The 141,611-nt window shown below is 44.3% G+C and overlaps 1 protein-coding gene and 1 pseudogene across 1 annotated transcript; both read right to left on the reverse strand.

The window, feature by feature from the left end:
- Positions 1-30,614: 30,614 nt before the first annotated feature.
- LOC123078384 (uncharacterized) lies at positions 30,615-121,280 on the reverse strand (annotated as a pseudogene).
- On the reverse strand, positions 86,507-102,526 carry LOC123078386 (uncharacterized). Its single transcript, XM_044500878.1, has 7 exons — positions 102,059-102,526; positions 101,891-101,976; positions 99,384-99,462; positions 99,219-99,278; positions 98,748-98,872; positions 97,958-98,029; positions 86,507-87,049 (listed from the first exon to the last, which is right to left on the reverse strand). The coding sequence occupies exons 1-7, from the start codon at positions 102,356-102,358 to the stop codon at positions 86,947-86,949; spliced, it is 825 nt and encodes a 274-aa protein (XP_044356813.1). The 5' UTR covers positions 102,359-102,526; the 3' UTR covers positions 86,507-86,946.
- Positions 121,281-141,611: the final 20,331 nt, after the last annotated feature.

Raw genomic sequence — 141,611 nt, forward strand, 5'->3', positions numbered from 1 at the left:
TTATAGGACCGAAAGTAGGTCTAGAGGGGGGTGATTAGACTACTATACCAAATAAAAATCTAACCTTTTCCCAATTTTAGTTGTGGGTAGATCTTAGCAATTAGCACAAGCCAAGAAATCAACCTACACATGCAAATCTAAGAGTGTAGCAGCGGAAAGTAAAACATTGCATATGAAGGTAAAGGGAAGGGTTTTGAGAGTGCAAACGCAATTATGACACCGAAATTTTTGGCATGGTTCCGATAGGTGGTGCTATCGTACATCCACATTGATGGAGACTTCAACCCACAAAGGGTAACGGTTGCGCGAGTCCACGGAGGGCTCCACCCACGAAGGGTGCACGAAGAAACAACAATCCCACCATGGCCATTGCCCACGAAGGACTTGCCTCACTCGGGTAGATCTTCACGAAGTAGGCAATCTCCTTGCCCTTACAAACTTCTTGGTTCAATTCGACAACTTGTCGGAGGCTCCCAAGCGACACCTAACCAATCTAGGAGACACCACTCTCCAAAAGGTAATAGGTGTTATATTGATGATGAACTCCTTGCTCTTGTGCTTCAAATGATAGTCTCCCCAACACTCAACTCTCTCTCACAGATTTGGATATGGTGGAAAGATGATTTGAGTGGAAAGCAACTTGGGGAAGGCTAGAAATCAAGATTCTTGTGGTAGGATTGGTATATCTTGATCTCAACACATGAGTAGGTGGTTCTCTCTCAACAAATGTATGCTCGAAGTGTAGGCATGTTCTGATGGCTCTCTCACATATGGAGAAGGGGTGGAAGGGTATATAAAGCCTCCACACAAAATCCAACCATTACACAGATTTAACCCAACTCGATCAGACCAAATAGATGAACTCGGTGAGACCGATTTAGTTAATATGTGAACGTTAGGAATCTCGGTGGGACCAACTGGAACAACTCGGTGGGACTGATGTGCTAGGGCTTAGGGCAAACCCCATCTCAGTGGTGCCGATTGCATCAATTCGTTGAGACTGAAGTGAAGCAATAGGGCAACAGAGAATTGGTCAAGCCATCTCGGTGAGACCGATTGCTATTTCGATGAGACCGAAATCATTGCAACAGGCAACAAAGGATTGGCAAGGCCATCTTGGTGAGACCGAGATCTGTATTTGTGTGACCGAACTGTTAGGGTTTCTGGCAGTGGCTATGTCATATGAACTCGGTGGCGCCGGGTAGGAAACATCGGTGGAGCTGAGTTGGAGTTTAGGGTTTTGACATATTTGGAATGAGAAAGTGGTTGAGGGATTTGGAGCAATATCACTAGGCATTTGAGCAAGCAACACCTCATCCCCTTTTAGTAGTATTGGCTTTCCTATGGACTCAGTGTGATCTTGGATCACTAAAAATGAAATGAAGTGTCTTGACCTTTTGCCAATATGTGTCCATAGCATTTTGAGGGGTCCACATCTCTAGTCCATGCCATGCCATTCATTGAACTTTCTGAAATATTAAACTTGAATGGATATTAGTTCAATGAGCTATATGTTGTTATGAATTACCAAAACCACCCAGCGATTAGTTGCACTTTCAACCACGCATCCATATGCTTATCAAATCCAAGGTTGGTATAGACACATATCTGCTTGATAGAGAGCACCTTCCTCTTCGGCAAGAATTTGAAGATAATGGAGTGGTGATGGATGCTTCACATCCAACTCCAGTTGAGGCCCAAGAGAAGGCAAAAGCAGCTAAAGCAGCAAAGGCAACAAGTGCACCAGATGCATCAATAGTCAATCTCAAGTCAAAGAAAGATCAATTGACATATCTACTAGAAGCAGCCCTGAGGATTGAGCAAAATCTGGCCAACTTAGGCAAGAATCAGGAGATCCTAGAGCGGATAGTTGAGGACAAAATGTATAATCTTGATGTAAGGGTCACAGAGATACAATCTATTGTGGAGAAGTTGAGAGATGATGCTGAGGATAGAGATGATAGATCTACCACTAACAGATTCCAGACAGTGCCTAGGGCACAAAGGTCATCAGTTGTGCCAGTTGCAGACACTAGGACTACACACTCTGCACCTGCCGACACTACCATAGTGCCACCACCAGTGTCAACTCCACCAGCTCAACAGACATCAGCCGAGGCATTTGCAGAAGTAGTTCTCTCAATGCCGTCTATGCACACCGGAGCAACGATCCAGAAGACCCCTTCAAGAGTTCTCGAAGATCATGCCTAGAGTGATGTATAGCACTATACTTTTTCAAGCTTTTTGGTAACTTGTTGCCAAAGGGGGAGAGAATGTATAGATCATAGGCTTCGAGAGAGAGAGTGTCTCGTTCTTTTGGTTGTTGTTTTTTATTTCCAGTTGCTACTTCGTCTGTTTGGTTGGTGCTACTTATTGTTTGATGCTCGTGAGATACTTTTTGTGGTTATGTGTTTGATCATACTATGCTTAATGTGTGATATATGCCTATCTCTATGATTATTTGTGTATGATCATTCACTTATGTTTTTGGTGATGCGTGCATGTTATTTTCCTCTTATCATTTTGTGCGCTCCACCAAGATGTATGTGACATGGAAGAATGACCCACGATCCTAATCGATTGTGCATTTGCATTCAAACCCAAATTTTAAATAATGCAAAAATTTACGGGGAGCTCTTGCTTATCACATACTTCTCAAAGCGACGATGTATTTCATTCATTTTATCATTTGTCGAAGCTTTGATCTATATGTTGTCATCAATTACCAAAAAGTGGGAGATTGAAAGTGCAACTAATCCCCGGGTGGTTTTGGGAATTCATAACAATATATAGAAAATTGAACTAATTAATATCGATTCAAGATATATATTTCAGGAAGTTCAATGAATGGAATGGCATGGACTAGAGATGTGGACCTGATACGTCTCCAACGTATCTATAATTTATGAAGTATTCATGCTGTTATTTTATCATCTTTGGATGTCTTACAATCATTTTATAGCAAATTTATATCATTTTTTGGGACTAACCTATTGACTTAGTGCCCAGTGTCAGTTGTTGTTTTTGGCTTGTTTTTTACATCGCAGGAAATCAATATCAAACGGAGTCCAAACACCATGAAACTTTTTGGAGATTTTTTGGACCAGAAGGAACCCAATGGGCCAGAGCTGCACCTGGGGGGGTGCCCCGAAGGGGCACAACCCACCAGGGCGCTCCAGGGCCCCCTGGCGCGCCCAGGTGGGTTGTGCCCACCTCGGTGGCCTCGTGCACCCCCCCTTTGCACTATAAATTCCCAAATATTCTGAAACCCCTCGGGGTTAACCAAGATCAGAAGTTCCACCACCGCAACGCTCTGTAGCCACTTAAAACCAATCTAGACCCGTTCTGGCACCCTATCGGAGGGGGGAATCATCTCCGGTGGCCATCTTCATCATCCCAGCGGCCACCACGATGAGGAGGGAGTAGTCCACCCTCGGGGCTGAGGGTCTGTACCAGTAGCTATGTGTTTAACCTCTCTCTCTCTCGTGATCCATATCATGGGCTTTGTTAATATAGATGGATCATATGATGTTTCTCCCCTCTATACTCTTGATGTGATGAATTGAATCTTTACCCTTTGAAGTTTTGTCTTGTCGGATTGAATATTCAGATATGAGAACACATGATGTATGTCTTGTGGTATGAATACTTGAGGTGACAATGAGGTATCGTATTGATTCACTTGATATATGTTATGGCACTCAACTTGCGGATTCCCGAGGTGACGTTGGGGTAATCTATGCATAGGGGTTGATGCATGTTTTTATTACCTTTTCTCCGATAGAAACTTTGGGGTCTCTTTGTAGTTCTTTATGTGGATTGAGTATTATGAATATGAATTTGCTTTGGTGTTATTTTAGTACGAACTCTAGGCTAGATCGAACGGAAAAGATAGCTTAGTGTTATTTTAGTACGAACTCTTGAATAGATACAACGGAAAGAATAGCTTTGAGGTGGTTTCGTACCCTACAATCAATATCTATCTTTTGTTCTCCACTAATAGGAACTCGGGAGTGATTCTTTATTGCACTTTGAGGGATAATCATATGATCCAACTATGTTAGCACTGTTGAGAGATTGCACTAGCGAAAGTACGGACCCTAGGCCTCATTTTCAAGCATTGCAATACCGTTTTTGTGCCCGTTTACTATTTTATACCTTGCTGTTTTTATTTATTCAGATTATAAAAATATATTTCTACCATCCATATTACACTTTTATCACCATCTCTTCGCCGAACTAGTGCACCTATACAATTTGCCATTGTATTGGGTGTGTTGGGGACACAAGAGATTTCTTGTATTTGGTTGCAGGGTCGTTTGAGAGAGACCATCTTCATCCTACACCTCTCACGGATTGATAAACCTTAGGTCATCCACTTGAGGGAAAATTGCTACTGTCGTACAAAACTCTGCGCTTGGAGGCCCAACACGTGTCTACAAGAATAAAGTTGCATAGTAGACATCAAGCTCTTTTCTGGCGCCGTTGCTGGGGAGGTGAGTGCATGAAGGTATATCTTTAGATCTTACAATTGAATCTTTTTGTTTCTTGTTTCATCACTAGTTTGGTTTATAAAAGAAAGCTACATAAAAATGGAATTTAGGTTGCATCATATCATTAATGATCTTTATAATGTCTTTTTTGAAAATGATGGTTTGGAAAATTGTCTTCAATTGTTAGAAGAAGAAGTACAAAATATTTGAATGATGAGCATGATTGCAATGTTGTTAGTATGAATTATTTGAATATCCAAAATGCTAATGATGATTGCACAAGTCATGACAAAAATGTTTCTTATAAGCATGTCACTTTTTGCGGAGTGAATTGGGAGTGCAATTGCACACAAAAAGGGAAGACAGATTTTGTAAGAAGCATAAATATTTAGAAACAAAAAAGTTGCAAGAGAGGCTAGATGATTGTGCTTAAAGATTTAATTTTTTCGCCATCCTTGTGAACTTTGCAATGAACGTGGTCATTTAAATCTCCAATGCAATTCTTTCATGATCAAATTATTTCCAAAAATTGTGATAACTTGATTACCCTTGAGAATCATAAAGAGCTTACTCTTCTTTTGGGGTATGAAGAAGTGAAACGTATAACTAAGGGTATTCCAAAATTTAATCTCGGGAGATTTCTTGATTTTGATCTAGAGGAAATTTATATGTTTTGTGCGGTAAATTGCATTGAGAATCCTTATATTGCCAATTATCTAAAGTCAAGAAAACAAATAGAATATGAAGAGAGTACTAGTGAAAGGGAAAATGTTTCCCAATACCCTCCTAGTGTTTATTATGATGAATCAGGTAACGAGGAGGAGCTTCCTATCCAATCAATCTCTTCAACAAGAAGCTTGAACAAATTAATTAAACCCACACATGATGTGGTGAAGAAGAAGAAAAGAAGAAAGAATAAAGGTAAAAAGGTATCTCTCCCAAATAATGTTGCTCCTATCACCATTGTGCCTCATGAAAGTGAATCAAATATGTTGATGGAGGATGATGATATTGAGTATGATTTTGTGATACCTACTACTTTTTGTAATAATTATGATTGGGAAGACAACGATATCCCTTATGATCTTGAAAATCTTTTTAGCGCTTGCTTGGAAGAATATGATAATAATGTTTGGTATACTATTGGTGCCATTCATGCTATTGATAAGAATGATTGTGATGATATGCAAAACCACAAGCTTGGGGATGCTATGTTTAATGAGTATGACATGTTTGAAGATTTATTTGCTAGAAATAATGCTTGTCCTAAGCTTGGGGATGCTTAGCTTAATGAATATGATCCTTTTATACCTTCTACTTTTGATAAGAAAATGTATTATGATGATAGCATGCCTCCTATTTATGATGATTACATTGCTAAAAGTGGGTTTGGAAGAGTGTTAACTCTAGGTAGTAGTGATCCCACTATTTTGGTGGGTGTTGAACCTTATTACAATATTGATGAAAGTGGATTTGGAGAGGTCATGACTTTATTTAGTGATACATCCACTATTTTGGAAGAGGTTTCAATTGACTATGACAATAAAGTTGCTATCTATGATGATTATTATGATGACATGTATGCCAGAAAGAGTGACAAATCTTCTATGCTTGTGCATCATGAAAATAGTGTTGTATGTGATAGTTATATTGTTGAATCCATTCATGATGTTTCTGAAAATTATTATGAGGAAGGAACTTATGCTCTTAGATATCTCAATAATATCAAGTTTCTTCTCTATGTGTTGATTGTTTTGTAGTTGCACTTGTTTTGCCTTCCTATGCTAGTTGATTCTTGTTCCCATAAGTTGTTTGCTCACAAAATCCCTATGCATAGGAATTGGGTTAGACCTAAATGTGCTAGTTATATGCTTCATGATGCTTATCTTTTATGCGAGCATCATTGAACTCATCATGCCTAGCTAAAAGGCATTAAAGAAAAGCGCTTGTTGGGAGACAACCCAACAATTTTACCTACTGTTTTTGTATGTTCACATGATTATGATACTGTATTTATCATGTTTTATTGCTTTTGTTTCACTAAAGTGCCAAGTAAAGCCTTTAGGATCATGTTGGGTGATAGTTGCTTTGATCTTGTTGAAAAACCGAAACTTTTGTGCTCACGAAAATAAGTCTCATTTTTAACAGAAGAGTGATTTTGAGTTGATTCTTTTTGAAGAAGTTTAATATACAAATTTCTCACGTGGTACTAATTGTTTCATAATTTTTGGAGTAGCACAAGTATGGTAGCTATCCAGATCATTACGGACTGTTCTGTTTTTGACAGATTCTGTTTTCAATGCATCGTTTGCTTGCTTTCTAGTTTCTATGGCTTATATTGCTCAATATAAATTGTGGAAATGATATGATACAGTAGGCATTGTGTGGAAACAATTATGAATCTTATCTTTGACAGTACAAAGTGAATGGTTTGCTCTTTATCATACTAACCTATCTCACGTAGTTCCATTAAGTTTTGTGGATTGAAGTTTTCAAGTTTTGGGTGAGATATCGATATGAGGAGAATAAGGAGTGACAAGAACCTAAGCTTGGGGATGCCCAAGACACCCCCAAGGTAATATTCAAGTAATATCCAAGAAACTAAGCTTGGGGGTGCCCTGGAAGGCATCCCCTCTTTCGTCTTCAACATTATCGGTAACCTCACTTGGAGCTATGTTTTCATTCGTCACATGATATGAGTTTTACTTGGAGCGTCAATTTATTTTGTTAGGATTTTCTTGCTGTTATTTAGAATAATTTTTTGCATCTTTTATTTCAAAAAAAGTGGCATTGATAGCCTTTGCCATGCTTATCTTGCAAGTATACATGTTGCTGTTTGAAAACAGAAAGTTTATTGATGTTGCAAAAATTCCCGAGGAAAGTCAGAATGTGATAAAATGTTGAATTTTTTTGAATAATAAGCCCTGATAAATTTTCTACAGTGTGGTATATTTTCATAATTTTTGGAGTAGAATAAGTATTGATACTCTTGCATTCTTTACAAACTGTACTATTTTGGCAGATTATTGTTATGTTTGCATATGTTTGCTTGTTTAATGATTCTATTTGAGGATAGGAGTATTAAATATGCAGAGGCATTTAGTATGCAATGTTGAATAATAATTTTAGTGATTTGCTACAGTATAGAATGATAAGGTTTTTGCATTGGTTTATACTAACTTATCTCACGAGTTCTTGTTGAGTTTTGTGTGGATGAAGCTTTTTAGATTTACGAAAACCGTGATCTGAGAAGAATTAAGGAGTCACAAAATCTCAAGCTTGGGGATTCCCAAGGCATCCCAAGATAATATTCAAGAAGTCTCAAGCATCTAAGCTTGGGGATGCCCCGGTAGGCATCCCACCTTTCTTCTTCAACAATTATCGGTTAGTATCGGTTGAGCATAAGTTTATGCTTCTTCACATGAGTTGTGCTATTCTTAGAATATCATTTTATTTTTGTTTTACTTCCTGTTTTAATAAAATACTTAGATCTGAAAGTTTTTAAATAAAATAGAGTCCTCAAATAGTTGCCAGGGAGGCAAGGTAAGCGGCACGCACATCCCGTCAACGAAACTCTTCTCTATGGAATTGCTCTAGTGCTTCACTTATATCTTTTTGAGCACGGTGTGCTTTAGTATTTTTGAAGAAATTCTCTCTTGTTTCACTTAAATTAGTTTGAGAGAAAGAAATATTATTCTCATGATCTTCACTTATATCTTTTTGGAGTAGCTTGTAATTTACTATTGTGCTTCACTTATATCCTTTGAGTAAATTGATTGAATAAATAGAATGTCATGAAGTTGAAATCATATCATGCCTAGTGGTAGCTTCACATTGGGTTTAGAAAGTGAAATCTTTTGAGGCTTGACAATCACAATTTTGGTCATACAAGCAATTCACGAATAATTAGTATAAGGAAGAGAACTTTCACGTGCAAATACACTATCCTGGAAATCTTTTGTGATTGTGAGCCCCCATCAAAATATTATATGCCAATTTTTTGGACGTTGGACAAGGAAGACAACGTAATGATTTATGTTTGTTCATATTCACATAGAAGTTATATTTGCATAGATCCTTCAACATGTGGTACTTGCCCCCATCTTTGCTAGCCAAAAATTCCGCACCAAGTAGAGATACTACTTGTGCATCCAAAAACCCTTAAACCCAAATCTTATTTTGAAGGGTCCACCATGCCTACCTAAGGATTGAATAAGATCCTCCAAGTAAGTTGTCATCGGTGCAATAAGGCAATAAAGATTGCTTCTAAAAGTGTTAGATCATTTAGTGTAAGAGAAAATTGAGCGTTGTACGAACTTGTGATGGCAAAGAATAAAAGCGACAGACTACATAATAAAGGTTGCTATCACAAGGGGCAATATAATGTGATGTTCTTTTACACTAAGGGGTTGAGCATACAAACAAATAAGCGCATGGCAACCTCTGCTTCCCTCTGCGAAGGGCCTATCTTTTACTTTTCAGTATTTACTTTTATGCAAAGAGTAAAAGTTTTTCTCTCTATTCCTTTTTATTTTTCTCTTTTGGCAAGCATCATGTGGTGAGGAAAGATCTAGGCACATATGTCCAGTTGAATACGGGTAGCATGAGTTATTATTGTTGACATCACCCTTGAGGTGAATACGTTGGGAGACAAAACAATACGCCCCTATCTTTCTATATATGTGTCCGGTTGAAACGTTTTGCTCATGTGTATGCGGTGAGTGTTACCAATCATAGAACACTATAAGATGGTTGAGTATGTGGAGCTCTTACTTAAACTCCGTTGAATAAGTTGAGTTGCAATTGCTTGGTGACTAAGAGCATATGTTGTTGGGTTTCAAGAGAATTCATTGTTTAAACCTTAACATGTAAATTGGTTGCTACTATAACATGAGAAGTTCTATAAGAAAGAATTGCTATTATTATGCTAGGAAAAGTGATTGATATTATCATTGATCAAACTTATGCACTTTTCTAGCATTCACACTTCATAAATTATTTCTTTTATCATTTACCTACTCGAGGACGAGTAGGAATTAAGCTTGGGGATGCTGATACGTCTCCAACGTATCTATAATTTATGAAGTATTCATGCTATTATTTTATCATTCTTGGATGTTTTACAATCATTTTATAAAAACTTTATATCATTTTTTGGGACTAACCTATTGACCCAGTGCCAGTTGCTATTTTTTGTTTGTTTTTTACATCGCAGGAAATCAATATCAAATGGAGTCCAAACACCACGAAACTTTTTGGAGATTTTTTTTGGACTAGAAGGAACCCAATGGGCCAGAGCTACACCTACGGGGTGCCCCGAGGGGGGCACAACCCACCTGGGCGCGCCAGGGGGCCCTGGCACGCCCTGGTGAGTTGTGCCCCCCTCGGGGCACCCCCTAGGTGTAGCTCTGGCCCATTGGGCCCTGGCGCGCCCAGGTGGGTTGTGCCCACCTCGGTGGCCTCCTGCACCCCCTCTTTGAACTATAAATTCCCAAATATTTTGAAATCCCTCGGGGGTAACCTAGATCAGAAGTTCCGCCGCCGCAAGGCTCTGTAGCCACCGAAAACCAATCTAGATCTGTTCCGGCACCCTACCGGAGGGGGAATCATCTCCGATGGCCATCTTCATCATCCCGGCGGCCACCAGGATGAGGAGGGAGTAGTCCACACTCGGGGCTGAGGGTTTGTACCAATAGCTATGTGTTTAATCTCTCTTTCTCTCGTGATCTATATCATGGGATTTGTTAATATAGATGGATCAGATGATGTTTCTCCCCTCTATACTCTTGATGTGATGAATTGAATCTTTACCCTTTGAAGTTGTGTCTTGTCGAATTGAATATTCAGATATGAGAACACATGATGTATGTCTTGCGGTATGAATACTTGAGGTGACAATGAGGTATCGTATTGATTCACTTGATATATGTTATGGCACTCAACTTGCGGGATTCCCGAGGGACGTTGGGGTAATCTATGCATAGGGGTTGATGCATGTTTTTATTATCTTTTCTCCGATAGAAACTTTGGGGTCTCTTTGTAGTTCTTTATGTGGATTGAGTATTATGAATATGAATTTGCCTTGGTGTTATTTTAGTACAAACTCTAGGATAGATTGGACGGAAAAAATAGATTTGTGTTATTTTATTACGAACTCTTGAATAGATAGAATGGAAAGAATAGCTTTGAGGTGGTTTCGTACCCTACAATCAATATCTATCTTTTGTTCTCCACTAATAGGAACTCGGGAGTGATTCTTTATTGCACTTTCAGGGATAATCATATGATCCAACTATGTTAGCACTGTTGAGAGATGGCACTAGCGAAAGTACGGACCCTAGGCCTCATTTTCAAGCATTGCAATACCGTTTTTGTGCCCATTTACTATTTGATACCTTGCTGTTTTTATTTATTCAGATTATAAAAATATATTTCTACCATCCATATTACACTTTTATCACCATCTCTTCGCCGAACTAGTGCACCTATACAATTTTCCATTGTATTGGGTGTGTTGGGGACACAAGAGATTTCTTGTATTTGGTTGCAGGATTGTTTGAGAGAGACCATCTTCATCCTACACCTCTCTCAGATTGATAAACCTTAGGTCATCCACTTCAGGGAAAATTGCTACTGTCCTACAAAACTCTGCGCTTGGAGGCCCAACACGTGTCTACAAGAATAAAGTTGCGTAGTAGACATCAGGACCCCTCAAAATGCTAAGGAGATATATTGGCAAAAGCTCAAGACTCTCCATCTTTATTTTAGTGATCCAAGATCACATTGAGTCCATAGGAAAGCCAATACTAATAAAAGGGGATGAGGTGTTGCTTAATGGCTTGCTTGCTCAAATGCTTAGTGATATTGCTCCAAAACCCTTAGCCACTTTCTCCATCCAAATATGTTAAAATCATTAACTCCAACTCGGCCCCACCGATTCCTTCTATCCGACGCCACCTAGTTCATATGACATAGCCACAGGCAGAAACCCTAACAATTCGGTCTGACCGATACGGGTCTCGTTCTCACCGAGATAGCCCTGCCAACACTCTATGATTTGTTGCATTTATTTCAGTCTCACCGAGTAATGCAATCGGTCTCACCGAGTTGGCTTGGCAGCTTCTCTGTTGCCTTATTGTTTCACTTCGGTCTCATCGAGTTGATGCAATTGGTGCCACCGAGATGATGTTTGCCCTAAGCCCTAGCACATCGGTCTCACCGAGTTGTTCTAGTCGGTCCCACCAAGATTCCTAGTGTTCACATTTTTTAACATATCGGTCTCACTGAGTTTAACTATTCGGTCCCACCGATATGAGTCAAAAACCCCCTTCTCCATTCGTGAGAGAGCCATCAAAACGTGCCTACACTTCCACCATACATTTTCTGAGAGAGAACCACCTACTCATGTGTTGAGATCAAGATATTCCAATCTTACCACAAGAATCTTGATTTCTAGCCTTCCTCGAGTTGCTTTACACTCAAATCATCTTTCCACCATAGCCAAATCTAAGAGAGAGAGTTGAGTGTTGGGGAGACTATCATTTGAATCACAAGAGCAAGGATTTCATCATCAACACACCCTCTATTACCTTTTGGAGAGTGGTGTCTCCTAGATTGGTTAGGTGTCGCTTGGGAGCCTCTGTCAAGATGTGGAGTTGAACCAAGAAGTTTGTAAGGGCAAGGAGATCGCCTACTTCATGAAGATCTACCCTGAGTGAGGCAAGTCCTTCGTGGGCGATGGCCATGGTGGGATAGACAAGGTTGCTTCTTCGTGGACCCTTCATGAGGGGAGCCCTCCGTGGACTCGCGCATCTGTTACCCTTCGTGGGTTGAAGTCTCCATCAACGTGGACATATGATAGCACCACCTATCGGAACCACACAAAAAATCTTCGTGTCTCCATTGCGTTTTCCTTCTCCAAACCCTTCCCGTTACCTTCATATGCAATGTATTACTTTCCGCAGCTACACTCTTAGAATTGCATGTGTAGGTTGATTGCTTGACTTGTGCTTATTGCTAAAATCTGCCCATAACTAAAATTGGGAAAAGGATAGATTTTTTATTTGGTCAAGTAGTCTAATCACCCCCCCCCCCTCTAGACATACTTTCGATTCTACAGGGGTGGTGCCGGTAACACTTGTCGGCTTTGTCCGCCACCACTTGGACCTTCATGGCGGCGTCGGCTGTGGTGTACTTGTCCTCCGTGGCCATTAGCGCCTCCATAGTGGTCGGATCGGAGTGCATGAGCTGTCGCTTGAGTAGGGTGCCATTGCGGCACCCGTACATGAAAGACTAGACTGAACTTCGTGAACTCCCTCGCAGCTGTTCTGCAGCTCGGTCCAACGCATGAGGTACTCGCGGGCGGTCCCATCCGGCCCCTGAATGCACAGGGTGAGCTGGCGGGGCCGGCCGAGCCGCTTGTACGCATCGGTGAAGTTGCGTACGAATACCTAATCGAACTCGAGCCAGGAGTTTATGTTGTCGCCGGGAACCTGTTCATCCATGTCCCGGCCGAGCCTTGCAGGATGAGGGGGGCGTAGCGCATTGCCAGGCGCCTATTGTCTCCTGCGATGCCGACAGTCGTGGTCTAGTCGATGAGCCAGTCCTCCAGCCTGGCGGTCCCGTTGTACATGGGGTTGTCGCGGGGAAGCGTGAATACTTTCGGAAAGGGCTCATCGCAGATGTGCGGGCTGAACCAAGTTGGGCCGACCGTGCTTTCCTCCTCCACCGCGAGGGAGCGGGCCAGCAGCTCGATGTAGTGGCGGGTGTCGTTGTCGTTAACGGGGCCGCGCAGGCCCAACCGACTAGTGACGGAGCCGCGGGGCGCCGGGCCGGCTGAGGCCGGCTGGGCGCGCCGAGCAATCCACGGGGGGAGGTCCGGCTGGGGCTGGTCATCGCAGCCCAGCCCGTCATCTTCGCTATCGCCAGTCGTCATGGCGCGCTTGCGCTGGGACCGGCCGGATTGGCTCCCACTAGGGCGCGGGGAGGAGGCCTCCTGCGTGTGCCATGGGTCGAGGTCTCTAGTGTTCTTCGAGGCGGAGGCAGCGGGCGGGTCCGGGTCGTATAATACGTCTCCAATGTATCTATAATTTTTTATTGTTCCATGCTATTATATTATCTGTTTTGGATGTTTTATATGCATTAATATGCTATTTTATATGTTTTTTGGGACTAACCTATTAACCTAGAGCCCAGTGCTAGTTTCTGTCTTTTTGCTTGTTTTAGAGTTTCGTAGAAAAGGAATACCAAACGGAATAAAACTTTCGTTATGATTTTTCTTGGAGCAGAAGACACCCACGAGACTTGGAGTGCAAGTTAGAAGAGCCGCGAGGCGGCCACAAGGGTGGAGGGCGTGCCCCCAACTTTGTTGGCGCCTCGTAGCTCTCCTGACCTAATTATTCCTCCTATATATACTCTTATACCCCCAGAACATCCAGGGGAGCCACGAAACCACTTTTCCACCGCCGCAACCTTCTGTACCCGTGAGATCCCATCTTGGGGCCTTTTCCGGCATCCTGCCAGAGGGGGGATCGATCATGGAGGGCTTCTACATCAACACCATTGCCTCTCCGATGAAGCGTGAGTACTTTACTTCAGACCTACGGGTCCATAGCTAGTAGCTAGATGGCTTCTTCTCTCTCTTTGATTCTCAGTACAAAGTTCTCCTCGATGTTCTTGGAGATCTATTCGATGTAATACTCTTTTGCGGTGTGTTTGCCGAGATCCGATGAATTGTGGATTTATGATCAGCTTATCTATGAATATTATTTGAATCTCCTCTGAATTCTTATATGCATGATTTGATATCTTTGCAAGTCTCTTCGAACTATCGATTTGGTTTGGCCAACTAGATTGGTTTTTCTTGCAATGGGGGAAGTGCTTAGCTTTGGGTTCAATCTTGTGGTGTCCTTTCCCAGTGACAGTAGGGGCAGCAAGGCACGTATTGTATTGTTGCCATCGAGGATAACAAGATGGGGTTTTCATCATATTGCTTGAGTTAATCCGCTACATCATGTCATCTTGCTTAATGCGTGACTCTGTTCTTATGAACTTAATACTCTAGATGCAGGCATGAGTCGGTCGATGTGTGGAGTAATAGCAGTAGATGCAGAATCGTTTCGGTCTATTTGACATGGACGTGATGCCTATATTCATGATCATTGCCTTACATATCGTCATAACTTTGCGCTTTTCTATCAATTGCTCGACAGTAATTTGTTTACCCATCGTATTAATTTCTATCTTGAGAGAAGCCTCTAGTGAAACCTATGGCCCCCAAGTCTATTTTACAACATATTAGTTTTCCGTCAACTTGCCAATTTCTGTCGCCGTTCCCTTATTTTGCAATCTTTACTTTCCGTTCCATAAACCAAAAATATTACTTTACCATTTATCCATCTCTATCAGATCTCACTTTGCGAATAACCGTGAAGGAATTGACAACCCCTTTGTCGCGTTGGTTGCAAGTTGGTGTTTGTTTGTGCAGGTATTCGGTGGCTTGTTGCGTAGTCTCCTACTGGATTGATACCTTGGTTTTCAAAACTGAGGGAAATACTTACGCTCCTTTGCTGCATCACCCTTTCCTCTTCATGGGAAAAACCAACGCAAGATCAAGAGGTAGCAAGAAGGATTTCTGGCACCGTTGCCGGGGAGATCTACGCCAAGTCAAGACATACCAAGTACCCATCATAAACTCTCATCTCTCACATTACATTATTCGCCATTCGCCTCTCGTTTTCCTCTCCCCCACTTCTAAAATGATTTTTGAAAAGATTTGCCTTTTCTTCGCCCCTCTTTCGTTTGTTTTCTTTTCTTGCTTTTTGTGTGCTCGTGTGTTGGATTGCTTGCTTTGTCATGATGGCTCAAGATAATAACAAATTGTGTGACTTTTCCAATACCAACAATAATGATTTTATTATTACTCCGATTGCTCCCGATGCTAATTTGGAATATTGTGAGATTAATACTGCTTTGTTGAATCTTGTTATGAAAGATCAATTTTCTGGCCTTCTAATACTGCTTTGCAAGTTATATTCATGTTCACACATATCATTCTATTTGTCGGTGCTCACACTTTTCCATTGTATCATCCATGTTTAGAATTATTTTCCTGCTTTCTTCTTGTGTGTTTGAAAAACTTTAGAAAACCCAAAAAAATAGTTGTAGTAATTTACTTTCTATGCATGCTTAGTAGTAGTATTAAAAAGAAAACCCAAAAAGATTTCCTTGTTCTTCTTTTGCTTGTTGGGAGTTTTCCCGTGTAAATAGATTTTCTCGTTTTTGCTTTTTATTTGCTCGTTCAAGAAAACCAAAAACTCCAAAAATATTTCAGTGTGTTTCTCTGAATTTATTTTCTTTTTATTCGAGTCTTACCGAGGAGAAGACCACGATGAAAATGTTGAGTGGCTCTCATATAATTGTTGAACTAATAAAGAGCACATTTTATCTTGTCTTCTCCTGTTGAATAAAATGTTTGTAGATTCCAGCTTAGTCCACGGCATTCTTGCACTATTATTATTTTCATATCATTCGGTCATGCAAGTGAAAGGCAATAATGACGATATTCGATGAACTGCCGTGGCAAAAAGAAACTGGTATGAACTCGACTTGTTCTGTCTGTGTAAATATGTTTAACCTAGTGCCCATGATTTAGCCCATTATGATTAAACATGTTTGCAATGACAATTAGAGATTATAGTTTCTCATGCCATGCATAAGTAGCTGGGAGTTGATAATGATTTATCTTGGATATCAACATAGCATTAAAATGATTGTGACGTAGTATGATGATATGGTATTCTCCTCTGAATGTTCAAGTGGCTTAACTTGGTACATGTTCATGCATGTAGTTGAATCAAAACCAACATAGCCTCTATAATATTTATGTTCATGGTGTTCATATCCTAGTCATGCTAATGTCCAATGTTACTTATGCATAATGCATGGTTATGATCGTTGTTGCTCTCTAGCTAGCCGCTTCTCAATTTTAATTGCTAGCCTTCGCCTGTACTAAGTGGGAATTCTGCTTGTACATCAAAAACCTTGAACCCAAAGTTATTCCAGATGAGTCCTCCATACCTACCTATATATGGTACTACCCTGCCGTCCTAAGGAAATTTGCATGTGCCACCTCTGAAAACTTCTAAAAATTATCCTTTTTGTGTGCCTGGATCGTTCGTGGAACGACAGGAGGTGGTCGATATCTTCCGTGCTAAGCGGGTTATCCTCAGGTCGAGTGTTTATTCAGTCGCCATCGCACGAGGAAATGGGTGGTAATAGGGATGCCCAGTCCCAAAATGCAAACATGAAAAGAGTTCATCTCTGAAATAATCAAACAAAAACTCCCAACGGAGTCAAAACCTTTACTTTTATCGCTTGGGAACCGCCACTAGCGTGCTTAGCATGGAAGATGTTGATAACTGATGGTCGTGAAGTGAATAAGAAGGGTGCATGTCTCAAAATAATCAATTGTCTCTGTTTTAAAAATTGAGCTCTGGCACCTCTGCAAATCACTACTTCCCTCTGTGAAGGGACTATCCATTTACTTTTATGTTGTGTCACCACCTTCTAAAAACAAGCGCCAGAAACTAAGTAGAGCACAGCTGTCATGATTTATGCATTGTGTGTAGCTAATGTTGGGTGCATCATGACTGGATCTTTTCTACCATGAATTACAATGTTTAGTCGCTGCTTGAATTTTGGAGGTGCTCTACATTTATGTTTTGCGGTCTCAGAAAGGGCTAGCGAGATACCACTATTGTCATATTATATCATGGTTCTTTTGACAACATGTTGCTGTTTGAGATATTTTATTATTGCTCGCTAGCTGATTATGTCATTGATATGAGTCATTATAATCTTTAAGAGTTATTGTTGACATGGTTAGTTATAATGTTGGCTGAAAACCTGGGTGTTGTTTAAGCTTATTTATGCAAACAAGAGAAAAAGAGTTCGTAAAAGTTTTTCTTTCTCACTTTCAGTTTATCAACTGAATTGCTTGAGGACAAGCAAAGGTTTAAGCTTGGGGGAGTTGATACGTCTCCAACGTATGTACTTTTTCTCACGCTTTTCCTCTTGTTTTAGACTCTAATTTGCGTGATTTGGACGAAACTAACCCCTAACTGACGCTGTTTTCAGCAGAACTACCATGGTGTTGTTTTTGTGCAAAAATAAAAGTTCTCGGAATGGAACGAAACTTTGCAAGGATTTTTTATATCAATAATAAGAATTTCTGGAGCCAAGACCCACCAGAGAGGGGCCCCTGGTTGGGCACAACCCACCAGGGCGCGCCCCCCACTCCTGGCACGCCCAGGTGGGTTGTACCCACCTGGTGGCCCCGCTGATGACCCCCCTGATACTATAAAATCACATACTTCCAGAAAAATGAAGGAGAAAGAATTATCGCGACCCACGAGACCGAGCCGCCGCCAAGCCCTGTTCTTCCTCGGGAGGGCAGATCTGGAGTCTATTTGGGGCTCCGGAGAGGGGGATCTTCGTTCTTCGTCATCACCAACCCATCTCCATCGCCAATTCCATGATGCTCCCCACGGGGAGTGAGTAATTCCTTCATAGGCTCGCTGGTCGGTGAGGAGTTGGATGAGATTCATCATGTAATCGAGTTAGTTTTGTTAGGGCCTGATCCCTAGTATCCACTATGTTCTTAGATTGATGTTGCTATGACTTTGCTATGCTTAATGCTTGTCACTTTGGGCCCGGGTGCCATGAACTCATATCTGAACCGTTTATGAATTCATCACTATATCCATGTTTTAGATCTGATCTTGCAAGTAATAGTCACCTACTACGGTTATGATCCGACAACCCCGGAGTGGCAACAACCGAGCCCACTCTCGGTGATGACCGTAGTTTGAGGAGTTCATGTATTCACTATGTGTTAATGCTTTGTTCCGGTTCTCTATTAAAAGGAGGCCTTAATATCCCTGAGTTTCCAATATCGACCCCGCTACCACGGGAGGGTAGGACAAAAGATGTCATGCAAGTTCTTTTTATAAAGCACGTATGACTATTTACTGAATACATGCCTACATTATATCGATGAACTGGAGCTAGTGTCGTATCGCCCTAGGTTATAACTGTCACATGATGAATATCATCCAACAAGTCACCGATCCAATGCCTATGAATTTATTTATATTTTTTCTGCTAAGTTACTACTGCTATCATCACTGTTACACTTGCTACAAAATTACTGCTATCACTGTTATCGTTACCGTTACTGCTGTCACTACTATCAAAACTATCAAACTACTTTGCTACTGATCACTTTGCTGCATATAATTAATCTCCAGGTGTGGTTGAATTGACAACTCAGCTGCTAATACCTTCAAATATTCTTTGGCTCCCCTTGTGTCGAATCTATAAATTTGGGTTGAATACTCTACCCTCGAAAACTATTGCGATCCCCTATACTTGTGGGTTATCAGCTACTACATCAGCACCTGCAGCCACAGCTTCAGTTGCCCCTCCGGTAGCAACTCCACCAGCTCAACAACCTCAACAGATGCATTTGTCCTTGGAGTCCTCTCCACGCCACCTCCCGAAGATCAAGCCTAGAGGGACGCATAGCACTATGCATTTTCAAGCTTTTTGGTAACTTGTTGCCAAATGGGAGAAAGTGTATAGATCATAGGCTTCGATAGAGAGAGAGTTTGCTTCTTTTTTCTATTTCTTTTGCTACTTGTTTGATACTTATTTGCTTGCTTGCCTGGATGATACTCTATGTTTATGTGTGTGAGATACTTGTATGGTCATGTGTTTGATCATATCATACTTTAATGCTTGTGCTTGAACGATGACATTATTTATCTCTCTTGTATGATCATTCACTTTGCCTTGGTGATGAGTGCATATTTCATATTCTATCATTTTGAGCGCTCCACCAAGATGTATGTGACCTGGAAGAGTAACCCATGATCCTAATCGATTGTGCATTTGCATTCAAAAGCAAATTTTAAATAATGCACAAATTTAGGGGGAGCTCTTGCTTATCACATACTTCTCAAAGCGATGATATACTTCATTCTTATTATCATTTGTCGAAGCTTTGATCTATATGTTGTCATCAATTACCAAAAAGAGGGAGATTGAAAGTGCAACTAATCCTTGGGTGGTTTTGGTAATTCCTAACAACATATAGCTCATTGAACTAATACTCTTTCAAGATGATCATTTCAGAAAGTTTAATGATTGGCATGGCATGGACTAGAGATGTGGACCCCTCAAAATGCTAAGAACACATATTGGCTCAAGCTCAAGACTCTACATTTTCATTTTAGTGATCCAAGATCACATTGAGTCCATAGGAAAAGCCAATACTGTTAAAAGGGGATGAGGTGTTGCTTAATGGCTTGCTTGCTCAAAATGCTTAGTGATATGCTCCAAAAGCCCTCAACCACTTTCTCATATCCATATATGTCCCAAACCAAAAGTCAAACTCGGCCCCACCGATTTGATCTATCCGGCGCCACCGAGTTCATTTGACATAGCCATAGCCAGAAACCCTAATCAGTTCGGTCTCACCGATAGGGATCTCGGTCTCACTGAGATGGGATTGCAAAATCTCTGTTTACCTTCGTAACGTTTCGGTCTCACTGAAATGAGCGATCGGTCCCACCGAGTTCACAATGCAAACTCTATGTTTCCTCTTCGTAACGTTTCGGTCTCATCAAAATGAGCGATCGGTCCCACCGAGTTTGCCTTACTAACTCTCTGTTTGCCTATTACAGAAATCGGTCTCACCGAGTTCATGTGATCGGTCTCACCAAGATTACGTTATGCCATAACCCTAATGAAATCGGTCCCACCGAGTTGACATGTCGGTCCCATCGAAAATCCTAACATTCATATTTTGAACTAAATCGGTCTAACCGAGTTTCAGTATTTGGTCCCACCAAGTTTGGTAAATTGTGTGTAACGGTTAGATTTTGTGTGGAGGCTATATATACCCCTCCACCCTTCCTCCATTCGTGGAGTGAGCCATCAGAACGTGCCTGCACTTCCAGCATTCATTTTCTGAGAGAGAACCACCTACTCATGTGTTGAGACCAAGATATTCCAATCCAACCACAAGAATCTTGATCTCTAGCCTTCCCCAAGTTTCTTTCCACTCAAATCATCTTTCCACCAAATCCAAATCTGTGAGAGAGAGAGTTGAGTGTAGGGGAGACTATCATTTGAAGCACAAGAGCAAGGAGTTCATCATCAACACACCATCTATTACCTTTTGGAGAGTGGTGTCTCCTAGATTGGTTAGGTGTCACTTGGGAGCCTCCGTCAAGATTGTGGAGTTGAACCAAGGAGTTTGTACGGGCAAGGAGATCGCCTACTTCGGGAAGATCTACCCTACTGAGGCAAGTCCTTCGTGGGCAATGGCCATGGTGGGATAGACAAGGTTGCTTCTTCGTGGACCCTTCGTGGGTGGAGCCCTCTGTGGACTCGCGCAGCCGTTACCCTTCGTGGGTTGAAGTCTTCATCAACGTGGATGTACGATAGCACCACCTATCGGAACCACGCCAAATATCTCCATGTCTACATTGCGTTTTCTCCCTCCAAACTTCCCCCCTTTACCTTCATATGCAATGATTTACATTTCGCTGTTATACTCTTAGAATTGCATGTGTAGGTTGATTGCTTGACTTGTTCTAAGTTGCTAAAATCTGCCAAAACTTAAAATTGGGAAAAGGCTAGATTTTATTTGGTCAAGTATTCTAATCACCCCCCCCCTCTAGACATACTTCCGATCCTACAAGTGGTATAAGAGCTTTGGTATCCATTTGCCTTGATTTCCATAGCTTTGGTAATCATAGCGTTGGTTTCACAACCTAGGAGAGTATGGCGTCTAGCGAGAGAAATTACCACCGTAGAGGTCCTTACTTTGATGGTACAAATTTTGCTAGTAGGAAGCATAACATGAAAATGCATGTTCTTGGACATAACCCCGCCGTTTGGGCTATTGTGTGTATTGGCTTGCAAGGTGAATTCTTTGATGGGAGAGAACCGAATCATGAAGCTACCGCGGAAGAATTGAAGATGTTGCAACACAATGCTCAAGCTTGTGATATCCTCTTCAATGGATTGTGCCCCGAAGAATTCAACAAAATCAGCCGTCTTGAGAATGCAAAGGAAATTTGGGATACTTTGATTGATATGCACGAACGTACCGACTCCGTCAAGGAATCCAAATTGGATGTGCTTCAAAGTCAGCTTGACAAGTTCAAAATGAAGGATGGTGAAGGTGTCGCTGAAATATACTCTAGGCTTGCTCTCATCACAAATGAGATTGCCAGCTTAGGAAGTGAAGAGATGACCGATAGATTCATCATCAAGAAGGTCCTAAGAGCCTTGGATGGAAAATATGATACCGTGTGCACATTGATCCAAATGATGCCCGACTACAAAGATCTCAAGCCAACGGAAGTCATTGGTAGAATTGTTGCTCATGAGATGTCACTCAAGGATAAAGAAGAGCTTCACAACAAGTCAAGTGGTGCTTACAAAGCCTCATGTGGTGCTCCTACATCATCAAGTGAGAAACAAGCCTTCAATGAGGAATTGAGCCTAATGGTGAAGAACTTCAACAAGTTCTACAAGAGTAGAAGCAAGGAAAGAAGTTCCAAGTCAAGGTCCTACAATGACAAAAGATCTTCTAGTCGTGAGCGTAATTGCTACAATTGTGGAAGACCCGGACACTACTCCAATGAGTGTACGTGTCGTGGAATTGTCACGGCAGATGTCCTAGTGTGAGGACTTGGTCGTGGAGCCATCGCAACGAGATTAGCTTAAAGGGGTTAATCAGGACAAAGGACACGAGGAGTTTTATACTGGTTCAGCCCCTTGCGGTGAAGGTAAAGGCCTAATCCAGTTTGAGGTGGTATTGCTAGGGTTTCGATGACTAGGGAGCGAATACGCTTAGCCTGGCTCTCGATCTGTTGTTTCTTGTCCTAAGCTGCCGCCGGGTCATCCCCTTATATACACGGGTTAACGCCCTGCGGCCTACAGTGTCCCGGCCGGCTCATACAACGTGTCCGGCTCGGTGACCTTTCTTACATACCTTACAATACAAGTCTGCATATACATGGCGGTTTATATTTGTGGGCCTTGAGCCGCCTTCGGGTCTGGGCCCTCTACTAAGCCTATCTGTGAACCGCCATTGTTATTATACTCTTGGGCTTCATTGAGATGAACCGCCATGGGGATGACCCGGCCCCTCCTGGGCGGGTCATACCTGATAGTCATATCCCCAACATTGGGCCCCAGGTTGATTTGAACTTGTTCATGTCAATCTTCAATACTTAGAAAAATCCTTCTTCCTCTTACTGTGAAATATTGTAACCCGCCATGACGTATCTCCAAAAATTGTAATAACCCGCCATGACGTCACCTGTGATTAATGCTACATAGAATCCAAATCTTAATAAATCTCTTTCTTTACTGACCCTCCGAAAATCAAGGCGCCCGCGCCGTCGCTTATCCATTTTCTGCCTCCTCGATTTTCGCGCCTGTCGTTTGTCCTTCCAGTCTTATAAATAAGACCTCGGACTCTCCTCTCATTCTCCCCCCTTTCCTTCTCATTTCCTTCTTCCTCCTCGCGACGCACCGACCCGCACGAGCTCCGCCGCTATCGATCTTCATCTCCGTCCTCAACTCCGGCCGCTGCATCACCCTGAACGGACCAGAGAACCGCGGCGCCTCTCCGCCATCCCATCAGCATCAGTAAGCCCTCCTTTCTTTCACCATAGATCTGGCATTAGGGTTTTGATGTTCATCAGTGTTCATCGGTGTTCATCGCCGCTCTTCTTTATCCTTGTTTAGATCCATGGATTAGATCCAAAAACCACATAAATCTCGCACAGCAGTAGTTTTAGCACCTGTTTTTGATACTAGAATATATCCTCAACGCGACAGATCTCCTCTAGAGCACCTCTACTTTTCCACTGTCGCCTCTGTAGGTTTCAAATTTATTCCCTTTTTCTGAACAGTTTCAGATCCAAACCTATAACTTTAATCTGTGAAACCTGTTTGTCCAACACTTAGTAAAATTTTACCCTTCGTCAGATTTTGAATACATGTACCTCTCATGGCGGCTTACACACCAGGCTTATAATTATTCATATACCATTAGCCCTCACTTAAGCCGTCATTTTGAATGTATACTGTCAACGCTTAACCTGTGATTTCACCAATTGAATTGAACCGGCAAATTTTCCTTTCCTTTAGGCTTTCTTTCACAATGCCGCCCAAAACAGTCTACACATGCAACTAGGTTCCCTCCATCGTCACTGAGGGTACTTTTAAGGATGCATTACCGTGCTCCTGACTCGAGCGAAGAAAAACCTCAGCCGAAAGACGGCGAAGTTATCGTTTTTACTGACCACATGAACCGGGGCTTCTCACCCGCCCGGCTCTAAGTTCTTCCGAGACGTTCTGCACTTTTCCAGCTCCACCCTCAGACATCGGACCCAATTCCGTGTCAAATATTTGCAACTTTCAAGTCTTCTGTGAGGTGTACCTTCAAGAGGAGCCCATTGTTGAACTCTTTAGAGAGTATTTTTACTTAAACCGCCAGACTGAGTTCACAAATGGTCCTAGCTTAGAGCTCGGTGGAATTTCAATTCAACGCAGAAGAGACGCCATCTTTCCTTATGCCTGCTTGCCGAGTCACCCCAAAGACTGGAACCAGACGTGGTTTTATTGCAAGATACTTCTCCGGCTGACGAGAATCCGCTGCCGGGTTATCGTGTTGAGCGCCTGGACCCAAAACATAACCTTCCCGAAAAAATTACTGCCGCTGAACGGAAGAACATTGCACCTACTATTGTGAAGGTCAAAGCTCTGCTAGGAAATGGGCTGACTGGCGTTGATTTAGTCAGGTGTTGGGTTTCTTGGCGGATCATTCCGTTAAGCCGCCGCACCGGCTTAATGTGTACTTACACTGGTGGTGAAAAAGATTCACTGCGCCACAGCTCCGCACCATTAACTGATGAAGCAATAAATGAAATGGTTAATCTCTTCTGAATGAAGACCCGGAAGATTGTGTTAAAGTGGGTCTGGCCCCTTTCTGCAAGCTTAACCCGCCACCAGATGTAAGCCTCTGAACTTACTTATCTTCACCTCCTCATTTGAATATCTTATTAACTCGACCCTTAATAACCTTGCAGGCTAAGTCTGACTTTTGGAAAGTGGAGTATGATCACGAGGCTGCTAAGAAGGCCAGGGCTGCCAAAAAGGCCGCTAGGAAAACCGCCAAGAAGACCAACAAGAAGAAGAAGAAACCGAGCGCCTCTGACCTGCTCAAACTGGATGATACCTCTGAGTCAGAGGTAGCCCTTGACTCTCTTGGCTCATTTTTCAATCATCTTATTGACACTGATTATTATCAGGCTGACACGGGAGCCAGCCAAGCAGCTGAAGAAGAGGTAACTATTATTTCCTCCGGCTCAGACCCTTTGCCAAGACAGAAACGTTGACAAGTAACCCGGAAAGTAAGGTTTTCACACCCCTTGGCTTATTTAGATCCCCACTTTCTTTTGAAGCAACAGCAACACGAGAACCGCCACCAGACCCGGACCAGTGGAGGTGACGAGTTATCCTCTGGCTTACCGAACACTCCTGCCCCTCGGAAACGTCGAAACGAGGTTTCTTTTTAATTACTCTTTTTGTCTATTTATCGGATCTTATATGCATACCCTCTAAATCTGTTGATAACTTTCAAACAGGAACTTGCCCGTTCTTCCTCTGGCGACTCATCGCAAACTGAGTTGCCGGCTTTCAAAACTGCCCCTGGGTAATAGCAATTGATTGTACTCTGTAATTCTTCATACCCTTATACTTATATTAACTTGTCATAATTCGCATAGTGGACAAGCCAAGCCCAACAAGAAGGCGAAGGTGAATAAACCAACTGAAGCGCCGAAAACTGCTGAGCCGGAGGCACAAGTCTCCGTTCCTGAAGCTTCTAACAGACAACCGGAAGAGCCTGTTACTGCTACTCCGCGTGAGATTCTGTATCTCCATGTTGATGACACTATTTTCAATCCTTCAACTCCTGCCCCCCCCCCCCCCCGAATTCACCTAAGCCGTCAGAGACTCATAATGATGACGTGTTGATTACTGGCACCGGTTTTGTTGACCCGGGAAATCCAATAGCTTTGGCCAAACATACTGCCAAGCAAGAGGTTATTGAGAGGCGGAAACTGAAGTTTGACATCTCCCACTATGCGTAACTGAACAACAATGAGATCCTCTCTGGCTACCTCAGCCAGGTCCACTCCAGCCGCGACCTTGAAATTGATATGGTGAAACAGATGCACCAAAAATATGAGGTATGACTTCCAACTTTAAGTAATTTATATACATATCCTGCCAGCCCCCAAGTCTACTGGCTATGACAAGATTGAATAGGTTGTAGACTTTAGAAAAATCCATGCACTTCTGTCCTAGAATCCCTCCTTGTCCGGTTTTAAATGTAAACCAGATGTTTGCACATGTTGAGTTTTGCATCCGTAGCCCCCAAGGGTCCATTTAATCCGCAGGGATGAGCCGGTCCTATTTGTCTTTGTATAAGAAAAAGAGCTTGACTGCATAGCCCCCATGAGTCGGTTGGGACTGTTACAACACTTCCGGCTCATGATGAAGAAGATACAAACGATATGCATTAGCCCCCAAGTGCCAAGTAGTCTTGCTTGCAAAGTACTTGGGACTTTATTCATAAGAACCGTTGTCTTGAAAATTTTCTTCAATAGACATTAGCCCCCAAGTGTCAAGTATTGTTGCTGGCAAAAGACTTGGGACTTGTATTCTTGTAATCTTGATACACATGTTGATAACTCTATACTTCATACAGGCTGCCACTACTGAACTGGAGTCCCAATTGAATGATGCCAAGACCCGGCTGGCGACTCAGGAAACTGAGACCCGAAAGGCTGAGTCAAAATTCCAATTTAGCGTGGTTGAGTCGGAAAAACTGAAGACCAGCTTTGAAGCAGAGAAAAAGGCTTGGGCGGATGAAAAGACGGTTTTAATACAACGTGCTGAGAAGGCAGAGGCAGCGCTTCAAGAGGTGACCACTAAGCTTACCGGTTTAAAACACTGTGTAACTCAGATGGTTTCAGCTATCTTTGGTGAGCCGCCTTGCCAAGCATCAAAAATGAATCATTATTTTGATCATATAACCCGCCATTTAATCATTCTGTGATATATCCAGGTCCCAGGAGCAGAAATCTCAATCAAGACATGCTTGTGAAGCTTAAAGCTGTCTATACACTTGTCGAGCAGCTGTACACCGGGACTCAACGTGCATTAGCTGCCATTTCGCCAACAGGTCAAGCACCAACTATGTTGATAGATGTGTTGAAGAAACTCTCTGTGTTGCCTGTGAGATTTGATGAGATAATGCGATCATCTGCAAGAGCCGGCGCCGTGACGGCTTTGAGCCGGGCCAAGGCATGGGTACCAGAGCTTAACCCATCTGAGGTAGCCACTGGTTACCCAAGCTTGAAAGAAGATGGTACACCTTTCGATCAGAAAGACTTCTCAGCCTGCGTAAAGGAAATTCGTCCAATGGCCACTCTGATTGGCAATGATTCGGACCTCTCCAAGTACCATCCGGCTTATAACCAGGATAATAAGAAGATGCCAACCCCGGCTTACAAAGTGATGGACTTAATCCCGCCAATCCGTAAGCACACCTTTGCTCCTGAAGTCGATCCATCTGAGCTTATAGATGATGAGGCTGAATTTGAAGCTTTATCTGGCATCGATTGGTCATCACCAACTTTCCAGACAGCGGAAGAAGACGAAGAGCCGGCAAAGGATGATGCAGAAGACTCCGAGTGGCAAGGACAAGAAGATTGAACCGCCGGGAAGTTCTAAACACTTTGATCTTATTTGGCCCATGGAGGCATGTAATAGGCTAGTAAAACTTTGAGTCTACCGCGCCGTCGTGCGCGTTCTGCTTTGCATGAGACTGTTGATCCACGGATGCTTATAATATCAGCTTGTTGAGTTTGTTCTTGTATGCAAAATAGATCACAAGTGTCCCACGGTTTACCGTAGGACGGGTCATAATGCCCAATGCATAATCACTGGAAACTAAAATAGTTTATAACCAGGACTGGTTCAATTATAACAAAATATGTCATACCTGTGATATTTGACCACACTGTTGGTGGACCAAGCCAGTGTAAGAAGGGTGATAACCCAAAATTCGAGCACTAGCAACTATCATAGATTGCTGGTTTATGAACAAAACCAGGCCGGGTTAATAAGCTCCGGATATTATCGTATCTCATACTGACGACTTATAGTCAAAAGCCAGGCCGGGTTAATAAACACCGGTGAATCATAAAGCATTATAAACCTCATCAAATAAACCTCAAAAGATCTGTCGAATAAAAACAAACGAAAAACGAGGCTTTTCATGGGCTGCCAGGCCGAAAATCGAGTGCTTTCACGGGCTGCATCGGCCACTGTGTTAAACCATTTTACAAACCTTATAAGATGGACCTCACATAACCAATCGTCGTTTTAACTTTGAAAAGTTCAGGGTCTGCATAAGATTGACTTGTCAAACGTTCGACGGATCATTCTAGGAATACCTGGGCGGAGTGGCTTACTTAAAAAGGCGGGATAACCCGGGGTTTTAGGTGAATACACTTGGCTTCTTAGCCTGGCTTTTAAGCCTATCACAAGGGTTATAGCAACTCTTGTTCTTTAGAACAAAAGAGCCCCCAAGCAATATTTCTGAGCTATGCTCAATGGGCACCTATGTTTGAGTTGTGCTTTCGCAACAGACTCTCTTTGGTCCCTTTAACCTGGGTAGCAAGCCCCCAAGTTTTTTTATGTGGCCTATAAGCCGGATCAAAGGGTAATCATAACTTTGCTCTATAAAGCAGAAGCCCCCAAGTGACCAAAAACTCGTTGTTTAAAGAGAAAACGCTTAGTGATCATAATATATACATTGTCAAAATATGTACATCAGAAGAGTCGGTGGCTCAGGTGTAGTAAGGCCGAAGATGAGCAATATTCCAGGGCCGGTGGGTCTCCTCCTCCGACTTACGTGAGTCTTTGTGCTCTCGAACATCGATAAGGAGTATGACCCGTTGTTCAGATTCTTGCTGACCACAAAGGGTCCTTCCCAAGGTGGGGATAACTTGCGCATATCAGTCTGATCCTGGATGAGCCGGAGCACTAGATCGCCTTCTTGGAAAGTTCTAGTTTTAACCCGGCGACTATGGTAACGGCGCAGATCTTGCTGGTAAATCGCTGAACGAGCCGCTGTGATGTCACGCTCCTCATTTAACAGGTCAAGTGCTTCCTGGCATGCTATTTCATTGTCAGCTTCAACATAAGTCGCCACACGAGGTGAGTTGTGACGGATGTCATTAGGGAGAACCGCCTTTGCTCCGTAGACCATGAAGAAAGGTGTATAACCTGTAGACCTGTTGGGGTGGTATTAATGCTCCATAACACGGAAGGTAGCTCCTCCACCCAACAACCCGGCGTTCGCTGTAAAGGAACCATAAGCCGGGGCTTGATGCCTCTCAAGATCTCTTGATTGGCTCTCTCCGCTTGGCCATTAGATTGGGGGTGAGCCACTGATGACACGTCAAGCCGGATATGCTCATGTTGACAAAATTCTTTCATAGCACCCTTGGAGAGATTAGTGCCATTATCTGTTATAATGTTGTGTGGAAAGCCAAAACGGAAGATCACCTTCTTCATGAATTGAACCGCCGTGGCTGCATCACTTGTTGACCGGCTCTGCCTCTACCCACTTAGTGAACTTATCAACTGCCACCAAAAGGTGGGTCTTCTTATCCTTGGACCTCTTAAAAGGTCCAACCATATCAAGCCCCCAAGTTGCAAACGGCCAAGTGATCGGGATCATCCTCAGCTCCTGAGCCGGAACATGAGCTCGACGCGAAAACTTCTGACAACCGTCACATTTTCTGACCAAGTCCTCAGCATCAGCATGAGCGTCAGCCAATAGAAACCGTGACGAAAAGCCTTGGCTACCAAAGATTTAGAGCCGGCATGATGACCACAATCTCCTTCATGGATCTCACGCAGAATCTCACAGCCTTCTTCAGGAGAAACGCAACGCTGAAACGCCCCTGTAACACTGCAATGGTGCAGCTCCCCATTAACAATTGTCATTGACTTAGACCGTCGGGTTATCTGCCTGGCCAAGGTCTCATCCTCCGGTAACTTCCCTCGGGTCATGTAAGCCAAATAGGGAACTGTCCAATCAGGAATAGCATGAAGAGCCGCCACCAATTGTGCTTCCGGGTCAGGAATAGCAAGGTCCTCCTCCGTAGGCAACTTGACCGAAGGGTTGAGCAGAACATCCAGGAACGTATTCGGTGGCACCGGCTTTTGCTGAGAGCCTAGCCGGCTTAAGTTATCAGCCGCCTCATTCTTCCTTCGATCAATATGTTCAACTTGGTAACCCTTGAAGTGACCTGCAATGGCATCGACCTCTCGACGATAAGCCGCCATAAGCGGATCCTTGGAATCCCAAGTACCAGAAACCTGTTGGGCCACCAAATCTGAATCGCCAAAGCATCTCACCCGGCTTAAATTCATCTCCTTAGCCATCCGAAGACCATGGAGCAGGGCCTCATACTCAGCTGCATTGTTAGTACAAGGGAACATTAACCGGAGGACATAAGAAAATTTATCACCTCGTGGGGAAGTCAAGACAACTCCAGCCCCCGAGCCCTCCAGCTGTCTAGATCCATCAAAGTGAATAGTCCAATATGTGTTATCCGGCTTTTCCTCCGGTGCCTGCAACTCTGTCCAATCATTGATGAAATCCACAAGCGCTTGGGACTTGATAGCCGTACGAGGCACATATTTTAACCCGTGAGGTCCAAGCTCAATGGCCCACTTAGCAACCCGGCCAGTTGCTTCCCTGTTTTGGATGATATCTCCCAAAGGAGCAGAACTAACCACAGTGATGGGATGACCCTGAAAATATTGCTTAAGCTTCTGACTTGCCATGAAAACCCCATACACAAGCTTCTGCCAATGCGGGTGTCTCTGCTTGGACTCAATAAGCACCTCACTGATATACTAAATCGGCTGTTGAACCGGATATTCCTTGACTGCCTCCTTCCTTTCCACCACGATGGCCACATTGACGGCCCAGCTATTATCAGCCACATATAACAGCAGAGGCTCCTTATCAACAGGGGCAGCAAGCATGGGCGGCTCAACCAATTATTTCTTCAGATCCTCAAATGCTTGGTTAGCAGCATCACTCCAAACAAAATGATATGTCTTCTTCATCATTTGATAGAGGGGATAGCCTTCTCACCCAGCCGGCTTATGAACCGGCTCAGAGCCGCAATACGACCCGCCAGGCGCTGAACATCCTTAACACACGCCGGCTTAGCCAATGAGGTAATGGATTTAATTTTCTCCGGGTTAGCTTCAATGCCTCTGTTAGAAACCAAGAAACCCAAGAGCTTGCCTGCGGGCACACCAAAGACACATTTAGCCGGATTAAGCATCATCTTGTAGACCCGGAGATTGTCAAACGTCTCCTTCAAATCATCAATCAGGGTCTCCTTCTTTCTTGACTTCACCACGATGTCATCAACATAAGCATGAACATTGCGCCCAATTTGATTGTGAAGGCAATTTTGCGCACACCGCTGATAAGTCGCCTGGGCACTCTTGAGCCCAAAAGGCATAGACACATAGCAGAAGGCTCCAAATGGAGTAATGAAAGTTGTCTTCTCCTGGTCCTTAACTGCCATCTTGATCTGATGATAACCAGAATAAGCATCCAAAAAACTCAGACGCTCACAACCCGCCGTAGCATCAATGATTTGATCAATACGAGGGAGAGCAAACGGATCAGCCGGACAAGCTTTGTTCAAGTCCGTGTAATCCACACACATCCGCCAAGTGCCATTCTTCTTGAGTACCAGCACCGGGTTAGCCAGCCACTCAGGATGGAAAACTTCGACGATAAACCCAACTGCAAAGAGCCGGGCCACTTCCTCTGCAATGGCCTTTCACCTCTCCTCGTTGAATCGGCGAAGAAACTGCTTAACCGCCTTAAATTTTGGATCAATATTAACAGTTTGCTCAGCGAGTTCTCTCGGTACACCCGGCATGTCTGAAGGTTTCCATGCAAAGATGTCCCGGTTCTCACGGATGAACTCGATGAGCGCGCTTTCCTATTTCGGATCCAGATTGGCACTGATACTGAACTGCTTTGATGAATCGCCAGGAACGAAATCAACCATCTTAGTGTCATTTGCCGACTTAAATTTGAGTGAGGGGTCTTGCTCTGTGGTTAACTTCTTTAAAGACGTCATGTCCGCCGGGTCAACATTATCCTTATAAAACTTCAACTCCTCAGTTGCACAAACAGACTCAGCATAGGCAGCATCACCTTCCTCACATTCCAAGGCTATTTTCCGGCTTCCATGCACCATGATCGTTCCCTTGTAACCCGACATCTTGAGCTGCAGATACACATAACAAAGCCGCGCCATGAACTTGGCATAAGCCTGCCGTCCGAGCAGAGCATGATATGGGCTATGGATTTTGACCACTTCAAAGGTCAATGTCTCTGATCTAGAGGCATGATCATCTCCAAAAGCAACCTCCAGAGCTATCTTACCAACCGGGTAAGCCGACTTACCCGGCACCACGCCATGAAAAACAGTGTTTGATGGCTTAAGATTTTTATCAGTCAACCCCATGCGGCGGAAAGTTTCATAATAGAGGATATTGATGTTGCTCCCTCCATCCATGAGTACCTTGGTGAACTTATATCCTCTGACCTGAGGTGCGACTACCAAAGCCAAGTGACCTGGATTATCAACCCGGGGCGGGTGATCTTCCCGGCTCCACACAATGGGCTGCTCAGACCAGCGCAAGTAACCGGGAACCGCCGGCTCAACAGCATTGACTGCCCTCTTATGAAGTTTCTGGTCGCGCTTACATAAGCTAGTGGTGAAGACATGATACTGTCCACTATTCAACTGCTTCGGGTTGCTTTGATAACCAGACTGTTGCTGTTGTTGATTCCCCTGATTATTCTGCTGATTGTAACCACCCGGGTTGCCATGACTGCCCTGATTTCCTTGGAACCCGGAGTTAGAGCCGCCACCGCCGTAACCCGGTCCATGAAAGCTGGATCCTGAGCCGCCACCCGGCCCATGACTGTCTTGGAAAAGATTCGAAATTTTGAACTCCTTCATAATGAAGCAATCCTTCCAGAGGTGCCTAGACGGTCTTTCTCGCGTCCCGTGTCTTGGGCAGGGCTGATTTAGCAGCTGCTCAAGATTGATGCCTGACCCTCCAGTCCGTGGGGGCGGTTTACCCTTGCGACGATGACCATTATTCTGCGTATTGGTGTTAGCCACAAAGTCCAAACTATTATCAGCTCTGCGCTTACCGTTGTTTCCATGGCTCGCCAGGTTATGTTGCTGCCCCTGGTGCTGCTGCTCTTCTTTCCCTTTCCCGGCTTTTCATCATCAGACTCGGGGTCCTTGGTACCATCAGAGTCAGCATACTTAACCAGAGCCGCCATGAGTGTCCCCATGTCATTGCAGTGACGTTTGAGCCTCCCTAACTTCTGCTTTAGGGGCGTGAAACGATAATTGTTCTCTAACATTAAGACTGCTAAATCGGCATTGATACGATCCGACGAGTGCAGGATTGTTGAGACCCGGCGCACCCAATGAGTTGTCGACTCACCCTCCTCTTGGACACAGGAAGCTAAATCCACAATTGACATGGGCTGCTTGCACGTATCTTTAAAATTCTGGATAAACCGGGCTTTTAACTCGGCCCATGATCCAATGGAGTTGGCTGGCAACCCCTTCAACCAAGTACGAGCCGTCCCTTCCAACATCATGGTAAAGTACTTAGCACATGCAGCATCGTCAACATCCAGCAGTTCCATCGCCATCTCATAACTCTCAACCCATGCTTCAGGGGGTAAGTCTGCGGTGTAGTTGGGCACCTTACGGGGACCCTTGAAGTCCTTGGGCAACCGTACGTTACGTAAAGCCGGCACCAAACACGGCACACCCAGAGTGCTGAAGGTCACACCTGTCTCCACCGAAGCTGTCGGACGAACCGGGGAATGCTGATGAGCCGTATATTGAGCCACCAGCTCGGCCTCCCGACACACTCTTCCTTGATCGATGACGTTCTGGGCATTAACCCCACCACCTGCCGGGTTATGTCCACGGGGCGGGTTACGGTTCCGCCCACTGCTTGACACAGTTGATTCCTCAATATGCCTGCCATAACTCCGGTTTGGGCGAGGGGTTGAATGAATCCTATCACGACTGTAAGAATAAGCCTGTTGCTGAACCAAAGCCGTCTGAAGAAGCTCTCTAGCCCTTCACGTCTCAACTGCTATTGGAGACTCGCCCTCCACTGGGAGAGTGGCCAATCATGAAGCGACGGCGATCATGTTATCCAAGGGGTTTGAATAATGACCTGGCGGTGTCGGCATGTGCAGCGGTGGGATGTTGTCTTGACGAGGTGGGTCCGCCATGCGCTGCTGAACCGGCGCTCCCGTTCCAGGCGTTTCAAGCCAGTTTACCACTGGCTGGTTACTGGTCCCTGCTCCGGGAGTGTTAAAGAGATTTCTCGCCTCATAAACCGGAGGCAGGCGAGTCTGATGCCTCCTCCTCATGACGTCGTTTGATGCGTTCTGATCTAGCATGAGCCGGAAAGACTCTGACTGAATCCGCTGCGCCTGAACATCCAAAGCGGCCCGCTCCGCGGCCATCCTAGTGTTTTCTGCGTCCAGCTCTTCCTTGGCCTGTGCTATCTCATCCCGCAACTTTGCAACCGCCGTGTTATGCTGATCCTAATCTGCCGGATTAGCCACCATTGTTAACAACGCTGTCAGCTTCTCCAACAAGTCGGTTAAGACCTGAGCCGATGGGCGCACAAGGCCTCCTGCCCCGGCAGCCGTTGTCGCTGCTGACCCGGAAATCATCTCTGCTGCAGTCGACGAGTGCTGTACGGGCTGCGTTCCGGCCATGAAGATCGCAACCCTGTTCAGCGGCTCACAGGGGTCCAGAATACTATCACCGTCGGAATAGCCCCCAAGCCGGCCGTCTTGTAGTTGATACAACGATTCGGTCTCACCGGTGGACGACTCGCCATCAAAGTAGACGACCATCTCATCACCAGATACCGACCTATCCTCAGATTCGGCTCCATGGATGAATCCCACGAAGGCACGTTTCATGGCGGGTTGAACTCGGGCGGGTCTTGCACGCTGAGCCATTTCGACGATGTCGGTGCTGATGTCCGGCTCAGGGCCCGGCTCGCCGATCTTGCCGATGAAGACGTGAATTCTGCCAAAGGGACCCGGTACCCGTACTCAATTGAGCCGGCCTCGGGGCCCCAGCCTGCGTCGTCGATGTAGAGCTTGCCGCGATGACTCTTGGTCATCCGGCCCACAGCGTATCCCTTGATCCCTTCGAAGTTTCCCTCTAAGAACTTGAAACCATCATGCGATAGCCCCACGGTGGGCGCCAACTGTCGTGGAATTGTCACGGCAGATGTCCTAGTGTGAGGACTTGGTCGTGGAGCCATCGCAACGAGATTAGCTTAAAGGGGTCAGTCAGGACAAAGGACACGAGGAGTTTTTACTGGTTCGGCCCCTTGCGGTGAAGGTAAAGGCCTAATCCAGTTTGAGGTGGTATTGCTAGGGTTTCGATGACCAGGGAGCGAATACGCTTAGCCTGGCTCTCGATCTATTGTTTCTTGTCCTAAGCCGCCGCCGGGTCGTCCCCTTATATACACGGGTTAACGCCCTGCGGCCTACAGAGTCTCGGCCGGCTCATACAACGTGTCCGGCTCAGTGACTTATCTTACATGCCTTACAATACAAGTCTATATACATGGCGGTTTATATCGTGGGCCTTGAGCCGCCTTCGGGTCTGGGCCCTCTACTGAGCCTATCTATGAACCGCCATTGTTATTATACTCTTGGGCTTCATTGAGATAACCGCCACGTGGATGACCCGACCCCTCCTGGGCGGGTCATACCTGATAGTCATATCCCCAACAGTATGGCTCCCTACAAAAGAAGAGAAGACTCACCTAAAAGGATAAGTAGAAGAGAAGAATCACCTCCAAGAGAGAGAAGGAGTAGAGATGATCGTTATGAATGAAGAACCACTCGCAGAAGCAAGGATTTGGAAAGGAAGGACAAGTCATCAAGGAGCTACACAAAACGAAGACATCGAGCTCATGTTGGTGAATGGTTATCCGGCTCCGAATCCGACCACTACTCCGCGAGAAGTTATCACTCCGACTCCGAATATACCCAAGATGAAGGTGTTGCCGGTCTAGCACTTGTGTCAACCAACTCCTATGACATATTTGACTCACCAAATGAAGGAATTCGAAGATGCTTCATGGCAAAAGGCCCAAAGGTATCACACCCCGAGTATGTTGATTTCAATAGTGATGAAGATGATTTGCTAGGTGATGATGATTTACTTATTGACAACTCTAGTGATGAAAACTATGATGAACTTTATAGCGACCCAACCTCAGACGGTCAAGTCTCTGTGCTTAAGTGTCATCCCTAGATCGGTATGCTGACACACACAGTACTCGAGGATTTATAACAGAGGTAAATCACATGTATAAAGTAGTGTAAATACTATTACCTCAATCCAAATAGCGGAAGTAACAACAAGATTGTGGATTCCCATCAACACCAACGGCAAAGTTGAGTGTAGAAATCGTAACCCTAACGTATCAGTTACTCGTCGTAAGGTTCCTGCAACATGAGACGTTGCAGCCATGTAGGTCAGTACATTGAATGAACTGGCAATTACACACTGTAGAGCAATGATGAATAATGGCTATCACTACATGCATATTTGGCTGGTGGAGGCTCTAATTTTAATTTTGCGTAAAGCTAATTTTTCCCTACAACAAAGGAATATATTTTATTTAACTACAAAGGTTGTTGAAAAACATTGAGAAGATTCCTCCAACTTGGCTACTTTCAGCTTCTGGGTCCTGAGTTCTTCACGAAATGCTTTCTTGTCAAATACGGCTTCCTGCGGGTCCATCTTAAAATTCTTGATGTAATACTCCAGATCCTAGTGATACACCAGCTAAGGTTAAAACTTCATCTTTGGCTGATTAGGTGCTCCATTAGCCCTTTTATCATCCGATCCTTCCGAAGAAATGCATGCTTAACTCAGCACGGTGACAATAGCATAAGCGGGCGATGGATAGCCGTGTTCATGCCCATGTCATTGCCATCAGCTATCATTCCATAGTTGATATCTCCTGCCTTAGGGTTTTCTTGACAAAAGCTTTGAGTTTTAACGCTCCATGTTGACAGCTTCAATAGTCTGACAAGTTCCATAAGGATAGCCTTCCTAGGTCATACCAAATCTGGAAATTCTTCAGAGCCTTCAAATGCTCCTAGTCTTCGGAGTCTTCAACCGTTGTAGTTTCCATTATTATAATGCACGGCAAAATCCTCTTCATTCCGAAGTGGTCTTAGTTGTCCGATATCTTATACTTCTTGGAGTGGTCTCATCAGTCGAATCCTCGTGTGGTCAAAAGGGGACAGGGGTATAGTCTAACTAAAAGGGAATATTTGATAAAGCTCAGAAAAGAAGAGAGGTAACAGATCTTTTTGAAAATAAAGTTTTAGAGAAAATCTTTCCTATCAGCTTGCCATTTCTAGGGTCACGTCCTACAGTCAACATGTGCTCTGATACCATCTTGTAGCGACCCGACCTCAGACGGTCAAGTCTCTGTGCTTAAGTGTCATCCCTGAATCGGTATGCTGACACACACAGTACTCGAGGATTTATAACAGAGATAAATCACATGTATAAAGTAACATAAATACTATTACCTCAATCCAAATAGCGGAAGTAACAATAAGGTCGTATCTTATTCCAGGATTTTTCTCCTTCAGCAGGAGTGTGCTTGCTTCTTGGCAGGTCCTAGAGCCTGTGGGTTATGGCCCATGTAATCACTTGTAAACCTTGAACTCATCATCGGGGCAACTGTTCATTATTCCAACATCCAGCTTCCTAGCATTCTTAATTCCATCCAATTGTATTGTCTCCCTTCCTTCTATTGGTACCAAACTAAGACGTGATTACTCAGACTCATCATGGAATTACAATTGCTCCATATTACCAACATTATACCTCCTTTATATTCCAGTAGTCTTCATCCCTTCATATTCTTGGGTGTCCCACATATCGAGATAAAACTTGTACTTACTTTATCCGAAGTCCACTCCGTGGAGTATCATTATCTTTTCCAGGGGTCAAGTGTCCTCACAGGGTACAACCATCCTTAAAATGCACAAATCCATCCATAGACCATATTTCTCATATCCTTGAAAATGGTCAAAATCTTTCTTCATAGAGTCACTACTCATAAAATCCAAATCAGTACCCACGATACTTACTTTATTGATTCTGAAAGTATTACAATCTCCTGCACTTCCATTTAATGCCTCAACTCAACACCTCACTAATAAAAGAAATGTCCCCACTACTACAACTGTATTTCTCGTTGCAACTCAACTATTTATCACAAGTCTCCTTCTCCTTGGGGCATCCTCTGGCAAAGTGCCCTGCTCCATTACAACGAAAACATATTACTTCTGACAAGTCTCGAGGTTTCCTTGTGATTATAAAGCCTCCTTGGGTCCTCGGCTTCCTTTTTGTCACTGGAAGAAGTTACGACTTTATCAACAGACGATCTTATAGGAGTTACGAAAAACCTGAGAGTTGTGAAGAAACGATAGATGTTTGTTTGGCTTGCAGAATCAATGGATTTCCGAACGCAGTTCGTGGACAAGAGAAATTCTGCAATGTTTGTGAGGATGACCGAGTGTTAGGACGCAAGATTCACTAAACCATATACAAGGTAATGATTTGGGTGCGGAATGGATTGATCACCATGCCGACTTAGTTTTATTATTCGCCTTTGCTATATGGGATGTGGGATGTAAATCTGAGTGACTTACCCATAGTAGAGAGACGGCGATATTAAGCCTGATTTGAACCTTAGAATGGTATGGCAATCTTCCCTGGTACAAGGCAGTTGTTGCCAATCGTAGGTCATACGGTGAGAATAAAGCCCAGACCCTTTTTCCTACAGGAGAAACCATAAATTGTTGACCACCATGAGATATCGATAGTTGTTTAGTATTGGCGCTAGACCCGTCAGCTATGAATACCCAGTCACAAAAGAACCGTACCAAGACGAAAGGACACAGGAATTGAGGAAAAAGGTTATGCCACTACCGGAAGAGCCCAGAGTAGGAATTTTCCTGAGGATCTAAGAAGATTGACACTGCCAACAATAAGGATGGAGTATATGAGTTTTTATGGAACCGCAACCATGCTTCTAAGGGTGGTAGCACCCTAGGCCCTGTGACGATCGATGGATTTTGAGAAGACCCCCGAACCTAACCTATTTCTTTCTAGCCTCTCCGAATCTCGAGGACGAGATTCATTGTAAGGGTGGTAGGTTTGTAACATCCCAAAATTCTACATTTTGGATTGTTATATTAAATAAATAGTTTTGATTGATTGTTTGATTGTGGTGTGGTTGTTTGTGTGAAATTGAGTGAAATTTGAAACATTTTGAAAGTTAAATGAGAGGGAATAAAAGGACTTTCCCGAACTTTCACTTTGCATTCTGATCTCCATGAATTCAAATTCTTTTCAAATACAAAACCCTAGAGAGAAGATGACATGACTTCTTCCATTTAAAATGAAAAGGGTTTGTGAAAATATTTGAATTTCATTTGGAAATATTTCAAATTCAGAAACTTTATGCAACTCAATGATTTTCATGAGAGAAGATAAAATGACTTCTTCAAATGCTAAGAAAGAGAGTTGGAAGTTTCAAAGAAACAAATTGAAAGTCCCTTTGAAGTTATTTTGAAACCCACTTTCAATTTGGAGTTATTTGGTTTTTATTCAAATTATTCTTCTCCAAAAATAAAATATATGGAAAATAGGGTAAAATGATTCCCTACAGTAGAAAATGGAGAGAAATGAGTTTGAAATCATTTTGGTATTTTAAAATATTTTTATTTGTTTTTTAAATGAACCAGTTGTATTGTTTGCTTTATTTACATTTTTTGTGGAATTTATTTGCCGCTGAAAATATGTTCATGTTTCCGGAAATCTTTTTCAGAAAATTTGATATATAATATGCCTATATAAAATTTTATTTTATTTTCATTATTCGGTTTTCCTTCTGTTTCTATTTAAAAAAAACTGTACGTGCGGCCCATAATTATTTGTCGCCCACACGCGTAGCATAGTGGCAGCGGGCGCCTCATCTTACTTTTTTTCTCCTAAATGGGCCAGGCCCAGCCAGTCTTTTTCTTCCTAGATTTTTTATTCTTTCTTCCTTTGGCAAAAAAAAACTGCAAATCGTACGCGCGCGGCCGGCCAATGGCCTTTAGGCCCATGCGAGGCATTTCGATTTTCTCCTTGTTTCCTTTATTTTCATCTACTTTAGTCCCACATTGCCTAGCCTTTGACCTCTAAACCTCTTTTCCACCTATAAATATAGACCCATAGAGCCTCTAAAAATCATCCGATTCGGGTTAAATCAATATTTTGGTTTGACTACACACAGAATAAGTGCACCGTCCGTCCCCGCGTAGGGTGACGGTTCGTGTTAGGTCCGGCGATTGCGGAAGCGATCACGAGGTTCTCGTGTCCTGGGTCTCGTGATCTAGGGTTCCTACGCTCGGGCATCGCGATCTCTCCTCCGCACGAGCGCTCCCTGTCTTCGATCCCGTCCCCCATCCACCAAAGGCCTTCTGCGTGCTCCCTAGGGCGCGTGGTCGTAAGACACATTCCACCCTAGGAAGGAGGGAGGGGGTTTGAAGGAAGAGATGGAGAGCGTAGCAGGGCTGATGCGGGGTTTGAAGCTGTCTGATGAGGTGAGTAAAGGGGTGAAAATCCGGTGTTCGTCGAAGGAAAAGGGCAAGGAGGCGGCGTTCCAGGCGGTGGGCAAGATCATGTCCGAAAAATTGGCTCATCCAGATGCGATCTCTCTCACCCTGGGAAAGGTGTGGTGCTCGATCAAAGGTATCACCTGCACAGAGATAGGGGTAAACAAATTCCTCTTCACGTTTCATCAGGAATCGGGAAAGCGGAAAGCTGTGGAGGATGGACCGTGGATGTTCGATAAGGATCTGGTGGTAGTAGAGGAGTACATGCCTAGTAAGCGGCTAGAAGATTACGCCTTCAATGACATCCCGATCTGGGTTAGTGTTTTTAACCTCCCTTTGGGTATGATGAATGAGGATTCGGCGGAGGACATTGGCAATATCATTGGTAGATTTGTTGAGGCATATACAGGAGCGGATGGAAGTGCAATTGGTAGATTCTTAGGATCAAAGTGCGGATGCAGATTGATAAACCGATCATGAGGGGCTTTACCCTGGAGGATGAAGAGGAACAGAAGGAGGGTAGTGGGAGTAAAGGAGGGAGGACGAACGGATCAGAAGATGAGGAAGATGGTGACTGGTGTAGGTTTGAATATGAGTTCTTACCGGACTTCTGCTACACTTGTGGCATGATCGGGCACGGGGACAAGGACTGCTTGATTAAAGTCCAAAAGGGGGAGAAGCAACAGTTCGGTCGGTAGCTCAAAGCTGATCTTGGGCAGAGGAGGGGGAGGATCGAGGAGGGCACATGGAGATCGGGGGGACGTGGTACAGGAGGAGTCCGCAGTTACGGGTACAGTCGCTCCGGGGGCCGGTCGGGGAGTGGCAGCGACAGTCTCACGTGGAGGAAGTCTGACTCAAAATCCGGCAATGGGGGGAAGGGGGGAATGGAGGGAGGGGAAGAAGTGACGAGCCCGAGGAAATTGGCACCGCCACCACACAAGTCAGGGAACCCTAGGAAGCTGGCCCTTGAGGGGTCCAAGAAGACATCTACCGATCAAGGGAAGAACGCTGCCTCGAGTGTACCTCAGGAACAGGGTGGGAAGGATGTAGTCATGGTTGTGGAAGATAAGGTGGAAGGTAGGCTGATGGAGAAGCAGAACAATCAGACGGCCCAGAATCAGAAGATGGTGGAGCCGCATAAGAATTACTCCGGTAAGCGGTATCACAAGAAAGGGCGCGATCGGAGAGGGGGGGAAGGCAGGAGGGTGAGACGGTTCTGGGTTTGAAAAGGGGGAGAATGGAGGAGGGGGAGGAGCACTTTGGGAAGAGGGGTCGGGCGGAGGAAGGAGTGCAGGAGTTGGGAGAAGAGACGAACGCACAGGAGGTTTCGCCTATCAATGATATATCGGCCGGACTGCTGGAGCAGTCCCGCCGAACACAATGAAAATAGTCGGATGGAACTGCCGGGGGCTCGGGAACGGCCCGGCAGTTCGTAGCCTCCTCGAGATGGGGAGGGTGGAGGTGCCCGATGTACTGTTTTTGGCGGAGACAAAATTGTCGGATAAGGAGTTGCAGAAGTTTCGTTGGATGTTGGGATTGCCTCACATGGCAGCATGGAGTGCAGAAGGATGAAGCAGGGGGGTGGTGTTGTTCTGGAGGCGCGAGGTTGATATTTATGCTTCGATCGTTCGGAAGAAGGCATGTGGATGTGGACGTTAAGGAGGAAGATGGTAGAATCTGGTGGCTTACGGGGGTATATGGTGAGTCAGCGGCCGATCGGAAGGTGCAGACATGGAAAACCCTACGTGTTCTTGGTCAGCAACACCAAGGGGGTCGACCATGGCTTTGTTTAGGCGACTTCAACGAGATTTTATCACTGGATGAGAAGGTAGGGGGGCGGATCGACCACAACGGCTATTGGATAATTTCAGAGAGGCCCTGGAGTCTTGCGAGCTCAGCGACATTGGGTATGAGGGTGATAAGTTTACCTGGCGAAATCATAGTAAGGAGCTCAGTTCATACATATGTGAATGCCTCGATAGAGCCACGGCGGATGCTTCTTGGTGTGATTGGTTTCCTAACTTCAGTGTCCTCAACGGGGCACCCCGCCACTCGAACCACAGGCCCGTTATTGTATGCACTCACGGAGGTAACAGAAGGGAGCGGGGTGGAGACCGCAGATTCCGTTTTGAAGCGTGGTGGCTACATGAGGAGGGGTGCAGTGAGGAGGTGCAAGGGGCATGGGAGGAAGGATGCTTGGAAGGAAGAGGTGATGTTGCCACAGTGTTGAAGACGGTGGCGGGGCGTATGATGAAGTGGGGGAAGGAAGGGGTCGGGGACTTGGAGGAGAAGCTGAAACAAGCACGTCGTGAGCTGAAAAGGTGTATGTGCGCTCCGATGAGTGAAGAGAAGATTAGAGAGGAGGCGAAACTTCAGTGTAGAGTGGAGAAGATAGAGGAGAGGAGAAATACCAAAGCCAAACAACGGTCTCATGTCACATGGTTGAGGAAGGGCAATAGGAGTACAAAATATTTCATGGTTGTGGCGTCAGCTAAGAAGAAGGCAAACAGAGTTAGAATGCTGAGGAAGGAGGACGGCTCGGAGGTGAAGGAGGGGGAGGAGCTCAATAACTATGTTTGCTCATTTTTTCAGGAACTGTTCACGTCGGCGCACGGTGATCGGCTACCGGAGCTCATCGACAAGGTGCAACCCAGGGTAACCCCAGCCATGCGGGGCGTTCTTGAGGCCGAGTTCACCAGGGAGGAGGTCAAGGCAGCTCTTGATCACATTGGAGACCTCAAGGCGCCGGGCCCCGACGGCATGCCATCCATCGTGTACAAGAGGCACTGGCACTTTATGGGAGACAAGGTGGTCGAGGAGGTCTTGGCGGTTCTTAATGGGGGCGCAATGCCGGAAGGGTGGAACGAACAGTGGTTGTTCTTATTCCCAAGGTGAAGAACCCTAACAGAATCAAAGATTTACGGTCAATCAGTTTATGTAACGTGGTCTACAAGTTGGTTTCCAAGGTGTTAGCAAACCGGCTTAAGTTGATTCTGCCGGAGATCATCTCAAACAACCAAAGTGCTTTTGTATCAGGGAGGCTCATCACAGATAATGTCCTTATTTCATATGAGTTGTCGCACTTCTTGCTAAACAAGAAGAATGGCAACGACGGCATTGCTGCGATTAAAGCGGACATGAGTAAAGCGTTGATACGTCTCCAAAGTATCTATAATTTTTGATTGTTTCATGCTATATTACATTCTGTTTTGGATGATTAATGGGCTTTGTTATACACTTTTATATTATTTTTGGGACTAACCTATTAACCAGAGGCCCGACCCAAATTGCTGTTTTTTGCCTATTTCAGAGTTTCGCAGAAAAAGAATATCAAACGGAGTCCAAACGGAATGAAACCTTCGAGAACGTGATTTTCGGAACAAACGTGATCCAGAGGAATTGGAGTCCACGTGAAGGCATCAACCAAGAGGGCACGAGGTAGGGGGCGCGCCCTCCACCCTCGTGGGGCCCATGTTGCTCCACCAACGTACTTCTTCCTCCTATATATACCTACGTACCCCCAAACCAACAAAGGCATCCACGAAAACCTAATTCCACCGCCGCAACCTTCTGTACCCGTGAGATCCCATCTTGGGGCCTTTTCCGGCGTCCTGCCGGAGGGGGCGTTGATCACGGAGGGCTTCTACATCAACACCATAGCCTCTCCGATGATGTGTGATTAGTTTACCTCAAACCTTCGGGTCCATAGTTATTAGCTAGATGGATTCTTCTCTCTTTTTGGATCTCAATACAAAGTTCTCCACGATTCTCCTTGAGATCTATTCGATGTAATCTTCTTTTGCGGTGTGTTTGTTGAGACCGATGAATTCTGGGTTTATGATCAAGTTTATCTATGAACAATATTTGAATCTCCTCTGAACTCTTTTATGTATGATTGGTTATCTTTGCAAGTCTCTTCGAATTATCAGTTTGGTTTGGCCTACTAGATTGATCTTTCTTGCAATGGGAGAAGTGCTTAGCTTTGGGATCAATCTTGCGGTGTCCTGTCCCAGTGACAGTAAGGGCAGCAAGGCACATATTGTATTGTTGCATCGAGGATAACAAGATGGGGTTTATATCATATTGCATGAGTTTATCCCTCTACATCATGTCATCTTACTTAAAGCGTTACTTTGTTCTTCTGAACTTAATACCCTAGATGCATGCTGGATAGCGGTCGATGTGTGGAGTAATAGTAGTAGATGCAGGCAGGAGTCGGTCTACTTGTCACGGACGTGATGCCTATATACATGATCATACCTAGATATTCTCATAACTATGCTCAATTCTATCAATTGCTCAATAGTAATTTGTTCACCCACCGTAATACTTATGCTCTTGAGAGAAGCCACTAGTGAAACCTATGGCCCCCGGGTCTATTTTCCATCATATTAATCTTCCAACACTTAGCTATTTTGATTGCCTTTTATTTTACTTTGCATCTCTATTATAAAAATACCAAAAATATTATCTTATCATATCTATCAGATCTCACTTTCGTAAGTGACCATGAAGGGATTGACAACCCCTTTATTGCGTTGGTTGCGAGGTTTATATTTGTTTGTGTAGGTGCGAGGGACTTGGGCGTGGCCTCCTACTGGATTGATACCTTGGTTCTCAAAAACTGAGGGAAATACTTACGCTACTTTACTGCATCACCCTTTCCTCTTCAAGGGAAAACCAACGCAGTGCTCAAGAGGTAGAAAGAAGGATTTCTGGCGCCGTTGCCGGGGAGTCTACGGGAAAGTCAAATACCAAGTACTCATCACAAACTCTTATCTCCCGCATTACGTTATTTGCCATTTGCCTCTCGTTTTCCTCTCCCCCACTTCACCCTTGCCGTTTTATTCGCCCTCGCTTTTTCCATTCACCTCCCTCTTTCTTTTTGCTCCTCGCACTTTCTGCCGTTATGTCTGAAATTGGGGAAATTATTGTCGATATGGACAATAGTAATAACATGGAAAATTCTGATGCTCCTGCTGAAGAACCCCCTATCTTACATACAAAAAATTCCGAATTGGTAGTGGTAATATTATTGGAAAAGGGGTTATTCATGATTTCTTTACTTGTGCCGGTGCTTTACCTTCTATGGGTAGTTCTATTCTTCATAGAACTAGTAGTCTTGTGGGCGCTATTGCCATGCTTGTAGTTGAACTTGAAAGGCAATTTATGCACATGCACCCTTGCATACAAAGGATTTTCCTAGAATTTTCTAATATTGAGCATTCTTCTGTTAAGCGTGTCGCTACTATCTTTTTGGCTCATGAGTTCATATTTATAATAAAAGAGGCCAAAGAAATCTTTGCGCACTATAGGGTGGACGCTGGCCGTCCTCCCATAGAGACTATCTTATTTGATCAAGAGGAAATAATGCGTTTTCAATATCTAGACTATGTTGCTTTTAATGAAAACCTTAGAAAAAAGGTTCCTACCAATGTTCTAGTTGACAGAATTTTTGAACTTAATAATGATTTTGCTATTCGAAATAATGAGCTAGGATATTCTCTCGAGTATAGGCTCACAAAGTTCTGTCAGAAGAATGCTTATAATGATGAATTGGTTGTGCAATACGAAGGGCCGAAGGAGGAACCTATACCTCCTAAAGTTGATCTTGGGGACTTTTGTCCCATTAAATTTAGCCTTTTTGATTACTTTTGCTTGCCTCAAAGAAAACTTGTTGTTGAACGTAGAGAATATGAAATGAGCTTTAATGATCTATCCTATTATTATGGCAATACCCAGATCTATCCTTGCTTTTATGCCTAGCTAGGGGCGTTAAACGACAGCGCTTGTTGGGAGGCAACCCAATTTTACTTTTAGTTTTTTGCTTTTTGCTTCTGTTTAGGAATAAATCTTTGATCTAGCCTCTGGTTAGATTTGTTTTTTTATGTTTTAATTAGTGTTTGTGCCAAGTTAAACCTATAGGATCTTCTTGGATGATAGTTATTTGATCTTGCTGAAAATTCCAGAAACTTTCTGTTCACGAAAATAATTGTTAAAAATAACCAAAACGTGATACAATATTGATTCCAATTTCTTCTGATCAATAAACAAATTGTCTAGGTCTTCCTATTTTGGCTGAATTTTTTGAGTTCCAGAAGTTTGCGTTAGTTACAGATTACTACAGACTGTTCTGTTTTTGACAGATTCTGTTTTTCGTGTGTTGTTTGCTTATTTTGATGAATCTATGGCTAGTAAAATAGTTTATAAACCATAGAGAAGTTGGAATACAGTAGGTTTAACACCAATATAAATAAAGAATGAGTTCATTACAGTACCTTGAAGTGGTGTTTTGTTTACTTTCGCTAACGGAGCTCACGAGATTTTCTGTTAAGTTTTGTGTTGTGAAGTTTTCAAGATTTGGGTAAAAGATTTGATGGATTATGGAACAAGGAGTGGCAAGAGCCTAATATTGGTGATGCCCATGGCACACCAAGATAATCTAAGGACACCAAAAAGCCAAATCTTGGGGATGCCCCGGAAGGCATCCCCTCTTTCGTCTACTTCCATCGGTAACTTTACTTGGAGCTATATTTTTATTCACCACATGATAAGTGTTTTGCTTGGAGCGTCTTGTGTGATTTGAGTCCTTTCTTTTTAGTTTACCACAATCATCTTTGTTGTACACACCTTTTGAGAGGGACACACATGATTCGGAATTTATTAGAATACTCTATGCGCTTCGCTTATATCTTTTGAGCTTTATAGTTTTTGCTCTAGTGCTTCACTTATATCTTTTAGAGCACGGCGGTGGATTTGTTTTATAGAAACTATTATTCTCTCATGCTTCACTTATATTATTTTGAGAGTCTTAAACAGCATGGTAATTTGCTTAAGTAGGAAAATTAATCCCAATATGCTAAGTATTCAAGTCTAGTAAAAACTTTCTTATGAGTGTGCTGAATACTGAGAGAAGTTTGATGCTTGATGATTGTTTTGAGAGAAGTTTGATTCTTGATGATTGTTTTGAGATATGGAGGTAGTGATATTAAAGTTGTGCTAGTTGAGTAGTTGTGAAATTGAGAAATACTTGTGTTGAAGTTTGCAAGTCCCGTAGCATGCACGTAACAAATTTGAAACATGAGGTGTTCTTTGATTTTCTTCCTTATGAGTGGCGGTCGGGGACGAGCGATGGTCTTTTCCTACCAATCTATCCCCCTAGAAGCATGCGCGTAGTGCTTGGTTTTTGATGACTTGTAGATTTTTGCAATAAGTATGTGAGTTCTTTATGACTAATGTTGAGTCCATGGATTATACGCACTCTTACCATTCCATCATTGCTAGCCTCTTCAGTACCGTGCATTGCCCTTTCTCACATTGAGAGTTGGTGCAAACATCGCCGGTGCATCCAAACCCCGTGATATGATACGCTCTTTCACACATAAACCTCCTTATATCTTCCTCAAAACAGCCACCATACCTACCTATTATGGCATTTTCATAGCCATTCCGAGATATATTGCCATGCAACTTTCCACCGTTCCATTTATCATGACACGTTCATCATTGTCATATTGCTTTGCATGATCATGTAGTTGACATCGTATTTGTGGCAAAGCCACCGTTCATAATTTTTCATACATGTCACTCTTGATTCATTGCCTATCCCGGTATACCGCCGGAGGCATTCATATAGAGTCATACCTTGTTCTAGTATCGAGTTGTAATCATTGAGTTGTAAATAAATAGAAGTGTGATGATCATCATTCATAGAGCATTGTCCCAATAAAAAAAGAAAGGCCAAAAAAAGGAAGGCCCAAAAAAATAAAAAATAAATAAAAAGCTACTATCCTTTTTTTCCACACTTGTGCTTCAAAGTAGCACCATGATTTTCATGATAGAGAGTCTCTTGTTTTATCACTTTCATATACTAGTGGGAATTTTTCATTATAGAACTTGGCTTGTATATTCCAACAATGGGCTTCCTCAAATGCCCTAGGTCTTCGTGAGCAAGCAAGTTGGATGCACACCCACTTAGTTTCTTTTGTTGAGCTTTCATGCATTTATAGCTCTAGTGCATCCGTTGCATGGCAATCCCTACTCCTTGCATTAACATCAATCGATGGGCATCTCCACATAACCCCCATCATTATATTCTATTCCACCCATAGTGCTATATCCATGGCTCATGCTCATGTATTGCGTGAAGGTTGAAAAAGTTTGAGATTACTAAAGTAAGAAACAATTGCTTGGCTTGTCATCGGGGTTGTGCATGATGAGAGCATTCTTGTGTGACGAAAATGGAGCATGACTAAACTATATGATTTTGTAGGGATGAACTTTCTTTGGCCATGTTATTTTGAGAAGACATAACTGCTTAGTTAGTATGCCTGAAGTATTATTGCTTTTATGTCAATATTAAACTTTTATCTTGAATCTTTTGGATCTGAATATTCATACCACAATTAAGAGGGTTACATTAAAAATTATGCCAAGTAGCATTCCGCATCAAAAATTCTGTTTTTATCATTTACGTACTCGAGGACGAGCAGGAATTAAGCTTGGGGATGCTTGATACGTCTCCAACGTATCTATAATTCTTGATTGCTTCATGCTATATTATATTCTGTTTTGGATGATTAATGGGCTTTGTTATACACTTTTATATTATTTTTGGGACTAACCTATTAACCGGAGGCCCAGCCCAAATTGCTGTTTTTTTTGCCTATTTTAGAGTTTCGCAAAAAAGAATATCAAACGGAGTCCAAACGGAATGAAACCTTCCGGAACGTGATTTTCGGAACAAACGTGATCCAGAGGACTTGGAGTCCACGTCAAGTCATCAACCAGGAGGGCACGAGGTAGGGGGCGCGCCTACCCCCCTGGGTGCGCCCTCCACCCTCGTGGGGCCCACGTTGCTCCACCGACGTACTTCTTCCTCCTATATATACCTACGTACCCCCAAACCAACAGAGGCATCCACGAAAACCTAATTCCACCGCCGCAACCTTCTGTACCCGTGAGATCCCATCTTGGGGCCTTTTCCGGCGTCCTGTCGGAGGGGGCATTGATCACGGAGGGCTTCTACATCAACACCATAGCCTCTCCGATGATGTGTGAGTAGTTTACCTCAGACCTTTGGGTCCATAGTTATTAGCTAGATGGCTTCTTCTCTCTTTTTGGATCTCAATACAAAGTTCTCCACGATTCTCGTGGAGATCTATTCGACGTAATCTTCTTTTGCGGTGTGTTTGTTGAGACCGATGAATGGTGGGTTTATGATCAAGTTTATCTATGAACAATATTTGAATCTCCTCTGAATTCTTTTATGTATGATTGGTTATCTTTGCAAGTCTCTTCGAATTATCAGTTTGGTTTGGCCTACTAGATTGATCTTTCTTGCAATGGGAGAAGTGCTTAGCTTTGGGTTCAATCTTGCGGTGTCCTTTCCCAGTGACAGTAGGGGCAGCAAGGCACGCATTGTATTGTTGCCATCGAGGATAACAAGATGGGGTTTATATCATATTGCGTGAGTTTATCCCTCTACATCATGTCATCTTACTTAAAGCGTTACTCTGTTCTTTTGAACTTAATACTCTAGATGCATGCTGGATAGCGGTCGATGTGTGGAGTAATAGTAATAGATGCAGGCAGGAGTCGGTCTACTTGTCACGGACGTGATGCCTGTATACAGGATCATACCTATATATTCTCATAACTATGCTCAATTCTATCAATTGCTCAACAGTAATTTCTTCACCCACCGTAATACTTATGCTCTTGAGAGAAGCCACTAGTGAAACCTATGGCCCCCAGGTCTATTTTCCATCATATTAATCTTCCAACACTTAGCTATTTTGATTGCCTTTTATTTTACTTTGCATCTCTATTATAAAAATACCAAAAATATTATCTTATCATATCTATCAGATCTCACTTTCGTAAGTGACCGTGAAGGGACTAACAACCCCTTTATTGCGTTGGTTGCGAGGTTTATATTTGTTTGTGTAGGTGCGAGGGACTTGGGCATGGCCTTCTACTGGATTGATACCTTGGTTCTCAAAAACTGAGGGAAATACTTACGCTACTTTACTGCATCACCCTTTCCTCTTCAAGGGAAAACCAACGCAGTGGTCAAGAGGTAGCAAGCGTATGATAGAGTCGAGTGGGACTTTTTGCGAGCTATGCTGCATAAACTTGGCTTTGGGGTGCGGTGGACTGATTTGGTTCTGAATTGCGTAACCACTGTGAGGTACCAGATCATGGTGAATGGTGAATTGACTCAGCAGTTTTCCCCATCGCGAGGGCTACGTCAAGGTGACCCAGCATCACCTTATTTGTTTGTCATATGTGCGGAAGGCCTTTCGGCGCTGCTACATGAGGCTGAGGCAAATGGACGAATTACAGGAGTCAAAATTTGCCACAACGCTCCAGTTGTCTCGCATCTTTTGTTTGCCAATGACTCAGTGTTGCTAATGAAGGCTAAACAAGATGAAGCTCACGCCCTACGGGACATCTTGGACCTATATGAAAAATGTTCGGGGCAATGCATAAATGTAGAGAAATCAACCATGGTGTTTAGCCCGAACACTAGGGTTGAGGATAAAAGTGTTGTTAAGGATGCTTTGCGGATACAGAGCGAGACATGGAACGACAAATATCTCGGTTTACCTGTTCATGTTGGAAAGTCCAGGAAGAAAGCGTTTGCATTTGTCAAAGGGGCCATGGCCGGTCGAGTGTATGGATGGAAGGAAAGGCTCATAGCAAAGCATGGGAAAGAAACGTTGATCACAGCCGTGGCACAAGCCATACCGACGTTTGCCATGTCATGCTTCTACCTCATGAAGACATTCTGTGAGGAATTGAGCTTGCTCCTTTGCGATTACTGGTGGAGCCAGCAGGACAAAGACCACACAACACATTGGATCGGCTGGAAGAAATTGACTCTGCCCAAGGCACAAGGGGGGCTAGGGTTCCGGGATATGCACGGATTCAACCTGGCGATGCTCTTGCGGCAGATTTGGCGATTGATACAGTTCCCGGAGTCGCTATGTGCTCGTATTTTGCAGGCCCGCAATTCCCCGACGGCAAACTTCTGGATGCCAGGCCCCGCGACGGTATCTTTTATTCGTGGAGAAGCTTGCTGCATGGTTTGCATTTGTTCAAGGAGGGCTACATTTGGAGAATTGGGGATGGCACGCAAGTCAACATTTGGTCGGATCCATGGCTGCCACGTCCATGGTCGCGTGGGGTGATCACTCCCCGAGGGTCTAACTTGCTGGAGAAGGTGAGTGATCTAATTGACCCGGCCACTGGAACCTGGGACGGGCAACTTGTGCATGATACCTTCTGGCCCGATGATGTTAAGCACATTCTCCAAATTCCGCTAAGGGAAGGAACTCAGGACTTCATTGCATGGCAATATGACACCAAGGGGATCCACTCCGTCAAGAGCGTCTACAAACTCCAAGTCCAACTCGAACGTATGAAGCAGGATGGAGGGATGGGAGGTAGCTCACATGTGACCGGCAACCTGGACAGTACGAGTGATGACTCCTGGAAAAGGATGTGGAAGCTGCCGTGCCCATCCAACATTCAAATGTTTACCTGGCGCCTCAAACACGATTCCCTTGCACTCCGAACTAATGTGGCAAGGAAGGGGATCCCGATCACTGACACTAAGTGCTTGTTTTGTGGTCGAGCGGATGAGGATGGAGCCCACCTGTTCATCAAATGCAAGAGTGTGAAGGAGGTGTGGAGAATGCTGGAAATGGAGGAAGTACGCGTTAAGCTGGAATCCAACGGGCCCGTGCATGCAGTACTAGATTTTCTCTGGGGTCTTGATGTAAAAAACGGCTGCATGTCCTAACCTTCTGGTGGCTATGGTGGTCGAACCAGAATAAAATAAGGTAGGGCGAGTCGGCCTGGTCTGCCGATACGGTGACCCGCTGTATGAGGAGCAGCGTGCTTGAGTTTCTTGACATCTTCGGGAAGCAGCCGGACAAACCAGCTCCTGACAAATGGAGGCCGCCGATGCATGCCGAGTTCAAAATCAATGTGGACGGATCCCTCGTCCCTGGGCAGAACCATTCAGGCTGGGGTGTAGCTGTTAGAATGAAGGATGGCATGCAGCTTGGCCTATGCTCGGGCTGGAAGACAGGAGCATATCAAGGACGCCTTTGCAGCGGAAATCATGGCTATGTCGCACGCGGTGCATATCGCGGCGGACCTTGGCATCGTCCGGGTGGAACTGGAGACGGACTCCCAGCTGGTGGCGGACGCGTTGGACTTGCAAAAGGCCGACTCTTCAGCTTATGCTGTTGTCATAGAAGACATAAAATACCACTTGAAACTCTGGTTTTCCAAGTTTTCTATTTCTGTTTGTAGACATAGCGCAAACTCTGTTGCTCACGAACTTGCCATTGTTGGCTGTGGATGTGACCCTAACCACTTTTTAAAGTGGGAGTCTGATGTACCCGCCCATGTGGGCGTTTGTGTCTAGGGCGATTTGCCCAAGAGCAGTTAAGTTATAAAGCTTTTGCTTTGCCCTTAAAAAATATATTTTGATTTGACTAGATTCATTAAAGAAAAATATTTTTCTCCTCTCTGGCGGGACTTCTGGAAGTTGTCTCCTCTTTCTGCAGTCCTCTCTTCTCTACCTTATAAAGGTATCTTTCTTCATTTTTTTATATACTTCCGTAGTTTATTATCTATAGACTAGTACGGTATAATAATTAGATTATTAATTAGTCATTGTATTTAGACATTCGACCTAGAATTCTTTTAGCCATAGCTATTTTTCTTCCGTAAAACAGCTTAGCCCTGATTTTTTAAATAGCCATAACTTTTTACTCGCTCATCCAAATTAGATGAAACCAGCGCCTATAGTTTCGTCTTGTTTTCACCTATCCAGTGAACCTCTCACATCAACTTTTTGGAATTTTCAAATCTCAAAATTTGTTCATATTCATATTCAAACTTCTTTTGACCATAACTTGAGTTTTATAACTCCGATTTAATTGATTCTTTTTGCTAATTGAAGTTCTTGACCTAAACTTTCTGATAAGGCCAAATTCACCCAATTTTGGTGCTGTTAGAAATTGTTTTCTATTGCAAGAGTTGTTTTCTTGTTTTCGAAGTTTTTTGAGATTTTTTCTTTGATTCTTTTGCATGAGTGCTTATGTATGCAATTGCTTGCTTACGATAGATTGACCGGAGTGTGATGAGTAGAACTATCAGGAGTTATGAGTGCGAATTATCTTCATCAACGGTACAAGGCAAGTTCACACTTTGATCATACTTTTCATTACCCGGTTTTTATGCATTAGTTTCAACACTCAAACATTGCATGAGTAGGATTGATAACATGTGGGTATTGGGAAGTAGTTGATGAGGTAGGAACCTATTGTCTTGCATTCAACCCTTGGGTACTACTACGTTATGCTTACTGCTATGCTATGCTCGTAGACGTGGTTTGGTTTTGAGAGAATTCATGAAAGATGTGAGAGTTATTGTTAACTAAGGTTTAACTTAAGGTGGCTAATTTAATACACATCTGGGTGGATTGGTTGGGGCACCCTGGAGCACCCAGTGGTTTGCCCGGGCACTTGGAGAACCCAGTGCTTGCCCAAGGGAATCCCGGAGTACCCGTGTGATTACCTTATGGAATGCCACCCAAGCTCAAAGGGATCATAAGATTATTCATGCTAGAAACTTCCGTGTGTAGCCACAAGCCATTATGGGCTCTGGTATAGTTGAGTATGTTGTGTGACCTCTTTCAGTGGTAGGCTAGCAGATGTAGGGGATGTAGGTGGTACTGTCTACCCAGAGTAAAGAGTTAATGCTTCGGAAAGACTGTGTCTCGATCATCCGTTTCTCAAACACCATGTAGTGCGAGAAATTCAACGAAGGAGATCGAGTGTTGTGGGGAAAAGTGCGCAAACCTCTGCAGAGTGTACAAACTAATCATGATTAGCCGTGTCCCCAGTTATGGACATTTTGAGTATCTAGTACTTGAATTATTGATTTGATCTCATCACTTTTACCTAATTAATTTGTTGGGTGATAACTATTATTTTGGGATTGAGTTGGAGGAGCAAAACCTCGAGATACCGAAGATTTGTCAGGAACTGAAGGACAGTAGGATCATGGTTCATGCCAATGATGTTGAAACCCAGAAGTTTGGAACGCAACTCTAGAAATACTAAAGGACGCCGCGAGAGACTTAGTGTCAACAGGGATGATCTGGCAAAAGTACTTGAGAAGGACAAGCACGATCGGAAGAATCCATCGGGGACATGAACAAGACTTGAGGAGTTTGGCGACTTTGAAGATTTATTGACCTTTAGAAGACCAAACCCCTGTTATATACCAACGTTATATGCGACGATTGTGAGCTGTCATTTGTTTGATGTTTTTTCGACAGCCACAAAATAAAAATTTGTCTCTTCAAAACTATTGTTTGTATTGTGTGTATCCCTCCATATCTCAAAACCCCTGGAAACCAATAGAGGAGGAATGGAGATGAATTGACATTTCCGGGACCTATAAGTAAATTGGACACGAACCAATGGATTCAGAACATGGAAGATCATATGGAGAATAACACTATAGCCAGAAAGGATATGGCCCAGCATGCTCTTCAGTGCTTTGAAAGAGGTGCTGCTACTTGGTTGAGGATGTACCAAACCATCAATGGATGGCAAAGAGTAACCACTTGAGAAGAATTTAAGTTGACTCTGCTAAAGTCTTGGCTTGTGTCCCAGAAATTGAAGCCTTATGGAAATGATATGAAGAAAACTTGTGCATTCAAGCTTTGTGGAGAAATAGGACACAACCATAAAGGTAATTGTGAAGTAAGTCACCCAGCTGAAGAATGCCCAACTAGGCAGATCACTTGTTTCTTGTGTGAAGGGACTACTCACTACCCTGCTCAGTGACACATTTACCCCATGGTACAAGGAACCATCCAGTAAAAGAAAGAAGCAATGAAAGGAGCCCTCATGGAAATTTTGGAAGAACCTGTGATGAAGGAAGAGGTGGAGGACACACCCGAAGAATACCCAATTAAACCCTGCACCAAGTCATGCTATTTATGTGGAGAAGAAGGGAACATCTACCAGAACTTCCCGAAGGAGGACCTAGTAGAATTCCCGACAGTGGAAGTAGAGTATGACCCACAGGAAATAGAAGCCCTCATTGGCACGGAAAATTCCAGAAAGAGAAATAGATTGGATTCTAGGAACAACCCAATTTCTACAAAGAAGGACCTGAGTCATATCACATGTTTTAGGTGCAAAGATGCAGGGCACTACTTCAGCGGTTGCCCAAAAAGGAAGCCGAGGACCTAAGGAGGCTATATAATCACAAGGAAACCTCAAGACTTGTCAGAAGTAATATGTTTTCGTTGTAATGGAGCAGGGAACTTTGCCAGAGAATGACCCAAGGAGAAGGAGACTTGTGATAAATAGTTGAGTTGCAACGAGAAATACAGTTGTAGTAGTGGGGACATTTCTTTTATTAGTCAGGTGTTGAGTTGAGGCATGAAATGGAAGTGCAGGAGATTGTAATACTTTGAGAATCAATAAAGTTAGTATCATGGGTACTGATTTGGATTTTATGAGTAGTGACTCTATGAAGAAAGATTTTGACTTTTCGAGGATATGAGAAATATGGTCTATGGATGGATTTGTGCATTTTAAGGATGGTAGTACCCTGTGAGGACACTTGACCCTTGGAAAAGATATTGATATTCCACGGAGTGGACTTCAGACAAAGTAAGTACGAGTTTTATCTCGATATGTGGGACACCCCAAGAATATGAAGGGATGAAGTACTACCGGAATATAAAGGAGGTATAATGTTGGTAATATGGAGCAATTGTAATTCCATGATGAGTCTGAGTAATCACGTCTTAGTTTGGTACCAATAGAAGGAAGGGAGACAATAAAATTGGATGGAATTAAGAATGCTAGGAAGCTGGATGTTGGAATGACGAGCAGTTGCCCCGATGATGAGTTCAAGGTTTAAAAGTGATGACATGGGCCATAACCCACAGGCTCCAGGACCTGCCAAGAAGCAAGCACACTCTTGCTGAAGGAGAAAAACCCTGGAAGAAGATACGGCTTTATTGTTACTTCCTCTATTTGGATTGAGGTAATAGTATTTACGTTACTTTATACATGTGATTTACCTCTGTTATAAATCCTCGAGTATTGTGTGTGTCAGCATACCGATCCAGGGATAACACTTAAGCACAGAGACTTGACCGTCTGTGGTCGGGTCGCTACAAACTTGCTATTAATCATGCTAATCAAGATAAAACGGATGACAATGATAAGAAGGAGATTGAGCGTCTAACTAAAGAACTAAACACTCTTAAGTTAGCTCATGAAACTACCTTGGAAGATCATCGAGAGCTTTTAAAGACTCATGAGAAGCTACGCTTTGAAAAGCTCAATCTAGAGCAAGAGCATGGGGTCTTAAAAGCAATCAATGATGATCTTCGTAAGAAAAGTTCTTCTTACATTGCCAAGCGTTTACTCTTGTCTACTTACATGCCACAAGTAAAATCTAGTAACGAGAGCAAGAAAGATTCTTCTTCTAGTAGTAACAATAATCATGCTAAATCCAATATTGTTGCTTCTAGTAGTTCTCTTGATTCCACTAATGATTCTCTTAGCCAAGTTACACTTGAGCAAAAAAATAACTTATTGAAGGGAATTATAGAGAAATGTGTTTACAAGAGCCTTGCCGGAAGTAAGCAATTTGAGGAAATTGTACGCAAGCAAGGAAGGCACCGGAAGAATCAAGGTGTTGGTTTTGAACGAAAGTTCAATGCCAATGGAGTTGAGTGGGAAGAAGATCAATACCCCAAGACGAAGTTTGTTCCTCAACAAGAGAAGTATGATCCTACTTCCTTCGTGGGAACACAAGCTCAAGATGATCTTCGACCATAAGACCACAAGCAAAAAGGCAAGGACAAGCTTCAAGAGGAGATTGATGCATTTGAAGAAGCTCCCAAGGCCTTGGTCAAGTGGGTTCCCAAGACTACATCAAGTACGACTACAACTCCAAGGATTCCCATCAAGTTGATGTGGATCCCGAAGAAGAAGAACTAGAGAGTTCTTGAGGGTGACTCCGCCAACATACTTCACTCATATCATTTTGGCGAGAACAAGTGCGAAAAACGTCCACATCTTGCACTAGTTCAAGGAGTCACAAACCCTCTTGTTGGTAAGACAAGGGACAAGGTAACCTAATGCTTTCATGCTCAAGACTATACATTTTCATTTTAGTGATCCAAGATCACATTGAGTCCATAGGAAAAGCCAATAATATTAAAAGGGGATGAGGTGTTGCTTAATGGCTTGCTTGCTCAAAATGCTTAGTGATATGCTCCAAAAGCCCTCAACCACTTTCTCATATCCACATATGTCCCAAACCAAAAGTCAAACTCGTCCCCATCGATTTGATCTATTCGACGCCATTGAGTTCATTTGACAAAGCCATAGCCAGAAACCCTAATCAGTTCGGTCTCACCGATAGGGATCTCGGTCTCACCGAGATGGGATTGCAAACTCTCTGTTTCCCTTCGTAACGTTCGAAATCACCAAAATGAGCGATCGGTCCCACCGAGTTTGCCTGACCAACTCTCTGTTTGCCTATTACAGAAATCGGTCTCACCGAGTTCATGTGATCGGTCTCACCGAGATTACGTTATGCCCTAAGCCTAATGAAATCGGTCCCACCGAGTTGACATGTCGGTCCCACCGAAAATCCTAATGTTCACATTTTGAACTAAATCAGTCTGACCGAGTTTCAGTATTCGGTCCCACCGAGTTTGGTAAATTGTGTGTAACGGTTAGATTTTGTGTGGAGGCTATATATACCCCTCCACCCTTGCTCCATTCGTGGAGAGAGGCATCAGTACGTTCCTACACTTCCAACATTCATTTTCTGAGGGAGAACCACCTACTCATGTGTTGAAACCAAGATATTCCAATCCAACCACAAGAATCTTGATCTCTAGCCTTCCCCAAGTTGCTTTCCACTCAAATCATCTTTCCACCAAATCCAAATCTGTGAGAGAGAGTTGAGTGTTGGGGAGACTATCATTTGAAGCACAAGAGCAAGGAGTTCATCATCAACACACCATCTATTACCTTTTGGAGAGTGGTGTCTCCTAGATTGTTAGGTGTCACTTGGGAGCCTCCGTCAAGATTGTGGAGTTGAACCAAGGAGTTTGTACGGGCAAGGAGATCGCCTACTTCGTGAAGATCTACCCTAGTGAGGCAAGTCCTTCGTGTGCGATGGCCATGGTGGGATAGACAAGGTTTCTTCTTCGTGGACCCTTCGTGGGTGGAGCCCTACGTGGACTCGCGCAGCCGTTACCCTTCGTGGGTTGAAGTCTCCATCAGCGTGCATGTATGATAGCACCACCTATCGAAACCATGCCGAAAATCTCTGTGTGTACATTGTGTTTGCTCCCTCCAAACTCCTCCCATTTACCTTCATATGCAATGATTTACATTCCGCTGCTATACTCTTAGAGTTGCATGTGTAGGTTGATTGCTTGAATTGTGCTAAGTTGCTAAAATCTGCCAAAACTTAAAATAGGAAAAAGGGTAGATTTTTATTTGGTCAAGTAGTCTAATCACCCCCCCCCTCTAGACATACTTTCGATCCTACAAATGCACCTAGTCCTACTTATAAAAAGAAAAAGAAAACTGATAGGACTTTTCATGCTAGTGAACCTGCTATAGACATACCTGAGAATCCCAATGATATTTCTATTTGTGATGCTGAGACACAATCTGGTGATGAACATGAACCTAGTGATAATGTTAATGATGATGTTCATGTTGATGCTCAACCTAGTAATGATAATGATGTAGAGATTGAACCTGCTGTTGATCTTGATAACCCACAATCAAAGAATCAACGTTATGATAAGAGAGACTTCATTGCTAGGAAACATGGTAAAGAAAGAGAACCATGGGTTCAGAAACCCATGCCCTTTCCTCCTAAGCCATCCAAGAAAAGGATGATGAGGATTTTGAGCGCTTCGCTGAAATGATTAGTCCTATCTTTTTGTGTATGAATTTGACTGATATGCTTAAAATGTCTCCTTATGCTAAGTATACGAAAGATATTGTTACTAATAAAAGAAAGATACCAAAAGCTAAAATTTCCACCATGCTTGCTAACTATACTTTGAAGGGTGGAATACCAAAGAAACTAGGAGATCCAGGAGTACCAACTATACCATGCTCCATTAAAGGAAACTATGTTAAAACTGCTTTGTGTGATCTTGGAGCCGGTGTTAGCGTTATGCCCTTCTCTTTATATCGTAGACTTGAATTGAATAAGTTGACACCTACTGAAATTTCTTTGCAAATGGCTGATAAATCAACTGCTATACCCATCGGTATTTGTGAGGATGTGCCTGTTGTGGTTGCAAATGTTACTATCCTAACGGACTTTGTTATTCTTGATATTCCCGAGGACGGCAGTATGTCGATTATCCTTGGTAGACCCTTTTTGAATACTGCAGGGGCTGTTATTGATTGCAACAAAGGCAATTTCACTTTTCACTTTAATGGTAATGAGCATACGGTACACTTTCCGAAGAAACAATCTCAAGTTCATAGTATCAATTCTATTGGAAAAATTTCAACTATTACTATAAGAGGTTTTGAATTCCATCTTCCTATTGTTTAAAAGAAATATGATATTCTTATTGTTGGGGACGTGCATATCCCCGTTGAGGTAACCTAGTGTTATTCGAAAATTCTTCGATTTCATGTCATTCGGAAGAAGTTTGTTAATAAGACTTGATCAATCTTGTTAATGGATTCCTTTTGATGAGCATGAGATGGATGAATTTAGAAAGCACAACTTTCTGTACCTACCTTTACTTTCTGTTATTTAGAATAAATAAAGCAAAAATAGTGTTTTTTGTCTGTTTTTTGAATTATCCAGGCAACAAAAAAATGTCCCAAAAATAAAAGTTCTCCGAATGCCCTAAAAATTTAGTACGATTTTTTATAGAATATTTAAGAATTTCTGGCACTGAACATGCACCAGGGGATGCACCAGTGGTCCACAAGGGTGGAGGGCGTGCCCTACCCCCCTGGGCGCACCCCTGTCTTGTGGTTCCCACGTGGGTCCCCTCCACTTATTCCAGCACCCATGCACTTCGTCTTCCTCCAGAAATAATCATCTCGTAGCTCAAACTCGTGTTCTTGCTCAATTTGCTGCCATTTTCAATCTCCTTGCTCAAAGCTCCTTTCGCAAAACTGCTTTGGGGGATTGTTCTTCGGTATGTGACTCCTCCAATGGTCCAATTTATTTTTGTTCTAGTGCTTTATTTATTGCAAATTTTGCTGCTGTGGTGACCTTGTTCTTGAGCTGCATGTCATTTATATGGTCCAAAGTAGTTTTGAACCATGATTTAGCCTCTAGGCACTTTTAGGAGTAGTTGCTATCAATTTTGTTGAGTTTGGTTCACTTTTATTTTGAGTCACTAAAAATTTCAGAAATTTTTCAGAGGAAGAAAAATGTCTAGGAAAATGTACCAAGGTGGTTCTTCGAGGAAGCAAGCACCGAGGCTCGCGATCCGTGAGCCGGACCTTGAACCACCAAGGGAAGCTCAAGTGCGGCCTTGTGAATGGCCGTCGGATGAATTTATGGTTCATGCAGGCTTCCAGGATGAATTTGATGCATATGTACAGAATGCTGGTCTTGAGGACTTTGTATCAGACAAGTGCCAACAATACTATTACCTCACCGATTCCTTTGTGCGAAGGTTTGAATTTTCATCTAAACGCAACACCCATACTGTTTATTTGATCTTTATGATGAATCATATACCATGGACCTTGAAGATTTTAATATTGCTTCCAAAATCCCATAGTGGGGCCTTCTTAGTGAGCCTCACAAATCTGAATACAATGATTACCTTGATAGTATCACTGTGGGAGAAACTAGAAATATAGCACAAGCTACCATAGGGAACATTCACTTTCCTGACATACATTATTTTGCTCTCTTTATAGGTAGATGCATTAATGGTAAGCATGAGCATTGCCACCTTTGCATTCCAGATCTTAGTGCCCTCAAGTGTGCAGTGTTAGGTGATAAGCGATATAACTTGGGGGCCATATTGCGAGGTGGTTACATCTTAATGCTAAAGATGGAGATTTATTTGGCAGGATTTATGCAACTCGTTTAGCTAATTATCTTGGTGTCCCCATAAGAGGGAATGACATTGAGTTGCCACCCACTTTTCTATATTATAATGCTATGGTGCGCTACCTGTTTCTTGAGAAGAACGAACAGTCCCTCCAGTACCGACTAATCTTTGATAAACGGCGTGCCGTCCATGTTACCCTTCCTGCTCCTGCCTTCTTTAACTTTTAGGTAAATGGGAGATATTTTATAACTAGAGAGGAGGCGAACGAGTATGAGAGAACAGCGGAGGCCGCTCGCCTCCAGGAAGCGGCTTGCCTAGCGGTAGCTGCCGCAGTGCAATACGACCCCAACTATGATTTCGGATATCACCCGGGCCAGTGGTGGCCCTAGACCAACTTAGGCCAAAAGCCTAAGCTTGGGGGAGTATGTATTTCTCACCGACATTACATTCATGTTCACACACTCATTCTAGTTGTCAGTGTTCATACTTTTTCATTGTATTATCCATGTTAGTTTATTTCTTTTTCTCGCTTTCTTCTTGTGTGTTTGAAAAACTTTGAGAAAAAACAAAAAATTAGTTGTAGCTTAGTTTACTTTCCTTGTTTATTTAGTTGTAGTATCAAAAGAAAAACACAAAAAGATTTCGCTTCTTGTTTTCCTTTCTTCAAAAAAACAAAAACTCCAAAAACATTTCAGTGTGTTTCTTTGAAATTCTTTTCTTTTATTTGGGGGTCGAGAGGAGAAGACCATGATGAAAATGTTGAGTGGCTCTAATATGCATTATTGTTGATCTAACAAAGAGCCCATATTACCTTGTCTTCTCCTTTGAATAAATGTTGCAGATTGCAGCTTAGTCCAATGCACGTGCATTATTATTATTATCCACACCATTCGGTCGTGCAAGTGAAAGGCAATAACGATGATATATGACGAAATGATTGAGATGAGGAAAAGCTGGTATGAACTCGACCTATCTTGTTTTTTTAAATATGATTAGTTCATCATTCCTGATTCAGCCTATTATTAATGAAACATGTTTGCAATGGCAATTAGAAATCATAGTTACTCATGCCATGCTTAATTAGCTAGGAGTTTATAATGGTTTACCTTGTGTGCCAACATGCTTTTAAAATGGTTGTGATGTAGTATGATAGGATGGTATCCTCCTTTGAATGATTTGAGTGGCTTGACTTGGCACATGTTCACGCATGTAGTTGAAACAAAATCAACATAGCCTCCACGATATTTATGTTCATGGTGATTTATATCCTACTCATGCTTGCATTCAATGTTGGTTAATCTCAATGCATGTTTATGACTGTTGTCTCTATCTAGTTGGTCGCTCCCCAGTCTTTTTCTAGCCTTCACTTGTACTAAGCGGGAATACTGCTTGTGCATCCACTTCCATAAACCCAAAGTTGTTCCATATGAGTCTACCATACCTACCTATATGCGGTATTTACCTGCCATTCCAAGTAAATTTGCATGTGCCAAACTCTAAACCTTCAAAAGATAATCTGTTTTGTATGCTCGAATCGCTCATGTAGTAACTAGGGTTGTCAATATCTTCCATGCTAGGTGGGTTATTCGCATGATGAGTGGACTCTGCTCATCATTCACGAGAAAATGGCTGGTAACCGGGATGCCCAGTTCCATGCTAAAATAAAATCAAAATATAATTGCAAACAAAACTCCCCCAGGACTGCTTTTAGTTGGATGGTACCCATTGTTTCGGACCAGGGGAGTGTGCTTGTTGGTGGTGGGGGAGTATAAACTTTACCATTCTGTTTGGAAACCGCCTATAATGTATCTAGTATGGAAGATACTGAGATCTCTTGGTTGTTATGTTGACAATGAAAGCATAACGCTCAAAATATTATTTATCTCTGTTTCAAAAACTCGAGCTCTGGCACCTCTGCAAATCCCTGCTTCCCTCTACGAAGGGCCTATCTATTTACTTTTATTGCTGAGTCGTCATCCTCTTATAAAAGACACCAGTTAGAGAGCACCACTGTCATTTGTATGCATTGTTATTAATTGATATTGAGTATGACTGTGACTGGATCTCTTTTACAATGAATTACAATGTCTATTCAGTCCTTGATCTTTAGGGGTGCTCTGCATTTAAGTTTTGCGGCCTCAGAAATGGCTAGCGGGATACCATCTTGTTATATCATATCATGATTGTTTTGAAAAAGTGTTGTCATCCGAAATTTATTATTATTGCTCACTAGTTGATTATGCCATTGATATGAGTAAATGTGAGACCTAAACGTTATCGTGAATATGGTTAGTTCATAATCTTTTCTGAAAACTTGAATGCTAGCTTTACATATTTGCAACAACAAGATCAAACAGAGTTTGTAAAAGTTTTTCTTTATCACTTTCAGTTTGTCAACTGAATTGCTTGAGGACAAGCAACGGGTTAAGCTTGGAGGAGTTGATACGTCTCCATCGTCTCTACTTCTCCAAACTCTCTTGCCCTTGTTTTGGACTCTAATTTACATGATTTGAATGGAACTAACCCGGACTGACGTTGTTTTCAGCAGAATTGCCATGGTGTTATTTTTCTGCACAAATAAAATTCTCGGAATGACCTGAAACTTCATGGAGATTATTTTTGGAATAAATAAAAAATATTGGCGAAAGAATCAACTAGAGGGGACCCACACCCTGTCCACAAGGGTGGAGGGGGCCCCCACCCCCTGGGACGCGCCCTCCGATCTTGTGGGTCCCACAGACCTCCACCGACCTCAACTCCAACTCCATATATTCACGTTCGGGGAGAAAAAAATCAGAGAGAAGGATTCATCGTGTTTTATGATATGGAGCCGCCGCGACCTCTTGTTCTTCCTCAGAAGGGCAGATCTGGAGTCCGTTTTGGGCTCCGGAGAGGGGAAATCGTCGCCATCGTCATCATCAACCATCCTCCATCACCAATTTCATGATGCTCACCGCCGTGCATGAGTAATTCCATTGTAGGCTTGTTGGACGGTGATGGGTTGGATGAGATCAATCATGTAATCGAGTTAGTTTTTTTAGGGTTTGATCCCTAGTATCCACTATGTTCTAAGATTGATGTTGCTATGACTTTGCTATGCTTAATGCTTGTCGCTAGGGCCCGAGTGCCATGATTTCAGATCTGAACCTATTATGTTTTCATGAATATATTTGTGTTCTTGATCCTATCTTGCAAGTTATAGTCACCTACTATGTGTTATGATCCGGCAACCCCGGAGTGACAATAGTCGGGACACTTCCCGGTGATGACCGTAGTTTGAGGAGTTCATGTATTCACTAAGTGCTAATTCTTTGGTCCGGCAATCTATTAAAAGGAGGCCTTAATATCCCTTAGTTTCAATAGGACCCCGATGTCACGGGAGGGTAGGACAAAAGATGCCATGCAAGTTCTTTTCCATAAGCATGTATGACTATATTCGGAATACATGCCTACATTATATTGATGAATTGGAGCTAGTTCTGTGTCACCCTATGTTATAACTGTTGCACGATGAATGCCATCCGACATAATTATACATCATTGATCCATTGCCTACAAGCTCATTTCATATTGATCCTTGCTAAGTTACTTTTCCGTTGCCATTGTTACGATTGCTACAAAACTGCTACTGTTACTTTTGCCACTGTTACGGTTACTTCCATACTACTTTGCTACTAAATACTTTGCTACAGATATTAAGTCTATCAAGTGTGGTTGAATTGATAACTCAACTGCTAATACTTGAGAATATTATTTGGCTCCCCTTGTGTCGAATCAATAAATTTGGGTTGAATACTCTACGCTCGAAAACTGTTGCGTCCCATATACTTGTGGGTTATCATCGCGCATGTGGAGGGGGCGGCCGGAGGGTGGCGATTCACCCCAGACCGAGTTCCATCACTACGGTTGTGCCCCTCAGCGAGGGGGAGAGGTACAGACGGAATAACCCCTTCGTTTGTACCTCGTGGAGCATGACCGCTGGGATGCTGCTGATGCTACTTTCCTCCGGTGCCTCCCGCTCCTACTTCGGCCGTGGGGGAGGTGGTGACAACGCCGCCTGCACCGACCGCGTCCCCTGCAGCACCCACATCCTCGTGCGCCTCCGCATTCCCCGCGGCGTCAGCGGTCGCGGGTGGCGGAGCCTCATGCGCCTCCGCATTCCCCGCGGCGTCAGCGGTCGCGGGTGGCGGGGCCCTCGAGGTGGACGGGGGAGCTGCGGCACCGGGCTTCTTCTTGGGCGCCATAGTCGATGGAGTCGTCGATGATGAAAATGGCGATGAGGATGACGCGCTGCTCACACTTTCGGGTTTGCGCAAGTGACTCCCCTACCTGGTGGGCCAAAGATGTCATGGGAAACCACGGCCACCTATGGGACCAAGAGTCCCTTCCTAGTTTGGCGGGGGGATGGCACGTTGCACAAAGAGCGGAGGAACGTGGGAAGCACTGCAGAGATAACGCGGGCAGTCTTTACCCAGGTTCGGGCCGCCGTGAGGCGTAGAACCCTACTCCTACTTTGGTGGATTGATGGTGGAAAAATGGTGGTGAGCGCACGCTTGCCCGGCAGGGGTGCCTCGGGGCGAGACCAGCTATGCGCGTACGAGTGTGTGAGGGTGTGGCTTAGCCAACCCTTTCTATGATTGCCTTGGGCCTCCTTTTATAGATCAAGGGGTCACCACAATGGCAAATCAGTCATTATGCACAGATTAGATAGCAAACAATGCTATCATACCTAACTCTGCAGGCTGACAAGGCACATTAAATGTGCCACTCAACATCACGTCACAATTCGCCCGGCAGGCCCTACCGAGCTGTTTTGCCAGCTTCGCGCCTGCTTGCTTGACACGTTGCAGGACAGGTGTCGCTTGGAGGTATTTTTTGTAGGAACTAGGAAGTGACTGCCATCTGGCGAATAGCAGCCACTCAGTCACTTTGGAGCTTGACACCGCACTGATTGACGACGTGCGTCGTGATGAGGTGGTGCGGTGGAGTGGTTTTGCCTGTGTAAGCCCCGGCAGGCCTACGGGGACGACCCGAAGGCTTGCTTCCGGGGGTAACCTCATCCTTGCAAAGCTCTCCTGCCCGGCAAGGGAGGCTTTTTCCCTTAGAAATATCTTGCTTCTCTGGCTAGTCTTGGTCCTTCAGGGAACTGATCCCTTGCGCTCCAATCTGACCTTGGTGTTGTGATCTTGTTCTCGTGCATGTGCACAGTGTGGGCAACGGACCCAGGGTTTGTTGCACCGACACACAAGCTGTAAGGGCACGCCCCAGGGGGCGCCCCTGTCTTGTGGGCCCCTCGTAGACCGTCTAACCCTAATTCTTGCTCCATAAATACCCAAATATTCCCCTTACATCAGGCGTCACACCAAAAATACTTTTCCACCTTCTGTTCTGGTGAGATCTCATCTTGGGGCCTTTTTTGGGACTCTGCCGGAGGAGGATTCGATCACAGAGGGCCTCTACATCAACCTTGTTGCCCTTCCAATGAAGCATGAGTGGTTTACCTTTGACCTAAGGGTCCATAGCTAGTAGCTAGATGGCTTCTTCTCTCTCTATTTGATCTTCAATACAATGTTCTCCTCGATGTTCTTGGAGATCTATTCGATGTAATCTTCTTTTGCGGTGCATTTGTTGAGATCCGATGAATTACGGATTTATGATCAGATTATCTATGAATATTATTTGAGTCTTTTCTGAACTCTTTTATGCATGATTGAGGTAGCTTAGTATTTCTATCCGATCTACCGATTTGGTTTGGCCAACTAGATTGGTTTTTCTTGCAATGGGAGAGGTGCTTTGTGATGGGTTCAATCTTGCGGTGTCCTCACCTAGTGATAGTAGGGGTAGCGAGGCACGTATTGTATTGTTCCATTAAGGATAAAAAGATGGGGCTTATATCATATTGCTTGAGTTTATCCCTCTACATCATGTCATCTTGCTTAAGGTGTTTCTCTGTTCTTATGAACTTAATACTCTAGATGCAGGCAGGAGTCGGTTGATGTGTGGAGTAATAGTAGTAGATGCAGATTCGTTTCGGTCTACTTGTCACAGACGTGATGCCTATATTCATGATCATCGCCTTAGATATCGTCATAACTCTGCGCTTTTCTATCAATTGCTCAACAGTAATTTGTTTACCAACCGTATGCTTTATTCAAGAGAGAAGCCTCTAGTGAAACCTACGGCCCCCGGGCTATTTCCCATCATATATTTTCAGATCTATAAAACCAAAAACCCAAAAATACCTTGCTGCAATTTATTTATATTTACTTTATTTTACTTTTACTTATCTTTTATATCTATCTCTATTAGACCTCACTCTTGCAAGTGATCGTGAAGGGATTGAAAACCCCTTTTTCGCGTTGAGTGCAATTGTTTGTTAGTTTGTGGAGGTGCATATATTGGCGACTTGCTTGTGCCTCCTACTAGATTGATACATTGGTTCTTAACTGAGGGAAATACTTATCTCTACTTGTTGCATCACCCTTTCCTCTTCAAGGTAAAAACCAACGCAAGCTCAAGAAGTAGGAGGAAGAATTTCTGGCGCCGTTGTCGGGGAGGTTCTACATCAAGCCTACCAAGTACCTATCATAAACTCTCATCTCTTGCAATTACATTTTTTGCCATTCGCCTCTCGTTTCCCTCTCCCCCACTTCTAAAATGTTTTCAGAAAAAATACAAAAATATTTGCCTTTTTATTCGCCCTCTTTCCGTTCGTCCTCTCGTTTGCTTTATTATCATGAGTGGTTTTGGTATGGCAGAAACGGAGGACGGTAGAACTCCTAAAATTGGACGTTCTGGTAATCTGGATGCCAAAACTTTTGTATTGGGACAAGGGAATGTTATAGGAAAATAAACCATTCAAGAGTTCTTCAGTTGTGTTGGGACTCTGACTTGTGATGATGTTCCCATACTTCAAAAGAACTAAAACTTATGCAGATGCTATTTCCGCTCTTGTTCTTAAACTAGAGAAAAGATTTATTCGCACACACCCTACCTTGCAAAGATTTTTTTATGAGCTACCTATGATAAAGGACCCTAAAGCTAAGAAAATAGCTACCCTTGTCCTCATGAACGAGTTTCATCAGATAGTACGGGAAGCTAGGAAAATCTTTGATTTTTATGGTATGAACCATGAGAAACCGGTGATAGATGAGATCCTCTACAATAGTGATTATGCTTTAAGAACTTTGCTTGTCAATAATCAAATCTTTGATGAAAACCTTAAAAAGGAAATTCCTGTTTTAGATATGATCCAACAACTTTTTAAGTATGTTAACCAACAATATTCTTGGATTGTAGCCGGAAATCAAAGGAGATATGCCGAGGGACAACTTGATAATGCTAAAATTTCTATGGATGATGTGTTTCATGTTATATTTTAAAAACCTCCTGACAAAAGTACTCTCATGAAAATTAAGTTACCATATGAATCTATTATCAGGGCCACTTATGGATTAAATACCAAAGATGACAATACCTAGATCTATGCAATATGCCTAGCTAGGGGCGTAAAACAATAGCGCTTGTTGGAAGGCAACCCAATTTTTTTTGGTTTTTTGTTTTTGCTTCTGTGTTTCAATAAATACACATTATTACTTCTGTAGTAATTGTGTTTTAGTGTTCTAATTAGTCTTTGAGCCAAGTAAGGCCTTTGGGATGGTCATGGTGATAGTTGCTTTGATTTTGCTGAAAAACAGAAACTTTTGCGTCCAGTAACAGAACTGATCTGATCTTCTGGAATGTGATAAATTATTGAATGTTCTACACAAGATTGATATATAAATTTCCTAGATTTTCCTAATTTTTCATAATTTTTGGAGTTACAGAAGTATACGAAATTTCCAGATTACTACAGACTATTCTGTTTTTGACAGATTCTGTTTTCTTTGTGTTGTTTGCTTATTTTGATGAATCTATGGGTAGTATCAGGGGGTATGAACCATGGAGAAGTTAGAATACAGTAGATATGACATCAATATAAATTTAGAATGAGTTCACAACACTACCTAAAGTGGTGCTTTATTATACTAATGGATCTCACAAGTTTTCTGTTGAGTTTTGTGTTGTGAAGTTTTCAAGTTTTGGGTAAAGATTTGATGGACTACGGAATAAGGAGTGGCAAGAGCCTAAGCTTTGTGACCACGGCACCCCAATGTAATATTCAAGGATAACCAAGCATCTAAGCTTGGGGATGCCCCGGATGGCATCCCCTCTTTCGTCTTCAATCCATCGGTAAATTTACTTGAGGCTTTTTTTTATTCACCACATGATATGTGTTTTGCTTGGAGTGTCTTGTATTATATGAGTTTTTGCTTTTTAGTTTGACACAATCATCCTTGTTGTACACACCTTTTGAGAGGGACACGCTTCAATCGTGAATTTATTAGAATACTCTATGTGCTTCACTTATATCTTTTGAGCTAGGTAGTTGCTCTAGTGCTTCACTTATCTTTTTAGAGCACGACGGTAGTTTTATTTTGTAAAAATTGATGAACTCTTGATGTCTACTATGCAACCTTCTTCTTGTAGACTCGTGTTGGGCCTCCAAGCGCGGAGTTTTGTAGGACAGTAACAAAATTCCCTCAAGTGGATGACAGAAGGTTTATCAATCCGTGGGAGGCGTAGGATGAAGATGGTCTCTCTCAAACAACCCTGCAACCAAATAACAAAGATTCTCTTGTGTACCCAACACACCCAATACAATGGTAAATTGTATAGGTGCACTAGTTCGGCGAAGAGATGGTGATACAAGTGTAATATGGATGGTAGATATAGGTTTTTGTAATCTGAAAATATAAAAACATCAAGGTAACTACTAGCAAAAGTGAGCAAAAACGGTATTGCAATGCTTGGAAACAAGGCCTAGGGTTCATACTTTCACTAGTGCAAGTTCTCTCAACGATGATAACATAAACTAATCATATGGCAATCCCTCAGCGTGCGACAAAGAGTCACTCCAAAGTTCCCATCGCGGAGAACATAAGATGAAATTGTTTGTAGGGAACGAAACCACATCAAAGTTATTCTTTCCGATCAATCCATTGAGCTATTCCTATAAGTGTCACAAACAGCCCTAGAGTTCGTAGTAAAATAACACCATATGATACACATCAATAAACCCTAATGTCACCTAGATATATACTCCAATGTCACCACAAGTATCTGTGGGTCAATTATACGATATGCATCAAACAACTTCAGATTCATAATATTCAATCCAACACAAAGAACCTCAAAGAGTGCCCCAATATTCCTACAGGAGAAACAAGGACGAAAACGTGCATCAACGCCTCTGCATAGATTACCCCAATGTCACCTCGGGAATCCGCGAGTTGAGTGCCAAAACATACATCAAGCGAATCAATAGAACACCCCATAGTCACCACAGGTATCCCACGCAAGACATACATCAAGTGTTCTCAAATCCATAATAGTATTCAATCCGATAATAGTGAAACCTCAAAGGTAAAACTCAATTCATCACAAGAAGGTAGAGGGGGGAAAACACCATATGATTTAACTATAATAACGAAGCTCGTGGTACATCAAGATCGTGCCAAATCAACAACACGAGAGAGAGAGAGAGATCAAACACATAGCTACTGGTACATACCCTCGGCCCCAAGGGTGAACTACTCCCTCCTTGTCATGGAGACCGCCGAGATGATGAAGATGGCCACCGATGATGGTTTCCCCCTCCGGCAGGGTGCCGGAACGGGTTCCCGATTGGTTTTTCGTGGCTACATAGGCTTGCGACAGCGGAACTCCCGATCTAGGTTTCTTTCTGGGGGTTTCGTGATTTATTGGAATTTTTTGCGTCAGTCTCACGTCAAGGGGGTCCATTGAGGCAGCGGCAAGACAGGGGGCGTACCCTACGGGGGGTGCCCTCCACCCTTGTGGTTGCCTCAGGACTCTTCTGGCCCAACTCTTGTGCTTCGGGGGTCTCTTTTGGTCCATAAAAAATCACCGTAAATTTTCAGCCCATTCCGAGAACTTTTATTTCTGCACAAAAAACGACACCACGGTAGTTTTGCTGAAAACAGCGTCAGTCCGGGTTTGTTCTAATAAAATCATACCACAACCATATAAAATTGTTGTAAGCATGGCATGAATATTTCATAAATTATAGATATGTTGGAGAAGTATCAGCATCCCCAAGCTTAATTCATGCTCGTCCTCGAGTAGGTAAATGATAAAAGAAAGAATTTATAAAGTGTAAATGCTACCTAGCATATTTATCAATGTAATCTTCTAGTGTAGCATGAATGTTCAGATCCATAAGATTCAAAGCAAAAGTTAAATATTGACATAAAAACAATAATACTTCAAGCATACTAATAAAGCAATCATGTCTTCTCAAAATATCATGGCCAAAGAAAGTTATCCCTACAAAATCATATAGTCTGGCTATGCTCCATCTTCATCATACAAAGTATTAAATCATGCACAACCCTGATGACAAGCCAAGCAATTGTTTCATACTTTTGATGTTCTCAAACGTTTTCAATTTTCACGCAATACATGAGCGTGAGCCATGGATATAGCACTATAGGTGAATAGAATATGGTGGTTGTGGAGAAGACAAAAAGAAGGAGATAGTCTCACATCAACTAGGCATATTAACGAGCTATGGAGATGCCCATTAATAGATATCAATGTGAGTGAGTATGGATTGCCATGCAACGGATGCACTAGAGCTATAAGTTTATGAAAGCTCAAAAAGAAACTAAGTGGGTGTGCATCCAACTCGCTTGCTCATGAAGACCTACGGCAATTTGAGGAAGCACATCATTGGAATATACAAGCCAAGTTTTGTAATGAAAAATTTCCACTAGTATATGAAGGTAACAAAATAGGAGACTCTCTATCATGAAGATCATGGTGCTACTTTGAAGCACAAGTGTGGTAAAAGGATAGTAACATTGTCCCTTCTCTCTTTTTCTCTCATTTTTTATTTTGGGCTCTTTGGCCTCTCTTTTTTCATCTAGATCCTCATCCCAACTTGTGAGGGAATCATAGTCTCCATCATCATTTTCCTCACATGGGACAATGATCTAATAATGATGATGATCACACTTTTATTTACTTTACAACTCGATACTAGAACAAAAGATATGGCTCTATGTGAATGCCTCCGGCGGTGTACCGGGATGTGCAATGATCAAGACTGACATGTATAAAAAATATGAACGGTGGCCTTGCCACAAATACTATGCCAACTACATGATCATGCAAAGCAATATGACAATGATGGTATGTGTCATAATAAACAGAACGGTGGAAGTTGCATGGCAATATATCTCGGAATGGATATGGAAATGCCATAATAGGTAGGTATGGTGGCTGTTTTGAGGAAGGTTATAAGGTAGGTTTAATGCACCGGCGAAAGTTGCGCGGTACTAGAGAGGCTAGCAATGGTGGAAGGGTGAGAGTGCATATAATCCATGGACTCAACATTAGTCATAAAGAACTCACATACTTGTTGCAAAATTTATTAGCTATCGAAACAAATTACTACACACATGCTCCTAGGGGGGTAGATTAGTAGGAAAATACCATCGCTCGTCCCCGAACGCCACTCATAAGGAATACAATCAAAAAATAAATCATGCTCTGACTTCATCACATAACGGTTTACCATACGTGCATGCTAAGGGAATCACAAACTTTAACACAAGTATTTCTACCAATCCACAATTACTCACTAGCATGACTCTAATATCACCATCTTTATATCTCAAAACAATCATAAGGAATCAAACCTCATAGTATTCAATGCTCTTTATATGAAAGTTTTTATTATATCCTTCTTGAAACTGACAAACTACTCCAAAAAGATATAAGTGAAGATCAATGAGTACTTGAATAATGATGTAGCTGTGTGAAAACTCTCTCTCATAAATAAAATTTCAGATCTTAAGTACTTTATTCAAACAGCAAGCAAAAAAATGGCATTCCAAGGATAGCACATATCAAGTGAAGAAGCCAAAACTTAGGCTCAACCGAGACTAACCGATGATTGTTGATGAAGAAAGGTGGGATGCCAACCGGGGCATCCCCAAGCTTAGATGCTTGAGACTTCTTGAAATATTAATTAGGGATGCCTTGGGCATCCACAAGCTTGAGCTCTTGTGTCTCCTTAATTCCTCTCATATCATAGTTTCCCAAAATCTTAAAAACTTCATGCACACAAAACTCAACAAGAACTCGTGAGATAAGTTAGTATAAATCCATGCAAAACCTTATCATTCTCTACTGTAAAAAATCACTAAAATTATAATTTGACATTGCATACTAAATGCCTCTGCATATTTAAGAGTCCTACCCTCAAATAGAATCTATAAACAAGGAAACATATGCAAACAATGCAAACATAACAGTAATCTGTCAAAACAGAACAGTCTGCAAAGAATGCAAGAGGAATCATTCTTCCCTAACTCCAAAAATTCTGAAAAAATTACCACACTGTAGAAAATTTGTTGTTACTCATTGTGTAAAAATTTCAAGATTTTATCATGTTCTAACTATTCACAAATATTCAGACAATGATAGAAAACTTTCTGTTTTCAAAACAGCAACATATGGACTTGCAAAATAAGCATGGTAAAGGCTACACTTGACCTTTTTATTGAACTAAGAGATGCAAAACATTACTCTAAATAACAGAAAGAAAATCTAAACAAAAGAAAATGATGCTCCAAGCAAAACACATATCATGTGGTGAATAAAAATATACCCTCAAGTAAATTTACCGATGGATTGAAGACAAAAGAGGGGATGCCATCCGGGGCATCCCCAAGCTTAGATGCTTGGTTGTCCTTGAGTATTACCTTGGGGTGCCTTGGGAATCCCCAAGATTAGGCTCTTGACAATCCTTATTCCGTAGTCCATCAAATCTTTACCCAAAACTTGAAAACTTCACAACACAAAACTTAACAGAAAATCTAAGCTCCGTTAGTATAATAAAGCAAATCACCACCTAGTTACTATTGTGAACTCATTCTAAATTTATATTGGTGTAATATCTACTGTATTCCAACTTCTCCATGTTCATACCCTCCGATACTACCCATAGATTCATCAAAATAAGCAAACAACACGATGAAAACAAAATCTCTCAAAAACAGAACAGTTTGTAGTAATCTGGAAACTTCGTATAGTTATGTAACTCCAAAATTTCTAAAAAAATTAGGAAAATCTAGGGAATTTGTATACCAATCTTGTGTAAAAACTTTAGATCAAAATCATGTTCCAGTGAATTTTCAAAATTCCTGGACTGAAAGCAAAAGTTTCTGTTTTTCAGCAAGATCAAATCAACTATCACCATAGACCATCCCAAAGGTCTTACTTGGCTCAAACACTAATTAAAACACTAAAACAAAATTAATACAGAAATAATATTGTGTATTTATTGCAAAACAGAAGCGAAAACTGGAAAAACAAAATAAAATTGGGTTTCCTCCCAACAAGCGCTATTGTTTAACGCCCCTAGCTAGGCATGATGATTTCAATGATGCTCACATAAAAGATAAGTATTTGAAACATAATGGGAGCATCATGAAGCATATGACTAGCACATTTTAAGTCTAACCCACTTCCAATGCATAGGGATTTTGTGAGCAAACAATTCATGGGAACAAGCATAACTTCAAGATTTTCAACACATAGAGAGGAAACTTGATATTATTGCAATATGTAGAAGCATATGTTACTCTCTCATAATAATTTTCAGTAGCATCATGAATGAATTCAACAATATAACCATCACACAAATCATTCTTTTCATGATCCACAAGCATAGAAAATTTACTACTCTCCACATAAGCAAAATTCCTCTTATTCATAATAGTGGGAGCAAATTCAACAAAATAACTATCATGTGAGGCATAATCCAATTGAAAATTAAAATCATGATGACAAGTTTCATGGTTATCATTATTCTTTATAGCATACATGTCATCACAATAATCATCATAGATAGCAACATTGTTCTCATAATCAATTGGAACCTCTTCCAAAATTATGGATTTATCACTAAATAAAGTCATGAGCTCTCCAAATCCACTTTCATAAATATTATAAGATTCAACACCCTCCAAAATAGTGGGATCATTACCTAGAGTTGACACTCTTACAAACCCACTTTCATCAATATAATCATCATAAATAGGAGGCGTGCTATCATCATAATAAATTTGCTCATCAAAACTTGGGGGACAAAAAATATCATCTTCATCAAACATAGCATCCCCAAGCTTATGGCTTTGCATATCATTAGCATCATGGATATTCAAATAATTCATACTAACAACATTGCAATCATGCTCATCATTCACAGATTTTATGCCAAATATTTTATTAATTTCTTCTTCTAACACTTGAGCACAATTTTCCTTTCCATCATTTTCACGGAATACATTAAAAAGATGAAGCATATGAGGCAACCTCAATTCCATTTTTTTGTAGTTTTCTTTTATAAACCAAGCTAGTGATAAAACAAGAAACTAAAAGATTCAATTGCAAGATCTAAAGATATACCTTCAAGCACTCACCTCCCCGGCAACGGCACCAGAAAAGAGCTTGATGTCTACTACGCAAACTTCTTCTTGTAGACTCGTGTTGGGCCTCCAAGCGCAGAGTTTTGTAGGACAGTAGAAAAATTCCCTCAAGTGGATGACCTAAGGTTTATCAATCCGTGGGAGGCGTAGGATGAAGATGGCTCTCTCAAACAACCCTGCAACCAAATAACAAAGAGTCTCTTGTGTCCCCAACACACCCAATACAATGGTAAATTCTATAGGTGGGCTAGTTCGGCGAAGAGATGGTGATACAAGTGAAATATGTATGGTAGATATAGGTTTTGGTAATCTAAAAATATAAAAACAGCAAGGTAACTACTAGCAAAAGTGAGCAAAAACAGTATTGCAATGCTTGGAAACAAGGCCTATGGTTCATACTTTCACTAGTGCAAGTTCTCTCAATGATGATAACATAATTAAATCATATGGCAATCCCTCAACGTGCGACAAAGAGTCACTCCAAAGTTCCTATCGCGGAGAACATAAGATGAAATTGTTTGTAGGGAACGAAACCACATCAAAGTTATTCTTTCCGATCAATCCATTGAGCTATTCGTATAAGTGTCACAAACAGCCCTAGAGTTCGTAGTAAAATAACACCATATGATACACATCAATCAACCCTAATGTCACCTAGATACTCCAATGTCACCACAAGTTTCCATGGGTCAATTATATGATATGCATCAAACAACTTCAGATTCATAATATTCAATCCAACACAAAGAACCTCAAAGAGTTCCCCAAGACTCCTACCGGAGAAACAAGGATGAAAACGTGCATCAACCCCTATGCATAGATTACCCCAATGTCACCTCGGGAATCCGCGAGTTGAGTGCCAAAACATACATCAAGTGAATCAATAGAACACCCCATTGTCACCACGGGTATCCCACTCAAGACATACATCAAGTGTTCTCAAATCCATAATAGTATTCAATCCGATAATAGTGAAATCTCAAAGGTAAAACTCAATTCATCACAAGAAGGTAGAGGGGGGAAACACCATATGATTCAACTATAATAACAAAGCTCGCGATACATCAAGATCGTGCCAAATCAAGAACACGAGAGAGAGCGAGAGAGAGAGAGAGAGAGAGAGAGAGCGAGAGAGAGAGAGAGAGATCAAACATATAGCTACTAGTACATACCCTCAGCCCCGAGGGTGAACTACTCCCTCCTCATCATGGAGACCGCCGGGATGATGAAGATGGCCACCGGTGATGGTTTCCCCCTCCGGCAGGGTGCCTGAATGGGCTCCCGATTGGTTTTTCGTGGCTACAGAGGCTTGCGGTGGCGGAACTCCCGATCTAGGTTTCTTTCAGGGGGTTTCGTGATTCATAGGAACTTTTGGCGTCGGTCTCACGTCACGGGGGTCCACGAGGCGGCGGCAAGACAGGGGGCGCCCTAGGGGCCGCACCCTCCACCCTTGTGGTTGCCTTGGGACTCTTCTAGCCCAACACTTGTGCTTCGGGGGTCTCTTTTGGTTCATAAAAATCACCATAAATTTTCAGCCCATTCTGAAACTTTTATTTATGCACAAAAAACTACACCACGGTAGTTCTGCTGAAAACAGCGTCAGTCCGAGTTAGTTCTAATAAAATCGTACCACAACCATATAAAATTGTTGTAAACATGGCACGAATACTTCATAACTAATAGATACGTTGGAGACGTATCAACTCTCATGCTTCACTTATATCATTTTGAGAGTCTTAAAATAGTACGGCAATTTGCTTAGGTTATGAATTTAGTCCTAATATGATTGGCATCCAAGAGGGATATAATAAAAACTTTCATAAAGAGCATTGAATATATGAGAAGTTTGATTCCTTGCATTGGTTTTGAGATATAAAGATGGTGATATTAGGGTCATGCTAGAGAGTAATTGTGGATTGGTAGAAATACTTGTGTTAAAGTTTGTGATTCCCAAAGCATATACGTATGGTCTATCGTTATGCGATGAAGTTAGAGCATGATTTATTTTTTATTGTCTTCCTTATGAGTGGCGGTCGAGGACGGGCGATGGTCTTTTCCTACCAATCTATCCCCCTAGGAGCATGCATATTATTACTTTGCTTCGAGGGCTAATAATTTTTTTGCAGTAAGTACGTGAGTTCTTTATGACTAATGTTGAGTCCATGGATTATACGCACTCTCACCCTTCCATCATTGCTAGCCTCTCTAGTACCGCGCAACTTTAGCTGGTGCATTAAACCCACCATATACACTTACTCAAAACAGCCACCATACCTACCTATTATGGCATTTCCATAGCCATTCCGAGATATATTGCCATGCAACTTCCACCGTTCCGTTTATTATGACACGCACCATCATTGTCATATTGCTTTGCATGATCGTAAGATAGCTAGCATGATGTTTTCATGGCTTGTCCATTTTTTGATATCGTTGCTATGCTAGATCATTGCACCCAGTACACCACTGGAGGCATTCATATAGAGTCATATCTTTGTTCAAATATCGAGTTGTAAGTAAATAAAAGTGTGATGATCATCATTATTAGAGCATTGTCCAATGTGAGGAAAGGATGATGAAGGCTATGATTCTCCCACAAGTCGAGATGAGGCTCCGGACTTAAAAATAAAAAGAGGCCAAAGATCCCAAATAAGAAAAGAGGCCAAAGAGCCCAAAAGAAAAAAAGAAAACATGAGAGAAAAAGAGAGAAGAGACAATGCTACTATCCTTTTCCACACTTGTGCTTCAAAATAGCACCATGTTCTTCATGATAGAGAGTCTCCTATTTTTTTCACTTTCATATACTAGTCGGAATTTTTCGTTATAGAACTTGGCTTGTATATTCCAATGATGTGCTTCCTCAAATTGCCCTAAGTCTTCGTGAGCAAGCAAGTTGGATGCACACCCACTTAGGTTTATTTTGAGCTTTCATACACTTATAGCTCTAGTGCATCTGTTTCATGGCAATCCATACTCACTTGCATCCATATCAATTGATGGGCATCTCCGTAGCCCAATAATTTTCCTAGTTGATGTGAGACTTTCTCCCTTTTTGTCCTCTCCTCACAACCACCTTTTATTCCACCTATAGTGCTATATCCATGGCTCACGCTCATGTATTGCGTGAAAGTTGAAAAATCTTGAGAACATTAAAAGTATGAAACAATTGCTTGGCTTGTCATCGGGGTTTTGCATGATAAATACTTTGTGTGATGAAGATAGAGCGTGACAAGACTTTATAATTTTGTAGGGATAACTTTCTTTAGCCGGGGTATTTTGAGAAGACATGATTGCTTTATTAGTATGCATGAAGTATTATTGTTTTTATGTTAATATTAAACTTTTGTTTTGAATCTTATGGATCTGGATATTCATGCCACAATAAGAAGAACTACATTGATAAATATGTTAGGTAGCATTCCACGTCAAAATTATGTTTTTATCATTTACCTACTCGAGGACGAGCAGGAATTAAGCTTGGGGATGCTTAATACGTCTCCAACGTATCTATAATTTTTGATTGTTCCATGCTATTATATTATCTGTTTTGGATGTTTTATATGCATTAATATGCTATTTTATATATTTTTTTGGGACTAAATTATTAACCTAGTGCCCAGTGCCACTTGCTGTTATTTTCCTTGTTTTTGGCTTTTACAGAAAATCAATACCAAACGCAGTCCAAACAGAATAAAACTTTACGATGATTTTTCTTGGACCAGAAGAAACCCATGAGACTTGGAGAGGAGGCCGGAAGACCTACGAGGGGCGTGCCCCTTGGCTTGCGGGCCCCTCGTAGACCATCTAACCCTAATTCTTGCTCCATAAATACCCAAATATTCCCCTTACATCTGGGGGCACACCAAAAATACTTTTCCACCGCCGCAAGCTTCTGTTCTCGTGAGATCCAATCTTGGGGCATTTTCCGGCACTCTGCCGAAGGGGGATTCGATCATGGAGGGCCTCTACATCAACCTTGCTGCCCTTCCAATGAAGCGTGAGTAGTTTACCATGGACCTAAGGGTCCATAGCTAGTAGCTATATGGCTTCTTCTCTCTCTTTGATCTTCAATACAATGTTCTTAGAGATCTATTCGATCTAATCTTATTTTGCGGTGCATTTGTTGATGTGGCGACTCGACCCGAATGGATCGAAGTCTCTGTGCTTCAGTGTCATCCCTGGATCGGTATGCTGACACACACACTACTCGAGGATTTATAACAGAGGTAAATCACATGTATAAAGTAATGTAAATACTATTACCTCAATCCAAATAACCGAAGTAACAACAAGGTTGTGGAGTCCCAACAACACCAACGGCAAAGCTGAGTGTAGACATCATAACCCTAACGTATCACTTACTCGTCGTATGAATCCTGCAACATGAGACGTTGCAGCCATGTAGGTCAGTACATTGAATGTACTGGCAATTTCACACCATAAGATAAAAATGAGAATATCTATCTCTATATGCATATTTGGCTGGTGGAGGCTCTATGTTTATTTTTTGCATAAAGCTAATTTTTTCCTACAACAAAGGAATAGATTTTATTTACTACCAAGTTTATGCCATTATTGAGAAGGTTCCCCCAACTCAATCCCAAAATTCCCAACTAATAATAATAACCCAACAAATTCATTAAGTAAAGTGATGAGATCAACCAATAATTCAAATACCAGATACTCAAAATGTCCATAACCGGGAACACGACTAATCATGATTAGTTTGTACACTCTGCAGAGGTTTGCGCACTTTTCCCCACAAGAGTCGATCTCCTCCGTTGAATTCCTCGCACTACCTGATGTTTGAGAACCGGATGATCGAGACACAGTCTTTCTGAAGCATTAACTCTTTACTTTGGGTAGACAGTTACACCTACTTTCCCCTACATCTGCTAGTCTACCACTGAAAGAGGTCACACAGCTTACTCAACTATGCCGGAGCCCATAATGGCTTGTGGCTGCACATGAAAGTTTCTAGCATGAATAATCTTATGATCCCTTTGAGCCTGGGTGGCATTCCATAGGGTGATCACACGGGTACTCCGGGATCCCCTTGGGCAAGCATTGGGTTCTCCAGGTGCCCGGGCAAGCCACTGGGTTCTCCAGGGTGCCCCAACCATTCCACCCAGAGTTGTGTTAATGTTGCCACCTTAAGTTAACCCATAATTATAATATCTCTCTCATCTTTCATGAATCACACATACCGATCCCCGTCTATGAGCATGGCTAAGCAATATGAGCATAACGTAAATCCCCGGGGTGAATCAAACAGGTAATAGGTTCCTACCTCATCAACTACATGGTAATACCCACATGTTCCCAATCCTACTCATGCAATCTTTGAGGGTGTATCTAATGCAGGTAAAACTGGGTATAGGAAGAATATGATCAAAGTGTGAACTTGCCTTTTACTGTTGATGAAGATTCTTCGCACTCATAACTCCTGATAGTTCTACTTGTCACACTCCGTTCAATCTATCGTAAGCAATCAATTATAACCACACATAAGCAATCACTCAAAGATCCAAAAGAACGAAGAAAATACTTCAGAAAACTTCAAAAATCATCACATAAAACTTTTAGACAGAAAAATATTTTTTAACAGCAGCAAAATTGTGTGATTTTGATCTTAATAGAAGGCACATGTCAAGATCTTTGATTTGCAAAAAGAATCGAGTAAATCAGAGTTATAAAACTCAAGTTATAGCCAAAACAAGTTTGAATTCAAATCTGATCTAATTCAAATTTTAAAATTACAAAAAGTTGATTTAGTAAGTTCTCTAGATAGTTGAGATCATAACGAAGAAGTGCGCGTTGGTTTCGTTGGATTTGGATAAACGGTGTAAAAGTTGTGATCATTTGAAAACCAGGGGCTAATCTATAAAAGAAAAACTAACAAATAGGTCCCTGGCAGAAACTAAAAGAAAAAGAATAAATCTAACGGACAAACGTTCGCTATAGAACCTAATCTAATGAATACGTTCGCTACAGAACCTTAACCAACGAACGTTCACTAAATAAAAACGAAACAAAAAACAGAACGATCTCGATCATTGGATCCAGATCCAACGGCGAGGGAGGGCGGCGATTACCGCGGCGGTGGCGGGGTCCGGCGAGACGGCGGTGGCGGTGACTTGGATCGGGGACGGCGGCTCCTGGGTCGTCGACTTCAGGTGGAGACGGCGGCGAGTGCGGCGCGGGGCGGCGGAGCAGACGAGGCGGCGGCGGCGCGAGGCGAGGGCTACGTCAGTGGCGTGCGGCGGCTCCGGCGAAGTCCGACGGCGGCGGCTGCGGTGGCTTGTTGCTGCTGGTGGTTCGAGGAGAAAACGAGGCGGGGCGGCGGCTTATAAAGGCGGGGAGGGGCGACGCAGCTTGGAGGAGGGGGCAAGAGAGGCGGCGGCGAGGGCGAGTCCGGCTCGGAAACGGCGGCGCGGCGGCGGCGAACTCCTGAGGGAGTCCCGATCGGGGACGGGGCGAGCGCGCGGCTGGCTGGGCTTGGCCTGGCCCGGTTGGCCGGGCCGGCCCAGTTCGGCGAGGAGAGTTTTCTTTTTTTTTACTGACAACAAAATAAAATAAAACACAAATAATAAAAATGATATATAGGCATATTATATATCAAAAATTTCAAAAAATATTTTCTAAAACATGAACATATTTTCAGCGGCAAACAAATTCCACAAAATTTTAAATAAAGCAAACAGTGCTACTGGTTCATTTAAATATCAAATAAAAATACCAAAATAATTTCAAATTTATTTCTCTCCATTTTTCTATTGTAGGGAATAATTTTACCTATTTTCCATATATTTTATTTTTGGAGAAAAATAATTTGAATAAGAACCAAATAACTCCAAATGGGTTTCAAAATAACTTCAAAGGGACTTTCAATTTGATTCTTTGAAACTTCCAGCTCTCTTTCTTAGCATTTGAAGAAGTCATTTTATCTTCTCTCATTAAACTCATTGAGTTGCATAAAGTTTTCGAATTTAAAATAGTTCCAAATGGAATTCAAACATTTTCAAAACCCTTTTCATTTATTAAATGGAAGAAGTCATATCATCTTCACTCCAGGGTTTTGTGATGAAATGAATTTGAATTCATGGAGATCATAAATGCAAGGTGAAAGTTTGGGAAAGTCCTTTTATTCCCTCTCATTTAACTTTCAAAAAGTTTCAAATTTCACACAAGCAACCACACCACAATCAAACAATCAATCAAAACTATTTATTTAATATAACATTCCAAAATTTAGAATTTTGGGATGTTACAGTTTAGATGTTACTATTTATTTTACTTTTACTTATCTTTTATATCTATCTCTATTAGATCTCACTCTTGCAAGTGATCGTGAAGGGATTGACAACCCTTTTTCGCGTTGAGTGCAAGTGTTTGTTAGTTTGTGCAGGTGAATATATTGGGGACTTGTTTGTGCCTGCTACTGGATCGATACCTTGGTTCTTAACTAAGAGAAATACTTATGCTACTTTGCTGCATCACCCTTTCCTCTTCAATGGAAAAATCAATGCAAGCTCAAGAAGTAGCAGGGTGTCCCGATCTGATAGTCTTGGCTAGATGGTAATTAGGACACAAGGGACACAGTGTTAGCCAACTTTGGGCCTTCTCAAAGAGGTAAAACCCTACATCCTGCTTTGTTGTATTGATTGTGAATGGGGTACAAAGTACAGGTGATCTAGCACGAGATTGGATGTGAATATGTCAAGACCCTGGCACCTCGATTTATATAAACACCGGGGGTACCTAGGGTTTACATAATGTCGGTTGTATCTAAAGGGCAATCATGCCAAGAACTATCTCTATGTCTTGGAGCTTACGTCAAGTCTTCATACCATTCCTTCCCGATGTTCCGGCCCCAGACAAACGAGCCCACCGATGATAAACTTAGGGGGTCCTCGGCCCTACCCATAGGTCGGGCAATCGATGACCCGAGCACCCCCTAATCTAGGACTCTGTCACAGTAACTTGCTCAAACCGCACCTTCTAGGGACATGCTCTTCTGAGTTTGCCAAGGTCTCTTAGTCAGCAGTCAAATGGTGCTCCGAGTTCGGCGCTCAGTCGGAATCTTACCATCGAGGAGGCAGTCAGTTTCCAAAAGGAAACCCTGAAGATTACAACCCACAACTATGTATGGCACAGACAAAGGCCTAGGCCCATGAAGATTACAACCCACAAGACAACCAAGCGAGGGGTGCTTCCACTAGCTAAAGTGCCTATAGTCGCATGACATTCCTTTTAGTCTAATGAAGCTCTCCGATCGGTCACTAGCATGACCAGTAACAGCCGACCTTCTATAGTCGTCTAAGGGAGGGGTCGCCCACAATCTCCATGAAGCATTGAAGGCAGCCGTTCGGTGAATATCTAGTTTTTTTAGGGAACGGTGAATATCTACGGTCATTACTACTCAGTTAAGGCCATGAAACAGTCGGTCGTGTCTAACCGTTACTGCTACTATCAATATCACCCTGTCATGACACCTCTTCTAGCATACTCTATATAAGAGCATCTCCACTCGCGCCCCCAACAGGCCCCCAGGTCGAGTTTTTTCGCGCCGGCGCCGTGAAAAAGACCCAGCCTCACCCCAGAACGCCCAAATCCACCGACTCGGCCCATTTTGGCCCGGCGATCCCAGGCCTAACTCAGCGCACTGGGGGCGCTTGGGGGCTCCGGCGGAAGGAAAACCCGCGCCTGGGCCACCACTGTCAGGTGAAAAAACGTCTTGCACAGACTCCCCCCTCCCGCGCGCACGCCTTCCGCCGCCGTGCCGATCCGGCACCACCTACCTACCCACCGCCGTTAGAAAGGCCATTCCCCCGCCGGAAAAAAGAGGGTTCGGCGCGGCACCCTCCACCCCGCTCCTGCGCGAGCTTTCCGGCGCTCCGGCCACGCAAGGTGGGGTTACCGGCGGCTACGCGCCTACCACGTCCGCCAGGTGTTCGGCGATTTGTCTGCTCGGCGATGGACTCGGACGACGAGGAGGCGTCCGCGGCGCTACTGGAGGAGGAAGCTGATGCCGATGCCCAGGACGAAGAGCATCTCATGGAAGCATCGACTGCATGCATTGAAAAATGGAAAAAACTGTCCATTTGCTTGGCAGGGGATGTACAAAGGCGGTTGTAGTGTGGTACTTGAGGCAGCGGCCACACAGGACCTTTGGATTTGGCACTCCTTCTTTGGTATGCCAGGAACTCACAATGACATCAACGTACTGCAGTGCTCGAATGTCTTTGCTAAGCTTGTTGAAGGTCATGCTCCTCTGGTGAACTTCAAGCTCAATGGACGCCACTATAATAGGGGATACTACCTAGCAGATGGCATCTATCCGATATGGTCCACATTTGTGGAGACTATCTCAAACCATGTGCCAGGAGGCAAGAACTCCTACTTTGCCAAGTGTTAGGAGGCTTGCAGGAAGGATGTCAAACGGGGATTTGGTGTGCTCCAATCTTGATTTGCTCTTGTCTGGTACCCCGCTCAGACCTGGTCGAAAGATCAAATGTGGAAGGTCATGACTTGCTGTGTCATCTTGCACAACATGATCATTGAGGGCGAGTAGGAAGAGCCAGTGTTTGACACCGAACCATATTTTAGGCAGGGTCCTCTTGCCCAAGTTGATCATCAGCTACCGGCAACCTGGACTGCCTTTCTCAATATGCGTCAGGAGATCCGAGACCCATAGGTGCATTAACAACTGCAGCACGATCTGGTGGAGCACCTATGGAGGCTCAAGGGCAATGCCTAGCTCGACGTGTGATGAAATATGAGTTAATATTTGTTGAACTATTTGATTTGTATTGATTTGTTGAACTATTTGATTTTATATTGATTTTCTGTGATGAACTATGTGATAGCTTCCGTTGAATTTGTGCCGAAGCACGCCGAATATGGGCCGAAATTGATCCAATTTGCGCCGACGGTGGACCGAAACCGAAATAGGCACCTGGGGGGCGATCTTGGGGGCGGCTAGGAAACCGACCGGCCCCATGCCGATTTTTCCGCCGCGCGGGGCTATTTCAAGCCCCTGGGTGGGTGGGGGGGGGCGAACAAGTGAAGATGCTCTTAGCAAGGAGAAGGATGCGCTGAAGGTTATCTCTCTTGTAAACTTACATGCAAAGGCAAAAACACCACACACAGGAGAAGGGCCAAACGTGTATAAACCCTTATGCATACTCTCATCTATACCTTTCAATGGACACGACGTTCCTCCATATACAAACAACACGGTGGTCATACTACCAGTAATACATGTGACCACGCAAATCATCGTATGGTTGAATAGTTGTGATATAGGGTACAGCTGAGCCAGGGCCCGTAAACAGATTTCCGCTTGTCCATCCCATAGTCGAACTAGTAGTTATAAGATATCACAAAAATATACTCTAGAAGAGAGAATATAGACAACAATAGGCGACAATATTTAACAATCATCTCACTGGTAACATTTCATCCAGACGGAGAAACTCGAGTGAAACTTGCGTGTTTCAGCACAACAAACAGGCCAACATGTTACACTTGTCCAACTTGTGTTGTTGGTATCCTGTAGGCGGAGACCAAAACAGGTCGTTTGCACAACAATATAGACATCATCCTTCATGCTTAGCAATTAGCAATGGTGGGGAGGTCGTCGTCCTTTTCAATTGCAAGATTAGTGCGTCAAGATCACGTGAGGCGTGATTTTATCCAGTAAATCGTTGTTGGTTTCTCCCTGTTACCAAAATGGTAGCTGCTTCTACAATCGCACGACTCTGCTTTCTAGATCTTCTGGACACTGTATCCAGCTTCTTCAGTATTCAAGCTGTCGTTCCAGCTCTGAAACTCCGACCCTCCGAACTGTACTTCCTTAATGCCCAGATGACTGCAGAGAACCAAACAAACCCGAATAAGATTGATTGTTCTTGCATATATGAATACCGTAATAAAAACTTGACAAAGTGCAGAAAAATGCGAAGGTAGCAGTGTCATTCTAGCATTGTACCACCCGGGGAACTAGCAGTCAGGCAGATTCATTTTAACATATGAAGTCAAACAAGAACTAGACACGTACTTGCCATTATTCAGACAAACCAATCATGAGTGACATGTTGGTAAAGAAACAAATCAATTAATATACATTCCTTTCAGGTGGTCTATGTCAGGGCCGTGCTCGAGGGCACGCGACACCAGAGGCAGGAGACCGCCCCTTTTGCTTGGTTCGAGGGTGGCATGGCAGACACGGATACTACACGGACACCAGTTTACCCCGGTTCGGTCCGCATGATGCGTAAAACCCTACTCCTACTTGTTTGGTTTCTTTGGTGGATGGAGGTCACAAAGTTGTGGAGTGGTGCTGCTTGTCCCGGGAAGGAAAAGGCAGATTCTAAGCTTATGTCTAATTGCCTAAAATGGTGTCCCTTTATACGGTAGCCTGGGCCTTCTTTTATAGGGTAAGGGTCACCACAGTTGCTAAGAGCATCTCCAGCCGTTTGGCCCCCCAGCGCACCCGGCGAAGGGCTTTGGGCGTTTGCGCCGGCGGTTTTTTCGGCCTGGGGGAATCAAGTTTCCAGCCGCGCCCCCAGGTTTCAGCCCCCAAACGCACAAAAATTAAAAGTTCTCTTTCCCGCTACCAAAAAACGACACAAGTTCAGCGATCATCATGCCACAGGTCGGCAATCAAACATAGCCAAAGTCCGGCAATCAAAAGGGGGCTAACCATAGACATGGAACTCAAATGGCTGGCTCCTCTGCCGTAGGGCTGGGAGAGGTCGGCGTCAGCGTCGGTGTTGTGGGCACAACTTCAGTGCTCGGCGTTGGCGTAGGCGTGGGCGTGGGTGTGGGCGTAGGGGCAGTGGTCGCCGCCGGTCCCGGCATCTAGTTCAAGATGAGGCCGCGCTCCGCCAGGTACCATGCCTTCACCTGCTCGTCCATCGTCAACATGTCTGCTCCCATCAGGAACGCCAGGTCGGTGTTACTCTTCTTAGCGGCGACGTTGGTCCTGAGAAGGTCGAGCTTGACGTCCTCCTTCGTCATCAACGTTGACCACCTCGCCTCGGATTTCTCCTCCCTCTTGGCGGCGTTGCTCTTGGCGTCGGCGATGCATTGTTCTATCGATGATTGCAGCCGTTCGGCAGCGGGTGCCACGTCCCTCGCCCCCTTGGCTCTTTTGTTGCCATCAGGACGCCCTTCTGCCGCCGCCAAGGCAGGCGCGTCCGGGTTGTAGACACCGTCCTTGGCCTTGGCGAGGCCGAGTCGACACTCTGTCCATTTCTCGCATGACTCGATCCTGGTTCGAACATCCGAACCATCTGCACAGTCGAAGAACAAGTGTCGGCGAAGTACACGGCGAAGAGCTGGGCCGGCGAGCGATGGACATACATGACGCTCGAAGTTGGCGCCGCTTTCCGGGCGAGCCATGACCTCCTCTTGAATACCATGCCACTTGTTGCAGGCCTGCTGGATGGTCGCCAAATGGTTCGCCATGGCCTTCTCGCTGCGATCCATGTGGATGCTGGCGAAGTCGGGGTCGACCAACTTGCGCTCTTCGAATGCCGTCTTGATCCTTCTCCAGTAGGTGTCGGCGTTCTGATTCGCGCCGGTGATCGGGTCGATGCTGATAGTCTTCCATGCTTCGGCGAGGCACTCGTCTTCCTTTGGCGTCCACTTGACGCGAGGCTCGCACGGCCTGGCGTTGGACGGTCGCTTCTTCTTTCTCCCTTTGGCCGCTGGCTCGGCCTGGCGTTGGACGGTCGCTTCTTCTTTCTCCCTTTGGCCGCTGGCTCGGCCGGCTCTTCCTCCTCCACCTCCTCCTCGGCATCGTCGTGCTCGATGTCCATGTCGACGGCGGTGTCTAGTGTTTCGAACCCGGGGCACGAAGTGGCGGCGACTGAGCCGTTCGTGATGATCTCGTCCATGTTGGCTTCTGTGCTGTTGAACTGCGGCGCCGAGCCATGTGTGAAGGGTAGGGCCCCACGGCACAGAGTCGGAGCAGGCGAGCCTGAGCACGTCGGCGGCGAGTAGCTGTACTGGGTGTTGAGGCCGGCGGTGAATGTGGGGAAGGGCGTGCGCGGGTCGGGGTTGAAGACCGGGGGGAGGACGTGCGCGGCGCCACGCCATGCGGGAAGGTGATGTTGGGGTTGAAGCCGCCAAGCGCGTCGCCGTCGACGTACCCAGGCGAGGGCGCGTACCCCCACAGTGGAGGCGAGAAGTTGGCCGGCGATGCGACGCTTTGCTGGCTCCCCCACGCGCCTTGTGGGCACTGGCCGGCCTGTTGAGGTGGAAGGTTCGCCGTCCCCGCGCGAGACGCCTCCTCCTGCTCCGCCGCCGCGTCCCTGGCCTTCTTCAAGTTGAGCCTGTTCCGCCGATCGATGGTGACCGCCGCCCGGCGATCAACGTCGGCCTTCCACTTGGCGTTCGTCAAGCCCGGGGGCCTTGGCATCAGCGCCCTCGGCTTCCTCTGCTTTGGCTGCACGGAATCGGTGGCTAGGCGAGGGGGCGCATACTTCTTCGGCGGCATGGCGGGCGGATCTGGGGAGAATGGCGGGAGCGGCAGGGAAGAAGGGGGGGCGGTAATGGGAAAATGGAGGGAAAGGGGCAAAACGGCGTGAAATACGGCCGGTGTCGCCGACAGCGCGGGCCCACACGCCTTTTCGCTTCAACCGGTGCCCCCAGGCACCACCCGGTGCGCTGGGTTCCGCTTGGGTTCGCCGGTTGTAATTTTGACCCAAACCGGCAAAAAACAAGGATCTGGGGGCGCGGCTAGGCCATTTTTTCGGCGTCGGCGGTAAAAAAGGCACCCTAGGGGGCCTGTTTGGGGGGCGGCTGGAGATGCTCTAAGAATGGTGCACCTAGACGTACACCATGGCATCTGCCACCTACCTACCGCATTAAATGCGGGGGCAAGTGTCTTCTCTTTCTGGCTCCAGGAATGAACGCCTGTCCCATCGCTGCCGCTAAGCGTAACTATCCCCTATTAACATGCCACGCACCGTAACAAGTGCCTTGTCTGTGGTAAAGGAGCCGGGTGCGCGATGCGTCACGACACTTACAGGGCGGACGCCCTTAGCGCGCCACGCGACAGTAAAGGTCTGCGGCCTACGCAGCCGCTGGGCCAAGCTACTGCAGCGTCGAGGGGATGTCCCTGTGTCGGGCCGGGCTTGGCCCATGGTGGATCGGACGCTTGTTCCCGAGGAACGATTCCTTCGCAGGAGCCCACGCCTCTGGCGCTCTAGGAGGGGGGGGGCAGAGAGGGGCTTCGAGCAAGCCCTACCACGCTAATGTCTTGGCGACCTCCTGGCGAGGAGGCCACTGTCCCCCGAGCGCTAGAAGGTCTCCGGGTACCCAGTATCCATGACACCGACAATAGCCCCCAGGCTTGGGCCTGGCGTGCGTTCTCCTCGTAGCCATGGCTAGGTCCTGTCAGTGCGTGGCGGGGACACATGGGAGGGATGGCTCTTTGTATAGTAGTGCCGAATTGACCGCTCGGGGGATCCCCAGTAGGGATGGGCCTGCTCTGCGCGTGGGCGAAGTGACAGGGGCCACCAAAGTCTTGAGGGGCGCAGAAATCGAATCCTTTGCGCGCTGCGCTTCGGATTTGAGACGCACATGCCTCCATGCACCGTCAAATCGATGCAGCACCGCTTCGATCATCGCGTGGAGCGCAAAGCATCGTGATGTCTTCGGCATTAAAACCCATCACTTAGTGATGCGACGGGACATCGCTTGGGTCTGCATGGGGAAGCCAAAAGGTTGATTAATGGCATTAATCGCTGGTGGGCGAGCTTCGCGGGGCTCTGAACAGCACCGTCCTGCGCCTCGACGGCGAGGTCGTGGAGCTACGAGGGCGCTTGGAGTGCGAACACGCTCGTCTGGACGCTCGTCGGGAGGAGGCGGAGCAGCTTTTCGACCGCCACTACGTCGACCACAACGCCCAGGCGGGGGCCCTGTGCAACATCTACCTCTAGATCAACGACGGGATGGCCACCATCAGGCTCCATCCGTTCGTGTCGTATGGGGCGTTCGACGGACGCAAACTGAACCACTTGACCGCCTTCTTCCGCCAACTGGCCGTGGAGCTCGCCGGCCTGCGGCTCCGAACGGAGATCGCCGTGGGTGCAGAGGGCGAGCAAGCGGCCAGTGCAGTGGCCGCGCGCGCCCTCGCCGGAGTCCACCACCATGATCCCCACTTCCCTGTGGAGGTGGTGCTTGAAGAGCTCGACATCGAGAAGCGAAGGAGGGCAGAGCAAGCGGTGGCGCTGTACGTTGAGGCGGTGGTGCGCCTGGAGAAGGAGAATGACTTCAGCGACGCCTGAAGGCTCTCCTGGTCGACCGCCGATGGCCTTCCTCCTCCCCACTCTCCTTTTTCTTCTTCTTTGCTTAGTTGTCCCTTTTGCCTGCAGGGCAAGAACTGGCACAGGGTGTCGTAGTTTATGAAAGCAATGCAGTATTCCGTAGGCATTGCGTCTTTTGCAGCTCACCAAGGGTTTGTCTCGGTCGGCTATGTTAATTATATGCTAATTTCCTGTTTGTTCTGTTTGTGTTGCGATTTTCGAGCGTTCCCCATTTTGTTAGCGTTTCTAGGCAGGTCTCAAGTACTAGTATGCTCGTCGTAGGGCATCAGGGCTAGCCCGACGAGCGTCTACGGGATATAGTGTTCCTCGAGTTCCGCTGCCATTTCCGGAAAGGAGTGCCTTGCCGCAAACAGTCTTTGGGAGGACCGAGCCTTTGCGGGAACCTTACTTCTGTAGAGCGTCCCTTCACGCATAGGTTACGCCAAACCGTAAACCCCCAGCCCAAAGGGAGGACACTTAGCGCAAACGTATATATAAAAAATTTAACTACGGGCACTTAGATGTAGCCGAGAGGGAGCGTTGTGCTGGCCTGATCTCCCCCCAAGTTCCTTCTATTCGGTTGTGCGTTGTATGCGTGTCAACCCTGGCCGAATCGGTTCACGAGTTATGAAGTATACCATCCAGGCACTTGCGTACTCGACGTGCGGGAGCGACCCGTGCGAACGCCGTTCTTCAAAACAATAGGTCTAGGACTTTATGGTGGTAGCTAAGCACCATGGTAGTCCCAAGCTCGTGGACAGATTCGATCATGATTCTCACGCATACAGCGCGGTAAGTGAAAAAAAATCCAATTTGGACAACTTAAATTTTATTTATCATACACGGGATCTGCACCCGGATACATGAGATCTGCACCCGGTATTTACATGCGTGTTAACAGAGTGGATCTGAAAACACTTGCGCCTATAAGGGTATAACTTGTGAAGATGGTACTTCTAGAGGTGCTCTATGTTCCACGAGTTCCGTACAAGGATCCCATCTTCGGTCTCTAGACGGACTGAGCCTGGCCTGGTGACCTGAACTACCCGGATAGGCCTTCCCACTTTGGTGACAGCTTGTTGTTCCCTTCCCAGACTGAATCCAGCAAAGGACAAGGTCACCTTCCTCAAGCTCCCGGGGATGGACATGGTGACTGTGACAGCGCAGTAGTCCTTGCTGATAGCGCGCAGCGTGAACAGCGGCCCAGGTACGGACCTCCTCAAGCAAGTTGACATCATCATGTCTTCCTTGCTCTTGGTCGGCTTCATCGTAAGCTTGCACCCAAGAAGAGCCGTAAGTGAGTTCCGTGGGGAGTACAGCTTCAGCACCGTAGGCGAGGGCGAAGGGAGTTTCTCATGTAGCTCGGTTTGGCGCGGAGCAACCAAAGAACTGCAGGTACTTCATCAATCCATCGTCTACCGCATTTCTTCAGCCTATCAAAAGTTTGGTCTGGAGACCGTGCAACACTTCAACGTTGGCCCACTCTGCTTGACCGTTGCTTCTCGAGTGAGACACGGATACGTAGCAGATTTGAGTGCCAAGCTGTTCATAGTATGTTGTGAACGCACCACTTGTGAACTGGGTGCCATTGTCGGTGATGATGTGCTTGGGCACACCACAACAGCAGACCAATCCCCTCAAAAACTTGATTGCAGATTGACCAGTGACCTTTCGAACAGGTTTCACTTCCGGCCATTTCGTGAACTTGTCGATGGCGACGTACAAGTACTCGAAGCCCCCGGTGGCCCGGGGGAAGGGCCCGAGAATATCCAGCCCCCAGACCATGAAGGGCCATGAAAGGGATGGTTTGGAGTGCCTGCGCCGGTTGATGAATGCTTTTGGAGTGGAACTGGCAAGCTTCGCACCAGTTCAATGGCATCACTTATGGCGGTGGGCCAGTAGAATCCTTGTCAGAACGCCTTGCCTACCAACGCACGGGACCCGATGTGGGTACCATACATTCCTTCATGAATGTCTACCAGTAGCTTTCTTCCTTCTCCGCAGGATATGCATCGAAGCTTCACCCCGTTTGGCAGTCTTAGATAGAGGTCCCCATCTATCAAGACGTACATCTTGGCTTGGTGGGCAACTTTTTCTGCTTCGATGCGATTACCCGAGAGTTCATCTTCTTGAAGACAACAGACAAGGTTCGCGGCCCATGTCGAGGCTCGCGGTTCGACTGCTAGTACTTCGTTCTTGACAGGGACGGTCTTCCCAGGATCACTCGACGGAAGCTCTCCCGGGAAGGCCTTGCCTTCCTTGCTTGGGCAGGCCTTGCGTTGTGTTGGAGTGATTGTGGGCTGTGTGAGTTTTGGACGAAGATGCCTGGGGTAATGCGTGCCTTCTGGGCTGCCCATTTGGATAGCTCATCAGCAATGTAATTTTGAGCACGCGAGATGTGCTTCATCTCCAAGCCGTCAAACTGGCGTTCCATCTTTCTTACTTCATCGACGTACGCCTGCATCTAGGGCAGTTGTAGTCTTTGATGACCTGATTGATAACAAGTTGATAGTCGCCCTTGACGATCAACTTTTTGATTCCCAGTCCCGCAGCGATGCGGAGTCCGAGAAGCAACCCTTCATACTCTGTTGTGTTGTTTGTGGCCTTATCCCAAGTGTACAGTATTTGGATGACGTCCTGGAGGTGTTCTCCGGACAGGGAGACGAGTAACACTCCAGGCCCCGTGCCTCCGAGTGAAAAAGAGTTGTCGAAGTACATCGTCCAGTGGTCTGGGTCCTCTTTCCCAGGAAGGGAGGTTACTTCTTCTTCGTCCGAGGGCATCGGAGCCCATTCTGCGACAAATTCCGCCAACGCCCTGCTCTTGATGGTATGCATGCTAACGAAGGAGAGGTCAAATCGTGACAGCTGAAGAGCCCACTCCACGATGCGGCCGGTGACGTCCCAGTTGCGGAGGATGCGCTCGAGTGCATACGAGGTGACCACAATGATCTGGTGTGCTTGCAAGTAGTGCCTGAGCTTCCGGGAAGCAATGAGTACTGCCAAGAGGATTTTTTGTACTTCCGGGTAGCGCGCCCTAGCCTCGCGAAGGATGGCACTGACGAAATATACCGGTCGCTGCATGAGTTTCTTCCCGGCAGGCCCCTTCGGCTGGCTTTGGGCACTTGCTGATGATGATTCTGGTTCGTCGGGGTTTGTTTCCCCCATTCCGAGATCTTCCTCTCTCGCTCCGCCACTAGTGCCGCCCTCACTACCTGGCTTGGCCTGTGGTGGATCGGAGAACGATTCCTTCGCGGCCCGCACCTCGGGCGTTCCGGCGCGAGAGGCGGGGGGGGGGGGGGGGGGGGGAGTCAAGGGATGTGCAAGAGGGAATCCCTCTTGATGACTTGCCATGCTGGTGTCATGGCGATCTCCTGGCGAGGGGGCCACTGTCCCCCGCGCGCCGGAAGGTCTACACCGACAATCTACGACATTTTCTTCCAAAGGCAATTCAGCATAACGCTCACATAGATCGCTTGCAGGCAGTCAAGCACACAATAACCGAAGACCAGAATGTCCTTAAAATTTACTGCAGCTTTGAAAATTTTACAAGTTCTGCAACTAACTGAACTTCCATTTGGACGTGTTTTCCGGAGAGTGAAAATGCTACTCCTGGTAAATTTAAAACCATACAATGTCTAAGAACTTACCTACAAAGAAGGAATAGCAATTGCTTCGCTTTAGAGAAAAAAGGAAAAAAAAAATCAATTCGTTGCAGCACACCATTGTAAATGAAAGTATGGGACATAAATGATTGTGGAAAACGTCCATGAAGTCTTGCCTGACTATGCCCCAGCAAGCCTGGAGGAGCAAGCTCAACCAGGCCCTCATGACCCTGCTGCCCAAACGCGCTGACGCCCACCAGCTTCACGACTACCGGCCGATATGCTTGATACATCTGGTGGCCAAGCTCTTCGCCAAAGTCCTATCGCTGCGCCTCGCACCAAGGCTGGACAGCCTGGTTAGCCGCAATCAGAACGCGTTCATCACCGGCCGCAGCCTACACGACAACTTCATTCTTGTCAGGCAATCACTCATGATGCTTCACCAACTTGGAGCCCCTCGGATCATGCTCAAGCTCGACCTCACGCGTGCCTTCGACTCCCTATCTTGGCCGTTCCTCTTTGAGGTACTGTGCCAATACGGATTCGGAGACCGATTCCGGGAATGGCTCGCGATCCTGCTATCGATGTCTAGCACCCGTGTTCTGATCAATGGCGAGCCGGGCCCGCCGATTTGGCATCGCAACGGGCTGCGCCAAGGGAACCCGGTGTCCCCACAGCTCTTCGTGCTCGCTGTGGACACACTTGGCAGACTGATGCGTCGCGCCATTGACTCCGGCATTCTACAGCGGCTCCACCCACGCCGGCATATCCCGACGATCTCCCTGTACGCCGACGACGTCATGTTATTCTGCCATGCCACGACGGGCGATGTGGCTGCCATCAAGGGTATCCTGACCCTGTTTGGCGAGGCGAGCGGACTAGAGGTGAACTACGCCAAGAGTTCCGCCATTGTTCTCCATGGTGAACCCGCGGCGGACGTGGTACTTGCCCAGCTCGGATGCGGCGGACCTTGGCATTCCCCTAACGACGCGCCGCCCTACTGCCGCCCAGCTACAGCCATTGGTGGACTCGGTGGCCGCCAAGCTGCCCACCTGGAAGGCATGGCTCATGAATAAGGCTGGGCGCCTTGCTCTGGTCAAGTCGGTACTCAGTGCTATCCCCGTACATCAGATGCTGGCATTCGCCCCTCCAAAGAAGACCCTTAAGCAGCTAGAGAAGATTCAGAGGGGATTCCTATGGGCTGGACGTGCCATTGCCGAAGGAAGGCACTGCCATGTCAACTGGCGACACGTTTGCCGCCCCATCGAGTACGGAGGACTAGGGGTGTGAGATCTGGAGCGCGCCGGGATGTCGCTTCGGCTCCGATGGCTATGGTTCGCACGTGTGGACACGGACCATGCTTGGCAGGGGCTTGACCTCCAATTCTCATCGGAGGAGCGCGCGCTGTTCTTCGCCTCCACCACCATGACAGTTGGGAACTGCCTGTCGGCCCTGTTTTGGGATGATCGTTGAATCAACGGGCAGTCCATTCGCAAGCTCGCACCATTGCTCTACCTGTGCATCCCCAAACGGCGACGTAATTCTAGGACGGTGGCGGAAGGGCTGCTCGGGAACTCCTGGGCGCGTGACATCCACGGAGTCCTCGGCCTCCACGAGATAGACCAATACCTGATGATCTGGCAGAAGGTGTGTCATACCGTCCTATCGAACGACCCAGACCGGCTGCTATGGAGGTGGACGGCCAACGGCATCTACTCGGCGCAGTCCTGCTATGCGGTCACCTTCCACGGCTCCACGCGATGCACTTCCTGGAAGCTGACTTGGAAAAGCTGGGCGCCACCACGAGTGAAATTTTTCCACTGGTTGGTGAATCAAGATCGCTGCTGGACGGCGGAAAGGCTCGCTCGTCGCGGACTGCAGCATCACCCCAGGTGCCTCCTTTGCGACCAAGCCACAGAAACAATTCAGCACCTGCTCCTGAACTGTCCCTTCGCTCGGCAAACATGGCATGCCATCCTGTCCTGGCTGCGCCTGCTGATCCGTGCACCGGCCCATGAGACCACTGTCATGGCATGGTGGCAGAAAGCGAACTCACACGCACCGGCAACGCATCGCAAGGCCCTCAGGTCAATTGCCTTGCTTGTTCCTTGGATGCTCCGGAAGCACAGGAACGCATGCGTCTTCGACAATGCGACACCCTCGATTGATATCCTAGTAGATAAGATTAAAGACGAGGCCTGCTGCTGGGTTAGAGCCGGTGCCCAGGGGCTTAGGGTTGTTCTGCCCACATCCTGGGATGTACACTGATTGGCCAATGCTGTTGTAAACTCACCTCCTAGGAGGCTTTTTCCCCCCCCCCCCCCCCCTCTTCAATGAAATGAAACGCAAAAGCCTTTTGCGTTTTCTCGAAAAATAAATGATTGTGGACCTAAGTGGTTCACTTAAACGCGTTTCGGGTGCGCAATTCTTGAGTTCATGGGACTTAAGTGTTCCTTCACCATGAGTTTATGGACTAATGGTACCTTTTACTCAAAAAACATTGCAGTGTTCAGATTGTAAAGACCCTACACACATAACTAGGTAAGAACTAGTGCCTTCCGTTCCATTTTAATTTGTTCAACAGATGCTACACCATGATTCCAAATTAATATTTCTCAGACATGATTTTCAGGAGGCATGCAAAACAGAAAGACAGAGGGAATACACATAATGTGAAGTATATCGAAGGATCCAACTGCATCATCCTAGTGTTCAGATCCTGATGAATAAAGCCTTTAGTCCAAAACAAGTTGGGGTAGGCTAGAGCTGAAACCCATAAGAGTACATATACAACAACAATGATAAAAAGCAACAAGTGATTCCTCAAAAGAAAATGAAGTTCAAGGTTCAGAGTCTCACTCCGAATTTATGGTGGTTAATGAATTAAGCAGGATGTCCAAAAGCAATGGATCTTGAATACCAATGTCCACCCTGGGGAGATCAATAAGATCAAAGCTAAGAGTCAAGGCTGATATCAAATGCAACTACATATTGAACAAGTACAAGATGCATAATATTTTCTGTCAGATAGATCTATTTTAATTAAAGGGACTGGATATTTCTGACTCAAGCAGCCACACAAGCCTGAGAAAAAATATATTAGTATGATAAATGTCATTTAATGAAGATGTTGCACAAAGGTATAGTTTAGTGTTCAGGATTGAAATATGGAACAGTTTAGTGTTCCAGTAGATGTTGCACAAATGTACAGTATATTAGATAAATGGATAGTTCATACAATTCAGATGCTTGTCATAAGTGGAACTAGTAACAATTTCAGTCAGAGTTGGGACGTCGTACAAACTGATTTGACATACATGCAATAAGTCATAGCAGGCTTATTGCACCAACAAATTTGGTTAAAAGTCTGAGGTCGCACCAACTGATTTCTGAAAATTAAACCCAGATACAATGGTCTTTATGTTGCAAATGCTCTGTTGCATGTAATGTTATACTTTGCAAAATCTTGCTTATACAAACAACTGACAATGTCATTTAATAAAGAATGTTGTGAAGCCAGATAGAACAATCATGAAATCAGGCTGTGGAATGACAACCCTGTTCAAATTACCTGCCATAACTCACATGCCAACATGAAAAAAAAATGCAATCAACAGTTTGTAATAAGGGCTAGAGAAAGAATCCACACCAGACACGTGCTAGGTTCTCTTGAATCTCTAGATCACCAATGTTGTAAAAGGATGTTGGTGCGGCGTTTGCTGCTTCAAGAGCATCATAAGTTGGTCTTTTACAATCTAAACTCAACTGTGATAGCTGCAAAGAAACAGTAGTTTCTTACTGCAAAGTAGGAAAGTCCAATTGAAGAACTGAAATGACCACAATATCCAAGATAATAGCAGATGTTAGGTGCTATATTCTTTTTATGTCAGCCATTTCAGCAAACACCGTAGGATAGTGAAAGTGAACACTATGAATTAGCCGTGTGGTGAGCCACATAAGGTCATCTACCAGTTTCAAAATGACAAATGTCCCATAATTAGCTGATATAAAGATTCTCATACCGTAGTATCATCATAGTTGAAGTATATGAGCAAGAAAACAAACGTTTTGCTCTCTACAAACTTCAGAAGGGGCCGTACATACGGTGCAATAAGTTTACCTGCATATTCATGGAATTGCACCCACCAAGGCGTCCAAGTATATGCCATGATCGCAGAGTCTGCAAGCACAATAAAAACGAAAATTGCAACATCATGTGAATATATTAGCTGCTACATAAAGCATCACGAGTACTCTATTTTGAAGGAAAAATGAAAGAACTCACATCACAAATTAATTTCACATCTTTTGGCAATAGAGCATTGTAGAACTCAAACCATATATATGAATTGGAGAAATCAAACCTAGCACAGGCAATAAAAAACACAAATTAATTACACTAGCAAAAGATTGTGAATACATCTTGTACACATGGTGCATGTATGAGTATGGAAGAAAACAGCGCTGCTGTCTTTAGTCCAAAAAAAAGAAAAAAATACTGTTGCATCGAAAGTATTCTTCTGCTCATCTCGGGTGAACAGTAAAATCGAAAGAAAATGAAAATAAATTCAAAAAATTCTGAAATTTTTTTGTGGTAACCTTTGACAAATGTTTTCTATGCTTAAAATTTTTCAAAAAAAAAACAAAATTGATACTCCAAAAATGCCATGACTTCCAGGAATGTTCATTCCTGATAAATTTTTGCAAGCACATAGAACATTTGTCAAAGGTTACCACAAAAAAAATCAGAATTTTTTGAATTTGTTTACTATTTTTCCCGATTTTACTTCACCGGGAGCATTTGAGCTCGGGTGTAAATATTCCACGTCCTGTTGCACCTAGCACTATAGTTGTGCTCGCCTCGCTCTCCAAGGGGGGCGGCACGCGCGAACCCTAGCCGCCGCTGCCCCATCGCTCTCCTCCTCAACCACCAGCCCTGGCCGCTGCCGGATGAGGCCGACGGCCTAAGCCCGGATCGGCGGATGGCAGCGGCAAGGCGACCTCCCTTCGCGTGTGGCCCGTAGCCTTGGCCGGCGCAACCTGCTCGCGGCATGGTGGAAGAAGCCGGGGCAGCATCGGGCAATCTTGTGGCAGCCTGCTCGTCAGCGTGACAAGGAGGTCGAGTGCGGCTGACCATGGGGCGGTTCGACTCGCATGGGATCCAGGACCCGGTGCCTGGATCTGATGGTCACGACGATAGTTGTCGTGCTCGTGGGGACGATAGTAGCCAGTGCGGCGGCGGGTGCTCACTTGTAGCGCCAGAATTCGGGGCGGTGGCCTGTGGTGGCGCATCGGGTTATGGGTGGCTCGGCGCATGGCGAATCTGAGCCACAATGTCATGCTTCCTTGGTGGTGGTGGCGCTTGTCGGGCGCATGGGGTCGAAGGTCTTCGATGCGTGGTGTGGTGGTGGTAGTTTGGTGTGGCCAGCCTATGTCAGGCTCGGAATAGGGTGGCTGCCAGCAAAAGCATGGATCAATCTGTCACCTTCCTGAAGGCGTCGTCGAGGATAGTGTCACATTCCTTGTCGAATGCTTGGAACCCTCTATCCGGCTGCTTCTCAATTGGACGACGGCGGCACCATGTGTCGTGCGCCTCTTGAGGCCGTGGCTGATCTTCTTCTCAGTTGGCGTCATCTTGATATGGTCTAGAGGTACCAGAGTTTTCCGTCTGCGATCAGGATGGTGGGTGTGCATGTTTTTTTTTACAGCCAAAGGGGGGAGCCCCACCTGAAAATGATCTCATTTCAAAAGGAGACTGATCCAGTTTATAAGGGAAACTGGATCGAAAAGCTATGCAGATTGCGAGGATAACATATCGACGGTCGGGTGTGCATGGTGAAGCAATCCAGATGTGGACTCGGCTCTTCTTCATCTTTTTTTTTTTTGAGGAGCTGGACTCGGTCCTTGATGCCCTTCGATTTCGATGGCAGCACCACTGTTGATGTAGCTTCAGTCGTATATGGCTCTTGGTTCGGGTGTGGACTCGGTCACTCGTTGCCCTTCGGCTGCGCCAATAGCCTCCAGGCATCAGGGTTTGGTCTCACAGATTGGAGCTCTTAGTATACAGCTGTGGTGTTCCTATGCAACCTCTGAGGACAATGGAGAGGACGGCCCTCTGTTTCCTTCTTTTTGGTGCTCGCTGTCTCGGTGCAGCTATTCTCTTACGCTTGTTTTTTTTAAACTAGGCAAAAAATTGCTATTTTCACCAATTAAGAAGAGAGTTGCCTGGTTAATTAGAGGAAAGCCGGATGAAAACCTATATTACAAACCCCACACGGGGCACCGGTGGACAACCTGGCCACTGACAAGATCACAAGACAATCAACGACAAAACCGGATCATCGACGCCAACCGAGAGCATCATTGGCATCATCCATCACACCTGATCTCTTAGGCTTGTGAGTGCCAGTTGTAATCCCTTATCTTGTATTCTTCACACCTCTTAATGGAAAGGAAGCAAAAAGCCCATGTTTCTCGAGAACCAACCTGTGGTTGGATGGTTAGGAGGACAGTGGTACCCTGAGCCCACGAGGTATTAAAACCAAGTTTGACATTTTGGTGTCTCATAAAGGCGGAATGTTCTTTCAGTGGGAGGCTTGCTCATGTTCATACAGGTGAGTGTATGTATGTGCTTGTGAGCGTCTGTACTGTGATTCTAAAAAAAAGACTCATGTTTCTCGAATGAAGTTTACCCTCTTTCTGTGCCGGGAAGAAGAATGAGATCCAATTCAGAATAGTGCTCTTTATAAATATAAAGAGTAGGCGTAGTTGAAAGATGAAAGACATAATTACTTGTTGAAGACGACCTTCATGGGATTGGGCGAGCCGGTCTTGGCCTGCACGATCTTGTGCCGCTTCTTCTTTATCCTTTCCTCCATCTACCCGATCAAAGAAACAGACCCATCATTAGGGACAAGCCATAGAAAGGGGGGGGGATGGGGGGAGATAATCAGTTCTCACACGGGACTGGGCTTTCTTGGGGTCGTCGAAGTAATCCCCCATAATGTCCGCGATCTCGGGGTCGTGGTCATCCTCGGCGTGCTGCCCCCGCCTCGGGAGCCCCTCCTCCTGGAGCTCCTTCCACTCCTGCTCCTCCTCTTCTGTGGCCGTTGCGTGTACAGTTTCCCCTGCGCTTCGGCGGGCGACGAGGCGGGAGGAGGGCCTGAGACCAGGGAGTACGCGTGCGCGCGGAGTCGCTGTCGCGGTTGGGTGCGGTAGCGCGGAGACGTTGAGGTAGCCGCCGAGTAGGGTGGGGAGCATCCTGGTGAGGGAGGATTTGATTGCTGGCTGCTGATACCCTGCTGGTGGTACTGAGGAGATTGTGAGGCGCGTGTTCCAGCCTCTAGAACCGCCGCGCCGCCTGGACGAACGGGGCGGCACGTCGGAGGTTGCGGAACGAGGACTGGGGGAACTCGGGAGCGTACCAGTGTAGTGGATGAGGAAACGAAAGAAGAGAGACGGGCGGGGCCAATCAGAGCAGGCCAAACGGGCTGTGCTAGCTGGGCCGGCCTGGTAGCACGCAGGCACTGCCTAAACGGGCCGTGCCTGGGCCTGGAGGCTGGGCACACGAGCCGGCACCGCATGACCCTTTTATTTATTTATTTTCTTTGTCTCAAAAAAAATTATTTATTTTCTTTTTGTCTCAAAAAAAATTATTTTATTTTTTATTCCTTCGTGCCGCCGGAGCGATCGCCATCTAAAAAATTTAGGTCCCCTCGCCTTCAGGTGCCATCTTGGCACTGCGAGGTGGGGGAACCTCGGATCTTCGAGACCTCTTTGTTCTTCGTCAACGTCCAGTGATCATCATAGTTGTGTGAGAATAAGTTTCCTCTTGTTCTTTGGCGGTGCCATGAGGTTGGAGAGTTTTTTGTCCTCACGTATCCAATTGTTCGGATCTGATGAGTTTATGTTTCTGTGTCAAGCTTTTTTTGTTGGTTTGATTCTTTATGAAGGTGAAATCTTTCATCGGCTCAATGGTGAAGATATAGTGATTCGACGACACGAACTTCTAGGGAAACTTCTAGAAAATAATCAACGCTCACACGGGACTGGGCTTTCTTGGGGTCGTCGAAGTAATCCCCCATAATGTCCGTGATCTCGGGGTTGTGGTCGTGGTCATCCTCGACGTGCTGCCCCCGCCTCGGGAGTCCCTCCTCATGGAGCTCGTTCCACTCCTGCTCCTCCTCTTCTGTGCCCGTTGCGTGTACAGTTTCCCCTGCGCTTCGGCGGGCGACGAGGCGGGAGGAGGGCCTGAGCCTGGGGAGTACGCATGCGCGCGGAGTCGCTGTCGCGGTTGGGAGTGGTAGCACAGAAACGTTGAGGTAGCCGCTGAGTAGGATGGGGAGCATCCTGGTGAGGGAGGATTTGATTGCTGGCTGCTAATACATGTTGCTGATACCCTGCTCGTGGGATGATACATCCATTTTGCATCATGTTTTCTTACTGTTATTTATAATGTTTTCATCCATAATAATGCTTTTTGGAGTAATTCTAATGCCTTTTCTCTCATAATTTGTAAGGAACACACCAAGAGGGAGAATTCCGGCAGCTAGAAACCTAGACCTGGAAAAGCTACCTTAGGCCACCTATTCTACACAACTCCAAATAAGCTGAAACTTCACGGAGATTTTTTATGGATTATTTAAGAAATATTGGAGCCAATAAACACCAGAGGGGGGCCACCAGGTGGGCACAACCCACCTGGGCACGCCAGGCCCCCCAGGCGCGCCCTGGTGGGTTGTGGCCTACTTGGCCCACCTCTGGTGCCCATCTTTTGGTATATAAGTCATTTTGACCTAGAAAAATAAGGAGAAGGCTTTCGGGATGGGGCGCCGCCGTCTCGAGGCATAACTTGGGCAGGAGCACTTTTGCCCTCCGGTGGAGCGATTGTACCGGGGAAACTTCCCTCCCGGAGGGGGAAATTATCGTCATCATCATCACAACAACTCTCCCATCTCGGGGAGGGCAATCTCCATCAACATCTTCACCAGCACCATCTCATCTCAAACCCTAGTTCATCTCTTGTATTCAATCTTGTTACCAGAACTATAGATTGGTGCTAGGGGGTGACTAGTAGTGTTGATTACATCTTATAGTTGATTACTATATTGTTTATTTGGTGGAACATTATATGTTCAGATCCATGATGCTATTTAATACTCTTCTAATCATGAGCATGTTTATCATTTGAGTAGTTACTTTTGTTCTTGAGGTCACGGGAGAAATCATGTTGCAAGTAATCATGTGAACTTGACATGTGTTCGATATTTTGATAGTATGTATGTTGTTATTCCCTTAGTGGTGTCATGTGAACGTCGACTACATGACATTTCACCATATTTGGGCCTAAGGGAATGCATTGTGGAGTAGCAATTAGATGGTGGGTTGCGAGAGTGACAGAAACTTAAACCCCAGTTTATGCGCTATTCCGTAAGGGACCGATTGGATCCAAAGTTTAATGCTATGGTTAGAATTTATTCTTAATACTTTTCTCGTAGTTGCGGATGCTTGCGGGAGCGTTAATCATAAGTAGGAGGTTTGTTCAAGTAAGAACAACACCTAAGCACCGGTCCACCCACATATCAAATTATCAAAGTAGCGAACACAAATCGAACCAACATGATGAAAGTGACTAGATGAAATTCCCGTGTACCCTCAAGAACGCTTTGCTTATCATAAGAGACCGTTTTGGCCTGTCCTTTGCCTCAAAAGGATTGGGCTACCTTGCTGCATACTTGTTACTATTATCGTTACTTGCTCGTTACAAATTATCTTGCTATCAAACTACTCGCTACTTACAATTTCAGCACTTGCAGACATTACCTTACTGAAAACTACTTGTCATTTCCTTCTGCTCCTCGTTGGGTTCGACACTCTTACTTATCGAAAAGAGCTACAATTGATCCCCTATACTTGTGGGTCATCAAGGCTATTTTCTGGCGCCGTTGCCGGGGAGTGAAGCGCCTTTGGTAAGTGGAATTTGGTAAGGAAACATTTATATAGTGTGCTGAAATTTATTGTCACTTGTTACTATGGAAAACAATCCTTTGAGGGGTTTGTTCGGGGTATCTTCACCTCGTCCGGAACCACAATTAGTTACCCCTCAACCTACTGCACCTACTGAAAATATTGAATATGAAATTCCTTCGGGTATGATAGAACAACTGCTAGCTAATCCTTATGCAGGAGATGGAACAGAACATCCTGATATGCACTTGATATATGTGGAACAAATTTGTGGATTGTTTAAGCTTGCAGGTTTACCCAGAGATGAGGTGATGAAAAAGGTTTTCCCTTTATCTTTGAAGGGAAAAGCATTGGCATGGTATAGGCTATGCGATGATATTGGATCATGGAATTGGAATCGTTTGAAATTGGAGTTCCACCAAAAAATTTATCCTATGCATCTAGTTCATCGTGATCGGAATTATATATATAATTTTGGCCTCGTGAAGGAGAAAGTATCGCTCTAGCTTGGGGGAGGCTTAAGTCAATGTTATATTCATGCCCCAATCATGAGCTCTCAAGAGAAATTATTATCCAGAATTTTTATGCTCGGCTTTCTCGTAATGATCAAACCATGCTTGATACTTCTTGTGCTGGTTCTTTTATGAAGAAGACTATTGAATTCCGGTGGGATCTTTTGGAAAGAATTAAACGCAACTCTGAAGATTGGGAACTCGATGAAGGTAAAGAGTCAGGTATTAAACTTAAGTATGATTGTGTTAAATCTTTTATGGATACCGATGCTTTTCAAAAGTTTAGCACTAAATATGGACTTGACTCTGAGATAGTAGCCTCCTTTTGTGAATCATTTGCTACTCATGTTGAACTCCCTAAAGAGAAGTGGTTTAAATATCACCCACCTATTAAATAAGAAATTAAAGAACCGGTACCAGTTAAAGAAGAAACTATACTTTATAATGTTGATCCAGTTGTTCCTTCTGCTTATATTGAGAAACCACCTTTCCCTGTTAGGATAAAGGAACATGCTAAAGTTTCAACTGTGGTTAACAAAAGTTATATTAGAACACCTAAACCTGATGAACAAATTAAAGTAGAACCTAGCATTGATATGGTTAAAGATCTCTTGGAAGAAGATATGGATGGGCATGTTATTTACTTCTGTGAAGAAGCTGCTAGAATTGCTAAACCTGATGAAAAGATAAACATAGACCTGTTGTTGGCATGCCTGTTATTTCAGTTAAAATAGGAGATCACTGTTATCATGGTTTATGTGACATGGTTTCTAGTGTGAGTGCTATTCCTTACACTTTATATCAAGAAATTATGAAAGACATAGCACCTGCAGAGTTAGAAGAAATAGATGTTACTATTAAACTTGTTGATAGAGACACTATATCACCATTGGGATTGTTAGAGATGTTGAAGTCTTGTGTGGGAAAATAAAATACCCTACTGATTTTCTTGTTCTTGGTTCCCCACAAGATGACTTTTGTCCCATTATCTTTGGTAGACCTTTCTTGAACACAGTTAATGCTAAGATAGATTGCAAGAAACAAACTGTGGGTGTTAGCTTTGGTGATGAGTCTCATGAGTTTATTTTTTCCAAGTTTAGTAGAAATCATCATGAAAAAGAATTGCCTAGTAAGGATGAATTAATTGGTCTTGCTTCTATTGCTGTGCCACCTACTGATCCTTTAGAACAATATTTGCTAGACCATGAAAATGATCTACATATGCATGAAAGAAATGAAATAGATAAAGTTTTCTTTGAACAACGTCCTCTGCTTAAACAAAATTTGCCTATTGAAACTCTTGGAAGTCCTCCTCCGCCTAAAGGTGATCCTGTGTTTGAATTAAAACAATTTCCAGACACTTTGAAATATGCTTATCTTGACGAAAAGAAGATATATCATGTTATTATTAGTGCTAACCTTGCAGAACATGAAGAAGAAAGATTATTGAAAGTTCTAAGGAAGCACCGAGCTGCTATTGGATATACTCTTTGATGATTTCAAGGGCATTAGTCCCACTCTATGTCAGCACAAAATTAATATGGAACCTGATGCTAAATCAGTTGTTGATCACCAACGTCGGTTAAATCCGAAGATGAAAGAAGTGGTAAGAACGGAAATATTAAACTTCTGGAAGCAGATATAATCTATCCCATAGCTGATAGTAGATGGGTAAGTCCTGTTCATTGTGTTCCTAAGAAAGGAGGTATTACCGTTGTTCCTAATGATAAGAATGAACTTATCCCACAAAGAATTGTTACATGCTATAGAATGGTAATTGATTTTAGAAAATTAAATAAAGCAACTAGAGAAGATCATTACCCTTTTCCTTTTATTGATCAAATGCTTGAAAGATTATCTAAGCACACACACTTTTGCTTCCTTGATGGATATTCTGGCTTTTCACAAATACCTGTTTCACAGCTTGATCAAGAAAAGACCACTTTACTTGTCCTTTTGGAACCTACGCTTATAGACGTATGCCTTTTGGTTTATGTAATGCACCTGCTACCTTTCAAAGATGCATGATGGCTATTTTCTCTGACTTTTGTGAAAAGATTGTTGAGGTTTTCATGGATAACTTCTCTGTTTATGGGAAGTCTTTTGATGATTGTTTAAGCAATCTTGAGCGAGTTTTGCAGAGATGTGAACAAACAAATCTTGTCTTGAATTGAGAGAAGTGCCACTTTATGGTTAATGAAGGCATTGTCTTGGGTCATAAAATCTCAGAAAGAGGTATTGAAGTGGACCAAGCTAAGGTTGATGCAATTGAGAAAATGCCATGTCCTAAGGACATCAAAGGTATTCATAGTTTCCTAGGTCATGCTGGTTTCTATAGGAGATTTATCAAAGACTTCTCTAAAATTTCTAGGCCTCTTACTAGTCTCTTGCAAAAGGATATCCCTTTTGTTTTTTATGATGATTGCCTTGAAGCCTTTGAAACACTCAAGAAAGCCTTAATTACTGCACCTATTGTTCAACCACCTGATTGGAACTTGCCTTTTGAAATTATGTGTGATTCTAGTGATTATGATGTTGGTGCTGTTCTAGGACAAAGAGTTGATAAGAAATTGAATGTTATTCATTATGCTAGTAAAACTCTAGACAGTGCTCAAAGAAATTATGCTACTACTGAAAAAGAATTCTTAGCAGATGTGTTTGCTTGTGATAAATTTAGACCTTATATTGTTGATTCCAAAGTAATTGTTCACACAGACCATGCTGCTATTAAATATCTTATGGAAAAGAAAGATGCTAAACCTAGACTTATTCGTTGGGTTCTCTTGTTACAAGAATTTGATTTACATATCATTGATAGAAAAGGAGCTGAGAACCCCGTAGCTGATAACTTGTCTAGGCTTGAAAATGTGCTTGATGACTCATTACCTATTGATGATAGTTTTCCTGATGAGCAGTTAGCTGCAATAAATGTTGCTAATAGTACTCCTTGGTATGCTGACTATGCTAATTACATTGTTGCTAAATATTTACCACCTAGCTTTACATACCAACAAAATAAAAAAATCTTCTATGATTTAAGACATTACTTTTGGGATGACCCACATCTTTATAAAGAAGGAGTAGATGGTATTATTAGACGTTGTGTACCTGAGCATGAACAGGGATAAATCCTACGGAAATGTCACTCCGAAGCTTATGGAGGGCATCATGCTGGAGATAGAACTGCTCACAAGGTATTGCAATCTGGATTTTATTGGCCTACTCTCTTCAAGGATGCCCGTAAGTATGTCTCATCTTGTGATGAATGTCAAAGAATAGGTAATATCGGTAAGCGTCAAGAAATGCCTATGAATTATTCACTTGCTGTTGAACCATTTGATGTTTGGGGATTTGATTACATGGGACCTTTTCCTTCCTCTAATGGGTATACACATATTTTGGTTGCTGTTGATTATGTTACTAAATGGATAGAAGCTATTCCAACTAGTAGTGCTGATCACAACACCTCTATTAAAATGCTTAAGGAAGTTATTTTCCCAAGGTTTGGAGTCCCTAGATATTTAATGACTGATGGTGGTTCACACTTTATTCATGGTGCTTTCCGTAAAATGCTTGCCAAGTATGATGTTAACCATAGAATTGCATCACCCTATCATCCTCAGTCTAGTGGTCAAGTTGAACTTAGCAATAGAGAAATAAAATTAATTTTGCAAAAGACTGTCAATAGGTCCAGGAAGAATTGGTCTAAGAAATTAGATGATGCACTTTGGGCTTATAGAACAGCATATAAAAATCCTATGGGTATGACTCCTTATAAAATGGTTTATGGAAAAGCTTGTCATTTGCCTCTTGAGTTAGAACATAAAGCTTTTTGGGCAGTTAAAGAACTCAACTATGATTTCAAACTTGCTGGAGAAAAGAGGTTATTTGATATTAGCTCACTAGATGAATGGAGAACCCAAGCTTATGAAAACGCAAAATTATTTAAAGAAAAAGTTAAAAAATGGCATGACAAAATAATTCAAAAGCGTGAGTTTAAAGTCGCAGAATAGGTTCTTTTGTACAGCTCTCGTTTTAGATTTTTTTGCAGGGAAGCTCCTCTCGAAATGGGAAGGCCCATATGTCATCGAGGAGGTTTACCGATCTGGTGCCATCAAAATAAATAATTTTGAAGGTACTAACCCGAAGGTTGTCAATGGACAACGAATAAAGCATTATATCTCACGTACGCCTATTAATGTTGAAAGTAATATTATCCAAACTTTGACACCGGAAGAGCACATAAAAGAGTCCTTCCGGAACACTCCAGAATCGTGAAAATAAGGAGGTACGTGATACGGTAAGTAAACAGACTCCAAAAAATTTGTAAAAATATTTTTTATCAGTTTTAGAATATTTTAGAATTTTGGAAATAAAGAAACTCCCAGGAAGTGTCCCCTAGTGGGCACAAGACACCAGGGCGCGCCAGGCAAGCCTGGCGCGCCCAGGTGGGTTGTGCCCACCTGGGACACCTTCCATACTCCGTTTTTCTTCCATGTACTTGTCCTCCAAGATAAAAAATCTATATATACTTCCCGAACCTGTTAACCACCGTATCACGGAGAAATCATCTATTCTCTTTTCTTGCTGTTTCCTGCACAGATCTGAAAATATGTCCTCCCAAGACTCTGAGGGTGAGAGCTATGTTGTTGATCTCATCGCAAACCCCAAGTCCTATGGGGATGAGGGGCAATATAGCTGGACCTCCGAGGAAGAAGATGATGAATCGATTCCTTCCCGGTTCAAGGATGAGAGCATGGAGGCGTTATGCAAGAGGATAATAAAACTCGAGATAGATAATTGCGAGTTGATGATGGAGAATTTTACCCTCAGTCAGAAGCTGAAGGAAGTAAAGGGCAAATCCCCTACCTTCTCACCACCACCATTACCATCTACTTCATCACCATCTTCTTCACCACCAAAGGAGAACTGAGTATCGGGTATGGGCACTCCCCTTGGCTTCCGCCAAGCTTGGGGGAGGTGCCCCGGTATCGTATCGTCCCACTATCTTTTTGCTTTTATTTATCTTAGTTCGATCTTTCGCTTTAGATGAAATAAAGTTTAGTTCGATCCTTTCCTCTTTGAGAGTTTGCTTAGTGATCTATCATTCTAATCGTGTGCAAGTTATATAATAAAGTTAGTTTGAGTTTTTGCTTTCTTTACTTTCATGTTTCAAATAAAGAAAATAAATAAGAAAGAAAGAAAATGAGAAAGGAAATAAATAAAAGAAAAGAAATAAACAAATAAGATTATATACTAATCCTATGGGAGGTGATATCACCACATAAGGAAAAGTATAAGTAAGAAAATTTTATTAGAGATTGACAAACATAGCATTAGTCAATGATGCAACTCAGGAAAGAATTAATAAGGGAAGAGAAGATTCACATATAAATATACCATCCTAGAAATCTTTTGTGATTGCGAACCCTCATCAAAATATTATATGCCAAAATTGTTGACGTTGGACAAGGAAGACAACTTAATGATTTATGTTTGTTTATATTCACATAGAAGTCATATTGTCATAGATCCTTCAACATGTGGTGCTTGCCCCTATCTTTGCTAGCCAAAAATTCCGCACTAAGTAGAGATACTACTTGTGCATCCAAAAACCCTTAAACCCAAATCTTTTTCAAGTGTCCACCATACCTACCTAGGGATTGAGCAAGATCCCTCAAGTAAGTTGTCATCGGTGCAAAAAGGCAATAAAAATTGCTTCTAAATATGTGAGATCATTTAGTGTAAGAGAAAATTGAGTGTTGTACGAACTTGGATGACAAAGAATAAAAGCGATAGACTGCATAATAAAGGTTGTCATCTTAAGGGGCAATACAACGTGACGTTCTCTTGCACTAAGGGATTGAGCATGCAAACAAATAAGCGCATGGAAACCTCTGCTTCCGTCGGCGAAGGGCCTATCTTTTACTTTTATGTATTTACTTTTATGCAAAGAGTCAAAGTTTTCCTTCTATTCCTTTTTATTTATTCTTTTGGCAAGCATCATGTGGTGAGGAAAGATCTAGGCACATATGTCTAGTTGAATATAGATAGCATGAGTTATTATTGTTGACATCACCCTTGAGGTGAGTATGTTGGGAGGCAAAACTATAGGGCCCTATCTTTCTGTGTTTGGTTGAAACATTTTGCTCATGGGTACGAGGTGATTGTCAGCAATAATAGAAGACTATATGATGGTTGAGTATGTGGACTTGCTTAAAAGGCTCTGACATGTGACTCTTCCTGAAAAGATGATGAATTGTAGTTGCAAAGTTGACTGAGAACATAGTTTGTTGGTTTCTAATAGAGTTTTTGCTTTATACTCCGATTGTGTGATGAACTGTTACTTATTCATAGGAAATATATGATGCAAGTTCTATGATTAAAGTCCTATGTTAAATTTTGTTGTTGTTATAATAATCAATATGATGCTTCTATGTCCGTATTTTGTTTTTATCGACACCTCTCTCTCAAAGCATGTGGACATGTTTTTCAATTTCGGTTTTTGCTTGAGGACAAGCGAGGTCTAAGCTTGGGGGAGTTGATACGTCCATTTTGCATCATGTTTTCTTACTGTTATTTATAATGTTTTCATCCATAATAATGCTTTTTGGAGTAATTCTAATGCCTTTTCTCTCATGATTTGCAAGGAACACACCAAGAGGGAGAATTTCGGTAGCTGGAAATCTCGACCTGGAAAAGCTACGTCAGGCCACCTATTCTGCAAAAATCCAAATAAGCTAAAACTTCACGGAGATTTTTTATGGATTATTTAAGAAATATTGGAGCTAATAAACACCAGAGGGGGGCCACCAGGTGGGCACAACCCACCTGGGCGCTAGGCCCCCCAGGCGCGCCCTAGTGGGTTGTGGCCTCCTTGGCCCACCTCCGCTGCCCATCTTTTGGTATATAAGTCATTTTGACCTAGAAAAAATAAGGAGAAGGCTTTCGGGACGGAGCGCAGCCGTCTCGAGGCGGAACTTGGGCAGGAGCACTTTTGCCCTCCGGCGGAGCGATTCTGTCGGGGGAACTTCCATCCTGGAGGGGAAATGATCATCATCAACATCACCACCAACTCTCCCATCTTGGGGAGGGCAATCTCCATCAACATCTTCACCAGCACCATCTCATCTCACACCCTAGTTCATCTCTTGTATTCAATCTTGTTACCGGAACTATAGATTGGTGCTAGGGGGTGACTAGTAGTGCTGATTACATCTTGTAGTTGATTACTATATTGTTTATTTGGTGGAAGATTATATGTTCAGATCCATGATGATATTTAATACTCCTCTGATCATGAGCATGTTTATCATTTGTGAGTAGTTACTTTTGTTCTTGAGGTCACGGGAGAAATCGTGTTGCAAGTAATCATGTGAACTTGACATGTGTTCGATATTTTGACAGTATGTATGTTGTTATTCCCTTAGTGGTGTCATGTGAACGTCGACTACATGACACTTCACCATATTTGGGCCTAAGGGAATGCATTGTGGAGTAGCAAATAGATGGTGGGTTGCGAGAGTGACAGAAACTTAAACCCCAGTTTATGCCCTATCTGTAAGGGACCGATTGGATCCTAGAGTTTAATGCTATGGTTAGAATTTATTCTTAATACTTTTCTCGTAGTTGCGGATGCTTGCGGGAGGGTTAATCATAAGTAGGAGGTTTGTTCAAGTAAGAACATCACCTAAGCACCGGTCCATCCACATATCAAATTATCAAAGTAGCGAACACAAATCGAACCAACATGATGAAAGTGACCAGATGAAATTCCCGTGTACCCTCAAGAACGCTTTGCTTATTATAAGAGACCATTTTGGCATGTCCTTTGCCTCAAAAGGATTGGGCTACCTTGCTGCATACTTGTTACTATTATCATTACTTGCTCATTACAAATTATCTTGCTATCAAACTACTCGCTACTTACAATTTCAACACTTGCAGACAATACCTTACTGAAAACTACTTGTCATTTCCTTCTGCTCCTCGTTGGGTTCGACACTCTTACTTATCGAAAAGAGCTACAATTGATCCCCTATACTTGTGGGTCATCATGGGGCCAATCAGAGTTGGCCAAACAGGCTGTGCTAGCTGCGGCGGACTAGTAGCACGCACGCACAGCCTAAACGGGCCGTGCGTGGGCCTGGAGGCTGGGCACACGAGCTGACACCGCATGACCCTTTTATTTATTTATTTTCTTTTTGTCTCAAAAAAATTATTTTATTTTTTATTTCTTCGTGCCGCCGTCGCCATCTAAAAAATTTAGGTCCCCTCGCCTTCAGCTGCCATCTTGGCACTGCGAGGTGGGGGAACCTCGGATCTTCAAGAGCTCTTTGTTCTCCGTCAACGTCCAGTGATCATCATCGATGTGTGAGAATAAGTTTCATCTTGTTCTTTGGCGGTGCCATGATGTTGGATAGTTTTTTGTCCTCACAAATCCAATTGTTCGGATCTGATGAGTTTATGTTGCTTGTCAAGCTTTTTTGTTGGTTTGTTTCTTTGTGAAGGTGAAATCTTTCATCAGCTTGATGGTGAAGATATAGTGATTCGACGACCTAAACTTCTAGGGGATCATCACCATCCCCAATACGTTCACCGATCAAGGCTTCCCATCTTTCTTGATGGGCGACTCAAGGTGCTTTCAAAAACCATTATTGGTAATGCTCGTGCGGGTGAAAGAGTGACAATATCGTTGCTCCAATATAATTGAAGACTCTTTATCGAAATCATTGAAGTATTTCTTTGAGAGATTGATACCGCAAAGAAGGTGTTTACAAGATATTTCACTGTAATTCTTAGTCATAAGAGTTACTTTGTATTTTCTTATATCTTAGGTTCAGATGAGCATACCTGTAATTGTTATCTATACCTACCTGCTAATAAAAGATATCACCTCAAAGTTGCAAACAGTTACCCACCACTGCCACCTCTTAGGAAAAAAACATGGGGCGTTCTCTACATGATCTCGCCTCGCTTATCTGAACAAAAACTCTATTCATGCACGGCCAAAAGAATCGAGTTTGAAAGCATCACGGCTTTGATCCGCAAGTATATAAATTCAAAGGTCTGACTATGTCACATCTAGATGTGAGATAATATCTCACGTCTAAGTTGTGACGTCAGCAGATCGTTTTATTATTTGTTTGTGCCCAAATGCTTAATAACGCAGCTCCGCTATTTAGACAAAGTGACCGCACCCACGGTCCACTACTCGTTCCTGATTAATGTTGTGCGCGACGACAATGATTAGCGTTCACATGCAGGGACATGCGTCTGACACACGACATGGAAAGCAACAATTAATGTTTTCACACTAGGCAACGGCTGTAGGTACATGCAATCCATTTTTTGCATTAAATGTCATTTCACAAAATTAAAAAAGCTACTCCCTCCATCCCATAATATAAGAGCATTTTTGACACTAGTGTAGTGTCAAAAACGCTCTTATATTATGGGACGGAGGGAGTATTAAACTTTTGAACGGATCCTCGAAATTACAATCCGTTTTCACAGTTAGGTTTGTTACAACGAGATCTTCAAAACTAGATCCCATATAGATATGTTTCAATGATTATTTTTTAAGAGCAACTTTGATGCTAGATGAGGCAACTTGAGTGTTAAATACAAGCAACTTGTCTTGCACCATGTGTACTAGTGAATTTACCTAGCAAGTACTTCGTAGATAATTTAGAAACTTTGGTAGACAACTTTTTATCGTATATAGGCAACTGAGCATCATCGGTGGGAAATTTGGCATTACATGGAGTCAAATTTCAACACTAATGGAGGCAACTCGCATTATGAAGACGCGTACAACATATATTACACATGCACAATCACATTACCGTCTATCCATGATTTGGAAAACTAGTTCAAATATTTCTCCTAAGTTGTCGACCATACTTATGAAGTTTTCCATAGCACAACATGTGGACTAAATTATGAAGAAATAAGGTAGGCAACTTCATTCAGTTAAGAGAAACTAATTAGCAATGATAGGCAACTAATTAGCAACAATGAACAACTTTGAAACATAGGTAGGTAACATCGCATCACTTTTCATAAGCAACTTTCTTTCCATGAGAGGCAGCTTTAGTGCTACAAATAGGCAACTTTGCCGCATTTTGTGCCCCAGTTAATTTTGTCTAATATTCTCTGACTTCTAAGTTGCCTACATCCCCAATTGCCTAAAATACTATGGAAGTTGTCCATCAAGTGGTTTAAGTTGCCTACAATGTCGAAAAGTATTTGTGGGATCTAAGTTGTCTATCAAGATTCCAAATTACAAAACTATCCGAGGATGGGTGGTATGAGATCTTTGTTCTTTCCTTTTTTGTTGGGTTCTTCGTGATGAGCTCTTCAAAACTACATCCCATATGGATATGTTTTGATTTTTTTTTCAAAAGCAACTTTGATGCTGGATGAGGCAACTTTAGTGCTAAACATGAGCAACTTTGATGCTAGATGAATTGCACCATATGTATAAGTGAATTCGCCTAGTAGCCTCCTAGTTAGTTGTGTGAAGTAGTGTAATAGGTGATTACCATGGTTGCTAAGTTGCATACATCACAAACTAAGTTGTAGATAGTTTAGTTGCCTACCATGTTGTGAAAGTTGCTTACACATAGTGCAAAGTTTTCTAACATGGCTTCTAAGTTGTTTACCTCAGAAACCAATTTGCCTTTATCGCTACGAAGTTACCTACGAGTGATTCTCAATTGCCTACCATACTATGGAAGTTGTCCATAAAGGGACCTTAGTTGCCTACAATGTTGAAATGTTTTTGTGGGATCTAAGTTGTCTATCATGATTTCAAATTTTAAAACTATGTTTGGATGGATGTTATGAGATCCTTGTGCTTTTCTTTTCGGGGAGAGTCTGCCCACCAACGTTATTGAGCACGGGTGTTGGCTAGCCACGTCATGACGAGCTCTTCAAAACCACTAGTGCAGAAAAGCCTAGCTATGGCGTGTCAAAAATAACCTTGCTTGCGTAGAAGCTCGACGCCACCAATATGGTGCTATTGTTAATAAATAGTGGTGGCACTGGAGGCTACACCAGCAGTATTATGCGTGTTGCTGGCGTGCGATGTTTGCAACGCCACCACTATATTCACTCACCTAGCGGCGCACAATGTAATTTGCACGCCGCGAACGTTTCGTGCACCAAAAAAAGGTTTTTCAACACCATGTAACATTTAGTATTTCACATTAAAACTAAGTACATACTATATAACATTACATAGTAGAACAGTACCAGATAATATATAATTAGGAGTTGATATTTAAGTGGCTGCTAGCTAGATCTCACAAATATATCCAGTTAATAGAAATATTACAAGCTAAAACAGTACTAATACATAACGTTAATACATAAGCAGTTCATTCATGTACTGCCCCGCCACACACATAGTTCCAAATGAGGTCGATGACCACCATCATCCTCAAGCCATGGTGCCGGATGTTCCTGATGGTGACTAAGATGGCTTGTCCAACATGGAGATTCTTTCCAGCAAGGAAGTTGTTCCATCTCGCGGTGCTAAACACAGTGCGACCGTCCGTGTCTAGTGCGTAAGAACAGTTCGTGATGGAACCCCTTGCGGTAAGGCGTAGTCCAGCAATGCATGCTTCATTCGGCTCGATGCCACAACTCTCACTTAGCCTCTTAGGTAATTTCTGGGAAAAAATAAATATGGTAAATGAGCATGTCACATTACTACACACTAGCTAAGAGCATATTCATCATGTTCTACACTAAGCATATCACGTTACTACACACTAAGCATATCCTCAAAATCTACACTAAGCATATATAGGTCTAGAGGGGGGTGATTAGACTACTTGACCAAATAAAAATCTAACATTTTCCCAATTTTAGTTGTGGGCAGATTTTGGCAACTAGCACAAGTCAAGTAATCAACCTACACATGCAATTCTAAGAGTGTAGCAGCGGAAAGTAAACATTGCATATGAAGGTCAAGGGAAGGGTTTGGAGAGTGCAAACGCAATGCGGACACAGAGATTTTTGGCGTGGTTTTGATAGGTGGCGCTATCGTACATCCACATTGATGGAGACCTCAACCCATGAAGGGTAACGGTTGTGCGAGTCCACGGAGGGCTCCACCCATGAAGGGTCCACAAAGAAGCAACCTTGTCTATCCCACCATGGCCATCGCCCACGAAGGACTTGCCTCACTCAGGTAGATCTTCACGAAGTAGGCGATCTCATTGCCCTTACAAACTTCTTGGTTCAACTCCACAATCTTGTCGGAGGCTCCCAAGCGACACCTAACCAATCTAGGAGACACTACTCTCCAAAAGGTAATAGATGATGTGTTGATGATGAACTCCTTGCTCTTGTGCTTCAAATGATAGTCTCCCCAATACTCAACTCTCTCACACACAGATTTGGATATGGTGGAAAGATGATTTGAGTGGAAAGCAACTTGGGGAAGGCTAGAAATCAAGATTCTTGTTGTAGGATCGGTATATCTTGATCTCGACACATGAGTAGGTGGTTCTTTCTCAGAAAATGTATGCTGGAAGTGTAGGCACGTTCTGATTGCTCTCTCACATATGGAGAAGGGGGTGGAGGGGTATTTATAGCCTCCACATAAAATCCAACTGTTACACACATTTGACCCAACTCGGTCAGACCGAATATAAGAACTCGGTGAGACCGATTTAGTTCAAAATGTGAATGTTAGGAATCTCGGTGGGACTGACTGGAACAACTCGGTGGGACTGATGTGCTAGGGCTTAGGGCAAACATCAACTCGGTGGCACCGATTGCATCATCTCGGTGAGACCGAAGTGAAGCAATAAGGTAACAGAGAAAATGTCAAGCCAACTCAGTGAGACCGATCACTATTTCGGTGAGACCGAAATAATTGCAACAGGCAATAGAGACTTGGCAAGGCCATCTCGGTGAGACCGAGATCCGAATCGGTGTGACCTAATTGTTAGGGTTTCTGGCAGTGGCTATGTCATATGAATTCGGTGGCTCCAGATAGAAAGAATCGGTGGGGCCGAGCTGGAGTGGGTTTTGACATATTTGGAATGAGAAAGTGGTTGAGAGCTTTGGAGCAATATCACTAAGCATTTTGAGCAAGTAGACCATTAAGCAACACCTCATCCCCTTTTGATAGTATTGGCTTTCCTATGGACTCAATGTGAGCTTGGATCACTAAAAAATGAAATGAAGAGTCTTGAGCTTTTGCCAATATGTGTCCTTAGCATTTTGAGGGGTCCACATCTCTAGTCCATGCCATGCCATTCATTGAACTTTCTAAAATATTGAACTTGAATGGATATTAGTTCAATGAGCTATATGTTGTTATGAATTACCAAAACCACCCGGGGATTAGTTGCACTTTGAGTCTCCCCCTTTTTGGTAATTGAGGACAACATATAGATCAAAGGTTCGACAAATGATAATATGAATGAAATACATTGTCGCTTTGAGAAGTATGTGATAAGCAGGAGCTCCCCCTAAATTTGTGCATTATTTAGAATTTGCATTTGAATGCAAATGCACAGGATCATGGGTCACTCTTCCATGTCGCATACATCCTGGTGGAGTGCACAAAATGATAAGAGTTAAGTAACATGCACTCATCACCAAGTGATTGATCATACACAAACATTCATAGATATAATCATGCAAGCACACATTAAGCATAGTATGATCAAAGACATGATCACATAAAGTATCTCACGAGCATAACAAAAATGTAGCACGAGTAGCAACAAACCAAACAAACCAAAGTAGCAAGGCAAATAAGACCAACAAAAGCAAAAGACACTCTCTCTCGAAGCCTATGATCTATACACTTTCTCCCCCTTTGGCAAGAAGTTACCAAAAAGTTCGAAAATGTATAGTGCTATGCGGCACTCTAGGCACGATCTTCGGGAGCTCCTGAAGTGGTCTTCTGGCTTGTAGCTCCGGTGTGCGTACATGGCGTTGAGATGAATGCGTCTGCAAATGCTTCTGCTGAAGTCTGTGGAGCTGGAGGAGTGGATACTGGAGGAACAACTAGGGCTGTAGTGGTAGGAGCAGAGTGAGGAGGCCTCAAATCTGCAACTGGCTCAGTAGCTGACCTTTATGCCCTTGGCATTGACTGGAATCTGTTTGTTGTGGGTCTGTCATCATTATCCTCGACATCATCTCGAAGCTTCTCCACAATGGTTTGAATCTCTATGACCTTCACTTCAAGGTCATACATCTTGGACTCAATGATCCTCTCGAGACTCTCCTGATTCTGAGATAAGGTGGCCAGGCTCTTCTCAATCCTCATCGTAGCCTCAAGCAGATAACTGAGTTGATCTTGCTTGGTCTTGAGATTCACAATCAAAGCATCTGGAGCACTTGTTGCCTTTAGTGCTTTTGCAGCCTTTGCTTTCCCAATCTTCTCCTCGGCCTCAGCACATGTAGGATGTGAAGCATCCATGATAACTTTGTTGTCCTCAAAATCAGGCCTCAGGGGTAGATGCTCTTTGTCAATTAGATATGTCCCAATTCTAACCTTGGAGTTGATCAACATCTGAATGTGTGGGGCATATCCACATGATCTCTTCTGGTCGGCTGTTGTCCTCTTCACTGTCTCAATGATCAAGCTCGTGACTTTAAACTTCTGGGGGATGTCAAACAAATGAAGCAAGTTCATGGAGTGACCATGTATCATCCTGTGATCTCCAGACTTGGGTAACAGAGTATGCCTCAAGATAGTGTTCATTGTGGTCAACCCGGCAAGCAGATAATATATTGATCCTAGCTTGTGTGTCTCCAGAGCTGCATCAGGTATAGGCTTGTACATGTTGGGCATTGAGTTGTGATCCTTCTTGGGTTTGCCATACACATCAAGATCATCTTCACTTTCCTTTGGAGCATTTATAAGCTTGGCCCACTCAGAGATTGATGACTGGTACCTGGTGCCCTCAGTCATCCACACAATCTTTCCATCTGGATAGAAGTGGGCAGTGGAGTAGAACTGCATGATCATCTCATCGTTCCATTTTGTCAGCTTCTGTCCAAAAAATTTGTCAACTCCATTTAGTCTGATGCTCTCATGCACATGGGGAAAATAGTCTTCATTGTCATCAATGTATTCCCAGTCAACCCATTTCATATCACAGACTATGGGCTTCTTGTCCAATAAGACAATCTCATAGAAGTCCTGCTGTTGTCTGGTGTGAAAACGATAGTCAACAACAGTCCTTCTCCTTGTGGCATGGATCATTCTATCTCCATAGTCCCAGACCATGATCCTTCCTCAACTTCATGTTTTCTGCCACTGGATGATCATCATTATGATCTGGGATCTTGGGCTTCAATTTCTTGAGCACTAGTGCCTCATCATATTCTTGAACCTCAGGCACTGTGGCCTTGTTATTCTCTACAGCTGAGATGTTCCTAGTTGATCTCTTTGGAACAGAAGGCTTGGGTGCTTGAGCTGGAGCTGTGGGCTTGGGGGCAGACTTGGGCTTGGAAGGAGCAGCACCAGTCTTGATGGCATCAGCCATCAACTTCTGTGTCTTGGCAGGAGGTTCAGCAGGCTCTTCTTCCTCCTCATCTTCTTCCTCATCCCTCATCATGGATGGTCTTCCAATCACTCTGGCCATAGTTTTCTTGACCCTTTACTTCCTTTTCTTCTTTCCACCAGCAACTTCTTCTTCCTCTCTGGGCTCAAGTGTGATTTCCATAGTCTCTTGAGTTGAAGCTCTGGCTTTGGACATTGGAGTCCTCTTGGCATGTGCCTTTTTGTGAAGTCCTGGCTTGGTGGCAGCAGCAGCACCAACATATTCCTTCTTCATAACTTTCTTCTTGAAGGTTACTTCCTCCTCAATCACAAAGTCCTTATCCTCACTGTCAGAATGTCAAGCCAACTCGGTGAGACCAATCACTATTTCGGTGAGACCGAAATAATTGCAACAGGCAACAGAGACTTGGCAAGGCTGTCGGTGTGGAACGACACCTATGGGATCACAAGAATCCCTACTACGGTTGCCGGGGCGCAGGGTTGCGAGAAGAGCAGGATTAGTAGCCAGCACAAGGATCGTTTACCCAGGTTCGGGCCGCGAGGATGCGTAAAACCCTAGTCCTGCTTTGGTGGGTGTATTTCAGAGAGTTCTCGAGCTCTCGGACTAGCTATGGCGGGGTGCGTGGTTCCAAAGAGCCGAATCCTTCTCCAGTATGCCATGGGCCTCCTTTTATAGTCGAAAGGGGCTGCCACACTGGCATACAGGAGGTGGAAAGGCGTACAGTATTGCGAGCTTATCGCTCGTATTACAGGACAAGACGCATTTAATGCGCCGCTGAGGTGTCCCCTAGCTTTATCGGGGATGGGGGCGAGGCCCGTCCCGTCCGTCGCCGCTCCTCCTTGCTTCGACACATGCCCTGGCCAACGATGCGTGCGATGCCATGTAGGCAGGCAGGCAGCTGGGGTGGCACGGTGGTGGAGCCTTCATGAAGATCTGCATGCCGCCACGCAGGCGCTTGATGAGTTGGCCTGGGAGCTGCATGTTGCCACGCAGGTGCCTACTCAGCTGGTTGAGCTGGCAGTTGCATGCGAATGGCGGCGGAGACTTGGTTGGTGCAGGCCTGGCAATGGCCCTGCTGGCGCCCTTGGCGAGGGCCTTGCTGGGTGGCCCGGCAAGGGTCTTGCCGTGGCGCGCTGTCGTCCCCGACAAGGATCTTGCCGGGGGTCTTGTGGCCTTCCTCGGCAAGGATCTTGCCGTGGGCTGTTGTCTTTTAATCCTCATCTGATCTTGAACATTCCTTGGTCTTGACAAAGATCTGCATGCCACCATGGAGGTGCCTCCCAAGCCCTAGTTCCAACGTGGTTGGCTGAGTTGGAACCCGTGGGCTCGAGGGTGGCTCACTCCGCTGGTGTGGGCGAGCCGCCCCAGCAAGGGTCTTGCCGGGGCCGCTGAGGCTGCCCCCGGCAAGGATCTTGCCCGGGCAACCTGCTTCGCCTCTCTGCTTCTTTCACTACAAAAAAATACACTTTCATGATGATACGTGTTTGTCACAGTAGGTCACGTTTTTTGTCATGCATGTACATCCATGACGATTTTATGACAGAATCAAGATAGTCATACATGTGCTGTCGTAGAAGTCTTCCATGACATTACCAAAGTTATCATCACGGAAGTGTCCACTTCCATGATGATAAATCGCGCGTCACAGAAGTTCTTTCGTCAAGGGTGACCGACACGTGGCATCCACCGTAACGGAACGCCGTTAAGCTATCGGGTCGGGTTTTGGATCCGATAACCCGTTAACATCCCCGACCAATGGGAAATTTCCACGTGTAAAATTCTTATTGGCCGGACGAAACACGTGTCAGCTCGTCAGTGGGTCAGATAGGCGCCTATGATATGTCGACACGTGCCACGGCCCACCACTGGCCCATTTAGCTTACTAAGCCGGCCCGTTTGACTTGGTCAAAAGTTAACGGGCTGGCCCATGAAAAGCCTGTTAACGGTCTCTTCGCAAATAGCCCATTTTATGGCCCGTTAACTCACGACCCGTTAGGCCCTAAAGGAAATCGGCCCAACAACGTCATGTGGGCCGTCGAATATAACACCAGCCCATTTCACTTTCGGCCCATGTATGGCCCACGACGTCTTTCGGCCCATATGAGGCCTTCGTATCTTTCGACCCTTTACAGGCCCACGGTGACTCTAGACCATAATGAACAGTAATTTTCTTTATACCCGTTAATGGCCCGTGATTTACATGGGCCGTTTCCAGCCCGTGTTAGCTTTCGGCCTATTGACGGCCCATACGTTCTTGGGCTTCTTTTCGGCCCTCGATTACTTCCGGCCCGTTACTGGCCTGTTCCCCTAATGGGCCAAATTCGGCCCATGGCAAGAGTCGGTTACTGGCCTGTTCCCCTAACGGGCCAAATTCGGCCCATGGCAAGAGTCGGCCCGTTACTGGCCTGTTACCCTAATGGGCCAAATTCGGCCCATGGCAAGAGTCGGCCCGTTTCTGGCCTGTTAACCCGTTGCGCCGTTTCCAGCCCGTCCTATATTCTGGCCCATTAACGACCCGTTATGCCTGTGACAGAATTAAGCCTTTGCTGTCCTACGGCCTGTTAACGGCCTGTTACCGTGCTGGGCCGATACCAATTACGCCCGATTACGGCCCATGTAGACCCATTTATCCGACGGCCCGAGGCCCACCGATTACAGGCCCATTTATCGACGGCCCGTAGGAGACCCATGGATCCTACGGCTCGTATATGGCCCATGGTAGTTGCGGCCACTAGCAAACCAGGGAAATAAATAAGGCCGAAACTAACACTAGGCTATTAAGGCGATTGCACAGATTACATCCACTCAGCATCAAAGATCGCCACCAGTGCAAATATAGGGAACACCCTACACTATGCAAAAATGGCTTGCTGTTTTCTTCAGCCGGTGGCTGCACGTTAAGAATAAATTTTGTATCGCACCAAAACAAATTACAACTATATAACAAAAGGAAGGTTGGCATAAAACTTAACAGTCTAGCAGATAAATGCACCACCAGAAGTTCAGAAGCTCAGTTCATTTGACCTGACTGTTACGTTTTCATGCTGTATTGTCCGATGGAGCACCATAACCCCCGCCTTCATTTCCCCTAGGCTCCTGAACAACATAGCAAATGTCTGATAGTCTGGTTTCAAAACCATGCATATCTTGACGACATTGAGCAATGTTTCTCCTTGTTTCACAAAGGGTCTCTGTTAGGGAATGGACTTGTGTCTGGAGCGCAGATACAACATTGCTTTGAGCTTGCATATCTTGATCATGAGGCAGTTTGGACGATATTGCCTTAACAACCAACCCAGTATTACGCAGGAACGTGCTTTTGGCACTGTTAGTGGACAGGTACTGACCCACTGCAGCAAGAGCTGACATTGCGGTTATAGTTGCCTCGCCACCTTCAGAAGGTGGCGGTTCCACCATTTTTTCCATAGCTCGCTGAAAAGTTGAGGTTTTACATTAGTAGTACCAGAACAGAAGATATTAAGGAGGCAGCAAAACCAAACAAATAGCTTTGGTCTATATACAGAACTTATTCTGGTGAACCCATGTAAAATATTAGTTGTATTTTATTGCAAAGTACATAATAAAACCAGGTTCCAAACATATGACCATGTACCATCGCTAATGTATTGTCTATTTCTTCACATTGTATTGAGGGCTAAGGATAAAGAGACGAAGTTTATAATACGGTAAGCATAGTATGACATCATTCATATCACAAAACAACTGAGAACAGACAAACAGGCAATTGTAACGTTGTGTGGGCAAGTCCAGCACGGAACTAGATTACGGGTCAAGATCAAAGGAACATCACTCCTCTCTTTTAAACCTTGTAAGGTGCAATGATACGCTAAGACAATTGTGTATAAAATTGAAAAGAGTAATAGACATTGGCTGCAAACCATGCAGTTCAAGGCACAAGTCAGAGTAAGTAGTAGTTAAAAGGCATGAGGATTAAGGACTTACAACAGCGGCTTTGACTGGTGTAGTCATGCCCTTCTTCTTGCTGGTGTGACAGTCCTTGAAGATTTCCACAGCATTTGGTTCAGGTACTTTTTGGTCCTTGCGGGCTTTCCTCTGCATTTCGAACAAGTCAATATAGATCTGATAATATGGTACAGCGAAAAGAGTGAAACAACAGCTAATTACAAGAGCCTCGCAGTGTGCAATATAGCTACGAGATCCTGTCGTCTGTTGGAATTTCACTTTCGTACGGTTGGCCTTGTTCTTTGAACAGTTCACCTACAAGAAGATAGATTTGTGTGGCACATGCGTAAATAGGACTTCAACATGTGATCTGATCACATATATATAATGTACCTGATACTTCGGATCAGACCAGTGTTTAACAAGGCCCCTCCAGTCTTCATCCGATATATTTTCCACTGGAGATGTTTGGGAAAGTTCACTGTTAGCCTTGCCTTCAAAGTGAGTTTTCCTCAAGTTATACCGATACTGTCGCAGAGCAGACTTGAAAACATGGGTGCAAGCTTGTCTGGTTGCATCATCTTGGCTATCCAACTTGAACCTCATCTGTTGAAAATTATGGGAGTCTCATTATCAGCAACCTAGAAAGTATGGGACAGAGCAAGACGATATTACTAGTTTCCATACATAACCATACTTACAGATAAATGGTCGAGGAAGGTGTTGAACTGGGTTTCGTCTTTGTCATTCCTGTACTGAATCCATGTTGGGAGGATACGTACATGACACCTAACGGCAACCGCTGCCTCTGATACTAACTTGGCTGACTCTGTAGCATCACGTGGCCTTTTTAAACCTGCCTCAAAACGGATCTCCATTCTTCCTCCTCTAGATTTAGTTAACCTATCGAGCATTATCCCTGATGTTTGTTTCCTCTTGCGCCTAGGTGCTAGTCCAACAACGAACATAGGAAGTGTTAGTGTACATCAAACTGTGAGACTACATATAAAGAAGCATGCAACTGTAACTTGACTCCAGCAACTACCTTCTTGCTGTTGAAGCTCACAAGGTTCATCTGATATTGCCAACTCGTCTTGTGTCAAGAGTGCTTGGGAAGTAGTGTCAGGTGGCAAGGGAGCTTGGGAACGTGCTGCTAGCTCAGTTGACGCACGAGTAAGTCGTGCAGCTGGTAGTACTGTGGTAGGTGTTGCAAGAACTAGGGCTGTCTCTGCTTGTTTGGTGGCAGCTATTTGTTTCTGTTTGGCTTTTTTTGCAACTCGTGTAGCATGGGATGCCGTGTTTGTAGAATTTTCCGCTGGACTTTGACCTTCTATTGCACCATCAGTACCAGCAGAATCTGCAGGATTCATCCGCTTCTCATTCCCTGCCATTCTGTGTTTCTTCCTCTTTCTCTGTGCCATGTTAAGTCAAGCCGACAAGAAAAACGAATAACAATTTAGTTCTTCAGAACAAATTGATGCGTGATGCAGACGAACTGAACTTTGATGTTAGACAACCACATGATAGGAGGATGTAATATGTATGAAAAACAGGACGGAAGAGATAACCAGAACTATGATGTGTAAACTAAGAAGAAGACATTTCACCAAATTAGAAGCAATGCAATGGAAGGTAGACACCATATGAAAGATGCTACAAATATCGCTCTGCCAAGTTAACAGTGTCTCATCATAAATGGCGTTTAAACAAATGTGAAGCAGTACAAGAAATAAATCATATGCAAGATGCAAACAACATCACACTACCATGTTAGAGGTCTCTCGTCATTAGTGCCATTGCATATTCACAGCATTGCATATTCACAGCTTATGATGTGTAAACTAAGGAGAAGGCATTTCAACAAATTAGAAGCAATGAAAGCTAGACACCATATGAAAGATGCAACGAATATCACTCTACCAAGTTAAAACTGTCTCGTCATAAGTGCCATTTCAACAAATTAGTAGTACAAGCTAGAAAAGAATGTGAGATGTAACCTATATCACACTCCGAAGTCAAACGTGTCTTATGATAAGTGATTGTTGCAGGTTACACAACAGTAGTAATTTGATGTAAGAACATGGTGTGATAGACAGATATTGTATGTTCTAGAAACAGGAACACGTGTCTTATTCAAGTATAATGTGTAAAGTAAGCAGATGGAATTCAACAAAATTAGAAGCAATACAAGCTAGACATCACACATAACATGCAACCACATATAACAGTGCCAAGTTAGAGGGAGCACCGGTGATGCTGCACTAGGGGAGACGTGCTCATCATAAACACAGCTTTGTTGAGTGTCTATGCATGTGTTGTCTTGGAAATCATCTTGGGGGTGTGGAGGAGTAGAAACTGTAGAGGCCCTCCGTTCGGAAGGAGCACCTTTATCCGCTGCCTTGCTAACTTCCTTCCGCTTTATTGATTTTGAATTGTCAAGTAAAACCGACAAGAAAAAGCAATAAAATTCTCTCTTCAGAACTCATTCATGCATGATACTGACAATCACTACTTTGATGTAAGGCAAACACATGATACCAGGATGGAATATGTACGAAAAACAGGACGGCATGGCATGTTCACAACTGTTTGTGTAAACTAAGCAGAAACCATTCCAGCAAATAAGAAGCAATGCAAGCTAGACACCACATGAAAGATGCAACCAATATGACTCTGCCAAGTTAAAAGCGTCCCATCATAAATGGAATTTCAACAAATTAGAAGCAGCGCATGCTATAAATCATATGAAAGATGCAACTAATATCGCACTGCATATACTAAAGGTGTCTCGTCATGTTGATTGATGCGGGATACAAAAAAACAATAGTTTTATGTAAGGACATGCTTAATAGACAGATGTACTATGTACTAAATACAGGAAGGCATGTCACATTAACAGGTATAATGTATAAGCTAAGCAGACTAGCACATGCAGTTTAACCAGATTGGAAGAATTACAATCTAGACACCATATGCAACATGCAACCACATATCACGCTGCCAAGTTAGAGCAAGCACCTGCGATGCTAGTGTAGGGGAAATGCTGTAATCAACTACAGAGCTACGTTCACTATCTTCATCTAGCATTTCTGTTTCTTGAGAATCATGTCGGGAGGCTGACGCTGCATTCTTTAAATGAGGAGTAGTCCCCTTGCCTGCCTGCCTCGTCATAAGTGATTGATGAGGGATACACAAGAACATTAGTTTGATGTAAGAACATGGTTAATACACAGATGTACTAGTATGTACCAAAAACAGAAAGGCATGTCATATTCAAAGGTATAATGTGTAAGCTAAGCAGATGCAATTTAACCAAATTGGAAGCAATACAAGCTAGACATCCGGCTGGAGTGGTGAGCATGATCATCTAGGACCTGAGAGCCTGGTGGGAGGCGGGCTGCTTCGCCACCATCGCAGCTTTTTAGTTGGCTTCCAGGTGATGCCTATCTTTGCTGGGCTTGTCACTGGCTCGGCCAGTGCCCTGACTAGCTATTTGTCTTCTGGTGCTCACGGGATGGTGGTTCATGTAAAAAAATATCTTTCCTTATCTTACCGACTTCGGCCTTTCGAATACAAGCTAGACACCATATGGAACATGCAACCACATATGACACCGCGAAGTTAAAGCAAGCACCTGGGATGGTGGTTCATTGCGAGCGAGGTCATCAACTCCAGAGCTACGTTTACCGTCTCCATCTGCTGACACTGCACCCTTTATAGCGCTGTAACGTGTCTTGCCTACCCGCAACGAAGCTGGAGCGACTTCTCTCTTTTCTTTTGCTGCTTCTCTTCAGGCAGAGTCTGAAATACCCTTGCATAAAAACACAATAGTGAGAGTATGGGTGAAGTGTGTGCAGAACTAGTGCACTGTAAAAGTAGCAGATAGCAGGTGGCTGAAAAATAAATGACAGGAGACATATGATAGCTCTACAACATTGCATGGCAAACAAAATTAGATTCTACTCCGTATGATTTTGTAATATATGAGCACAGGAAATGCAGGTACTCCTCCAGCACACCACCACATGTGGTCATATCTAAGATAACAGTCGACTGAAAATAAATAGGTCAGTCGATTTTTTTAATGAACCGTCCGATCTATAAGGAACGGGCAGATGGCCTTCGTCTACCTCCCGCCAGTCACTGTTGACGATCTTTCTCGAACCGCCAGCGACCACCGGCCCAGACCCCTGCCTCCGCCGCCCCGCCCTCCCATCGACCTCACACCACCGCCGTGCTTGGCAGCGCCCCCAGGCCATCCCTTTAATCCCGGCCGACCTCCAGATCGGGCGCCAGTAGCTCTAGGCCGCACACGCCCCTAAGATAAACACCAAGGCGCTGCTTCCCCGGCGTAATAGGCGTACTAGCGCCTGTTACGCCGGGGAATGCTTCCGTTAATTGGGAATCAACTGGCCAGAAATTGAAATTCAGGGGGGCGACGGACCTCTAGCTAAGGTGAAATAGTATATGAGGAGAAACCTTGTGCATCGCGAGTTACTAGGAACATCTAGTATCAAGAAGAAGCGGTCAACTAGTGTCTTCTGTGGGATGAATACCGTGCAAGCAGAGACGTAAGATTTGCACGAATAAGGGAAGAGGAGTACCTTTTTCGGTTGCCGGTGTGGTCACCTCCACATGTCGCGCCGATCTTCTTCTTTTTACCGGGGAAACCGATGTTCTGGAGGGTGCAGGCTTGGACGAACCCATGGCCAAATTGTTGACTGTGTTGCCGTGGCCGTATGTCGGCGGAGGGGAAGCAGATCCGAGGCGGCGAAGGACGGCGTAGCAGGAACAGCTCCGGTGCGGTGGAGGGTGGCGAAGTTGGAGCGGCAGCGGTGAGGCGCAGGACGGCGTGGTTGAACTGGCTCGGGTACGGACGGCTCGGCCTCGGCTTCAACTACTAGCCGTGGAGGGCGTTGCGGTTGAGGTTGCGGTGGACGACGACGTCGGGGTATCGGCTCCGGCGTGATGGAGGAGGGCGGCGGTTGATGGGTGGGATGGGGTGGCGGACGGAGGACGCCGGGGTTTCGCGGCTGGTGGAGAGGTAGTTTTGGCGCCCACGGAGTACGAATGGGGAATCGGACGGGTGGGGGGAACCATGTTTCGGTCTGGGACGCGCTTGTTTTTGGCTTTTTTGAACAGAAGATGGGACGCGCTTGTTTGAAATTTGGGGAAAGTACAAACTTTGCCCCCTCTTAAATTTCGGACCTACTGCGGGTCGGGGGTAGGATGGTAATCCCAGGTGTCCCAAATAGTGGGCGGGAGCGATTTCGGCCGCGCGCATGTGTGCTTAGGCGGCCATTGTGTATGAATGTTTTTCGGATGCGGTTGCGTGGCGTCTAGATGAAGCTACAAACCTACCCCGGTTTAGACCTTTGGACGTCGGGCCGGTAGGTTTCACGGGTCGGAGTTATTAGAAAAGTAATTTCCTTGTACTACCAAACATTGGTCTCACGCGGTTTCGGGCGAGTAGAGGCTCTTTTGGCGCTTCGTTCGAAATTTTGAAACACAAGCATTCACGTTTAGAGTACTCTTGAACTATGAGGATTGACCTAAATAGACAACGTTATATTTGACCTTGTATGTTTGAAAACCTCATTAAATTATCCGCTTCTTTTTGAAATTTTGACACTTGAAAATCCTATAACTACGATTATTTTGGAATGGAGGAGCTAAATTTGAATCTATTTTGTACACGACTACATATGCTATTATGTACAAAATCAGAGCAAAGATTGGTGCCCCCATAATTTAGGTATGGTTTACAAATGCCATGATATCAAATTCAAATAATTGAATGGACTTCATGTTGAATTCGATTTTTTAAACCACCTTAAGTTGAATTCAAATGTATGCTAGTTCATAGGTAGCTATTTATAATGTCCATTGTGTAACTTTCGTATGTATAATGTGCTTTACACACACGACATGAACTATACTCACGTTTATATTCGATTGCTAAAGCGATGCATTGTCTGGAGTTCAAAATACTAACTATGTGGATCAATTGTGTCGAATAATAACATAGACATGCTCAAATTCAATAGAATCTAGATGTCTGATGGATCAATGACCGCTCCTTACGCGAGTTGCAAATATCATGATCCCATCCTAATATTTGGATACAATTTATATCTTTAATCAATGTGTAGAGCAGTCTTTTACGTGTAGTTTCACTCTCCATCGGTGGTCCCTCACACATGCTCACACACTCTCTCCCGAGGTGTCTTTCTCGCACACGTGCTCTAGATATAACCCTCCCTCCCTCTCGTAACCATTTACAACTGTTTTCACTAACCTTTATCACAAGCACTCTTCCTCTCGCAAACATACACACGCACAATCCTCATCGACCCTTTCTATATACATGGACCTGCCTACGTGTCTCATGTACGCATATTATCTTTACGCCTGTCTCTCACGCATTGTCTCACACCTCTCTTCCTAATCGACGAGTATGATTCTAGCAGAGCATTCTGTAGGATGCCCCTTAAAGTTAGGTTGGATGAATAGTAATATCAGAGATAAAGGGGTTACCTTAGTCCGAGAACCTAGGGTTACAAATCCTAGCCGGCTTTGTCAGTGGACATAGAGTCCTTCACAATTCTGCTATCTTTGCCTTGTACGACTAGTCATCCATGGGTCTTCCTAAATGCGTCACGGGCCGACCAATGTGGTGCAGGTCGGAACCGAACGAAGGGCCTCACCTCGACCCACCGGACCTCACGCGGTGACACACCCTCTGCCCCCACGTCTCATTATCTTCTCACACCCACACATACCAACACAAACACCACACACACAGAAAATTTCTCCTGGTGCCTCTATTCCCTCCCCCCTTGCATATACACACTCAAGGGAATGGAATCTCTTGTCGTGACGCCATATTCATCTCTCTCTCTCTAGACCACTCTCATTTCTCGTGCTATCTCTCCCACGCCCCCCCCGTCGGCCCCTCTATCCATGCCTCTCTCGAATATGTAATACACACACATACCTCTCTAGGCCCCGCCAAATGCATCAACTACACATTCACACATGTTACATCACGTACCCCATTGATCTAAAAAGCCCTCTCTTCACGTTTATTTCGCATACAACATTCCTTTTGAATAAAGTGTGGCCAAAAAATTATTTTAGAGTTTCTACATATATACAACATTACAAAGTTATATGGAGGAGTACGAACGCTAATTTGCATTGCATGGTGCCCACAATGATATTTATTCCGCACTGCGAATTTGTATATTTTTATACTATATACAAAGTTAGTCATAATAAAGAGAAACGAAGAGCATCTCTCTCTCCATCACATACCCCCTGTACGCCCCTTTCACGTATGCACACAAAACTATCTCCAGGTCCTCTAAAAGTAAGCCCCCAGAAAATTCACGCATGTTTCATCTTTCTCTCGCGATATATGCAATGACGATCATTGTATTTGAAGCGAAAGCACGATACATACATTGGACTTCAGAATCCACTCATTACGGTCACCATTTACGTTTAGTGGTTATTATACAGTCACGGGCTCACCGTACAACTCTGTATTTGCTCATGACATGACTAGTTGACCAGTTAAACGCTCCACGTGGCACCTCTAGTGTTGCATCACATTATCTCACTACCATCGTGCCCACCTGTCGACTTGTATCTATTCTACATCTACACTCTTATAAAATACACTCTTATAAAAAAACAGAGTTGGTGATGATGGTGTGCCTGCCATCCTGCAATATAGGCCGTCCGATTTATATCTGACGGATAGGAAAGAAACTATGGCAATTTTGCAAAAAGGTACCCACACACCTCTCCACATTTGCAAATAAGGCCTTCCCTCGTTCATCCTTTTCTCTCACAAGATAAACAAGTCATACAAATGCATCTTGATGTTACGTGCAATGCACGGGCATCTTGCTAGTAAGAATGAAAACAAACGACAAAAAATATTTGGACGGTGGTTCGAAGTCATGACCGTGGGCACAGCGGACAAGGTGGCCTTGTATTGGTATGCTGAGCCATCTGTTTTAACACATAGGAGCTGGTGTGGTGATTATACACACACGCACGCATGCACACGAACTGCATCCACGCAACACTCACACAAACACATGCACCCACGCACGCACGCAACACTCACACGTACACATGCAGCCACGCACGCACGCAACACTCACATGCACGCACGCAACACTCACACGCACACACACACGCATGCATGCACACACCAGTACACCACACGACCAACACACACTCTCACGCTCAAGTGCTCAACCTACACGTGCATGCACACACATCAGGCCCTGACAGACACATACACAACCAGATGATTCCCGCGCACGGGTTGGAGCCTTGTCGCGCCTGCGTAAATTTGTGTTTATCTGACCTTTTGCCTATGCGAACTGACAGGTGGGACCCACAAGGAACGTGGTCAATTTAACTAGTCAACATGGCGCCACGCAGACTATTTGGCCGGTCAACAGAGTGCAATCCGATGCTGAACTGTGAGCAAGTGACCGTATAATCACCGCAAAACGTATATAGTGACCGTAATCAGCTTATTCTGAAGTTCGGTGACCGTATTACGCTTTTCTCTCTGTAGGCCCTCCAAAACTACATCTCTACACGTTCTCGCATGTTACATCTAACAACTATGCAATACAACACTACTACTACACTCTAACACAATAAATCATATGTGTTTTTAGTTTTACTAGATATCATATTGTTACTTATAATTATTCAGTTTGCATACATTAAAATTGCCTTTGAAATGTATGGCCAGCATCATCTACCGCGCGGGAAAAATCCCGCCCTTTCCTGTTTAATCGGGTTTGTATCGGTGGATCGTGCGAAACAACAAAACTATAGTACTATACAGTACTACAAGTGACAGTTCACTGGGCCGTCGTGTCGTCTACTCCTCCGTCGTAAGAGTGGAGCGCTCGCTTTCATAAATCTTCTAGTCCCTTTCGCCGACATGTGGGACATCAAGCTACCGGGTCCACGTGCCATACCGGAATACAGTGCAGAGCAGCCGGGGTGAAGCACCCCAGTCATGGCGCCGGCGTAGTAATGAGCAATGAGGCGTCAAATCACAAGCTGCACCTTTCCCGCAGTTAAGTTGGAGGGACGAAGCAACCATCATTTCACTCGTTGCTGAATCCGCTTCTCCCTCATCTTCTTCAACTTAACCACGTGTTGCTTCTGCCGTTGTTCTGCCTCATGTGGGACGCGGATCGGCTTGGTAAAGCACTGACACGTGGGACCGCATGTTAGCAAACCGCCAGGACAACGTCCTTTGAAAATAAGAAGCCTAATCCTAGACTTACAAAGGGCTACATAGCTGCAACGTATACTTTCCATCTAATCTATATATGCCCCCCTGATTTTCAGGTGGGGTGGGCCTAATCCTCTCCTTTAATCCAATCAAATAGTCCCACATCACATCAGTTCGTAACTTTACGTAAACCATTACGTGGATGTAGCATTTCTCAAATAAGAAACCTCCCTCGCCATCTGCGCGGCAAAATCACCTCCTTTTTACTAATCTTGATTCTATAATTTTTTAGATCAATATAATTGAGATTTGTATAGATAGCATACAGGAGCAAAACCAAGTGGTACGGTTAAGGGCATCCACAATGTGTAGCCAAATGTGAAAATAGCTTTTGGCATCGTGGGAACCATTGTGGACGGTGTTGCCAAAGCCAAAAAGATGGAATCGAAGCTCCCTGATTGATTGATTGAAGGAACAGAAAAATGCAACGTCTCTCCTCTTTCTCCCATGCTTGGACGCATGTAGTACAGTATAGAGCACAGAGTCTACTCCCCTGTCCCTTCTATCACAAATCACAAAGCAGTGAGGCGTCAAATCACAAAAGCACGGACGAAGCAACCATCATTTCACTCTTTGCTGACTCCGCTTCTCCATCGTCTTCTTCGAGAAACCATCTCACCGCACTAGTACTCATAGTAGTACTAGTAAAGGACTTCCTGGATGCAAATAAGGCGGTTGTCTCGGCTTGCAGGCGGCACTTGCGAACGACTTACCGTGGTCTCCCTCAATGGTGTTCTCCGTCGAACGCACTTCGCCAGACCACCAAAAAAAGATATCGTCGACGTCACCGCAATGGGGAAGGAAGTCAAATATAGTTACTACCTCCATTTTTTTTGTACGCAAGGCCAGTATATCAAAATTACAATTTACAAAGGGCCACTAACACTAATCGAGGCAAAATTGATGGGGTTAGCAACCAAGGACATTAATATCCCCTGCATGCATGTGGAAGTGAGAAGGTTGGTTTGCATGGCGCTGCATTAATCAAGCGATGAGGAGTGAGATGGTTAGCTCTTTGGTCTTTGGAGAAAAAAATACGCATTAATTGACACATGAAACGATGATTTGTATCGATTAAATCCCGCGAAGGAAAACCCCGCCTTTCTTTTTTAACACTAGTACTCCTAGTACGTACGTACTTATCCTGTTTGGGTCTAGGCCTTGCATTGCCAAACTTCGCCACACATTTTTGCCAAGCTTGCCTAAAGTTTTCAAAATGAGAAGGAGGTACACTTGCGCACGGCTGTCGCGGTCGCACCGCACCCTCACACGGTCGCTCCTGCACGCCGCGGTCGCACCGCACCCTCACACGGTCGCTCTTGCACGCCGCAAACCCAACCAAGGGAACGCACCCTCACTGACACGTGCTGTCGCATGTGAACAAACCAAACTCAGCCATCCTATCGCTGACACATAATTTTCGTTCATAGAGTATGTTTATCCAACCGCATGTTGGGGAGTATCCGTACGACCCGTGCGGTGGTCTGTTGGGGAAGAAGAAGAGGTGAGGAAGAAGGAAAGAAGGGTTAGGAGACGTAGGATATTCATCCAACCGCCTGAAATGGTAGACTGACCCAAGTCAGGCGACTTGCATAACAAATATATGTTTTTACACAGCAAAAGATCCATAAAAACAACAACATAAAGAAAAACTATCACTGCTCGCGGAAAGAGACAGCCTCATCGTCTTTGGCTGCCGGCGCGAACCAGCCGTCGCTGCCGACGTGTGTCTCCGCACCGTGGTTGTCCTTGGCCTCCAGCTACTCGTTCAAGCGGAGCGTGCGGGCGCTCTGCACGGATGAGAGCACAACCCGGTTCAAGTCGAGGACGTCCGGTTCTGCCTGCAGGAGGGCCTCGATGGCAGCGGCATCTGCGCGCTCCGCGTCGAGACGAGCCTCCGCCGCCCGGTTCAAGTCTAGGACGTCCGATTCCGCCCGCAGGAGGGCGTCGATGAGAGCGGCATCTGCGCGCTCTGCGTCGAGTCGAGCCTCTGCCGCCCGGTTCAAGTCCAGGACGTCCGGTTCCGCCTGCAGGAGGGCCTCGATGGCAGCGGCATCCGTGCGCTCCGCCTCAAGTTGAGTCTCCGCCGCCCGGTTCACATCCATGGCATCCGGTTCCGCCTGCAGGAGAGCCTCGATGGCAACGGCATGCGCGCGCTCCGCGTCGAGTTGAGCCTCTGCCTCCCGGCCCTCCTTTAGTATCGCCATGTTGAACCGCTGGTCCGCCTGCACCATGGGGGACTCGGACGCCGGCACGAAGTCGACGTCCATCGTCTCTTACCCATCGGGGGCCTTCTGCGCCGCGACCTCCGCCATGAACATTGGATCGGCTTCCTCCTCCTCGTAGCTTGGCTCCAGAGAACTCGGGGATTGGACCGCCGCAAAGCGAGCTTGGGAACGGAGGTCTGTGGCGCCGACCGCCGCCGCGATTTCTGCGCGGCGCTCCGGCATCAGCATCTTGTAGTAAGTGATCTTGCGGCGCACCATGGCTTTTCGGCAAACTAGGGGACGCTTGATGCGGGCTAGGGGATCGAAAGGTGGGCGAATGGGCTGGAGATTTGGTGTGGTTTTAGGGCAGTGGCTGGCGTAGGCCGAGCAGCGAAGGTTCTGGTGTGAATAGTGGTTCCGGTGACGACCGGTCAATCGGTTTTGACTGTACATCTCTCTTGTCGCGTTCGCGTTGCAGCCCAGCACGCTGGACCCTCCACGTCGCTCACCGAATGGAACGCGCTTCGTCTTGCGTTTTCGCTCGCTTGTGGGACCGCAATTGAGAGCAAACCGACGTCCCTCCCCCTCCCCCTCCCCCGGCCGCGTCATTTATTATACCACCACTCCCTCCGTTTTATGCGGAGTAAATAAAAACAGAGGGAGTATACTACGGATGAGGATCCCTTGACGTGGCCGAACCCATTGAGTAACTGACCTGCGGGGCCTAGCAAGCATGGGGTCCGCCAGTAAGTGACCGAAAGGGAGGGTAAGGTAGGGATACCTACGTCAGAGGATCCACTTCCACTATACTACTTTGACCAAATGTTAGAGTAATAATATATGACATGCAACTTACAAAAATGTTAGAGTAATAATATATGACATGCAACTTACATAAAGCATACAGGGTCTAATGCGTTTTTCGAGGCTAACTTTGACCAAATGTTAGAGTAATAATATATGACATGCAACTTACACAAATCATACGGTCAAATTCGTATGTGAAAGGAGTTTCCAATGATATAATTTTCACATTATACATCTCATGTACTATTAATCTTGTCAATAGTCAAATTGGAAACCATCTCGAGTACAAATCTAGGAGTACATACGAATCTAACAATATTGATTGGGCGTTGTTGAATGTTGATACCTTTTTGATCAAAGTAGAGATACTTTGACTACACATAAAACTTATATGTAAACTAGAAAGGATAGGGGGAGTATATTATACGTTCAAAAACAAAACGAACATTGAATACCCTTTATATATGATTTGCGGATGCTATGATCACCGGTTCAAAATTTTGAATCCGCCTAAGGTATCACGTGTGTCACGTCCAAGATGCGACCCTATCCTAAAGGAACACGAAGGTCCCAACAAGCATAGAAGCGCATCTTGAAGACGCTTTTGCAAGGTGGATATCATTACATCAACATTACATAATATTTGGGGATACATACAAGGCATACAAATGCCGCAAGAATGCATCAGTACATCATACATAAGATCAACATCTGACTACGGATGAAACATAAACAGAAACTCGAACGACATCCACCCTGCTAGCCCAGGCTGCCGACTTGGAACCTATCCCCTGATCGAAGAAGAAGCAGAAGGAGAACTCCAAAACAAACAACATCGCTCTCGCGTCATGGTCACTGCAAAACCTGTACCTGCAACTGGTGTTATAGTAAACTGTGAGCCACGAGGACTCAGCAATCCCATTACCATGGGTATCAAGACTAGCAAAGCTTAAAGGGTAGGGAAAGGATAAGTGGTGAGGTTGCAGCAGCGACTAAGCATGTATGGTGGCTAACTTACGCAAATGAGAGCGAGAAGAGAAGCAAAGGAACGGTCGTGAAACTAACAATGATCAAGAAGTGATCCTGAACTCCTACTTACGTCAAACATAACCCAGAAACCGTGTTCACTTCCCGGACTCCGCCGAGAAGAGACCATCACGGCTACACACGCGGTTGATGCGTTTTAATTAAGGTCAAGTGTCAAGTTCTCTACAACCGGATATTAACAAATTCCCATCTGCCACATAACCGCGGGCACGGCTTTCGAAATATAATACCCTGCAGGGTGTCCCAACTTAGCCCATTATAAGCTCTCACGGTCAACGAAGGATATTCCTTCTCCCGGGAAGACCCGATCAGTCTCGGAATCCCGGTTACAAGACATTTCGACAATGGTAAAACAAAACCAGCAAAGCCGCCCGATGTGTCGACAATCCTGATAGGAGTCGCACGTATCTCGTTCTCAGGACACACCGGATAAGCGAAGCGTACAGGTACCGACGTAACCCAAGTTGCCAAGGGATGGTCCCGCACGGTGCTCTAGTTTGGACCAACACTTAGACAAGCACTGGCCCGGGGGGTAAAATAAGATGACCCTCGAGAGAGCGACTCCCCAGGGAAAAGAAATAGGCTAGGCAAATGGTAAAACCAAGGTTGGGCCTTGCTGGAAGAGTTTTATACAAAGCGAACTGTCAAGGGGGTCCAATAAATCACCCAACCGTGTGAGGGACGCAAAATCAAGGAACATAACACCGGTATGGCGGAAACTAGGGCGGCAAGAGTGGAACAAAACACCAGGCATAAGGCCGAGCCTTCCACCCTTTACCAAGTATATAGATGCATTAATAATATAAGAGATATTGTGATATCCCAACATAAATATAAACCAACATGGAGCAATCTTCATCTTCACCTACAACTAGCAACGCTATAAGAGGGGCTGAGCAAAGCGGTAACATAGCCAAACAACGGTTTGCTAGGAAGGGTGACAAAGGTTAGAGGTTCATGGCAATTTGGGAGGCTTGAGGAGCAAGTGAATAGGTAGCGCAGCAAAGCGATAGAACGAAGCAACTAGCATAGCAATGATAGTAATGAGATCCAAGGTGACGATCATCTTGCCTGAAATCCTGCTAGGAAGAAGAACGAATCCATGAAGAAGATGAAGCCACGAAGACGAACGAATCCTCACGATCACAACGACACGGGAACTATCGAGAAGAAGCACACAACAAGGTAAACACACCACACATGAACAAGGAATGATGCACAACCAAGAATGATGCGTGACAAAGCTATATGAAGCTACTCATGACAAGATATGATGCATACACGAGCAACACATCAAAGCAAGTTTAAATGAGGCCGGATGCAACACATAATAATTCCGGTAAGTCCTCATATGCAAATTTCGAAATTGGTCCAGAACTGAATAAACCTTATATTCAAGTTGTTAAACAGCACGTTAAAGAGCACCACGATGATCTACACGAAATTCTAGTCAAGTTACATATAAAGTTCATTAGATTCGGAGCTACGGCCTAGAAGATATGAGCAAAACAAGTTAAACCTGGCATTGATGCAAAATGCATACAAACATCAAGCAAACACCTCAAAACAAGGATGCAACATGATAACATGAGACTACATGCAAAACTAAGCAAGTTTCATATAGAGCCTGCTCGAAACGGAGCAACACATACACTCCAAACAAGACATAGCAACAAACTGTCCAAAATAGTAACTAGGCATCTAGCAAGCATCAAAACAATAGACTACAGCAACTCAACATGAAAACAAAAGGCATGGTCATGATGTACAGGTAAAGCACAACAAAACATGAACACTGAGCTATCTCCAGAAATCACTAGAACATGCTCAAAAGGACATGGCAAGATTGCAAATAATAACAGGTTCACAAACTTAGCAGAAATTACTGGACATGACAGAAACAGCATCAGGTTGCAATGTTCAGAGCACGATCTCAACATGCTACAGGAACTTAACATAGAAGAACAAGGCATGGTAGTATTCTACTAAATGCATATGAAAAAAGTCCCTTACTGACCATATGCCAAAAAGGACCAGAAGATATGATGGCACCCATGTAAACATAGCAAGTTTCGTTATCAGGTTTCAGACAGCAGAAAACAGAGCATGGCAGAAACAATAATATGAAGGCATCTTGGTGAGCTTGATGCACTCACCACAAAGTAATGCATGACAAAACAAGCATACCTACAGCAAGATGGCATGTTTATGAAGCTATCCATGGCAAGAGAAAGAGCATAGCATGTATGGAACAACTACAACAAGCTCGGCAAAATTGCATATCACGTAAACAATCTGCCAGGAACATTACATAGCAAAAGAAGAGCAAGCTTGAGTCATGCTATGGCACTCCATAATTGCCAACAAGGGCAGGAATGGATCAATTACAAGAATATCTACAAAACATCCTTACTGAACATCTCCAAAATATGCATGGATCTCTCAGTAGCATCAAGTTTACATGGCAACAAAATAACAGCAGACAGACAGAGAAAATACCAAGTCCCTGAAATCAGAAACATTACGGGGCCTAGTTTGCATGCTTGTGCTAGTCACCACAGAGATCACAAAAATACATGGCATACACCACTGGAAAGATGGCATGGCATACAACAAAACAAATGTAGAGCTCATACTCATAAGATGCACAGATTAAATGCAACAAAAATAACAAATCACCAATTTCTGATAAGTAACAGCAGATAACAGCAACTAGCACTCTTGCAACGATGATTTGGGCATCGAGATGGACTCTAATGAACATGGTGCAATGGAACAAAATAAAGAGAATCACGAGGCGAACAATTTCACATATTGCACGCGCGAAACGGAGCTATATGCATGAAGTTACACTAGGTCAAACAAGCAAATATATAATGAATTACGGGGGACTTAGAGAAATTTGGGAGAGGGGAGAAGTCAACGCACGAGGGAAACTGGATCGGGATCGGCTGCCGAAGCTCGGGCGACGGAGCTCGCCGGCCGGAGGAGGCTGGGGCGGCGCCGGGCAGCGAAGGCCGAGGCGGAGAGGAGGAGGAGTCGCGGCGGGGCGCGGGAGGCGCGCCCCTGCGGCGAGCTTCCGCTGGAGCGACGGCCGGAGCGATGGCGGCGGGGAGCTCGGCCAACGGCGGCGGCGAACGGGGGCACGACGGCGGAGAGAGGAGGCGC

This window comes from Triticum aestivum, chromosome 3D (genome assembly GCF_018294505.1).
Source record: "Triticum aestivum cultivar Chinese Spring chromosome 3D, IWGSC CS RefSeq v2.1, whole genome shotgun sequence".
In the NCBI taxonomy this organism is placed as follows: Eukaryota; Viridiplantae; Streptophyta; class Magnoliopsida; order Poales; family Poaceae; genus Triticum; species Triticum aestivum.

What these genes read in the sequence shown, in the direction of transcription:
- LOC123078386 (XM_044500878.1), bottom strand. Translation starts at nt 102,358, where the DNA reads ATGCTCCCCACCCTACTCGGCGGCTACCTCAACGTCTCCGCGCTACCG. An exon ending in CCAAGAAAGCCCAGTCCCGT is followed by an intron (nt 101,977 to 102,058) that starts GTGAGAACTGAT and finishes TTGATCGGGTAG; the next exon opens with ATGGAGGAAAGGATAAAGAA. An exon ending in GCAATTCCATGAATATGCAG is followed by an intron (nt 98,873 to 99,218) that starts GTAAACTTATTG and finishes GTTTCTTTGCAG; the next exon opens with CTATCACAGTTGAGTTTAGA.